The sequence below is a fragment of the Ostrea edulis genome, chromosome 3 (genome assembly GCF_947568905.1).
Source record: "Ostrea edulis chromosome 3, xbOstEdul1.1, whole genome shotgun sequence".
Taxonomy (NCBI): domain Eukaryota; kingdom Metazoa; phylum Mollusca; class Bivalvia; order Ostreida; family Ostreidae; genus Ostrea; species Ostrea edulis.
Window position 1 is genome coordinate 60934242 of NC_079166.1, and position 119248 is coordinate 61053489.

Consider the following 119248-nt stretch of genomic DNA (forward strand, 5'->3'; position numbering starts at 1 on the left):
AAGTACATATAGTCCTGAACGGAAATACTGAACTAGTATATCTTGTGTTTGAGGATTCGGAAACCGTGTTCATTTTCAACACGATACAGACTAAAACGTGATAAATGAAACCCTTTATAACAAAACAATATAACAAGCCCTGAATACAATACAATCAAAACGTTTAGCAATACAAATGGAGAATATCATCAATACAGATGAAAAATTATAGAGCCCAAATGGAAAATATAGAATTCGATACGCAAGAGCTTGTTCTGTGTGTGGTCAGTTTTTAGATCGAGGCAGGCTACTGACAAACAAGCTGATTGTGCAGGGGTTTTAATAGTCTCGTTTAAAGTAAGCATTTTGCAAATTCTATGGTCGTTATAACAATCTAGTTTGCCAATACAACCTATCATTGGGTTAAATTTTCTCTGATATGTTTCACACCGATTGTTAGGCCGTTCCTGGCACACTGATTTTGACTACAGATATATCCGTTTACCTGATCAAGATATAGGGCTAACATCGGGTGTGACCGGTCGACAGGGAATGCTTTCTCTTCCTAGGCACCTGACCCCCACCTCTGGTATATCCAGAGGTCTGTATTTGCTCAAGTCTCTAGTTTGTATTCCTTATAAGAGTTATGATATTGGTCACTGTTATCTTCACTTTTCATATATCTCCGTGGATACTATGTGTACTTTTAAAAAAGGGGCGGAGTCAGCCAATAAATCGAACTTCGTATGTAATAACTAAACGTACATTGTCAAAATAGATATGGACATGCAGCCCCCTCCTCCCTCTCCCAGTTGCTAAGTGGCAACATGCATTCGGAGTATGTTAATTCCCTGCACGTTGTATAACACATTAGACTACATGTTCTAGTAATTTATACTAAGAGCATAAAAATGCTCACGAAGGTTCCAGAAGGGACAATGGTGGGGATTAGTTTGAAATAGTGAAAATGCATGCAACGTTATCGCAATATACGAAAGATGCATATGCATGACACAATGGAATAAAAGCTGCTCGTGATACGCACACAATCTGAAATACTCGTTTGACGATACACACTCTATCTTATGGATTAATGATTATGCGATAGCAAATTAACAATGTATTTAAATTTTGAAGAATATTCTATATTATGAAAACTATTATATTTATAATGATTATTTGTCAAATAATCCTTCGTCGTGTGAAATGTTGGAATGTAAACAATAAAAAATACAACAACTACTATATGAAAGGTGAAAATAACGAACAGTGATTAATCTCATAACTCCTATAAGCAATACAAAATAGAAAGTTGTGCAAACACGGACTCCTGGACACACCAGGTGGGATCAGGTGACTAGAAGGAGTAAGCCCCTGCATGCCAATCAGATGGGTATTCTCGACAGTAAGACTGCTGACGATGATGAACTTACATTACTTGCGCAGAAATCGAAGAATTTGAACTTTTTTTGTAATTACGAGAAAATGAGTCTTGCTCCTTATCGTCGTCAACCTTCGCTGTTAATTCATGTCAGTGATCATCGTTAAATACACGTAGTTTCAAGCAATTTCATTCAATTCTCAAAATTTTATATTTACTTAATGGTAGGTTCTCTGAAATTATTCCAGTCCTTAACTGCTTCATAATGATTGACAGAATTTAATTTTCTTATCGATGTTTTAGTGTGGGAGGATGATAATCCATTCATAACCATACAACACAATGGCTAAATACCTTGTCTATTAAATGCAAAAAGCAGAGTAGTTATGAAAACTTTGTTGTGTCAAGACGCAGTGATTTGAATATTAAGCATCATTATCTGCATTATTAAAAGCATTAATTGAATGAAATGAAAAGACAAAAAGTTCTATATTTTCATTTTATTTATTCACGTTTGTTAAACAAAACCTCAGTCGGGACCCAAGTTACATAGGATATCTGAAACTGTAAACAAAACGATGCATGATTACTTAAAAGTACACAACTGTTTGTCAACTAATAACTACGAGCTAATAAGAAAGGAAATGGGATGAATTTACCGTTTTAGGGATGAGGAGGATGATGAGGTCCGTTAATGTCGTGATCTTTCAGACAAGTACACACTCTGTCGAGACAATGGTAGTGTTGATCTCTATCTCGACAGCGGGCGAGACCATAACAATCCACACTGTCCATACACACTGAAATGCAGAAACAATTGTTAGGGATTGTACCATTCTAACAGTTATTAGGGATTGTACCATTCTAACAGTTATTAGGGATTGTACCATTCTAACAGTTATTAGGGATTGTACCATTTTAACAGTTATTAGGGATTGTACCATTCTAACAGTTATTAAAGATTGTACCATTCTAACACTTATAAGGGATTGTACCTTCCTTACAGTTATTAGGGATTGTACCATTCTTACAGTTATTAGGGATTGTACCATTCTAACAGTTATTAGGGATTGTACCATTCTTACAGTTATTAGGGATTGTACCATTCTTACAGTTATTAGGGATTGTACCATTCTAACAGTTATTGGGGATTGTACCATTCTAACAGTTATTAGGAATTGTACCATTCTAACAGTTATTAGGGATTGTACCATTCTAACAGTTTTTAGGGATTGCACCATTCTAACAGTTATTAGGGATTGTACCATTCTAACAGTTATTGGGGGCTGTACCATTCTAACACTTATAAGGGATTGTATCTTTCTTATAGTTATTAAAGATTGTACCATTCTAACAGTTATTAGGGATTGTATCATTCTAACAGTTCTTAGGGATTGTACCATTCTAACAGTTATTAGGGATTGTACCATTCTAACAGTTATTGGGGATTGTACCATTCTAACAGTTATTAGGGATTGTACCATTCTAACAGTTATTAGGGGTTGTACCATTCTAACAGTTTTTAGGGATTACACCATTCTAACAGTTATTAAAGATTGTACCATTCTAACAGTTATTAGGGATTGCTCCATTCTAACAGTTATTAGGGATTGTACCATTCTAACATTTATTAGGGATTGTACCATTCTAACAGTTATTAGGGATTGTACCATTCTAACAGTTATTGGGGATTGTACCATTCTAACAGTTATTAGGGATTGTACCATTCTAACAGTTATTAGGGATTGTACCATTCTAACAGTTTTTAGGGATTGCACCATTCTAACAGTTATTAAAGATTGTACCATTCTAACAGTTATTGGGGACTGTACCATTCTAACAGTTATTAAGGACTGTACCATTCTAACAGTTATTGGGGGCTGTACCATTCTAACAGTTATTAAGGACTGTACCATTCTAACAGTTATTGGGGGCTGTACCTTTCTAACAGTTATTAGGGATTGTATCATTCTTACAGTTATTAGGGATTGTACCATTCTAACAGTTATTAAGGACTGTACCATTCTAACAGTTATTGGGGGCTGTACCATTGTTACAGTTATTAGGAATTGTACCATTCTAACAGTTATTGGGGATTGTACCATTCTAACAGTTATTAGGGATTGTACCATTCTAACAGTTATTAGGGATTGTACCATTCTAACAGTTATTAGGGATTGTACCATTCTAACAGTTATTAGGGATTGTACCATTCTAACAGTTATTAAGGACTGTACCATTCTAACAGTTATTGGGGACTGTACCATTCTAACTGTTATTAAGGACTGTACCATTCTAACAGTTATTGGGGGCTGTACCATTCTAACAGTTATTAGGGATTGTACCATTCTAACAGTTATAAGGGATTGTACCATTCTAACAGTTATGAAGGACTGTACCATTCTAACAGTTATTGGGGGCTGTACCATTGTTACAGTTATTAGGGATTGTACCATTCTAACAGTTATTAAGGATTGTACCATTGTTACAGTTATTGGGGATTGTACCATTCTAACACTTATAAGGGATTGTACCTTTCTTACAGTTATTAGGGATTGTACCATTCTAACAGTTATTGGGGATTGTACCATTCTAACAGTTATTAGGGATTGCACCATTCTAACAGTTATTAGGGATTGTACCATTCTTACAGTTATTAGGGATTGTACCATTCTAACAGTTATTAGGGATTGTACCATTCTAAGAGTTATTAGGGATTGTACCATTTTAACAGTTATTAGGGATTGTACCATTCTAACAGTTATTAGGGATTCGTGTTTTTGTGCCATGGATGTTGCAGGATAACCTCTGAGATCGACAAATGTTGTTTAAATATAATATAGCCGAGGCTTTTATATATCAAACATTTCTAGACCAAGAATGTTATCCTGATGTGGTAAAGTGTACAAGATTTATTTTGAAGAATATGTCAAGTACTTAGTTTGATGTTGACTGATTATATCAACTGCTTTGAATACAAAGTCCAAGAAAACAACATATACATTGAAGAGGGTTAACTTTATGCATCGCCATGTTTGTTAACTTATGCCTCGATCTTAGAATGCAAATGGTTGGTACCGAACTAAAATATTCTTCCGTTATTCATAAATTAGTTTTGCAACATATATTGATTCATGTTTAGGATTGTAAAATTGAATTATCAGTTGTCGACTATGCTGTTGTATAAGCAAAACACGAATTGCAAGTGAGATGTAAATTAATTTTCTCATAATCTGTTCTTCCGTTTGAAGGTATATCGCAGAATAATGACCGCGGAATTCCTTTGATCTTTGCAATTACTGTAGTAAAATTGGATCCGTTGATCGATCCGCTCATGTTTATCACCATGAATACGTCAACGGAGCAAAATATCATTCCTGGCATTGATCCGCTCACGAGTAACGCTATTCTATATGCCACCGGATTAAAGGATCCAATTTAATTAGACTGTGATTGTATGGATACTTGGTCACATGGTGGATTATGACAATATGCCCAATATGTCACTTCTTTATATATCATATTATCGACTTATATCGTAAATTCGTTGAAAGTGACGCATTATCGTAAGACAAATTCATCCAAATGAATTCGTTGAAATCTATAAATAGATAAAATAAAATTCATTGATAAAATTCCTCATTCTTTGTAATAGATACTCACAGTTTTTTACGACAATGTTCAATGAACAAAGGATAATTCTATCAGAAACACGAAAAGTATGACATCAAGTGTAACAAATTATCGGAGTTATCGCACTCGTACTCAGTTTGAAGAAAACAAGTTTTTCTGAAACTAGCGAAGAAACAAAAACGACTACACTACTGCTCGTAATAACTAATGGTACCTTCATACTCACGGATTTTTCTTACCGATCCTTACGTATTCCACAAATCCGTAAAAGTACACGGATGGTTACGATTTAAACACTTTAAAGAGCTATTTAAGAACGTTTTAAGAGTATTTACGGGCCATTTACGGTTTATTACGAGTTCTTGCGAGGCATTTACGGCACACATTTACGATTTGTTCCGAATGAACACGGATAAATACGAGCAATTTACGACATTTTACGAGCTTTTTAGGGATTGTTACGAGTACATTACGGAAATTTACGATTTAGCTTAACTTTTACGTATAAATCACGACCTGTTAACGTGTTGATAACGTGCTGTTACGAATAGTTAGGAGTTAGTTACGATTGTTTACGTTTTTGACTCAAAAGGCTCTGTATCATCATTCGACAACTGACATTACTTGTAACAGCATGTATATATATTGTATGCAAGATGTGTAACTTCGTTTATGTCTTGATAACAACTTTAAAAAACTGTCAGATTTTGCGTCTTTTATACCTTTCCTTAATCGTAAAGTTTAAGTAGTACTCGTAAAGTAATCGTGTCTATACGTAAAGTGCTCGTAATGACTTTGTACAACCCGTAAAGTGATTCTAACCCGACGTGAATGAAATCGTAAATATCACTTGGGCATTCGTAACAAATCGTAAACTATCCGTAACATATCGTAAACTAACCGCAAAGATTCGTAAAAAAAAACAACCTTTTACGAGTGTTTTACGGATTCTTACGAGCAGTTTACGTGTTCTTGCGACCAGTTTACGATACTTACGGATTGTTACAAGTTATTTACGGAAAATGAAATCCATTGACAATCGTGATTTTTTTTTTAACATGCGTCCCTACTTTCACGGATCCTTACGAGTGTGTGCGAGTTGTGACGAGTTATTAACGGATATCGACGAGTGATTTACGAATGCTTGCGATTGGCTACGAGTCGGAGATCCGTAAGGACTCGTCAGAAACATCCGTGAGTGTGAAGGTGGTATAATGGCAGAACAGCCAATTTTCAGATCGATGTTTCTTTTTACCGGTAATTGTTATTCTAATATCATAGGGTGCCCAAGTTGCATTCTCGCTTTGGATTGCTGCCACCCGAGTTCGATCCCCGTGATCGCCAGTGGTTGCATGCGAAAGGGTATGGTGGTCGTCCGCTCGGACACGTTGGTTTCCTCCGGGTACTCTGGTTTCCTCCCACAAAATGATCATTTAGTTCCAACACCCGTGCATCAAATGACGCCATTGGAAATAACCTTTCGAGCTTTCATGGATTATCCTTGTTATTTTTAGTCCCCTACCGACGAAGTCGAAGGGGACTTTAGGTTTGCGCTCCATCCGTCAGTCCTGCAAATCAGTTTTCCGGATTTTTTTTTACATGCTTGTAGATATTCATTTGATATTTGGTACATTGCTTTGCCATAACAAGTTATGGATCAAGTTCGAATTTCGTCTCGGTCCGTTGATTTTGCACTAAGTTATGGCCTTTGAACTTAGAAAAATAGCATGAATTATTAGTTGTCCGTATGTTTTTTTTATGTGCTTACAGATATTCATTTGATATTTGGTGCATTGCTGTGCTATAAGAAGTTACAGATCACGTTCGAGTTTCGTCTTGGTCCATTGATTTTTCATTAAGTTATGGCCCTTGGACATGAATTATCAGTTTTCTGGACTTTTTTAATGTGTTTGCAGATATTCATTTAATATTCAGTACATCATGATGATTGCTTTGCCATTACAAGTTACAGATCGATTTTGAAGGTTTCCTTGTCTAGTCTTTGTACCTGAATAGTAGTTAATTTCCAACCATTCCCATCTTGGTTTCCCAATCTTCCCTTTTACCATAACCTTGGTCTCATAAATAACTTTGAATATTGATGCAGTCCAATGATTTTTGCCTCCGGTAGGGGACTATGTATTGCTATGCAATCCTCTCAGAATGCTTGTTATATGTATATTTATAAGTATGTATCTATATACAGAATCATTAACATTTATTTGTGTATTTATCGGTTACTCACAGTTGACATGGTCACATGTACATCTCTCCTCGTGACAAGCAACGTGACTGGAATTTCCTGAACATGCCGTTATAGTGCAGTCATCAGCATGGCGACATTCCTCTGCCAGAACGCTAACTGTGGATGTATTGTATCATGGTTTTTAATAGAACATAACTTAGAGGTGTTGTGGGATTATATCAGAAACTCCGAGAACCGTTAACAGAAAGGTGAAGATAACGAACAGCGATCGATCTCATAACTAACCTAATTTGGAATACAAAATAAAGACTTGGGCAAACAGGGACTTCTGGATACACCAGGGGTGGGATCAGGAACCAAGGAGGAGTAAGCATCCCCTATCGACCGGTCACACCCGCCATGAGCCCTGTATTTTGATCAAGTAATAGGAATAATCCGTAGTCAAATTCAGCGTGCCATGAACGGCGAATCCGTATGAAACAAGTCAGACAGCATTTGACCCAAAAGATAGGTTGTATTGTCAAGCTATATCTCATTCAATAAGACGATCTAAATATTAAAAATCCTCAAAAGTTTTGTTTTCTTTCTTAATTTGTAATTTAACATACATATGTACTTGTAGATATTTATGAATTGTAAAATGTACCAGAACGTGTCTTCTTATATTCAGTCCCGTGTGGATTCGGGTTAGAATAGGTTCTAAGGACACCTTGCTTGTCGTAAGAGGCGACTCTCCTTCGAATGAGACCACACAAACCCCGTGTCACGATAAAGATCACTCCCTGCTCAAAGGCCGTAATCGCCGAGCATGGGCCTAAATTTTGCAGCCCTTCACCGGCAACGGTGACGTCTCGATATTAGTGAACGATTTTCGAGTGACGTTAAACATTATTCAATCAATCAAGCAATCTTCCGATACATGGACTTATGTCACTTCATATTATCCATCTATTTTGTACGACTGCAGATTGTCTGATTTTCAAATGAAGAGTTAAAAAGTCCGTGAAATTCAAACTTACCAGCGTAAACAACGAAAATACAAATAAGTACAGCCTTCATCCTGACAGAATTAGGTATGTTTATCGTAGAAGACTGCCTTTATACGAACAAATAGATAAGGATTGACATCATGACACTTTATCACGGAGTGTTTAGAGGTTAGAGCACAAACTGAGCATTGCACTACAAGTGGAACTTAAATAGGTCAAGACGATATCAGTTGTGATGGCATTGATTCCAAGACCAATGTACACAGTACGCAGGAGGAAACTGAACAATGCTTACACAACTTGTATTCTGTCACAAAATTTTGTTAATATCTCTCTCTTTCACGAAAATAAGAATTTCAGATCATTAATTTAATAACCACCAATCTGATTCTACGCACAAGTATCCCATGGGGATGCAGGTTAGAATAGCTCCTCAGTACACCTTGCTTGTCGTAAGAGGCGACTAGATGGGACGGTCCTTCGGATGAGACCACAAAAACAGAGATCCCGTGTCACAGCAGGTGTGACACAATAAATACCCATCCCTGTTCAGAACGCCGAACATTGACCTAAATTTGCAGCCCTTCACCTCTCCATATGAGATGGACGTTAAACAATATTCAATCAATCAATCATGGCAAAATTTTGATCATATCCCTCTGTCTTTTATTTTGATCATCAAAATAAGAATTTCAGTTAATTACTTGTTAAACACCATTCTAATTCTTTTTTTGAAAAAGTATCCCTAGGAAATCCGGGTTTGAGTAGGTCCTCAGTACCCCTTGCTTGCCGTATGAGGCGACTAGATGAGGTTGCAAAAACCGAAGCTCCGTTTCACAGCAGGTTGGCAACGATCCCTCCCTGTTCAAAGGCCATAAGTGCCGAGAATGGGCCTACAATTTTCAATAGTTTGGGTATGTTCAATGTATCAATCTTGGTTTAAAGTAATCCACTTATATCCGAATGAAAGGTAACGATAACGAACAGTGATCAATCTCAGAACTCCTATAGGCAATACAAAATAGATAATAGGGTAAACACGGACTCCTGGACCCACCAGAGGTGGGATCAGGTGCTTAGGAGGAGTAAGCATCCCCTGTCGACCGGCCACACACGGAGTTATCCGTAGTTAAAATAAGAACCGTCTAACAATCGGTATGAAACAGTCAGACAGCATTTGACCCAATGATAGGTTATATTGGCAAACATCGTTATAACGACCATAGAATTTGCGAAATGCTGACTTTAAACGAGACTGTTGAAACCCCTGCACCATCAACCTGTTTGTGAGTAGCCTGTTTAGATTTAAAAACTGACCATACGCAGAACGAGCTCTTGGATATCGAATCAGTTGAGATATATAAACACCATATGCATGTGATAATGAGATATTGCTGTATAAATATTAAAAGTTGACGATGGAGAAGCTGAAATCATCCCTTTTAACATATAAATATGAGTTGTTAGTTTGCCGTTAATATCTACTTTCAAATATATTTTTTTTTTACATTGACGTCTTGGATCTGTTATAATAGATGGTTTCAGTGTCACTCGTTGCCAAACATACACTTTATGTTTATTTATCATTGAATTATGAAACATACAATTCATTGATCCCAGGCACTAGTCTATCTTGTACTTTTATCTCAAGGATAGCTTTAGTACACAACTGAATTGCGCTTTCCCAGCACCTTATTTTTGTTTGACCCACTTTTGCTTTCATCACGAATGCAATCATGTAATACATCGTCGCAAGGTTTGATATCTGTAATAGAAATTATTATTCATCACAGGTGTATACATGAACACGCACGGGTATCAGAAAGGTGAAACAAGGACGTTAATGACCAAGTATAGATGTTAAACCTCATAGATCCTACAAAGAATATAGAATAAAAAGAAGGGCAAACACGGGACACTGGACATACAATACGTAATACAAAACAAAAAACTAGTTTTCAAAAACATACTGAACAAGAGATGTTTGTAAAACACATATGCCCCCCATGGTGCAAAATTGAAAAGGGTTATACACACATCATTTAATTGAGAGTAGTATCATCAATTCAAAATACTGAGCAGACAATATCTTCCTATGTCAAGAGTGGATTGACCATGTGACCTAAAATCAATAGGGGTCATCAACTCCTGAAGATGTACCAGTGTACCAAGTTTGATGTCTGTCAAGCAAAGGGTTCTCAAGATACTGAACAGACAGTATATTCCTATGTCCAGTTTGACCTTTGACCATGTGACCTCAAAATCAATAGGAGTCATTTTCTCCTGATTGATGTACCAGTGTACTAAGTTTAATTTCTGTCAAACAAAGGGTTCTCAAGATATTGAGCGGACAGCATATTCCAATGTCCAGTTTGACCTTTGACCATGTGACCTCAAAATCAATATGGGTCATCTTCTTCTAAAGCTATACCAGTGTACCAAGTTTGATGTCTGTCAAGCAAAGGATTCTCGAGACATTGAGTGGTAAATATATTTCTATGTCCAGTTTGAACCTAGACCTTTGACCATGTGACCTAAAAATCAATAGGGGTCATGTACTCCTTAAGATGTACCAGTGTACCAAGTTTGATGTCTGTCAAGCAAAGGGTTCTCAAGATATTGAGCGGACAGTATATTCCTATGTCCAGAGTAGATTGACCCTTGACCTCTAACCGTTTGACCTGAAAAATAATAGGGGTACTCTTCTTTTCATAACCAACCCACATGTGAAATATCATTACGATTAAGTGAATGGTTCTCAAGATATTGAGCGGACAACATGTGGTCTACCGAACGACAGGTGCAAACCAATATGCCCCTCTTCTTTGAAGGGGGGGGCATAAATATATAGCAGACAGGCTTAAACAAAATCAGATACCATTGCAGAATCAACAGACTCCGATGCAAAACGAAGGAAAACCAACAGCCATTAACATAATCGACACTGGATGATTGAACGCTAGATGGCGCATCAGTCTTAGTCTACGTAATCAATATATGTGTTTATAAGGCTTAGTCTACGTAATCAATATATGTGTTTATAAGGAATCAGGACAAATGGTAACAAAGACATTTTCCCCCAAGAAAACCTGGCCTTAATTAAAAACAACTCGCCCCGTAAAGATGTAAACAATATTATAACATGATGTATTAGCAGTGAATAAAACAATTTAAGACTGAAAGATTTTTATCAATCGTTTTCCTGTGTAATTTCAGCATAAGATGAAGTATTATAGCTTTTCATTTTTCCTCGCGTGATAAAGACCTCATGTCCTACTAATTATTTAATCAAGTTGCACATGTTTAAAAGAACAACCTGACACACAATAAAAATACACTTGTATCACAAGATGCATCTCACCAGACAGCGAGTAATATACTATTCACTATAGAAACAGACGCTTCCCTTCTCTGCTTCGTATGCTTTCGCAAAAGGGGAAGAGCTCGGAATAACGACTCTCAACTATCAAAGTACAACTCAACCCCTTGAGGACCCGGGTTAGAATAGACCTGTCTTGAGTATGCACTAAATAGGGTGGTCCTTCGAATGAGACCGCAAAACCGAGGCCCCGTGTCACAGCAGGTGTGACACGATGAAGATCCCTCCCTACTCAAAGGCAATAAGCGCTGAACATACACTTATAGGCCTAAATTTTGTAGTCATTCACTGGCAATTGTGCCGTCTCTATACGAGTGAAAAATTATCTGTGGAACGTTAACAATATACAACAAACCAACCAACCCCCTGCTCAATGGCAAAAAGCGCCGATTATAGGCCTAAATTTTGCCCTTCACCGGCAATGGTGACGTCTTCATATGGGTGAAAAAATCTTGAAAGGGGCACCATGGAGTATAAAACCAAACCATAAAATTCATATTTATTACTGTTTTAAGCCCCGAGATCGAAGTTATATAGTTTTTGTCCTGTCATTCTGTCTGAAACTTTAATCTTGTTAATAACTTTTGGACCGTAAGTGCTAGAGCTTTGATATTTCACATGAGTATCCCTTGTGACAAGACCTTTCCGTGGATACCAACATTGTTAACCTTGAAGTTTGACCTACTTTAAAAAAAAATTGATATTGGTCATAACTTCTAAATGGTAAACATTAGAGCTTTCATATTGCACATGAGCATTTCTTGTGACAAGATCTTTCGACTGGTACCAAGATATTTTTCTTTGTGACCTTGGTCATCTTTGGAATTCGCCATTATCGGGGGCATTTGTGTTTCACAAACACATCTTGATCACATGAGTTTCCGGTATGGTAGCATATTTCTGTCCCAAACATGCAAGATAAATTAAGTCAACATCCAAGATAATTATGTTGACATTTAAAGGGACTGACTCACGATTTTACCCAAAATTTTGTTTTTCACTTTTAATGATCAAAATCTACTGTCTAATGTGTTTGAAAGATTTCACATGAAAATTAAGGTTATACATCCTCACAGAAGCTCATTTTAGAGAGTTTATTATTTGTTTTGTAAACAAAGATTGCGGTATGCTATTGTTTACAAAATTTCAAAAGAAATGGATATCGATCAAAGTATTATTATATCTTTCACATTTCAAGCATTTTTGGGGTGAAATGTGTCATCTAAAAGTTAAAATTTGTTACTATGCAAAATTAAGATGCATTATATTGCAAAATCAATATTTCACTTGTTTGTTTGTTTACATAAAAGGACTCGAGTCTTTGTTTACATAACACATATTCAAGGCTAAAATATTACTTTTATTCTTGCATTCAGAAGGTCGAAATTTTGGCTGTCAACATTAAATGAGCTATATTTCTAATGTTTAACATAAAAAATGAAAAATATTTTTATCAAAAATCGTGAACCAGTCCCTTTAAAGGACACAACCATGTTTCTAAACTTTTTCATTTTTCAGCAAAAATAATTCATTGCATGCCTAAAACTATTGTAAATGTGTTTTTAATGAAACAATTTGCGTAGTTTTTTAGTTTGAAGGCGGTGCAATTCAAATCTTGCGATATCACCATTTTACGCGCCATCATGTGTGACATCATATGCGCCCTTGGGTTTGAAAACATCTATTAGTCATTTCATAAACAAATTTAGATTTAATCGACAAAAGCCCATTATCACGTTAACGGTTTGTAAATACCATATTGCATTAAGGTGTTTTGTGCCGAGTTAGGGTGTACTAGTTGTCAGTAGAAAGGATTTAGAATAAATATTTTTCAATTTTTCGAAGGAAGGTATGAGAAAAAAAAAATCGTGGATAATTTTTTCTTGGAGCAAAAACTTTACGTTAAAAAAACACCCAGTCACCTTTTCAAAAACCGCTTGGACAGAGACCCAGATAAAATGCGAGAAAATGGATATATCGAAGCTAAGCACTACATAATTCTGTTCTGGTCTGGTCTTCAAATTCAATACACACTCGGATCAACTGACCTTCACCTTGTAACAACATCTAATTTGTGCTTCCAGTTTCTAGCAACAGGTAGATTTACCCCCAAAAAATTAAAGATACAAAATAATTAAACTTTTAATTAAAAATAATAGAATATAATATTTCCTAACTTTAGATTGAATTATAGAATTATTTCTCATCAAACTCGTAACATCTTGAGTGCGTCAGTAACACGCCGTGCTCCCACTTCCCAAAGATGTGAAGATCACAATTAAAAAAAATAATAAGGTTGCTTTATCAAAATAAAATGATGTGATTTCCACTTTAAAGCTGTATGACCCGATGTTCATGTATTGTTTTTGTACATAATTACTTTAAAGCAGATTAATTACTTTATAAAGTTATTAACTTTCCCTTAATTACATGCTTGAAAACATCTGCATGTAAAAGAAAACAGTGCGAATATTATTTAGAAAGTAAATATAGTGGCTACATATATAAATAATCCAATAATAGACGTCTATAAATAGACCCACGCGCGTCAGGGGAATCCCAACATGATGTATTAACTCATACGCAACTGTCTAGTTTTAAGGCTGAAAGAGCGTAAAACAACGAATTACTAAGAGGTATTTGATATTTTTATTTCTATTAAACTTATGGTACGGTACTGTTATAACAAAATACACAGCTTTACACAGATAAGACCACCGATGATCTGAAAGTTTGAACTGGTCACGTGACTGTCACTTGAAATGGCAGAGTGACGCGGTTATTTGTAAACATCGATTTAAAATCAAATTATTTGGGTTAAAACAGATGAAATAATTTATGATAGGTCGTACAGTCTCATAACTACATACCATACAGCTTTAAATTTGATTGTTTTTATTGATTTGTGTGTTTTTTTTCTTTCCAAAATGCACATGCGACAGTGGGTACCTGTAAAATGCGAAACGAAACCTACCGAAACCAAACAGATTGTAGAGCCAAACTGTGTAACCATGATAATAAAAAATATATCTCAGGTCACTGTGAAAGTTATCATATATAAATGAAATTCTCTTCCCTGTTGATGTGGTCTTTCGAGTTGACTGATACATTTTTAAGCGGTCCATCCACAGGGGCTAAGCTCGTTTGGATCCGAGCTCCGTGATACCATAAATAGTCCCTGTGGGTCCATCAGTTAGCATCAAACATTGTTTGAAGAAGCTGGTGTCTGAGAAAGTTGAAAGCAGGAAGAGCTTTTAACCTCTTATTTTATCTATAACTGCTGAGGTGCGAGTACTTTCAATAATGGAAAAAATTAAATGGTATACCATATTATATGAATGCAATTCGGTAATATATATATATATATACATGTATGTAGTAAGTCTAAAGATAACTTTATATATTTGGGGTGTTGCTAAAACGGGGAATCGAAAACGGGACGGAAATATTTTATGCAATAATATCAGGAGGAGGTCAGCATTTTGTAAAATCAAAAGGCTGAAGAACAAGGGAAGCAGAAATTACAAAGAGAATTGGAAGACATGCCCAGAATCCACCGTTTGATATACTACATACAAATACACAATTTCCACATTTATACATAGATTTGTCTTTAAAGCAAAAAATATGAAACATGTATGTATGCCCATGTATAAGCGGATCCAACGCCGGCGACTCCACCCCTCGTTGATGTGTTTTCCCAGACCTCCGACCTGTGAGACTGTAACCCTCTGTTCTGAAATTTATGGATCCGAAACTAATTGCACATGGTATTAATAATTTAATCAAGTTCGGATATGTACTTTGTGCTTACTCACCACTCCACCACCTTTCCTACTGCTAAAGCTTTGTATCAGTCAACCCGAGAGCCTACATCAAAGGGGAGGCGAATTTTATTTATATGTGGTAACTTTCACAAGGGCCTGAGCCATTTTTAATTATTATAATTAAAAGAGTTCGGTAATACAATTTGTTTCGTTTCGGTAGATTTCGTTTCGCAGTTTACAGGTATCCTGGCCTAGGTTGTCAACAATGTAACGTACGTATTATAACTCGTCTAATCCACTGTTTATTTTAGAAAAACAACGCCAATTACAGATGATATTACCAAATAGTTTGTAAACAGCGACCCATATAAACATTATTTACTCGCAATATTGCCAATTTCATACTTGCTTTCCTCGCTATATTCTGGGTATTTACATCGCAATTTGTATGTACTGGTGGCGAAAACAAAACTCGGAAAATTTGTCAACATCGATTTAAAATGTTGCCCATGGTGAATAAATTAGGCCCCTAAAAGCTGAGTTTTTAATAATATCTCACACTACTTTTACAATCAGTTGATCGAAGAAGGGGGCATGTGACGTCACTGTACCATGTGACTACCTAACTTTTTGAAATCGGAGCTTAGATTTAAGTCTGTATTGTGGTTAATTATCGCAATATTTCGGCGAACGAACTATTAGAATTAATTACTATAAGCATAAAGAAGACAAATGCGTGTAATTTTGTATACTCTGTGTCCTTTAAGTTACTGTTTTGGGAATCTTATTTAATTTGATATTGGTAAATTTACTTATTACGCCGGTATATGTCATATATTGTGGACTTATTCATGTCAATACGTCATATAATTAATATATAATATGTAGACATGTGACTTATTTATGTTAACATGCGAGTTAATTAACTAAGTCGACATACAAAGTTCTTATGTTGACATACAACTTATTCATGTGGACATGCGACTTATATATGTCAACATGCATAATAGGTGGCATGTCCAGATAAGTATGTTGCATGTTCACTTAATTGACTCGCATGTCGACATAAATCCTTCGTCGCGGAAGCTCAGTAGTAGAGCGTTTGCTTCGTAATGTATCGCATAAAACACGAGTCCTTTGTTTAGATTGCACATGAAACATGCAGAAGAACAAAAAAGAAACTTGTCTTTATCGGAAGGGGGGGGGGTCGTCATATTAAACAAAGCACGAACGCTGATTATGATGACGTATACAGCAATTTACGTACTCGTGTACTATCCACGGTTAATACCTATAATGGTCATTTAGTGTCAATTCTGTGAATGACTGTTGGTTTTGGATCGGCGATTGTTCATTTTGCAAAGGAGTCTGTTGATTGATCAGGTGTCTAGGAGGAGTAAGTATCCTTTGTCGACTGGTCATACCCACCGATTTAACAACTGATCATACGAAGAACAAGCTCTTGCGTAAAGACCCATTTGATTTAAAATTAATACGCAGGTGTTACTGGAATATTCCTACATAAATATGGTAAGTTGACGATAGAGAAGCTGAACTAACTTCGTTTGTCACAAAGCTGAGATGTTAGTTTGACGGTAGCATGCATGTTCAATAAGATATCTAAGTACGAAGCATATGCGGAAGATTGGTGTCTTTTGTTTCGAGTTAGCCATATATTACCAAATATGGATAAATAAGGAAGTGTGGACTATTTCAGAGAAGCATCGCTATTGAAGGCAAAAGGCCGGATATAAGGTGTTTTCACTGAAGTATTCACCATCATAAAGTTATTTATCTTACTTTTAAAAATCCCATAATTGAACCTCCTATTAGTTGAAACCATTGAACTATTTGCTAAAAATATAACAATCAAAGCGTTCTTGACTTGGGGAAAGTGACAGATATGGTTAGTTGTATGGTACCGTTCCTCTATTCCTATATTGTCCATATTTTTATAGTTGCTAATTTATCAAATAAATATGAAGATAACGAACTGTGATGAATACAAAATAAAGAGTTGGACAAACACGGACCCCTGGATATAAGTATCCCCTGACGACCGTTCACACCCGCCTTGACCCCTATGTCTTCATCACGTTAACGGAGTAATCTGTAGTCGAAATCAAGGTGTCAAGAACGGTCTAACAATAGGTATGAAACACGTTGTACAGCATTTGACCTAATGACAGGTTGTATTTGTAAATTAGATCATAACGAACCTAAAATTTGCAAAATGCTGGTTTTAAACGAGACTGTTGAACCCTCTGTAACAGAAGGAATTAAGTCAAATTAATGAATGTTTACTCCAGTGAGGAGACAGATAATGTATTCGATGATATTTGGGATTTGTAATCTGAGAGAAATGGAAGTTTTTTCGTGTTTGAACAACAAACTTCGACCTAGAGTAATAAGATTAAACTGATGTTAATAATGATAATAGTGATGTATGAAAAGCAAAGATAACGAACAGTGATAAATCTTATAACTCCCACAAACAATACAAAATAGAGAGTTGGGCAAACACAGACCCCTGGATATACAAGAGGTGGGCTCAGGTGCCTAGGAGGAGAAAGCATCCCCTGACGACCGGTCGCCTCGGCCGTGAGCCCCATATCTTGATCAGGTATATGATGTAAAATCGGTAATGGAATCAAACATCGCTTTGAAAGAGTACCAACTAGAAAATACTAGTACTCGTTTGAAATTAAAGATAAAACAAACAATTCTAGCAGCAGTTTTGTGACACCTAATTTCAATGCATGTAGGTGTCTTCGCCCGAGGGTCAAACCAAACGAGGGTGGATGATACATATACATGCGCGCAGAAATTGACTTTATTTAAAAATAGCTGGTTTAGTGGGATTTTAATCTGACCATTCATGAAAAACACCTGTAGCCGCTTGAATGTACGCCGCGGACTGTTTTTGTGTGAATTCGAAATAACTGGTCACCGTTCTGATGTCGCCAGGTCCTACATGAGAACAACCTGTGAACAGCGCCAATCAGTGAGTGACTTTGTGCATAGGATTACCAGTGCATGAAAAGTGCAGATTATGACAGTGATCAATGTTATGAATCTCATCAAGAATGCAAAATTAAGAGTAGGTCAAATACAAGTCCCTGATGTCTATCATGTTGTTTCATAAAATACTTAGCATGCGCTCTGACGTGATCCGGGTTGGGATGTTGTTAGGTCCTTGTATTGTGAACCACGTGCATTAGTCAAAGAATCAGATTCTAATTAGATTACAGATCAGTAATTTGAAATTTATTATCATGTATGATTGATTGATTGTATCTTGTTTAACGTCCCTCTCGAGAATTTTTCACTCATATGGAGAGGTCACCAAGACCTTCAATTTCAATTTTAGGCCTATGCTCGGCGCTCACGGCCATTGAGCAGTGAGGGTTCTTTAGGGTGCCACACCTACATGTACTGTGACACTGGACATCCGTTTTTAAAGTAATCTCCGAGGACCCGTGAAATTCACACTTGATGCCGAGAGTTTAGCGATGGAACTGTCAATACCTGGGTTAACGACTTGGGTCTGTCGGGATTCGAACCCCGACCTTCCAAATGCGGGGCGAAAAACTTTTCGTTCCACGTGTGCTAGTGTCTCTCAGTAAGAGGTTAACACACGGTGAAAAACAGTTTCGTTGCTGTCTTCTGATGATAAATGAGAATCACTGTGTTTAATAATTTATTTTTATCGTAATATGTATTGAGATGTTGCATACATTTAATAGATTGTGAAACGTTCTTTTTCGTGGGATCAACTTATTTTCCATTCCAGGTAGCTTTAGTGTAAATCCAGACAGGTACACATCCCGTCAAGGCAGTGAAACTCCTCGTGTTTGTCTGGGCATCTGCGCGAATCCGACATGTGGCAATCATTTCGGTCACTGCAAGCTGCAAAAGAAACAAAATCAATATACGAGGGATGTTCGATATGTAATGTGTATTGTATGATATCTCAAAAGCATTCGACTCAAATATTGAAAATAACATTACATCCTTTCAAAGTATTCTCCGCGGTTTGAAATACATAATTTCAATCTCTGAATCCATTTCTAAAATGCGTCACGGTACGCTAATTTAGGTAAACCTCTGAGGCACTGAGCCAAGGGCTTGTTGGGACTTGTAACGACGACCAGATAAGAACTTTTAAAGTTTTTTGGAAAAAGGAAAACGCCGTATGGGGCTAGATCTGGAGAGTATGGTGGGTGTGGCAAGACGGTAACCTCCGACTTCAAAAATTGCTTCACAAACTCAGATGTATGTGATAGAGCATTATCATGAAGTAGACGAACATGCTTAAATCCTGACACAGGGCGTCGTTTATGATAATATTTCTTGAACTTTTTTAGTATAACATCTCGGTAATACCGACCTGTAACACTTTTGCCCTTCGGCACCGGAATTTGTATGGCTATACCATCACATGAGAATAATATGCAATAAAGAACCTTTGTACTTATGGTTCTTTTGGCAGCTACAGGCCTTCTACAGTGTTTAGTTAGCCAAATTTTGTTTCCAATTTTTCTTACTGGTTTGAAATAGTGAACCCATGTTTCGTCACAAGTAGTAATGTTTGCAAATTGTCTTTGATTGGATTTGGGAAACATTTTGAGCAATTGCTTAGCGGTTTGTACTCGTACTCATTTTTGGTCATCAATCAATATATGCGGTATTCATCTGGCAAAAATCTTTCGTACCTTCAAAATACGCTTCAAAATGAAATGCACCCGCGATAGCGATATGCCAACAGCTTTGGCAATATCTCGAATCGGGTATATGTCATCACTTTCAATTATTCCCTGACTTTTGGGACATTTGCCTTGCCTGTTACAGTCAGAGGTCGGCCAGATTTTGCTGCATATTTGACGGACTCTGTGCCAGTCAAAAATTTCTTTCTCCAACTACGAACCGTCTCATAAGATACTTTATCAGAACCATAAACTTCCCACAATTCAGAAAAATCTGCATTACCGAATGACTGAGTTTTGTGCGAACTTTTATATAAGCTCTAATTTCTTCAATATGCTCAACCATTTTTTGAACAGTGGTCAACGAATGGCTCTATTGAAATGACTATAAGTTTAAAACTATCTGGAGCTGAAGACTCGTGTTTATATCGTTGGGAAGGAATTGAATTGAGCTGTTCAGGAGTATCATCATCCACAAAATCGTGCAACGCGTTATCGAGCTGTGGTACAATACACATTACATATCGAACAGGCCTCGTATATTGGTATGCAATCTCTAGTTTTGGACAAAATATACATTCTGACGCAATGTTATCTTCAAAAGTGGATGTCATACCAATTTCGAAACATGAGCAATTCGATTTCCATCAAATTCAAAACTTACACATTGGGTTAGCAATGCACGTGCACTGATGATGCTCGCATTCCACATGAGAGGCGTTACCGCTGCATATGGTATCGGCACAATTAGACAGGACGTTGCATCGCTCTGATAAAACGTACACTAAAAACGAAAAAAATAGACATATAAGTGGAATTAATATCTTCTGAGTTACGTTATTTCTTCTTTCAATTTCCCAAATTTTAGGAATTGTCGCCATTGTTCTGATATCTCCTATAGAATTACATATTCATTCTCTAAACTTGACAGAGACGAAACCACAACTACTAGACACAGGCACCTGGAGTGTGGATAGCTTGTATAGATCTTATGTACATTTCCCCCTTCTAGAATGACTCGAAATTATTTTTATACAGAACCAATAATTTGTCCAATGTTATTTCCCCACGGATCACCCTCATAAGTCGTTCTGAATAGTCAATTTCTACCTTCTGTAAGCGTTTGAGATGACCACTTGTGAGATACTAGTCTGCACATGAAAGAGGTTGTAATCACTAAATGTGTCACGAAGAGCTACAACGCTCATCCCAGTGTCCTTGCTCACACACTTAAAATTCCACACCTTTATAGATATGTACACATGTAGTTGTTAACCTTCTCTGACTTCTACGGCAAGGTGTGGGGGAAATTTTAATCGAGAAAACGTTTGTATCAATCAAACTAATGGCTCCCTTAAGGTTCTTAAAAACAAATAATAAACAAAATTTCTCGAATATTTCAGTTCAAATGCTTAGAACCATGGGCCGCGTGTGTGTCGGCTTTTTCGCCGTTTTGGTTATAATTCAGCCATTTTCGGCGATATGTCGATTCATGTTTCTAATCTGAATGATAACATTGATATTGTTTTTTCAATAAAGGTTATTGGTAGTTCTCTATCGGTTGATAAATCATTTTACTAGAATGTCATCTGTGAGATTACTGTACCATGTGACCCAACATTAATTATCTCACAAAGTTATCGATGAATTAGTTACCAAAAACCACTGTTGTTCATCTTCTGACGATTTTGTTTGCACGTTGTTGATTTGATAGAAATGTTTGCAGATTAGCACTCAATCTCTACCCAGAGTTATCGTTCCTTACACTCACTTACACCTCTGTAAACGTCTCAAGGGTTTTACAAGATTTTTGTAAAATGGCACGTAAATATACGTAAATAAATAAATATTGAGCAGATGTCAAGTCTTTTTGTGACACAAGAAGCATTTATTTGGGTTGAAACGTAGATATTGGGTAGTTTTATTGCACCAGGCCTATAGATAGGTACATGAAGAATATATAGTAATGGAAAAAAATATACAAATAGTTGCTTGTCCTACATTTTCCAGATATTTTATAAAATAGTTCTTAGTTTTATTAGCCGTAAAAAAAATGGATTTACATGTGGAATAACATTGCTTATTTTGAGATGTTAACAGAGGTGTAAGTGAAAGCAAGGAACGACAATTCTGGATAGAGATTGATTAGCACTGGGTGGAAATTGAAGAAAACGAAATAACCATGTACATCTTAATCTGCCGTTCGCACTCTATGTGCATTAATTTCTATAGAAATCATCTAAGTAATTTTTATATACATGTATAGAAATTGTATGATTGACATTGATTGTATTGCTTTCTCAGTTTGAGAACTTGCATCATCACATTTTCATATACATGTATATAATTATATATATATATATATATATATATATATATATATGTACATGTACACGAAATTTCATACATGTTGCTCGTATCATGGCCGCTTCAAACCTTAGATAGGAATTAGTAGTTTTTTCACCGCTTACTGACACACTTTCACTAGAGAACTTGAGAAAATAATGGATGGAAATAGAATAACAAGAATATCCCCCTACATTCGGCGACGGATAATTATTTAAAATCATGAATATTAAACATTTGTACAGAGGCGTTTTCACATGAAAAAAAAAAAAACCCACCCAAAACTAACAAACAAACGCACCTACGTTGTAAAGTTAAACACACTTAAATACTTCGGTAAAAGCACAGTGTTCTGTATTTGAAGTCATGGGAAATGGTGGATTGATAAGTCCAAAAGTACATTGTACCTTTATACTTTTTCTAGTTTGTAGCTAAGTATTAGTGTCTTAACCAGAACAATTTGATTCATCATTGCTGTACATGTGCACGCACATGTATGCAGTTTCTTCTTCTTCTTCTTTTTTTTTTTTTTTTTTTTTTAGCTTTTTAAAGAAGCAGAACTTACATGAATGTGAATAATTTACTCCTTGTTCTTTTTCCACTAAATCATGATTTTACGTAACAATTTAAAAGTATGTGTACTTCAGTGATATTTTCATGTAAAAATAGACAACAACAAAATATTTATTTGTCAGCGCCCGCTTTGGTCTTTGTGACATCCTCGGTGTTGGATTTTCTAACCCAGAATGATAAATCATTCTTTTCGGATTCAATTAGAATTTGCTTTATTAATTTTAATTGGTCAATTACATTTGAAAAATGAAATCCATTGGACCATTTATTAGATAGACGAGTTTATAGATGACTCTTGAGGGGAGATGGGGTTGGCAGGTTCGATCTGAAGGGGGGAAGCTACTCAGGTATACTGTGTCCATGGACACGGAATGCCGTCGTGTGTTTACAGGTGTCAAAACACGGCTATCATCCGTAGCAAAAGATATTGTTAAAGAGACACTACAGCTCATTTTGCGCAAAAATCATGAAATGACAATTTTCCTAGTGCTTTCTCAATTTTTGTTGCATTGTTGAAAGTGTGAACTTTGCGAAAATAACAATTATCTAAAGTTAAAAATTATCGTTTTAACGTAAAAATTAATACTTTTTGATGGCCTATACAAAAAATATCGAGTCTCCTCCTTTCAGTCTTCAGACGCATGCGCATAGACAGTAAACGGTGCAGCATGTCGTCCAGTGAGAGAAAGTGTAGTTGATAGATCTAGAATTTTGACAGATTCTGTGAGAAAAGAGGTAAAAATAGAATGAGATAAAACTCATACGTGAAATAAAATTTACCATGGTATCAGTTTGACCGTTGGAAAACAAAGAGTTCGGAGAAACCCATGTAACTCAGTGGCGGATCTAGGATTTCCGAAGGGGGTGTGAAAGTCAAAGATTAGCCACATTAATCGGCCATTCTGGTGCAAAAATTTGGATTTTCATTCAAAATCTGTGGCGTAAAAATCTGACATTGAGCTTTGTTGCGAAGACACTACTTTTAAAAGTAAGTGCTATTTTTATCTGAACACGACACGTGTTAGTTGTAAAAACATCGGTCAATGGGAACATGGAAGGGTTTCTGTTGAAATAATGATTGATATAATTACTTATTTTAAGGAGCAGGGAATACTCTTATACTTGAAAGGTGAGTGTGGACCTCCTTGAAGGGGAATTTAAATAATTTCCTACACAACACCTTTGCTGTCATTCAAAACCACGTGATGTAAATAAGCATTCAAAAGTCCGAGTCAGAAGGAAGAAACCTTTGAATTCCGAACGATCTTCAAAGCGCAGTTGAGAGTAAATTGATGCATCCCAATTGTTCAAAATTGTCAGTATCGATATGAATTTTATCATTTTATCAATACATGTTTTAAAAAACACTTTATTAAAATGTGGAAAATGAGCTGTAGTGTCTCTTTAACTGTTGTCGTCGGTAACGCCATGAACACGTATATTCGGGAACTTTACAAACACTGTACCCTCGATTTCAGGTTAAAACAACATTTACATATACACTTTGATTGGAATCTTCATAATTATTTAAGTCTGTCTAAATGTTGCAGTGAAATAAAACAATTTTGCAATGCTGGCAATAAGTAACCCATATTTAACCAATCATTTACAAATTAAAAATACGTATACACGTAAGTGGAAAGCCGTTTTTGCTAGTTTGATATAAACGATAAGTGAATAAATCATTTAGGCGATATTTCTATAACCCAGTCAAAAAATAAATATAATTATGCAACATAATTTTCAGAACCCAAGATACACCTCGCATGTATGAAATATTAAAAAAAGTAAATATTGAATAACAACAAAACTGCCTGACAGAACATAGACGTCAATTGATTTTACGTTGTGAAATTGTGGTTATCAGACTTACAAACTCTGCATGTATCTTTTTTTTCCACTCGTATTCATAAACTATCATTTTGTTATATATTCATGAAAAAGTGTCGCATAAGCATTTTGAATATGTGCTGTTTTCATGTATAATGTATTGTTTTTCTTTTTAATTACATTGCAAGTCATTTATCTTCAATTTCGACTACCGTAATGACGCGCTCCTACGATTATCGACAATGTTTATTGATAATCTCACTTTCGGCTTAGCTCCTCCCACTAGTTATTTTAACCCCGCCTACTGGGACTGCTTTTCGCTTTGTTTACTGGGACTGCTAAGCAGTCCCCGGGACTGCTTTCTGTCCGGTTGGGTCTGGTTGGTACTGTATATCACACGGGTTAACGCGTTATCGGCTATATTCGGTTGTTATCGGTTGAAAGTGGTTTCTGACTGGTAAGTCTATTTGCTCAAATCATTGTGATTGACGTTATTTTAAGACATGAAAACCGGTTTCCGTTGAACCGTAAATATCAAGAAAAATGCGCTTTTGTATTCTATAATGGTGATATAGAAGAATAGGAAGTTTACAAGTGTAAAGTTTACCAATTTTGTTACGCAATGTGGTCACAATTTTTATTGTATGTAAATGCAGCCCGACATTTTCTGCAATTTATTAACCATTACTTACTGTCAACAATATAACAGTGTCCTTTGAACCAAGTTTTGTCAATCTACACGCAATATTTTTTATTTTAATACGTTATCGGAAATCCGGTTGATTATTTTGAATGTTATCAGAAACTCCGGTTTTGGTTATCGGTAATTAGGTTGATGTTAATGTAGAGGATAGTAAGAATCACACGAATCACTCAGCATTGACCATTTAATGAGTTGTATATGAAAATAATAAGGTGGAAAAGACTTTCTCTTCTATTAAAAACAGCAAGTCTATTTCGATGTATCATTTCCTAAAGAATTATCTAAGTCTAAAAATGCAGAGAAATATCCCCTCTTCAATAAACACAGTTCTTTACTTAACTAGTATCACAGTTTTGGTAGATTTTAACAGAATACATAATGTACATAACGAAATTTCTATTTTCGGTGCTGATAAAAACTCTTAAACGGGAATTGCTTGAAGTGCGCTTTTTGCTGTTGAAAGGATGATCTTATACCTAAGTAGTATTACAATTACCGCTGGAGAGAATGTGTCTTTATCAATAAAAACCACGGACACATGTATGAACTTACCCTATTTTCCGCAAACATGCAACATCTTTGAACCGAATGTCCGATAACAACCGAATAGCGGATAACGCGTTTACCCGTGTGTATATTGTTTTACGTCCTGCTCGGGGATATTTCACTCATATGGAGACGTCACTATTGCCGGGGAAGGACTGCAAAATTTAGGCCTATAGATATCTTTATCGTACCACACTTGGTGTGACACGGGCCCTCGGTTTTTGCGGTCTCATCCGAAGGACCGCCCCATTTAGTTGCCTATTACGACAAGCAAGGGGGTACTGAGGACCTATTCTAACCCGCATCCCCACGGCACAATATCAGTGGGGGAAATGTCAAAGAATTATGAAAAATACAAACAAGCATACCAAATGCATACATCTACATGTTCAATTCAAGCTGTTGAGACCGGTCGCAGTAGCTCAGTTGTAGAACGTTTGCTTCGTAACCGAGAGGTCGTGAGTTCGATCCCCGTTGGTACCATGGCCGCGTGAAACCTAAGACATTAGAATAGCTAGTAGTTGACCCTTCTCAAAAACGCTCGGCATTTAGAAGTGAGAATCACGGCTCTTCCGGATATGACCTTAAAACGGAGGTCCCGTGTCGTGGCAGGTGTTGGCACGATAAAGAACCCTCCTCACTGCTACGGCCCTGATCGCTACGTATAGGTTTAAGTCTGTGGTACTTCACCTACAGCTGGTGACGTCTCAATGTGAGTGAAATATATTCTCGACGGTGTGTAAAATAATCAATCAAGATGATGATGCCATAAGTCATTTTTCCCATCGAGACCTCTCCAGGTTTCAATGAGACGTATCATGAATTTCGATACATGGTACGGTAATGCCTCAATATATTGCTGATTATAGCATGGAAACGCTTACTGTCACATCGAATTTATGAGGACTGATTTACGGTTCAGTTACGACTGCGGAATAATTCGAAGCCACAATGTATAGCTTATAGATCAAACATTCCCCTGATTGTTTATGAATGATACTACAGCACATGGTCTATCCTTTAATCGACGAATTTCGACTAGAATTGTTTGCTTGTTTCCTTACTGCTGATATACATGTACACTGTTGCTAAATTAGTACATCTTTACACGGTTTTTTCAACTCACCAATAGCTACGGCAAGAAATACAAAGACGGCGGCCTTCATCTCTGTATGCTGTGTGTAACAGAACAGGAATATCTGTGTTCAGATCGTGATATAAGACACGAAAGACTTCTAATCAGGAGATAAACAGACTTATCTTACATGACCTCACAAGAGCATTAGCCTGTGTGAGAGGATATGGACAAGACGTTGTACGAAAAATATGTTCTAATGGTATTTGAATTCATTATTAGCCAGTATAGCCAAGTAACTGTGAAGTGAGAGGAGGGAGATACAAATTATATATACACTAACTTAAATGGAGTGACTTTTTAAGAGAACATTTCTCAAATGTTTTACATGTATATGTACCAGGTCGTCATTCGATTTTAGAAGTGCACCGATAGGGTACACAAGACGCCCGTCTGGAGTTACACGTATATGTACCTGATACATCTTTCTGTTTAAATACTTGAAGTCATACATAGGAAGAAAATTGCTGTAAGATATCTGAAGTTCCCTATCAGCAGACTCGTAGTATATCACACCAGTGTGCAAGATATGATACGGGTATTATTTCATTATGTATAGTAGAGCGACTAGAGCCATAAGATTACTAAAGAAGGTCTACAGCTGGTGACGTCTCAATGAGTGAAATGTTTTCGACGACACAACCAAAAGGCCACCGTGACCTAATTTGGATTTCACGCACACGTTCCCCCAAAATGCATCAGCTGACCCAGTTCCATGGTTCTAGACCTCACAGTGCTTACGATATGATCCGAACACAATCTTTATATATGGCCATGAAATTCCTAAATAAGGCCACCATGATATATTTTGGGTCGCAACACACCTTCACAACTTGAAAATGCTCACAGACGGGGAATTTTATTCTATAATATGACACGTTAAAAGTATGCGCATGTACTGTAATGATTCCGGATATTTGAGGTACAACCATTCGGAGTTCTCAATTAGTCACTTTACATCACGTGATCTCATTTGTGTATAAATACCGAGACTCCGCAGTCGTCTGTGGCATTCTGATAGAAGACCCAGCCAAGTAGAGAGGACGAGGGTATGGGTACTAATAAAGTATTCATGATAAACAATTCCTCGCCTGTTCTTACAGTTAGAGAGTGAATTTGGAAGGCCATCAGAAGTCTGGCCTGCCACGAAGAGGTTGACGTCCAGTAAAGAGGCTAGCCATAATTCGTTTTTGGTGTGGTCCGCATTGGCTGAACAGACCGTCGCCCAGGCCGCTGTACTCATTGTCCGTCCTGAATAAGGCACCCTACAATGAGTGTAGTGGTTGAAGGGCTACCACATATACTGTCCGTCCTGAATAAGGCGTCCTACAGTATATGGGGTAATCCGAGGGCGACTGGGCTCTAGATCTACATTTTGTTAGTTAGCACTACCAGTTTATCGTTGCTTGCCTCTGATTGATATAGTGATTCTCTGTTTGGTTATAATTAACCTAGATAAGGTTAGACATATTTGTATATTTTGGCAGTCCACTAAAATCATACCAATTAGCTTAAATTAGTTATTGTCGAATACCCCAAACCCTGGAATTGACCGGGTACGATCCCAGAATTTAATGTAAATACGTTACAGTTCTATGGTTTCTTTAGATAATGCTCCAGGTCTAGAATTCCTGATATTTCCTTGATTATAGTTTTCAGATGAAATATAGTTTTGAAATATTTGCGAGAAAAATTAAAGTATGTTTGACACTATACATTTATTGCATGATAGTGAGGGAGATATGAATATTTATTCACCCAAGAAAAATCATATTCCCCGAGGGGATATGATTTTTCTTGGGTGAATAAATATTCATATCCCCGAACATTCATGCAATAAATTGTTTATTATACCGAAACAAAGCAAGACTACAAAAATGTATTTGAAATTGGAGTCCGCTCATCTATACATTGTATGTAGCTGAGATTGCCTTAACAGTAACACCGAGCTGTCAACGTATTAGAATGTAAAAACAACGAGTTACAGTGATATGATAATCAGTTTTTGTTTAATTGTATATCAGAGACCCGCATGTTGTGTGCCTTACGAACTATCAAAGTACAATGACTCGGACTCATTGTGACGTCACAATAAAATTCGTTTACCTTGACGTTAAATTTATGGAATTGCACGAGGCTGCATGCATGTGACTGCGTCATTCGGAACACTCGGGTTTTTTTCATTTAACTGGACACGAAAGGGAAACACGAGATATCCGAAGGGATGGAACACGAAGTTTTGTTGCAGGGCAAACACGACGGTCACGTGACCTTCTCGGCCAATCAGATTCTGTTTTACTAGTGATTTTTTTTTTTACATGTATATGAGGTATAATAATATATTTTCACAAATGTTTATATTCTTAAGTTGTTTTTCATTGACCTTTTAATAGTTTGTTCTTCCCTTTTTTTGATATTATAGATAGCTGTTTCTTTTAAAATGGAACTCAGAATTCATATCTTGTGATCAGTGAGAGAAACATACAAGTAATCAAAGTAGGGAGAGATATGAAACACTCTGATTCCCAGCCTTATCGTTTCTGTCACGCACACCATCACCTTGTTACAGGAGGGGATACTGATCGACGATACAGTGACAATGTTCTGAAAACTCCACTTAAAATGGAGTCACAGTAACACACAGGGAAACAGAAAGTGTCATTATCAAAGCCTCGAGATTCCACAGTTCTATCTCGTTCTCCTCTGGAAAAAAAGACCTGTATTGTCACAAACGTTAGGGGCGAGATCAAAACTTCAATGTCTGACAAAAAAACTAAATTCATATAGTTTTCACCAAGACCCCTTCCTCTTCAAAACTAAATATGATGAATGTTGAACCTAATCGATTAACAAGTAAAAACATGCGATTATAAATAACGCTCTTCATACCTTTTCTACTGTTTATTCACAAATAAAAGTGTACATTAAAACCATTAAAATGTAATATTATTAGTTGTTTTTTAATAGTCGCTTGTTGGTTTTTTTGGGGGGTTTTGTGGATGTCAGATGACAGATATTTACGGGAGATTGTATCCCTCTCCCCCTAACTATTTAGACTTTTATCCGACATCGATCTTTTGATCTCACCCCTTAGATAGCAGCTTTTTTGTACAAATTCACTATAAATCTGACATATGCGAACATAACGTTTATTTATTGCACTGAAATATGAATGATATATTAAGCATGGCAGAACGAACCCAGAGTTGACTCGAAAGAAGAGATGGAAAGCAAGCAGACTAAAATACGCACCAAGAAAGGAATTTCAGTTCACAGCTTGGATTTGATCGAGGATGTGTGGGATGAAAAATGTAGAGTAGATACCCAATAGCATCTGGGGACGTCTATGTGGCTAAGCAGCGAGATAATCCTTGTCGACTTTCGTCAGTGCAAGAGGCCCCCGAAAGAGACGGATACCGTTCCTTTCGTCAGTACTGGAGACTCCCGAACTACACAGAAACTGTTTCTACCAAGAAAGGACTTTGTCTCAGAGCTCAAGATTATGATTAAAAGAACAATATTTCCGAAATAGTGAAAAGTTTACCTGAACTAGAAAACATTAATTATTCTTTGTGATTATCAAACCAACGCAGCATGTTACAGTGTGATGCCTGTAATCCAAACTACTGAACGTAAAACTGAAAAATATTAATTCAGTGAAATGTCAAAAATTGCATGTTGTAGTATATGTTTTAGGCTTTCTTGTTTTGTAACTTTTAATTTTGGAATGCTTTCTAGTGACCCTCATTTTCTGAAATTAAAGTATGAAATGAATGTCATCGTCTTGTTTCATTATGGTTTATATGGGTATATTCTATTCATGGTAGAATAAAAGCCAGAGAAACCCGATGTTTTCATTTCATGATCGACTTCCAAGGTGATCAGAAGCTACAAATGAGTTTTCTTCAAGTACACGGCAATATCTTGACCATCACTACCCGGTGATTGGGATGTAAACTGTAGAACTGTAACGTCACAATGACTGTCATGTCCAATTGCACATTCGCACACTTGGGTAGCCATTTATTAATCGCGTCTAGACAAACTATACAACGAAACTTCACCATTTTTTTTTTTAAAAAAACTGCTCGGCTGGTGTATGCTTACAAGCTCAATGAGACTATGGACCATGTCGTCGAAAACAAAATTTTTCGACCATTCCGGGATACCACAGAGCAAAAATACTGCTGTGTCAACAGTTTCTTGTTGTTTCTTCGGATATAGGCTTCCTGGAGGTCATAGAACCATCCATTTTGACCTGTTCAACATATTTTTCTAAACCCACAACAAACACGTCATTATGATTGTAACCTCTAATACTGTATACAATTAAAATGTAATTTGTGTTTAAAATAAACGAATGAAAGAAAAGTGTAAACTCTGATCAGATTCTACAGACATCGCAAGTACGTCTTGGGTAGCGCTGGGGATCGACAGTGAAAACTTTATTGTAATATAATGCAATACCATGTACTTGACTCTGAATATTGCGATATATTTCGATGTTTGACTTTGAAAATTGTGATACGTTTCAATATTTAACTTTGAATATTGCGATATATTGCAATATTTGATTTTGAATACTGCGATATTTTTCAATATTTGATTCTGAATATTGCGATATATTTCAATGTTTGACTTTGAAAATTGTGATACGTTTAAATATTTAACTTTGAATATTGCGATATAATGCAATATCTGATTTTAAATACTGCGATATATTGCAATATTTGACTTTGAATATTGCGATATATTACAATATCTGATTTTAAATACTGCGATATATTGCAATATTTGACTTTGAATACTGCGATATATTACAATATTTGACTTTGAATATTGCGATATAATTCAATATTTGACTTTGAATATAGCAATCTATTGAACGTTTATTTGAAAATCTAATAAAGAAGTGTCTAGCTGCTAATTGACTTTATTCTTGTGGTATATATATCTTCTATCTGTTTCTTTCTTGACCGACATTGACGCTAATATATGCCTGAGATACACATTTCGTTTAACAACATTGCTATTGTAAATACGAACAGGGCTTTGAAGTTCTACCGGGATGACCTACTTTAACTCCAAAGTTGCATAACATACACATTGTAATACGTGTACGTTATAAGAAGGTATTGGGTTGTTTTTTGGTGTTTTTTTTTCAATTCCTTCAATGATACAAAATTATGCCACACAGAAACTGTTGTCGTTGCATTTAGGTGTCAAAATGCTCGACATTCGTCTTGGACATGTACACATTCATGACAGTAAAGACTTAATCATATCTCAAAGTTGTCGCTCTTTGGCTATCGTACCAAACAATGCAGTAACTGTTGTATTCCTACGCATGGACACGATTTGAGCTGAAAATTTTCAGATCTTATTTTCCATTCTTATTGTTTACAATGCTTAACTGAAATATTTCTAATCGTCAGCCAAACTTTGAATAGCAGTTGTTGAGTTACAAGTGAGATACAATACTCACAATTCCTTGTTATGTAAACAAGGCTCGTGTCATGTTTTGTTTACACATAGATTGCTCAATAGAAAATATTGTTTTTAAATTAAAATGAGATGTGTCAAACACTAGAAACTATTTAACTGTGTTCAGAAGTACATGTAACTTGTAATTTGAAAAATCTGCTTTAAACGAAACTTTTACTTGTATATTTAACCTATGTAAACAAACACATGACACGAGCCTTATTTACATAACAAAGAATCTCCCATGTGCCTCGAGAAATGACAATCAAATTTTTGCTGACCATTTTAAATAGCTTATTGAAACTTTCTTGACATTAAAAATGGGAAAATAAGATTTGAAACTTTTCGTCTTAAATCGTGTCCATGCCCCTATAAGGAGGTACTCTACATGATCATAATGGCTGACTTCCTTTTAAAACATGGATGAAAATACAAATATCAGCAATATTTATCCATTCATTAGAAAAATTCTCGTCGACTGCTGAACTGTAGATCGCGTGTTCGAGTCCAGCAGGGTTTTAATTTTTTCTCAGATTGCTTTCAACAAAAACTGTATTTTTTTTTACTAAATAAAGTAAATTTGAAGGTTTACAATTTCAAACTATTGTTGTACACATCCTCCACTTTTCATCCATATCAAATTTCTCTGGTGTAGCATACCTCCTTAAATAGTTCTGTATTACATGTTGACTAAGTATCTGTTATTAAAAGGTGATAGACGGTTAATAACACTCTGTTATCTCTTCAGCATCCATGTAGTATTCTCCATCTATTATATTTTGTTTATTTGTACCTATGTATCTCTGCTCTGCTATGCGGTTGTATGATAAAATTCATTGTCGGGATCTTTACCATTTTGAATACACTATATATTGTGAAGCTGATATCTCCGTTTCTGAACATAAAGGATAAATTAAAACATAGAACTACTTAACATGGTGAAAAGGTTAGAATGATTTGGAATATTTACATAGTACGTACATGTACTTCCTGTACGTTACGCTATATGGAGTATTCGATTCGGCGATTCTCCGTATCTCTTTGGTCCAACCATACAGGTGGTTAGTGTCGTTGTTTCACATCCGGTAGTGCTAAAACCCTTCAAAGATATCAAACCAATTCATTTAACATTTTCTAATGATTCTTAAGTTTTTCTACATTTCACTGTTTATATTTAACAAGTCGCTGAAATTTACCAGTCTCAAAGGACCTACATGTATAATTATTTCAATTTTCTTTAGGAAACTGGGGATTTATTAAATACCCGATAACAATGAAATGATATCGGACTCTATACATGTACATATAAAACGAATATTAAGCTAAAAAAAAGTTTCCTCTCGATGCCATAATCTTTCGTTGCATTTATACCTGTACAGACATCTTAATTTTAATTTCAAAATTCAGCTTCTTTTTTCCCATTTAAAAAGAAACTTTCCATTCAAAGAGACGCTTTTCTGATATGTGATGCAATGTATTTCACTTCTACTCTGTAATTCATGTCACTGCACACGCCGTTGTGCACTGAAATCAACCCCTGTCCCGCATAATTAGGTATGTGTAAACATGCATGTATTTTTCTCCATATACATGTACATGTACAATAGGCCTACATGTATTGTACATACAGATTTTATAACGTAGGCGTTGGGTTAAACGACATGCTATACTACTGAGCATTTCACCGTATGAATGCGTGGACACGAACAGATGCACAGGGTGGATATTTACATGAGAAATGTAATATCTGTATAATGAAATATACCAGCAAAACTATTTTTAAAAATATTGATCACGTGAGGGATAACTTGGAGAACTACACAAATGTATCATTTCTTGTATAAATCCTTAGTCACTGGGAAAATTGCAACACTAAATTTTGCTTAAAATCTTTTGAAAGATTTTATTCATATAGGTAATGATTTACATTGTACATCTGTGGTCAATAAAAATTTACAATGTTTGCAGATTATAAACTTAAATAAAGCTTAGCATCAAGGTATAAGAAATTTTTTAACTGTTGATTGGTACTTATAAATCTATTTTATATTTGGGTCAATAAAATATGTTTTTAACAAGTACTTAAACATTTGTAGCTTTTTGCGTTTTGTGTGCAGACACTGCAAAGCTAAATTCTTTATACGATGTCCGTCGCCTAACCTTAATTGTGCATGTCAATGGACACGACTCGCCGACCATGTCACTCTCCCCATAAATCATATTTCCTTGAAACTTGACAATGTAATACAATGGATCTGTGACAGTATAGCTGATTCCCGGAGCATTTTCTGCTCCCGGCATCCATGATGGCGTTGTGGCGAAGTGTTCTGGCATTGTGTTTTACTATTTTCATACCGGAATTCGTGCAGAGCACTTCACTATACTCCAACGACAGACAGCCATTAGCAGATTGCTGTGTGGGGTGTAACGCGTCAGAGGCTCATTTCGGATATACCGAAGCGACATGTCATGGTAAATCCTTTCAAAGTTGCTAACGTTTGGTATTAGGCGATCGTACAGTATACGATACTAGTGTCATTGTAAAGTTTAGCGTAATGGTAATCTACCAAGCCTATAAAATTCAATATATAAAAAATGATAAGAGTTACATATGTGTATACACTGTTTGAAATTCATCTTTTGTTACATTTTATCTGATTATTTGGTGTTGCATGCTTCATATGTGTTGACGAAACTAAAACAAAAAATGAAGGAATTTATTTGGTGTTCAAATGAATGTTTCTAAAGCATCATATTTCGTTTTAAAAATTAATGCGCCGGTGAATAACCGGTAAACACTGTACAATGGCGTTATTTCACAAAAGAGTAACGCCATCTGCAAAACAATAGGGGAAAAAAACCAAAAAAAGGAACCTGCAGGCATTGTAATAGAACCACAATTACGGCTAAATTCTACCAATCTACTATTAAGAAACTATAACCAATTCCGATATTTTAACGATGAAACAAAGGGAATCCTTCAATTTGATGATAATTAGCATATGGTGACCTGCTGAAAATTATAAAATCAAAGCATTTCATTTACGAATCAAATGAGTTGAATAATAAGTTCCGTTTCTGAAAGGTAAGTATTTTGCTGACCCATGGAAAACTAATTATCACATCATGTAGTTTAGCCTCCTCTGTTCATTGAATTTCTAGGAAAATTATTAGATGCTCGTAAGTTACAATTAATGTTCAAATACATTCTGGGACTCCAGAATTATGTGTATCGTTAAAAGTGTTTGTATTAGTTTATATTAATGAAGGGGAGTTTTCTACGCCAGTAATTCATTTCAATTAATGAAACTAGACAAGACTCGGTACACGTGGTTTCTTGGCTTAAGATCTGTAGTGCAATACCTGAGAAAATTAATAAATGTCGAACCACACGACGGGCCTTCATCAAAAAATATGTTTTCAATATAAATGTCTTGTGTTTAAACGTCTTCATTATGGAAAAGTATTTTACAGTCTGTCTCAATTTCCTCAGTCGGGCTTGTATCAATAATCTGTACTCAATGGTCAAGGTAATGGCATAGATTTAATTTTATAACTAAACATATAATTCCCAGATAGACCTAAAGCGAATATACTCCTAGATATTAACCATTCCTATTCATTAAATGATTTCTTGATACCCCAGTGTTAACACTGTAAACACGAGGGTGAATTTTCTGTATCTGATTTTGCAGATGTGTAAATCGTTACCCGGACATAAACTTTATTATGTGCATTATTTTAAATTTTTAAAAATGCATTTCTTCTACATTTAAGCTTTATTTAAGATTTAGTTACCTGCGATCCATATCAAGATAAGCAAAGTAAGGAGACCTTGACCTCATGCCTCTTGTTTTGGTAGATTGACCACAGAATGTGGGGAAAAGTCGATGAACTCATTATAAGGTTTCTAATGGATAATGACCCATAGTAACCTAAAGACAGATAATTAAACCTGTGGTTCTATTTGGAATGCCAATGTGCTGTACATGTAATGAAAAATAAATCACCGCGAAATATAAATACCTCTCGGAGAATATTTCATTATTTGAAGTTGATATTTTTCTAGTATAATAGAATTTTTCCTATAACAGTAGTTTTAGCGTTATGTAGCCCCCATCAATGAAATACAAATTTATCAAAAAATCTCTACCCAGAGTTATCATTCCTTGATCTCACATATACCTCTGTCAATGTCTCGAGGGTTTTACAAGATTTTTTTGAAATGGCACGTATGCTCAAATATAGTATGATTTCGACTTCAGTTCCAAAAATATACGTAAATAAATAAATACTGAACAGATGTCAAATCTTTTTGTGATACAAGACGCATTGATTTGGGTTGAAACGCGGATATTGGGTTGTTTTATTGCACCAAGCCTGTACATAGGTACGTGAAGAATGCATAGTAATGGGGACAATTTCCCCGATATTTTATGAAGTAGTTCTTAGTTTTATTAGCTGTAAAAAATGAATTTACACATGGAATAACATTGCTTATTTTGAGACGTTGACAGAGGTAGATGTGAATGTAAGGACTTATATCTCTGGGTAGAGATTGATATGTCAATACAAATAAGTAAAGAGATATGCTTATTCCTCCTAGACACCTCTATCCCTGGTGTATCCAGGGGACCGTGGTTGTCCTACTCTCTAGTTTGTATTGCTTGTATGAGTTATGAGATTGATCACTGTTCGTTGTCTTCACCTTCCATGATTATGATATACTGTGCAAAAATGTCATAACACTGTCTTATCTTTGTTAAGGGAGTAAAAGCAAGACTTTGATCTTTGTTCCCAAATGTAAATGAAAGTTTTTTATGCATCATGCGAAGTCTTACGCTGCTTTTATAGCCAGTTTGGGTCAAAATCGGTAACATGACTTTGGCAGCTAGTGCCCCTTTTATCTTGCGAAAGGTGATATTTCAAATTTTATCCTGGATATTCTAAATACGATTTGGTTATTGTATATAATATCGATTAAGACACAATCATTGTATCAAACAGTGAGCCTTTCAGACGCTTCTGCTATGGTACGGGCAGATAGTATGGTACGGGTAGATAGTATGGGTAGATAGTATGGTACGGGTAGATAGTATGGTACGGGCAGATACTATATGGTACGGGCAGATGTCAAGATATTATAGAGAGAACATGCGATATGAATACAGATCTACATCTGATGATATTTACAAGGTCTTTGACCTTACAAAGACTGCATATAATGATGTAACCACATCTTTTCAGAAATAATCTTCATTTTTGAAAACTGCGACGCAATTCACACACTGATGTATTTTCAAAAATTGAAATTCATTTCTTATAATTTCATTCTACTTTCATTTCTGTCGGAATTCTAAGTCATTAGAATGGACGTATAAAATTCCCAGTAATCAATTAGAATAAACGTTGTATATTTATCATGATTCCTGCAAATAATATTCAAACCAGCAACACGTTCATGAGAAAATAGCTATCATTACAATGTGTAAGGAACATTAGAAATGTAAATATGATTTCTGTACATAATGCAAGTAATACTTTAAGATCAACTACATATTTGTAAATAAAAAGACATACATGTACTTATCTTACCATGATTCTTTCAGGACCAACTCGATGGCACCTGCTGACCACTGATTGGAGATTCTGTGGAAGATCTACCCAATCTCCAGTCAATATCAGAACCAGTAGCTCCGTCTTTCGACGGGAACTGCAAGCATACCCTCTTCAATTTCAAAATCTTTGTCTTCGAATTCCAGCACGAATTCGTAACAATGGTAAGAAAATCAATGATTAAAATTTTCAGCATTTAGCTCGCCGCGACGAATGCTCGGAGAGCTATTGTCGTGACCCCGGTGCCTGTTCTTCACAGCCATGTTAGAGTTGTGCATGTCAGATTTTATTACAGGTGTGTCAGGGTTAGTCAAGTGAGGAGGGGGGGGGGTGTTGTGTTTAGAAAATGTAAAAATCAATTGCATGTTTGATACTTTTTTTCAATCCTAAAAGGAAGATTAGATTTTAGAGTTCCCTCAAATAACACAATTCTTTAAACGGAAGTAGCATTGAAACCCCCATGTAAGATTTGAGATGCGTAATATATAAAGCAATATATACATGTAAGTCTGATGGTCTAAACAACGGGACTACGCATGAATGAAACTATACATCTGCATAGGAGACCACCATGCTCATAGTTTATGCCCTTTGCGGCATATATTTGTCAACTGTGGTATTTCGTACTTGTGATAATTTGTCTGTGGTTGAGATTTTTAAAGAGTCATTCACTGTTGAAATGTGTGCTTATATTTGTGACCAGGGCATTCTCCGCACTTTGATACTGAGAGCGAGGCCATCGGCTTGTTCAACGTCCCAGGAATGCAGGGGCAGCGATTTACGTTCAATGAATTTCATATACATCTAGGCAAAACGTTCGCGGAAGGGTCTGAACACCTTATAGATGGAAATAAATCTCCTATGGAGGTACACATACATGTATCTTGATGTAAAATGAGAAGCACACGTTACACTCTAGATCAGTACACATTTACAACGCTGTTAAAGAGGTTCGTACCTGAGTTTTGTCAATTGTTTTGGAGTATATATCTTTCTATATAGAAGGGAAAGTAATTGTGAAATACGAGAGAGAAAAAAGAAATGGAAAAAAATAAACAACAACCCGGGATCATAGTACTATTGTTAATGAGCGCAGTGACCTTTTTGCACTCAAATTTCCCTTTGATATATTTGCACCAACTGATTTAGTCTTTTAAATGTCAACTAATCTTATTCATAAGCTACATGTATTTCTAACTTTCATCCGCCAGGCTCATTTGGTGTTTTACAACGATGCCTATGGGGAAGCCATCACGGCCAAACGTCGTCCCGGGGGACTGTCCGTCATCGGAGTCATGATACAAGTAACGTAGTCTGCAAACTTGACCTTAAAATGTGACCATTCCATTTCTCTATATCTTGCCGAAGTTTGTGTACGTTTAAAATGTGACCATTCCATTTCTCTATATCTTGCCGATGTTTGTGTACGGTTAAAATGTTACCATTCCATTTCTCTATATCTTGCCGAAGTTTGTGTACGGTTAAAATGTGACCATTCCATTTCTCTATATCTTGCCGATGTTTGTGTACGGTTAAAATGTGACCATTCCATTTCTCTATATCTTGCCGAAGTTTGTGTACGGTTAAAATGTGACCATTTCATTTCTCTATATCTTGCCAAAGTTTGTGTACGGTTAAAATGTGACCATTCCATTTCTCTATATCTTGCCGAAGTTTGTGTACGGTTAAAATGTGACCATTCCATTTCTCTATATCTTGCCGAAGTTTGTGTACGGTTAAAATGTGACCATTCCATTTCTCTATATCTTGCCGAAGTTTGTGTACGGTTAAAATGTGACCATTCCATTTCTCTATATCTTGCCGAAGTTTGTGTACGGCAAAGATATGATGAAATAAAGATTCATTCGGTACGTACTGTAGATGATTCATTTGGTACGTACTGTATTCCTTGCAAATTGCTGACATCAAGCAAAATGGTTATCTTTTGGTTACAAATCCACTGCTGTATCATATTATAATAAGCTACTACATGTATTACAAAGGTTTATTCATGTCAATTTTTTTTTATCATCGTTTCAAGGATTTTACCAAGATACCTGTAAATTAAAACATCAAACATTACCTTTATCTTAATGATTTCAAAATTTTAAGAGCCATAGTTATTATCAAACAGGTAGAGAAATATTGTACACTTCAGTTTTCTATTTTTGGAGGGGGTGGGGGTGGAGGGGGAACTTTCGACACGTGTGATTAGCCTAGTTACGGACTGCTACATTTGCATAAATTTGAATATTTTTTATCAATAATTTTAGGTAGCGGAGGTTGGAGACGAGACAGATGGCGTTTATATAGAGCGTAAAGACAAGGTAAACAAAAACCAAAGGCACTGACGATTTCCGAAGATTTTAAGCGAAGCGTTCTATAAAATAAATGTTACATTTTTTGGTTGATGTTGGATTAACTCTCATGATGAGTGAAGCTAATAACTGTAATCCTCATTCATTTTTTTACGTTTACAGGCCATACATAACCTACTTGACCTCATTTGTACGTCATATATTTTATTATTATAGACCAGCCTTGCAAAACTTCAAAATGATAGCAGTTTGTAGTATACATTGTACTTGTAAGCTGACCTCGTCCTGGGAAGGAATAAAGACATAACATTATGTTTACCTATATACAAGTTTATTCTTTGCACGTATTGTATTTTAAAACAACACTCCCCTCCCCATTGTGGCTGTTGTTGGTCTTGTCAACTAGGCAATGAGTAAAATTTTAAAGTTTTACATTAAAATTTTACCATGAAAATTACACCTGTGTATTGACACCCAAATGGTACAGGCCAAAAACACATCATTGCCTAATGTTATATCATAAAATCAAGCAACAAATTTAGCAGATCTTCTCATTCCGGTTGACGGCAATGAGACGATTTGCAATCACCCCCAAACATCAATCATTAAAATGTAAATTTTCAATTAAACAAAAAACCATATGACTATGATTCCGGTGAGCGGCAATCAAAGTGTATCATATATATATATATGTGACCAAATTGTCACCAAATAATTCAATACATACAATATTGTCCAATCAAATCATTCAATGTCCAATCACAGGAACCAGACGCGCATTCTTCTTGTGTTCTGTAATCAAAAATGTACTTTATCTGGCCCCAAGTTGCCAAGACAGTCTATTCAAACACACTCCATTGTAGTTGTTTCTTTTCCCATAACCAGCACTATATCCAAGAATCGAGCTCACCTGAAAAATTGAAAACATTTTCCGCAGTACATATTCTTACAACTTTTTGGGATGGGTGGGAAGGGAAATTAAAATTTTGTCTCGACTGTTATCTGACCGTTCTCCCGAAAATGCCTCGTCATAAAAGGAAATGCTCTTCTATTTGCCAACTTATTTCCGGTAGGATTCCGGAATAGTGTTTCCGAAAAAAATCCTCAGAAATAAAATATATTTAAGTCTGGCTAAAATAAATGGATTTATAGTTAATTCTATAAATCTTATTATATACATGTATGTGTGCCGACTCTTAATCATGCTTTTCGATGTCATAGACCACAATATCCTATTGCAACGTATGGAAAACATGTTTGGTATCACTGGATATGCATTGAAATGGATTAAATCCTATCTTAGTGATAGATATCAACGTGTTGCCGTCGGTTCATCTTTGTCTGATGCTTGTCTCCTCGAATGTGGTGTACCGCAAGGCTCAGTCCTGGGTCCGAGACTCTACTGTCTTTTTTCAAAACCCTTAGGGGAAGTTTGCAGACGTCGTGATATGACGTATCATATATACGCCGATGACACCCAGATATATATCATCGTTGAACCTAGTGACAATTGGACTGATATGTCCCAAAGACTCTCAAGTTGTTTATCGGACATACGTATGTGGATGAGTATTAACCTCCTCAAACTCAATGAAGATAAAACTGAACGTGTAGTCTTCGCACCAAAACACAGACTTAAAGATATGAGCAGTTTTGATCTTGAATTTGGTGATTGTGTTGTAAGTGATTCATCTTTCGTAAAAAATTTGGGTGTATTCTTTGACAAAGCCCTTACCATGGAAAAACACTGTCTCTCTATTTCCCGATCAGCATATGTGAACATTCGCAGAATTGGCTGTATCCGTTCATTTATCAATGATGAAGCATGTAAAACTCTAGTAAACTCGCTAGTTACATCCAGATTAGATTACGGAAATGCATTGCTTTATGGTGTTCATTCTAAACACACCAGCAAACTTCAGAGGGCACAAAACACAGCTGCAAGATTAATAACACGCTCAAAAAAATCCGACCATATTACTCCTGTTCTAATAGATCTTCACTGGCTCCCAGTTGAATACAGAATTCAATATAAGATACTTCTTCATACTTTCAAATCTCTCAACAACCTATCTCCAGTTTACATAAAGGATATCCTTACAGTTTACAATCCCACACGATCACTAAGATCCGAATCTCTGCATCTTCTACAGGTACCTCGGACACGTACGAAAACATATGGGGATCGACGTTTGGACAAGGCTGCATCGAGTCTCTGGAATTCTCTGCCTTTTAAACTCAGACAATGTACTTCATTGTCTAATTTTAAAGTGGACCTCAAAACGCATCTCTTTAGATTAGCTTTTAATTTGTGATTATTTTTATATACTTAGTGCTCTTACATACAGCTCTTACAGTGCTGCTAAAAAAAAAACAAAAAAAAAAAAAAACCCTGCTGTTTGTTATTATGCCTATGTCCTTTTTATGTATTTAATTATTCCTAAGGATTGTTTTAAATTGTTTCATATGTCATTAGGGTAATCATATCATATCGCTATATATTAATAATAATATTTATGCATTTTAATTCTGACACTATGAATATTTTATTTACATGTATGTGCACATCGATTTTATATTATCTTTTCTTTCACATTTGTAAAGCGCTTTAGAGAACTAATGTTGATAGGGCGCTATATAAATCTTTTAATTACAATTATAATTACAATTAATGAAAGGTAAAGATAACGAACAGTGATCAATCTCATAACTCCTATAAGCAATACAAATCAGATAATCGGGCAGGCACGGACCCCTGGACACATTAATAGCAAATAGGAAAAGAAAAGTTTGATAATTCATCAAATTAAGAACACAATAGAGTAAATGTTTTAAGTAGATTACAGGCATCAAACTATCCATTCTGTGAGAAAAAGGCGGTCCTCCAACACGTCTCTCTTTTCACAGAATGGACAGCTTTTGGTATGTAACAATAAAATTAAACTCTTCTTGAAAAGTATGCATGCGTGAAGAGTTGCAGTTTCATAACCTCGTGCATATTTCTGATATTTACATTCTTTTATTTATGTCGGAATTCCTCAGCTGTTAAAATAGATGTGCTATACCAAGGTTCATGCGTGAATTGTTTACAACAGAAACCTGTCCATGAGGACATTGATACCAATACAATTTGTAAAGATATCAAGACAAACTCATTAGAAATGTAAATACAATGTAACTATAAATATTTAGGTTTTTCGGAAAAATATGATATAATATATTAGCACAATTTTATTCATGGTGAGGGCTTATATATAGGCATTGTGCCTGCTGCCTAATCCTATTTACGTATGTATTTTCCATATATACTTGAATAAAATACTGTTCAAATCAAAACAATTTTATTCATAATGTACGATACGTGTATATTATTTCAGAACTGTGGGCCCAGGAGACACCGCCCATACAGTAGATGTGTGTGCAATGATGACAATCCCTATTCAGCACACATTTGTAAAGCTTCTAGAAAATGTCAATGCAAGGATGATAACGATTGCCCAGGACAGAGTAAATGCAGGTTAAATGACGTCATACCTGGACGATATTGCGGGAAAGCAAAGTCTTGTCGGGTGCGCTTTGCCAGGGATCTGAGTTACCTTATGGAGAAGTACTACCGCCGTATACGTTTCTACACAAACGTTGCACAAAATTTAGGTACGTGAGCACATCTTATGCGGAATATTCAATGCACCTAGCATGGTGTTTGTCTTCTTTGTTAGTAGTCTATTATTGGATATATTCACAGTAAGGGAAGTCTTATTTCCTTCGTTTACCTGATCAAAAAGAGGGCTCATGGGGGTGTGTCAAGGTCACCTAGCTTGGAATTCTCTAAAAATTCATAAACTGGAGTTTGTGTTTTCTTTCATTTGAGCAGTCAAAATTTGAGCAAAATCTCAGACTTCAAAGTTTCGAGTTTTGTGTTTCTTATATATATATATATATATATATATATATATATATATATATATATAGCTTGTGATGGACTTGCACGATTTCTTGTAGTCTTGTAAAAGAATTAATGAGAATGACAATGTTCGTTATCTAACTTTATATATATATATATATATATATATATATATATATATATATATATATATCCAGTAATAAAAGTAAAGAAACATAAAACTCGAATAATATTTCACTGTTAGCGCTTTCGGCTTTAATGCCTCTTCAGACAGTTATAAAATGAAATAATATTATTTCATTTTATAACTGTCTGAAGAGGCATTAAAGCCGTAAGCTCTAACAGTGAAATGTTATTCGAGTTTTATGTTTCTTGACTTTTATTATTGGATGTATTTACTGTATCAAATACCGAATTCTTTATTTACAAACTATATATATATATATATATATATGTAGATACCCTACGCCATATATAAGGTGAATATATATATATATATATATATATATATATATATATATTTATTTATATACAGTATATATAGCTTGTGATGGATGTGCACGATTTCTTGTAGTCTTGTAAAAGAATTAATGAGAATGACAATGTTCGTTATCCTAACTTTTTTTTTATCCCTCCTACTTAATTCACTGAGTTTCCTTATATGAATGATGCAGCTACATGTATAACCAGGCACAAATTTAAATCTCAGATAAAAGACGTGCATAATTTCATTATTTTTGTGGGTGACCTGCACACATAATGTTGATGTGCAATCTTTTTGGGTGACCTGCACACATAGTGTTGATGTGCAATCTTTTTGGGAGCCCTGCACATATAATGCTGGGAGTGTTACAGAGGACTGTAAACATCTTAGGATTGCTTGTGTATTCTTTTCATCAAAGATGAAGATAACGAACAGTGACAGTGTCGCATTTGGTGTGAATGAGCTTAACGTAAATTACTAAATAAAGTAATAAAACTTCAGTTGTAGTACATGTGTAGGATGCTAAATATTATACATGTGAATATGGAAATACTTTTATTACATGTAACTGATCTAGGTATTATAGTCATATGCAACTTTTCTAATATTTTTACCTCCTTTATATGAAGATTGCTTGTATGATTTCCGATATAGCTTAAATTTTATTTTGCGGTAATATGACCATACTTCGTATACCGGCCTGGCTAGCTCAGTGTTTAGACAACCCGAGTAAGTAAATCAAACGCAAGGGTGCCGGGTTTGATTTCCGATTGAACCAAAATATGTTTTCTCTCCTTTTCTGCTGCAATAACCTAGTAATGTCCATTTATACAACCTTCTGTAATACATGCAAGGTGGCTTTACACATCCAAGCCTATAGCTCGGAACTACCAAAATATGCTAACTCTAAAACAAACCTGGTACATGTACATGTAATATACCACAAAAATCTTTGAGCATATTATCTTACTGGGTGCAAGTGAATCGTACCTGATATGTCAGGAAAATTTGTATATTTCTGAATTACCGTTGCGTGTGACCTTCAATGTTTCTTTGCTGACTGATTAGTTAACGTTTACAGAGTTACAACAAATATACTTGGAATGTTAAGATTATGATGAACATGTATATAGCTTCAAAGAAACCGTTTTTATCTTTGCAGATTTTCACAAACAAAAATATTTAGAATTAGATAGAAATTTGAAGAGAATCGTCCTACATGTACATAAATACCTGAAGTTTTTTTTAATCAACAGAAGAGCGACAATGGGTTAACATACCGGAAGGAATATCGCCCAGTGATATATTACCCTACGACTGGAGTTATTTCACGTACCAAGGGTCTCTCACCACGCCGCCATGTTTCGAATCTGTCACGTGGATCAATATGAGATGTCCTATCAAAGTTTCCCGGCGTGTAAGTAGACGAAAACAGCTGATAAAGTTGATTTGGTTTAGGAAAAAGAATATTATCTAATTATATTATAAAATCAAAAGACAAATTGTATTTTTTGATAATGGTAAATCACATCACATAATGCTTAAAGTTATAATATATCAAATATCAATAAAAAATATCCCAATCCGCATAATTTAAAGTACACTGTATCGTAGTTGTTTGGTGGGGGGTTTTTTTTTTGTTTTTTTTTTTATTTTATTTATTTTTTTATATTTTTTTTTTTTTGCTATTTGCAATTGTAAATGAAAGTATAATAGTTTTTGCCATTGTAAATGAAAGTATAAATAGGTTGTAATATAATGATGAAGTAAATTAACGTTTTCAATATTCATTGCATACTGAATCAAGTTATCAAAATTGTTACTATAGTTCATCGTATTCATGAATATTTAAACTTGTCTATAGTCATCGTCGCAAACCACGGTTTTGAGTCCACTCACTCTCCCTCATGATGATGGAGAGAATCGAATAGAAGCACCCGTGGGTAACCAAGGATGGTCTATAGTTAGCTAATTAAATCATAATTTACAATTATCATAGTTTTTAGAGTTAGAAAGACAACGGGATAATGTGAGGTTTGGAAGTAAGAGCATGTCTACTTAACATCGCATTTTCGCATTCTACTTTCGTTCCCGTGATTTTGGTTCTATAATCACAGGTGCTTGTGGACAGGACTTCCGGTACCCCCCTTCTTGTATTTTTAAATGTTCAATTCCTTGGGTATTTCGGACGTATTTTTGATAAAATATGTAACTTCAGAGTTTATATATTTCAATGGAATACACAAATCTCGCATAGAAACCGTTTTTAAAAATGTCATATCACCGATTATAATAATATTATTATGATCGGTGATATGACATTTTTAAAAACGGTTTCTATGCGAGATTTGTGTATTCCATTGAAATATATAAACTCTGAAGTTACATATTTTATCAAAAATACGTCCGAAATACCCAAGGAATTGAACATTTAAAAATACAAGAAGGGGGGTACCGGAAGTCCTGTCCACAAGCACCTGTGTCTATAATGGCCGAGAGATCGATTGCCATTTCACAAACACCGTCCTTCTCAGATATTTATTTCTATTCCGATATGTCTTGTGATATACTTCATGACATGTTGTGAATGTAAATGTTACCATCCAAACAAAACAAGTAACATTTATCATTTACAAATACCGGAAGTCAATATATTTCTTGTAGAAGAATAACTTATATTTGCAAGGCAGATCGAAGGCTAATTTTCATGACTCATAACACAATCTTAAAAAAACCTATTATTACATGTATCATTATATAACTAGTACGTTGGGGGGTTGAATTTGTGTGTTAAAATCTCTGTATTTTAAGTGTTAAAACATTTAACGATCTTAAAATTCAAAAACGATTCCGTGGTTTTTGTAAATTCCATATTCCAAACTACTTGATGTTTAAAGCGAAGCATTGCTTACATGTATCATACATGTATAATCTAGATTCTTCTTCTTTATACACATGACCATAGTTCGCTGTCTTTACTTTTTGAAGTAATGTCTTCATATATTTAGTATAAAGGACCATATTTTACATGGAATGCGTGTACTATTTTATTCGGTTTGTTTAACACGATTGATTTAATTAATTTTTGATTAGATTTTAAGATTTTTCTATTACAAAATAAAATGCGAAAACTTTTAATTGAACTGTAATAAATTATAAATAAGTTCCTCATAGTGAATGCACATTTTCGCCAATAAGCACGTGCTCGTTGACCCCCTTCTTCAGTTTGACGTTGTAATGTGATTGGACCACATGCTGATGAGTAATATCCACCGTATGTTTTCAAATCACTAATTTATTGTATCTACTCATTGAAAGGCTTATGTTTTAATTACAACACAGAATAAATAATGAAACTTATATTACAGACATACAGCAATTAATTGATTACATTGTATAAATCCTCACAGAATAAATAATGAAATTTCTTATGTTACAGGCATGCAGAAATTAATTGCTTCACAGAATGAAAAAATAAAATAAAATTTCTTATATCACAGGCATACAACAATTAATTGATTATTTTGTATAAGTGTTTCACAGAATAAATTATGATATTTTATATTACAGACATACAATTAATTACATGTGTTTCACAGAATAAATAATGAAATTTCTTGTATTACAGGCATACAACAACCTGGCTTTTGTCCGGGACGTTAACGGTCCCCCTATAAGATTATTCGGACTAGACAGACCGGCACAGAGAGGATTGTATGGAGGCCCAGGCGTATCTGTTTTTCGGGATTTTCGATGGGAAACAGTTGGAAGTGAAACATCATTTTGTAATGTGAATAAATAAAGACTTACTTTAAAACTATAAATTTATATCGGATTGATTGATTGTATATTGTTTAACGCCCCTTTCGAGAATTTTTCATTGATGGAAACATCACCATTGCCGGTGAAGTAGGTGCAAAATTTAGGCCTATGCTCGGCGTTTACGGCCTTTGAGCAGGGAGGAGTGTTATCGTGCTGTAACACGGGACCTCAGATTTTGCGGTCTCATTCGAAGGACCACCCCAATTAGTCACCTCTTACTAAAAGCAAGGGGTTCTGAAGACCTATTCTAACTCAGATCCTCACGGTATTAAATTGATAAAATTGATTTCAAACATTGCGCCATATTTTCATTACTCACATGCAGTGGGAAATTTACAGGGTTACAATCCCACCCCCTTTAGGACGAGTATTTGTTCATTTTTTAAGGTAATATTTCACCATTTTGGAGTTTCCACCCCCCCCCCCCCATTTTTGGACGAAAAAGATACACACCTTGTCGCACTCCCTCCTTAAGAATTTTTAAATATCAAATATTTAAGTTCATCTAATAACCATCAGAGTGAACCATTTAGAAAATACCGCTTTAATTTGATAGGAATAAAAGAAATAAATCGCCATATCAAATGCTACGTAAAAGTTATCGAACCTATAGGTAGGGTGTCTATTTGCTTGGTTGAAACTGAATTTCAATGTTTACTTTATATTCAGGTGCATAATATATGTAGCTACCGACATTCTGCTAGTAGAACAAAAACATTAATCGAAATTTTGCTCATTTTATCCTAAATATATTTTTCAAAAAGCTAAACCAACCAACATAGATGAGCATGCCACTTTTGAAGGAATTATGGGATTGAATTCTTGTCTTTTCCGACCCTCGGAGGCTCTATGTGTCATTTATTCATACTTTACCTCTTCCTACAAACGATTATTCCAAATGAAGCATCAAATTAAATGAATTATATGTATATCAGAACAACATCTGTACATAGAAAGCTTCAAAGTCGTCCTTTGTTGTGTTTGCGGACATTATAAGGGATACTCACACTCATACCGAAATAGAATCTGCTTTCCAATAACCATGTATAAAAAAGTTTGCATAAACCATTTTGCTTTCGCATAGCTATACATGTGGCATAACCTTGGAATTTATACGGTATTTAATATTTAGCTGAGCTTTTTTCAGTAAACATAAATAAAAAAGAAAGAAAGATAAAGAGAGCGAATTTAGTTGTAAAAATAACCTTGGTTTTATCATATCATAATCAGAGTTATATAATAGTACATCTAAAAGATCTAGGATTGCAATTACATGTAGCATAAAATTGGATCCAAATCATGCATTGTCGTGTCCTATTTCATAAATTATGTTTATAAAAACCACCAGTATTGTTATATCTGAAAATAAGAATGAGTTGGATGTTTTTGGTGATTTGTAGTAGTGTGTAGTATAAGTGATATTTGTTCATGAAGACACGGGTTGCATAAAATATAACCAACAGTGTCGTGGCCTTTTCAGTGGTGAGAGAGAGAGAGAGAGAACATTCATGAATACCTACAGAAAATAAATAAGACGTGTATTTTCAGTCAAGGCCAAAGTTGCAACTCATTAACAAAAACCCCAGACATTTATATCACGAATATTAGAATTACATGTACATGTTTGTTGCCAACAGGATGTTTTGGGAGTTTTCCATTAACTATTACGTAAAAAGGATTCGACGTTGATTTACACAACATCATTTTCTACCTTAATGAACAAACACGACTTAACATGATGATTGTTTAATAAATCATTTCTAATGTTGTCAGTGTTACAGTTGTATATAAGCATGTGCTTATTGTATTGCTACAGAGTGTAAAATCAAGATGTGAGCAAATACCGATCCTTCAAAGAAATTTGATTTGCGTTTAATTTCGGTTTCTCTCCATGCTATTTTCCCCGTTATCTACACAAATAATGACGCTGACTAAATCTATATATAGATCAGGGGATCACATTAAAATGTTTCTTTTTGATTTGCATTTTCATTGAAAAAATGTATTTATACCTGTACATTGATAACTAGAAATTTCAAAAAATGAATTGCACTGTCGTAACAGACTAAATATAGCAGGACATGATGCATAAATCAGCTTTTCTTATATCCGGATTCTTAACCGGCTACCTGTTTTAATTAGCGCTTGTGTGAATTGTAAATCAGACCTAAGGTATAAAACTTTTATGATTTTAAAGTTACAAATGTTCGTATTTGGAAGCACTGGAATAGAAAAAGTAGTGAAAATGAAACCAGCCACGATGTTCACGCTCTGCTGTTTTGCATTATTGATGCATCTCTCTGCAGGTATTTCTGTTCATGCTTGTTGATATTTTTATAAATCATAATTCGTACAGTTATCTTTTTTTTTTTTACCAAGTGCTCTAGTGATGAAAGCGTCCGTCTTAAAATGACGGGGGAGCAATGACTGGAAAAGAATTAGGGTAAAATATGAAATGAAAATAATGCTTATGATCAAATTTGAAATGAATTCCGATAAATACACTCAGTTCATAGTAATTTTATTTTAGATGTATATGAATTCCTAAACCTAAATATTTTTGAAAGTATATAACTTTCCCCCACGTTGGTTGCGTCAAATAGCTTTTCCATATTTAGATTGTTTACAGAACCCACAAATTTGTCCAGTTACAGAATACAGACAACTATAACAACGAAATCGTTATAAATATAAATATGCAACGGAGGAAGACATGAAAATTGATACCATAAATGAGTCATATTACGAACTACCGACTGAGATTTCAGTTTATTCAAGTGATCTAATGCAATTGACTGTCGTCGTCCGTTGTGCGTTAACAATTGAGCATTTTTAACTTCTTCTTGATAACTACAATTCCAATTCTTTTCAAATTTGGTATGACGCATCTTTGAGACATAAATTTTAAATGGCAGGACTCCTACACCCCAGGGGCATTAGAGGGCGGGACAAAGACTGCCAACAATTGTAGTGATATAGAGCAGGAAAGCCTCTACCGAAAGTGTAAATCTCATGATTCCCAGGGGTAAGGGTTGTAACCCCAGGGTTGTAGTGTTTGTGTGTAAAACACTGAAATAACATCTTATTTAGTGCTATTGATACTAAATTGAAACTAAATGGATATTTAGACAGACCAGGTAGTCCTTTATGAAAATTGTGAATTTGATGAACCCAGCTGGGGTAGAGTTTTTTTTTTTTTGGTATTAGGTAGGGGTCAAAATGGTCAGTTATTAAATGTGTGAACAATAGAAATTTTTAACTTCTTGATAACTACCATTCCAATTCTTTTCAAATTTGGTATGAAGCATCTTTCAGGCCTATTGCATCCCTGGGGCGTTAGGGACGGAGCAAAAATTGACCAATTTTCAAGAACTTTCTTCGTTACAACCGCACATGTGTAAGAAAAACTGTATGCATAGCGATGCAGAACATGCAGGAAAACCTCTACCAAAATTTTTAATTTCATGATCCCCCGGGGTAGGGGTTCTGACCCCAGGGTGGGGCCAAACTTGGTATATAGTGTTAATGTGTAAAACACTTAAATAATATCTTCTTTAGTGCTATTTATACTAAACTGAAACTATATGGATATTTAGACAGAGCAGGTAGTCCTTTACCAAAAATTGTAAAATTTATGATCCTAATTGCTAAGGGTATGGTTTCAGGGTGGTTTCAAAATTATTGTAATGATTTGAACGATTTCTTTAAGTTGCTGATACAGTATATAATCTAAATGCATAAATATTTAGGATTAGCAGAAAAGGATGTACAAAAATTGATCAATTTCACAACCCAGGGTTTTGATTCTAGGATGGGTCTAAATTAGTCATATCGTTTAATATTACTACATATATTATGTAAAGCCTTTCATCAGTGTATGCTTTTTTGAGGGCATTTAAGATTTAAGAACACGTCTTGTTTTATACTGTTGCTGAATATTAGAATTTACCTCATCGTCGGTTACCCACGGGTGCTTCTATTCGATTATCTCCATCATCACCCGTGGGTCAATCCTATTCAAATAGCTCGTTTCTCATTAAATATGCATGAACTTTTTGACCTTTTCTTATCCAATGAAATCATCGGTTACATATACCTATTGATCTTCTGCTTCGGAGATAAATATGGTGGCCCATGTTTACGATGCAAAAAGGTAACCAAGGGAAAAGTTGTGAAATATGTAGCGAAATTATCAAAGACAAAAAATCCTACAGACAGGTGAAATCAAATGTAGATTTTTGTCAGTTATTTTTAGAACTGAACTTGGAAGAAGACGGTTACGTTTGCAAGTTTTGTGTTAACAAGTTAAATAGACTTGTCAGAATTGATGACGACATTAAAACGAAAGTAGCGAAGTTGACCGAGAAACGGAATGAGTTGTTGGCAGAATTAAAAAATGCTGTCGGTAGCAAAGTACTTACACCTGTCATTAAAAAACGGGGACGACAAAAAAACACACCAACACCCCGTAAACTAAAGGTCCGACGCTTGTTGTCATTCCCAAATTCTCCTGGAGCTAGTGACGTGCGTGACCCAGCTGATTCCATAAAGCCATTGAGAGATGAATCAGCAGGAGAGAGATCTCAGCAAGCTGCAGATGTATTGGATGAACAAATTCAGCCCTTAGTTGTAGACAGTGTACAACCTGATTCACAAACTAAGTTATACCATGAAAAGGACTTTGATGTCAAGGTAATATTAAAATATTATTACTTTTATTGTAGTGAAATATGGGGAGTGAATCTCTCATTCAAAAGTATTTCAAAGATAGAAAAAATTCATTAAAGATATCCTTGGAATGCACTGCAAAACATCTTATTGCTGGTTGTCTGGCAGAACTTAACAGACTACCACTTAGGTCCAAATTTCATTCTAAAATATAAAGTATAAAATATTGGAATCACCTGATAACTTCTGATTCTTTGGCTTTTAAACTTTACCAATTCACAAGTGATTACAGTACTTGGAATTTGGGATTTTCAAACATTACAAAATATTCAATTTCAACACCTTTTACCAAAAATAATTTAACAAAGAATCATTGACCAGTGCACTCAGGAGTAATCAGAAAAAAATCTTTGGTTCAGAAAAACTTCAATATTTTATAATATATATATATAAAAAGAGAGAAAATGAGAAAAAGAACTCCATTTGTTGATTTACTCAGGAAAAGATCTGAGAGATAATTCTCAGTAGAATTAGATTGAGTTCACATAAAATATTGCAAAAATTTAGAAAGTGGTAGATATAATTTCACATAAATAATGAAAGATGTGGTAATGCTTGCCACACTGGTGTGATTGAGGATGAAATTCATTTCTTTTTCAATACATGTACAAATCTTATTGTAAGCTAAGAAACACCTACCTTAGAAATATCTATAATATTAAACAGAAAAATATTTTTCTGGACATTGAAAGATACATGTTACATGTATATATTTAAACAGTGATATACATTAAGTCTTAAAAATTACTGTGAAATTTATAAGAAATTAATCCAATAAAAATTTGTAAACATTATGTATGGTGTTCAATGGGCCTGTGTTTGTGTCAATAAATATTGTATTTGTATTAAACAAATACTGTGTATACACACACCTGACATGTAAAAAAAAAATTGCATTGGTAGGCATTGAAAACAAATAGATCATGTTGATACATATATTTCAAAACTATTGAAGGGAGATGGTATATATTAAATTTACTCCAGCATGCTTGGGGTTCATGGCAAACTACTTTTGACATATATATATATATATGGAAAGTTAATCGAAGCTCTATTTACTTGGAGTAGGTGTTATATATTGTCACCAGTATAATTTTGTTTATCTTGACTTCGAAAAAGTATTGGTATGGTAATGGCTGACATAATTTCAACTGACACTACACAGAGCAGAGTGATGGCAATTTCTTGAAAAAAATATTGTTCTATTTTTTTTTTAAAAATAAGATGCTCTTACATCAATGTCTTGTAATATAACCCCTGGCCCTCTGTACCTACTTATCTCTATGTGGTACTGACATCTAAAATGTTTGTTTGTGGGTGAATGAAAAAATGAAGCAAAGCATACTTGACCAATTTTACATGATTTACAAACTGTCTTGGTGATTTTAATGATATATTACCATATATTGTGTCATGGTATTTTGTAGGAATGTTTCTTTATTGATTATAATGCCCTTTTGGATTTATTAACTTCAATGTATATACAACATAACATTACTTCGGGAAAATGATTTCAACTAACTTGAAATTCATTGACAAATAATTTCAGTTTGTGCCTCTTTTCTTTTTTAAATTACTCAAATCATGACACTTAATTTTGTTCCCCAAACAAAGTTTGGGAACATATTGTTTTTACTCTGTTTATTATTATTCTTCCTTCTTGTGACATTTTTGTCCTCAAATGTTCTTTGCAATCTAAGTTGGGTTTTTTATTTTTATATTTCTCAATGAAATCATTTGATATTTATATCGTTGGTATAACTTGAGACCTTAACTGTTTAGCATGGTCAAAATTACAATTTTGCACGTGCTTGCACGTGTGCTTAAATTTAATAGGATATAACAGAAAAACGTATTATAGAACTTTAACGTTAATAAAGGAAATCTAATGAAATTTACAGGAAAGGTAGATATGTCAAATTTCTACAGACCCTTGCAATAAAAATTTCAAAATACATACCTTTTACATATAAGTAGATGACATTAGGCTTCTAACTTTTCATATCCTTATCTTATTATATTGAAATACTTGATTTTCTTAATTCTTTAATAATTGATATGCAAATCATGCATGAAACCATTTCAAACTATTTACTGATTTAATAATAATTAGTATATTATTGTGTATTTGATGTGTACTTTTAGATTATAAATCCATTATTTTTTGCAGAATTTTGTAAAAATTATCATAAAAATAATCTTGACATGAACATTATTTTAGTATACCATCAATTTTGATAAAAATTACTATTATATGATCTCCAAAAGAATTTTTGATTTCTTAAAAAATATCTTGAAAGTTAAGGTCATCTAATTCCCTGAAAATTGTGTCCCTTGATGACCTTTCCTGTCTCCCTCTTAGAACCTTATAATTTGTACATTCGGGCAGCCAAGCTTTGACACATTTAGTTTTTAGCTCACCTGAACCGAAGGTTCAAGTGAGTTATTCTGATCACATTTTGTCCGGCGTCCGTCTGTCTGTCCGTAAACTTTTCACATTTTCGACTTCTTCTCCAGAACCACTGGGCCAATTTCAACCTAACTTGGCCAAAAGCATCCTTGGGTGAAGGGCTTTAAAGTTTGTTCAAATGAAGGGCCATGTCCCTTTCAAAGGGGAGATAATCACAAAAATGCAAAAATTGGGTGGGGTCATTTAAAAATCTTCTTCTCAAGAACCACTGTGCCAGAAGAGCTGAAATTTACCTGAAAGCTTCCTGATATATTGCAGATTCAAGTTTGTTCAAATCATGGCCCCCGGTGGTAGGATGGGGCCACAAGGGGGGATCAAAATTTTACATACAAATATATAGGGAAAAACTTTAAAAATCTTCTTCTCAAGAACCACTAAGCCAGAAAAGCTGAGATTTACATGAAAGCTTCCTGACATAATGCAGATTCAAGTTTGTTCAAATCATGGGCCCCGGGGGTTGGATGGGGCCACAATAGGGGATCAAAGTTTTACATACAAATATATAGGAAAAATCTTTAAAAATCTTCTTCTCAAGAACCACTGAGCCAGAAAAGCTGATTTTTACATGAAAACTTTCTGACATAGTGCAGATGAGAGGTGTGACTCAGGAACAAGTCACTGTGCAGTTTAATGCTAGTGCAAATCAAAACTCCAACCCAAGGATCATTTACTCCTCAGGAAATCAAGGAAAAGTGGTGTCTTTTTTGAAAGAGAAAATTCGGAAAACTAAGGAAAATCCATCTCCACCCATTGAAATCTTAGGTGACAATGTTGATATACTTGTTAGTCCAGCTAATATGACTTTAGATAGACAAAGAAAATCATGGCATTGGTTTCTTCTGCTTGCTACTCAGAAAAGAATAACTGACAAGGATCTTCCAACAGATGAATCCTTAGCTGATGTAGAAACGATTGACAGTTGTGAGTTTGTTCCATCTGAAGATGAAATCGAAGAATATCAGAAAAATACACAATTTCATGTGGCAAAAATATTAACAAAGTATATCGAGGAGCTGAGGCAATTCGAGAGACTCCTTCCAAATAACATCCAGCACCCATATATTGAAAAAACTTCCCAGAAGTCTGTGTTCATTAACTGTGATTTAATTGATGAAAGTGAAAATTCCTCTGATGGAATGATTCGTATACTGCAAAGAGTGCATTCTTTAGCAGTGCCATACATCAATGAAAACATTGAAAAGGTAGTGCTGGGTGGTGATGTTTTGACCAATGAACGAGCTTTGAGTGCACAACAAGCCATGAGAAACAATGAGACCTGCGATGAAAAGTTACTTGGTGTAATACATAGACCTGAAGGATTACACAGGCAGATGAATTTTCTGATGGTAGTATTGTAATTACTTTAATTTGTGAGTTTTACTTCCTTTTCCAGTTTATAAAGTTATGCATGTGATAATACACAATCTAATTAAAATCAGATCTTCTCTTACCGTTACACTGGAGAAGATCTGATTTTAAGTAGATTTGGTAATACAATTACAAATTACTTTCTTGAGCAGTTTTTATCATCCTAAAAAAAAATTCATAAAAAATCACATGCATCACTATTTTTCTAAAATAATTTTCCAAACTTTGTATACATCAAGTTGATAGAAATGCTGGACTTATTCTTAATGTTAAAAGTGGAGAAATCTAACAGGTGAGCTTTTCTGATCACCCGCTGTCTGTCTCTCTGTCTGTAAACTTATCACATTATCGACTTCTTCTATGCAGAACCACTGGACCAATTGCAATCAAAATTGGTACAAATCATTCTTGGTTGAAGGGGATTCAGATTTGTTTAAATGAATGGCCATGCCCCTGTAAAAGGGGAGATAATGCAAAATTAGGGTGGGGTCATTAAAAAATAGTTTCAAGAGCCACTGGACTAGAGAAATTGAAATTTATATGTAAGCTTTCTGACATATTGCAAATTCGTGTCATGTGAATTCATTTCCAGTTTGTCATACTGTTCATGTCTTATGATGTATGTTGTTAACTGTTTCCTTTTTTATTATGTTAGGTGACGTTTCACCATTGGAATTTACTGTTTTTGGTTTACTTTATTCTACGATAGGTCAATCCAATTTGACAAACATTACAGAGTACCAATAACTGACAGGAAATAATTCAACTTTTTTTTCTTTACCAAAGTAATGTTGTGGACGTAATGAATCAAAATATTGGTTGCAATCCCCTGAATTATAACATATTATTTATCAATAGATAGTACAATACTATAGGAAATTAAATGTGTTTTAGTTATTTCTGAATTATTTACTTCAGGGCATATATCAAGAGTTTTACAAAGAGGAAAGCAGTGGTGATGGTGGCAGTCTTTATCAGCTTCGTAACCTAATCAACAGAAGAAATGTATCAGGAGCTGAACAAGTGACCAAAGACTTAAGGTAATAGTAAATTGTCTTCATTGAAGTTTTAGTGTTTGAAAAAGAATGACATTCCACATTTATTGTATTAAAGTGGCCCCCTTTCTACAATGAATAATCCAAAAGGTCCATGGGCTGCATTGCTCACCTGAGTCACCTTGACCATTTTAAAAGATTTCCCCTCTATATTATATTCGCATTTAAAACTTTAATAATATGCAGACATGTATCAGTAATGAAAAATTTCTTGTTGTATGTACATATCATGGATTATCCCAAATGCTCTTTTAAAAATATGAATCACTGCATTGTTTAGGTCACACGTGACATACATCATGGATGTAATGAGTGGATATGTGGTTGCAGCATTTATGAGTTTACACAACATGAATGATTTAGACGACAAACCAGCAAACCTCCCACTATTTTCCCTCATGAATGAAAATCAAAAGAAGGACTGGCTATATGATCAAGCTGAAATTGTGATGGATAGTTTAGGAATCAAGGATACAAGCTACATAGAAGTGCTGCGTGACAATGTTAAGCATTTAGATATAGACTGTCAAAAAGTTGGTGAAATGAAAGACGTGAATGGGTTTAAGTGTGCACTATGTGAGAAACACTATCTAACTGAGGGTCACTTTAGGAATCATCTCAAGAAGAAGCATCGGTGGCAGTTTCATGAGTGCGTACCACCAAAAAGCTCTGACAGTGTTGTTTCTAGTTTCATGAGGATGGCCCTATTGCTTCATGACACTTGTGATGCATATCGAATGGGGGATGGTGAACGTTGCTTTCGTAATGCAAAATTTGAATGGCTCTACGCAGGTGCGCTTGGACATACCAAATATAAATTATGGTTATGGAGGTATATTGCATACATAGCTGCCATTCTTAGCCCAATAGATAGTTTCGAGTACAAGTGGAACATTTGTCAGAATTTGATGGGAGGAGTTGACCAAAATGTACCTAATGATAATTGTGTGGAACTCCAGATTAAAAAGATAAAAACTCAGCTCAATACACAGGGCGCTAATAAGTCATTTAATTCAGCCAAAGTGGTGACAATGTCTACGCAAGTAATTGATACGATGAAGCAAAAACTTATGCAAGTAAACAATACAGTGAAGGCTGGAAGGAAGAGACCAGAGATTGACAAATCCAGGGACATCAGCCGAATTGCAGAGTGTGTGCTAAAAGATGGACATCGTGTTGTCACAGATTGGCCATCGCTCAGTCAAGCCAAAGAACCGCTTTCCAAACTTGATCCAAAGGCTATGCAACAGTGGATGCAGTTTCAGAAGAGAATTCCTTCCAAATTACTACACTAGAACATGGACAGTGAAAATGTAGTCTATGTAATCGTAGTAGGTCTTTGTTAGGCCTCGCCTAATGACAGGTGCCCTATAGGTATCATTTTATGTCAATGAAGTTGTTTCTTTGAAAAGAATTTCGTGAACTTTACACTTGATTTCACAGAGGAAGGCCTGATTTATCAGATTTGTCATTGAATACATAGTTATGGGAGTCGGAATTGTTTTGTGAAATCAGTAAGATAATGATAGCATCTTGTTTGATATGCAGTATCTTTGAGACTAGAATTTTTTTTAGGGTGGATGTACCAATTCAACTACCAGACCAGATACATGTAGTTCAGTGGTACAGCACCAGATGGTTAATATTCATTGTAGGTCTCTTTCTCACTTGGCAGTTTTCTGTTAAATATGAGAAAGTATTTAAGCTTGTTACAATTATCGGTATCAATGGCCATTTTCACAAAAAAATCTTTGGAGTAATAAAATTTGACTCTGCCTTAAACTCAACTGTTTAAGAATGCCAGTTTTATTACCTATGTATATAATTAGGTTTGCTCTTTCAGAAATATACCAGTACGTAAACGATATTAGAATTAGTGTTTTAATGTATTCAATGTAAAACGAAGGGATAATCAGCAATTTTGAAGGATTTAAATCAATTGAAAATAATATCTATTGTTAAATAATGATGAAATTGAAGTAGAATATATTTTCATGTCTGGTAAATGATTAGAAGCTAGTCTTTATGCACTTCAGACTTCAAAGTTATCTGCCCTTTGTAAAAATTAGAAAAATAGAATTTTCTACAGATATGTGTGGTAAATGATTAATTTTATTTCATGTTTTCATAGAGAAAGTGTATGATTCAATTTGTGCAATCATTCAAACATACTGAACATGCTGAATGAAACTGAAATCTTGAAAGCAATTTCACATTTTATTTATTTCTGTTAAGGTAGTTCCAACTTTGTGTGATGGTTGAAAATGAAAAAAAAAATCCATAACAAGAGTTTACCAATTTTTTTTTATCCATTCAATTAAATTTCTCTGAAAGAAATATCTCCATCATGTGTAAAGTTTCATTTGATAAAATATTTTTTCAAAAACCTATGATCGATGACATCTCATGAAGATCGATCTACCTTAATTTATGTACATGTGTTGACTTTTATAACGGGTGTGTATGTGTGTGAAACAACAACGTTGAATGTTTGGTTAAAAATAACACAATATCTAAGTGCATGGGAGCAACTTCAAAATCTGAGAAAAATTTTACATTACATAATAATACCCACCCCCATAGAATTCAATGCCATAAATATTTATCTAAATTTGATTTTCCTCATTCTTATATATAAAAAGAAACATTTCCAATAACAACAATGCAAGATGCAATTTTTGATAATATCTGTATGAAATTTTTAGACCTACTACGCCTGGAAATCAAAGAAATCCAGGCGTACAAGAGTTCTACGTAGTTTTGACAATACGGTTAAATTTGAGACGTACACGTATTTTGACAAAAATACGTCTCCTTAACCCAAGGCGTATTTTTCAAACTCCAGGTGGATTTTGGAACTTTGTTCATTCTAAATAGGGAATTCAGAGACTTAGACTTTTCAAGAGGCATATTTTTTTGTTAAAAGAACTTAGTCAATTTCATGAGACGTATTATTATAAATCCAGATGGATTTTCTAACTTTGTAACTTTTTTTGAAATTGAAGCTATTCTCTTTTTTTGGTATGATTCTGTTAAATTCCCAACTTCAAGCAAATGTCTCAGTCCCTTGATACCAAAACCTTAACCAAAAAAAACTTGACACAAGTAGCTACATGACATGAAATGCTTTTATCTTGGATATATACAAATTACAATGAGAGCCATTTCCTCTAGAATGTATTGAAGTTGTGAACATTGCACATACAAATCTTTTTTTTTTTTTTTTTTTTTTTTTTTATTTTCAAATTTTAATTCTCCCAACAGTTCATTGATAACAAATACTGACAAATTAAATACACATCTTTGATGTATTGCTGCATGAACATGTATTAAATCTTGATATAAAATTTGGTTTGTTACTGACTGTCTATGAAAACATATTAGGTTGATCACACTCCTGGACCCAATTGAACAAAAATTGGTCAAGTTTAACGGACAGTTAAAATCTAGTTATCACTATAAATGTAAGAGTTTTTTTTTTTTTTTTTTTTTCACATATATCAGTCTTTAATTCCAAAATACATTACTATTTCGGGGTAAAGTCTCCGCAGAGACCCCCTTATAATCTTTACCTAGGGTGCCAGGGGCCCCTTGGATTAGATGTATATAGGCATACATATACATATATATAAATTTATCATATAAATTTCTACATATAGAAAACACAAACATATATGCATACATACAAACACACACACATATAATATACTGTTATATAACAAAATTTATTAACATGTTATGGCAAAAAAGGTTCTTATTTTTACGGAAAAACCAACAACACAACAATATAATTATGTACATAAAGAACCTGAAACTGCCATATGCGGGGTTAACAATTCAAAAGTTCATATCACAACCCCCATGGCAGCACTATAGGAGGACAGGACCCCTCCTCATAGTGGGAACTTTTTGCAAAATACCAGTATATAAAAGGTTTATTACAAAATTTTATTTGATATAGAAATATAGTTGTTTGTAATCAATTCAAATTGTTCAAAATAAACTCACATTGTAACATAGTTAAAAATGTGCATAGACAGATATTTGTCAGGTTTCATATTATAAAAAGTCATACCTGCAAAGGTGTATAAATTACAATTTGTCTTTAATTGCTTTCATAACTTTAGCATATTTTTTATCCTGAATTTTTGTGTACACTTCTGTATAAAAATTCAATTTACTTTTTATGTGGTTACATATTTCTTGAGGTTTTTCGTCTTTGTTATCTAATCTACAATACATTTTATACTTGTATATTTTACAGGCAATAAGAGATATTATGCTATTCAAAAAGAGTGTCTTTTCATTGTTTTCATAGTAAAATCCTATCACAATTGTTTTCCACGATATATCAAATTTTAAAATTTGTTTAACAATGTCCCATATATGAGAAACATTTTTACATTTTAAGATAAGATGTTCATTGTTTTCTTTAGCATCTCTGCAAAAGACACAAAAATCATTTTCTACTATCTTCCATTTCTTCAGCAATTCTCTGTTACACAATAGATTATTTAATAATTTATAATTAAATTCTGATATACTTCTGTCTCTTATGGATAAGATTTTTTGTTCATAAATAGATTTCCAAGCCGTTTTTGTTATTTCAAAAACCTTTCCGTAATATGTTTGGTGTAATGGAGGTATAAATTTTTCATGACAAAGAATTTCGTAAATCAACTTTGAATTGATATCACACACTTTAACATGTCCTTTACATAATAAATCGTATGATGTACTCCCATGAAAAATGTTTTCGTATCGTATATTTGAATATTCATAACTTTTGAAGGTTTTTGTTATAACTGTTTTTATAATCATATATTCACACATCCAGTTTTTTTTACATATAAGTTTGTCATCAAACCATTCCAAAGGTTTTATGCCATTTTCATTTACAATATCATTCAAAAATTTAAAACCGCTCCTCAGCCAATTATGAAAAAATATTGGCTTGTTTTTGTACATAAAATTTTTATTACACCACAACGGTTCTTTCAATAATGCATTCAGATAAAATTGTTTTTTATTTTTTTTTACATTCGTTGAAAAATACAAGCATTTCCTTGTAGAATAGAGGAAAATGTTCCATTATTTGATAATCATTTGATTTCGTAATATTTGTTTTACATAGATATTCAAAATCAAAGTCTCTTTCTTTGCACAAACTATCTACAAAAAAGAATAGAGAGTTTCTCTCGCTTGAAATCCTGTTTATCCAAGATACTTTTATGGATTTTAATTTCAAAGATACATCGACAATTCCAATGCCTCCCTTTAGGACATTTCCAATCTGTGTATTTCTTTTAATTCTATCTCTTTTGTTCCATATATAGTTATATAACAAACTTTGAAATTTCTTAATTACTTCTTCATTTGGAAAGCTCAGAACTGATCCAACATATATAATCTTTGATATTGCTAGGCTATTGATGACACAAACTTTACCAAAAATGGTTAGTTTTCTTTTTTTCCATGATTCAAACAGTTTTTCTAAGTCATCTACAATTTTTGTCCAATTGTTTTTATAACATATTTCTTTGTTGTGTCCTATATAAATTCCAAGAGTTTTTATGCTATCATTGTTTACGTTAACATTTCTAATTTGTTTATAATGATATTTGTGAGGACCCGTTAATATACATTCTGTTTTTGACATATTTAAATACATACCCGAAACATTGCTGAATTTTGCTATGACTTTTAAAGAATGTTCTAGAGAGGTTTCATCTTTAAGAGGAAGAGTACAATCATCTGCATGTTGTATAATCTTAATACTGTTAGTCATTCCTGGTTTTTGAAATCCATTAATATTTGAATTCGATCTAATATTTACCGCTAATATTTCTATAACAAAAAGAAATAATATTGCAGAGATGGGACATCCTTGTCTTATACCTCTCTGCATATTGCATGTTTTGGACATCCATCCATTATTTTTTATTTTAAATATAGGTTTATTGTATAGTATGTTGACCCATTTGAGAAAGTTTTCGCCAAAGTTAAATTTTTTAAGAACTTTCGTCATGAAGTTCCATTCCACAGAGTCGAACGCTTTTTGGAAATCAAGAAATAACATTATTGATTCTATATCATTTTCTTCACAATATTCAAAAATATCAATAATTAACCTTGCATTCAGAGCTATATTTCTCCCTTTTATATAAGCTGATTGATTAACATGTATTGCTTTATCCAACACTTTTTGTAGTCTATTAGCTAAAAGAAAAGCTATTATTTTATAATCAGTATTTGTAAGACTAATAGGCCTATAATTGTTAAGACTCTGCGGGTCTCCTTTTTTAAATAAGAGAGTAATTAAAGATAGTCTTTGTGAATATGTCATTGTATACTTTTGGAAGATCTCTTGAAGAGTGCAATAATAATGTTGTTTTATGTTTTCCCAGAAAGTTTGATAGAATTCACACGGTAATCCATCAGATCCGGGTGATTTATTTTTTTTCATAATGAATACTGTTTCTGTACATTCTGATAGTGAGGGAAGGGTGTCTAATTCATTTTTTTCTTCATCATTTAGACTATATTCTAATTGTATATTACTTAAATATTCATTCACTTTATTATCATTTTCATTATTTGATGTATACAATTTTTCATAAAAATTGCATGTAGAATCTAATATTTCATCTTCATCAAAAACTGTACCTTTTTCATTTTTTAATGATTTTATCACATTTGATATTTGTCGTCTCTTTTCTAAATTTAAAAAATAAGAGGTATTTCTTTCTCCCTCTTCAATCCATTTTCCCCTTGATCTTACCTGTGCACCTTTTGCCTTTTTGTTTATTAATTCTGTCAATTCATTTTCTAATTTTCTTTTTCTATTCATATCTATTTTTTCATATGGCAAGTCTTCTATCTTACTTATTTCTCCTTGAATAGAATTTATTTTGTTTTTGTAAGATTTAGATATATTTTTCGATAAATTTATACATTTTGTTTTTATATTCCTTTTCAAATTTTCCCATGAATCTAGTGCATTTTCTTTATCGAAATTATAGTTTTTCAGGAATGTATTCATTTCGTTCATGAAGGTTTCATTTTCAATTAAAGATGTGTTAAATTTCCAGTATCCTGGACCTCTAAGGTTTTCATTTACAATCAAAGAAAAAATTAAACACTTATGATCAGACATCCTAGTACCGTTTGAGTGTGAACCAGGAATGTTTTGAAGCCTTATATTTTCACATTGAAAACAAAATGTATCGGATAGTAAAATATAATCTATTCTACTTGTTGGGATATTTACTCCGTTACACCATGAATATCCTTTTTTTCCGCTTTTCATAGTTTTCCACATGTCGTGTAAATCGAGCTTGTTCAGTAGTTGTTTTAAAATTATAACACTTTTATCTGATTCATTTTCTGTTGAGCAATTAAGGTCACCACATATCAATAGATTATCAAAATTTGCTGTATATTTACTAATCCATTCTTTAGCCCGTTTAAAAAAATCACATCTATAATTGATATCGTTTGGAGCATATAAATTAACTAATGTAATAATTTTTTCATCATATGCTATGTTAACCATGAGTTTCCTGCCTTCATTAGATTTATGTATATTTAGTATTTTGAAATTCAAATCTTTATTAAATAATATTGAAACTCCTCTACTGAAAATTGAATCGGAAAAGCAATGTATTGATATACCTTTCCACCTTGCATCATAATTTAGTACATTTTTTTCAATATAGTGGGTTTCTTGCATAAATATTACATCAAAACAGCTATCATTAATCCAGGTATAAAATTTTATACGTTTTTCTGCAGTATTTAAACCCCTGCAGTTCACTGAAATAATATTTAACTTGTTCATGCGTATGACTGACTAGCGGTTTGTTTTTTTGTTTTTTTTTGTTTTGTTTTTTTTTGTTTGGTAGACTTAACTCTGTTTTTTGCCCTGCTTGTTTCTTGTTGATCTAGAGGAATTGTTGGTAGCTGAATTTTCGTCCGTACGCTGCAATTTGGCTGCCATGCCGTCGAGGATACGTCCAAGCTTATTTTCACCTGGCCAATGTTGCATTAGAGTATGAGATGTTCCGGTCACGTTCAGCCCGCTACCCCAATAAGTATCCCACGTCGATTCCACCAGAATATCGGATTTTCTGATTTTTTTTAAAGCACTTCTGAATTGTGAACAATGCTGTAGTTTAGATTCCAGTATTTCCCGCATAACGGAGTCTTTAGATGTAATCCAAGCATCAGATTCCAGGACCTGACCTCCTACACGTTTGGCATCTAAGGCGGTTTCAGCTTTACTTACGGCTTCTGCACGGTTAAGATCACCAGAACGTAAGGATTTGATGTGTTGGAAAGCATGTTCGGCTGAAGGATATGTTTGCCCAAAAACCTTTAACTCAGTAGGGAAGAAATTTGAAAGAGGGTTATCTTTTCCAGAGAAGCATACTATGTCCTCCTGGTGAGTGACATATGATCTGCATTTATCCGATCCCGGAAAGTGACTTGGTAGCTTGCATATTCTACAACTCTGCTCGAATTCGCAAGCATTTTTGTAATGGTCATCTGCCCAGCAGTTTGTGCACTGCTTCTTTCGTTCCCGTAGGGGTTGGCCTTTGTGAGATATGGTACAGCGTAAACCTGCACATGACGCAGAGCGTGGAAGGAATTTTCCATTCTCTAGAGGCGACATATACACAAAACGATTTCCATTTAATATTTCAGTCATTCTGTGGGTTTTAGGATGTCTGATTTTTTCATATTTGATATCACTTGTTAATTCTACTCCTAGACCTAAGCCTTTGAGCATCTTTTTAATACATGAATCTTCAACCGATAGAGGTATACCTTTAATTAGGACTCGAACAACTTTCTCATCAGGAGAGTCTGTACCCGCAGAGAATGGGTTCGTGTCATAAACCTGGATTGATCTGCTTCCAAGTGAGAATCCTTCAGTAACTAATTTCGATCTACTCTCCGCAGACTTTATGTAGATCCTCCACAGATCTCTATCTCTTTGTACACATATCACATCCGAGACTGTTGCGCTCGCGGCTTCTGCAATGTCAAAGTCGGTGAAATATTTACTTTTTGTTGTTTGAATGTCTCTGTTCCGCATATAAACTGGCTTAAGAGTTTGTGTCCACTCCATAATTTCGTTATCTTAGACACTATGAGACTCTGAAACGCCGTTCGAAAAACACAGGCACCGTGAGTAGATTGTGAACACCTATTCACGCTCAGCACAGGTGTAAATTCACAAAAACAGTCCAAAAACAAGATCACCTTGAGAAATTGTGTCAAGAGTCAAGAAATATATACACTATCTATCCAAACTCTGAGAAAATCGCATTAATTTCTCGAATTAAAGAGTGAAAATGACGGTCAAATTGACGGAGCAAAAAAAGTACGTCCGTACCTTAGCTCATCACGTGACTTCCTCCAGCACATACAAATCTTGATAGATAATAATTACCTGGTATGTCTATTTCAATGACTGAGAATTTTGACAGAAATTTAATTACAATACATAAAAAATAAATTTCATTTTTGAAATTACATGAGGGTATGAACTACAATGCTTCAAACATGTCAAACCGGCATTGCTTTTTCAAAAAATGAAATTCATTTCTACATTATATCAAATGTATCATCATCCTCATCATCAAACTCAAAATCTGTGTCATCTGACATACAAAAACTTTCATCACTTGAATCATCATCAGTTTTGTATAAATGAAATGGGTGCTGAAACTGTAAACAACACTTGTCTTCACAATCACATTTCTGTGAGCAAATATCACAACACAGATGCTTGATACCTTTTCCATTTGGAAGAGAATCGTATGACTGTAATATTTGAAGTCTACGGCATTTATCTTTATTCTCAATGTAATTTTTCATGTCAGAATCAAGTTTGTGTGTGTGTCTGCTGTTGTAAATAAGCAGATGCAAAGCTTGACAACCATCACGACCAGCACGCCCAAGCTGTTGAACGAAACTGTCCATATCTTTAGGTGGACCATAATGTACAACATTGTTGATGCCTTTATAATTCACCCCCATACCTGCTGCACTTGTAGCAATTAAGACTCGTATTGTCCCTTTCTCATCATTCATGTCCTGTCTAATTTTTTCCTTCACTGTTTCAGATGTACAAGAATGAAACATATTGACATATTCCATAACAGACTTGTCCAACACCATCAGAAATGCAGTATATATGTCTGCACAAGTTTTTATACTTGAACAAAATACAAGTGTTCTGGTACAGTCCTTTTTCTCAAGAGACAAGTCCTTTAGTAACCAACCAAATGTCACTTCAATAGGCACAGTGTTTTTAATCTTTTCCAGAAATAATTTTATGTTTTCCCTATCTGGACTGTCAATAATGTCTACACAGTTGTTTAGAGCAAGTCGTTTCCTAATTAATTTTCTTGCTTCCTTACTAGCAGTGGCTGTGATCACTAGGGCAGGACAACTGATCAATGATCTTATCTCCCCGGTCCGTGAAAACCATTCCCTGAAAGCCTGGATATGCATTGTACTTTCTCCCCTGTGAACAAAAGTGAAATTAGAAATGAATTGAAAATGAAAGAGAAACTTGCATGTAAATTGTTGACAGAATTACAAATAATGAGAACAATTGTGTTTCACATGGGGAGGGGGGGGGGGTACTGGGGTGTAAAATAAGAAAAGAGCCACACAAGCCGATTATTATGGACCCATCCCTACCCATGGTATGTTGAAATTAACTATTTCAATAAAGGGCAATGAGACCTGGGACTAGTAAGTTGTTAGAATTTGTTTCCCATTCCCTTTAATTTGTTCAATAACCAAGATGCCCACGGGCCTTATTAGTTCACCTGTCAGTGATGAGTCATGATGACTGATCTGATCGAAATTAAAGTCATTTCTGACAGGGTTGGCAAAAAAGTGGTCATTGAGTATTGACCGTACTGGTGGTCAATACTGGTTAAAACCGGTCATTACTGGTTAATACTGGTCGATTGAAAATATTTGGTCATTATTGTCTGTGTTATTTATTTTAAATAAATAATGTAAAAATGACTGTTGAATTGGGGAAGATGTAAAAATTTCTGTAAGTATAAGTATTGTTTCATCAGTCTTCATTTTAACTGTTGAATAAGCATTTGAGGGGGTGGGTTGGTGATGTTTTCATAACAAAACCATGCACACTGGTCATCTCTTCTCCCAGCCTATGCTTATTTTAAACACCTGTCAACTCTGCTGTATGTATTATATCTTTATATCTACTGTACTAACTGCCTGTGTATATATATGTGTATGTAAATCCAATGAGCCATATGGCTCACGGAAATAAAGAAACTGGTTAAACCGGGGGCGGTTTTAACCGCCCAACCCTAATTTCTGATAATTTGCATGTTAGCCATTTTGAAAAATGTTCTTAACTAATATGCTTTAAAACTAGAGACAAGTAATGACCATGCATAACTAATTAACTTTAGATATATACTAAGTACATCATATCAAATTAGAATAATACATGGCCAAATCTGTATCACACTTCATAGCAACCCGAGACTCCAATATCAGCCCGAGGGCCGTAGTGATAAAGTAGGTGTGCCTATGTTCATATCAGTGATGCAGAAATCCTGAATTATATAATAAATGTATGATAAAGAGTTAAAATGTGTATGCAAGGTACTAAGCAATATGCTATTAATAAAGTAAAATTTCAATCTGCTAAGCAGGAAATTCCCACCGAAGTGCTGGTATATGGTACTGGTATATGGATTTAAGTATTCTTTCGCCATTTTCATGGTATTTGTGCAAATTATGTTGCACTAGGAGCAAAAAATAAAAATCCACATAGCACATTTTTGACATGTTGCCTAGAAAGTACAATATGTATGTGTACAAGAACCAAAATTTTTTTTTGTATAAGCATTCCTATAAAAAAAGTTATGCCACGTCAAATTTTAGTAAACTTATGCAAAGATAATGTTCATGGCCAAATTTCTTATTGGTTTGGACTATGTACCAGAAAGAAGTAAATTAAAAAGAAAATTTTGTGGTTTTCTTTGAAAACAAAAAAAAATTTCATATAAATGTCATACTAATATTTTTGCCCAATTTGTCTCCAATCTTTTAGGTTTATTTACATTTACAAATACTCATACGACCTATATGATTATCATGTGAAAATGACATTGAATATTCCTAAATTCAAATTAATCTATCATAATATTCAGTATGTCTTCATTTCATTCTTCATAAATTTTGAAAATACATAGATATTTTTGTTGCGGACACTACAGGTCATCATACATTACATATCCAATATATTGTCATTTATTTTAAAATCAATGTTGATAAATGTTTCTTTCTCGACTAATTCACATGTCATAGTATCAACTCTGGAAAATTAGACATCAAAGGTTGTAGAATGGGTTTTATTTTAAATGGAATTACCATATAACATTGACCATTAATTTTCCCTCATTATATATTGTTATGCAGTTTCAAAAAATATTGATGGTGTCACAGATGTTCATTCTATTAAACATGTTCTAAGGAATGATTTTATAGATTAAATTTCATAAATTAAAGAATACTGATGACTCTTGTTTTCTTTCAAATTTTATATTGTTGCGGACACTACAAATATACTAAAGTATTTCTGATTGAATCCATCTTTGATTTGATTGAAGTAAATTTAAAACCTTAACCTCCAACTTGTTTTCTTGAAAAAATCTATGAAATCAAAAAGCTGTTGCGGACTCTACAGGGTTGCGGACACTACAAAACACAATATATCTGTCATAAAACTTAGCAATACTGAGCTAGAGTCTGTTTCTTTGGTAGACACATTAATAACTGTATTGCCTCTTACCAGTAAGAGTATAGAAGTTTAATTCATCAGGCATTCCAAAATATGCACATGTTGCGGACACTACAGAATGTTTGAGACATTTTTATGCCAGTTAGAGAAAAATGCGTATTAATTTTTTTCTGGCTTTGAATAATCCACTCAAACTCAAACTTTTTTATAATGTTTCATTTAGTATTCAACTCAATTTTCAATGCAAAACAAAAGTTGAAATAATGAATTAACATGTAGTTTTTTTTCCTTGTAAGTTTAAACATTGGAATTTTATACAATTGCATGACGTACGGGCATTTTCACATATTTAAACATTATTTCGCTAATATTTTTTCGATTTACATACAGTAAATTGCACGTAAAAGTGGAATAATTTCTCACTGATCTGGTTTCTATTACCAAAAGCCTCTTCTATAAATCTCTTTGAACAAAAACTTGAAAATAAAGCCATTTTTGAGCTGCAACAGAATAACACACAAAATATCCCTTTTTTCAGTTGTATATCTTGAATATTTTTTTTAAATAGAACATGGGACTTTTATATATCATTGGATTTGTTAAAGGTACCATTTGGTCAATATTTGGTCATATTTCAGGGCCGTAAATTAACCTTCAATTTGGAGGAGGCAGGAAATTAGGCGAGGGTCTGGGGGCCGCCCAGGCCCCCAGACGCTGAGCACATGTTGTGCACACTGAACACGTTTCGTGCAAAATCCTTGATTCTAGGGCCTTCTAAGATGTTACTTGACTAACTCATTCTAAAAGAAAGATTTGGAATGCTTTTTAAGGGAGGTATCATGTTCTTAGTTATTGGAAACAACATAAATTCTAATGAACTTTAAATTTTTATTTTTTTTGGCTCAAAAGTTGGAGGAGGCAGCTGCCTCCTCCGCCTCCATGTAATTTACGGCCCTGTATTTGTTATGGGTTTAATCATATATATATATTGATGTAGAATGCATTATAACATGAGCAAGTATGAATTATCACCAATACTGTGAAAATCGCGTTTTGCATACGACCCTAATTTAACAAAATGCAGATGTGAATAACATTAATCTCAAGTTCGTTGTAGTGAATATGGGAAATTTCTTTCAACTGTAAGTAACAAAATAGTATAATCTATTTTGGTATATTTCCTATACTCTTTTTCATATGGAGTACATTGAACATAAAACGGGATATAACAACACATCTACACGTATAATTTACGTCATGCGGCTTATAAATGGGTAGTCCTTGGTGTCATAAACAGTATAACAGCAAACACATTTTTTTAATTTCGAAATATCACAATATTGAAATTTATTTTCTGTAAATAAGTAAATATACGGTTTACCTACCAATGAACAACAGTATGGGCTTCATCAACAACAAATAATCGGAAGGACTTGGATGATGACAACATATTCCGCCATTTGTCATTCTGTAAAACAGCTTCTGGTGAAGTGAAGAGAAATTGGTATTCACCAGCAAGGATCCCATCGTCCTCGTTCGCATCTTTACCAATGTAGGTTGCTGTAAATCCTTTTGATTTCAAAAAATCAGTCTGTTCCTTCATAATAGCAAGGAGGGGACTAACAATAAGTACGTGTGCAAGTTGTGGTTGGTACATACACTCGTAAAACAAAGGGAATGCCATGTAACAGAGTGATTTTCCACCACCAGTTCTCAGGGAAAGGAACACATCCCGATTATCTAAAAGACTACTAATTGCCTTTTCCTGTTGAGCACTTAGCTTTTCCACTTCAAAAACTTCTCCGACTTTCGTCAATAATGGCGCTTCCATACTTGATTGTTTTCCGAATATCATTTTGAAAGGTGTTACGTGATTGGTCGGGCTCTCCGAGTAAAGTTTACTCGGACGTGATTTGATTGGTTACCCCCGTCATGCATAATTAATGAGAAACGAGCAAAAATAGCATCAGACAACCACGGGTATGAGGGAGCGTGAGTGGACTCAAAACCGTGGTTTGCGACGATGAATTTACCTCAGAACCGGATTTTCCCCCTATATTCCATAGCCCTTGGAAGTAGTGATACATTTAATTAGTACTCAGGTGACCGATAAGGCCTGTGGGCCTTTTGTTTACAATGTAGAGATACAATGTATATGCAATGCTTATACTGAGCCTCCCTCCCCCAACAAAAAAAGGTTATATAAAGAAACCAAACGTACACTACTCAAAGCTGTTTGGAGCAGTTTTCACGACAATCAGGTAGATGTTAGATAATGCAATAAATTCTTTAGTTATCGATTTCAGGAAACACTTGGGGAAGTTATGTGTCCGGTAAAAGCACACTTGAGATTTGTGAGGGGCAACTCGTTTTGCTGTCATGTCTAAAAAGGATTGTCATCAAGTCAGCCATATATGGCCAACCGAATGGCGACAGATGTGGTGGGGGCAGAACGGATAGATCGTGTCGTCATAACGTCAAATTTATCGTGAAGAGAAGATGTAACAACAAGAATCTCTGTAGCTTCCAGGTGAGCAACGCAGAGCTTGGTGACCCCTGTCCAGGAATTAGGAAGTATGTCAAAATTGTTTATGAGTGCGTGTAGTGGTTTCTGTTACGTCAAGATCGAATACACTGTATATCATATGAATGTGAAAATAAAGATGTTCTTTTATCATTATCGCCTTGAAAAGATCTCTGTTGACGTTTTATTTTGACACAAAAACCTTATTGTTTTAAAAAACGATCCCTCATCTGCAAACAATGTCATTAGAATGAGAAAGGCATTATTGTCATTAATGCTGTCTGACGTGTTTCATACCGGTTGTTAGGCCGTTCATGGCACACTGATTTTGACTACGGATAACTCCGTTTATCTGATCAGGATATAGGGCGCACGTCGGGTGTAACCTGTCGACAGGGGATGCTTACTCCTCCTAGGCACCTGATTCCACCTCTGGTGTGTCCTGGGGAACGTGTTTGCCCAACTCTCTATTTTGCATTGCATATAGGAGTTATGATATTGATCAATGTTCGTTATCTTCACGTTTCACTTTCACATGTCAGTGGCGTAGCTTCCATTGAGGCAACCGAGGCAGCTGCCTCGGTAAAAAACAACAACACCTTTTACGTTGTTAAAATGTCGATAGCTTCCGGTAATATTCGAACCCAAGCTACGCCTTTGCATGTTTTAAGAAGTGTGATACTTAGTCTAGCAGATTAAAAATTATAAACAGTTTTAAAAAATACAAGATACATTATGTAAAAATCCAAGAGGGAAGAATTCAATTCAACATTTCTTTAGAGTGTGAGAAATATTGAGATTATACACTTAAAATTGATTTAGATAGTAATGTATACTTTAGAGATTTCATCAGGCGAATGAACAATACCTTCAGAATTATTTGAGAACATTGGAATGCTATGAGGCAAATATGTAAGAATTTATCAAATCATTTAGAATTGTTTTCGAATTATTTGAGAACATTCTTGAGATTGTCGAGAAATACAATTGCATTTGATCGAGATGAAATGATGAGACATATTTCTAACATTTTATCAGAGGAATAGAAATTCTTTTGGGTTAATAAGTATTAATGTTTCTCTGAGTGGTATTGTGTGGTAACATTGTGTTGAGAGAAAACCAAATACTCTTCTTCTTAGATGTCATTTAATAAATAGGCGCACTCTTCACATATCAAAACGAGATTGTAATTTCCAGCAAACGTTTTATGCATAATATGTACATCACTGCAAAATGCGGTCGTTTCATTAATATAACAGGTCATTACGTTATAAATAATTTTTACAATAAGGATCGAACTAAATCGAACAACAATATGAATTACCATATAAAAAAATTCATTTTGCATTTTCATGAAAAATATTTCATTTGGAAATCCTCATCTTAAATATTAGATATAGTATAGCATGCATTTATACTTGTTTAGAAAAGTGTATAAGAATGTCGCAGATTGAGGAATTTATCCGCCGAGAGAATTTTATATATAATATTAAATCATCACGATCATCGATATTCATCTGGTAAGTACCAGCTTACAAAACAACGATTCGAAAGTAATCATGAACGACAAACACCAGCATCAAATGTTTACAAAGAGCGGAAAATATATTAAAGTAAATAAACAATAGAAAAAATATATCATCGCGGTGCTAAATTATATGGTGAAAATAACGAACAATGATCCATCTCATAACTCCTATAAGCAATACAAAATAGAGAGTTTGGGCAGACACGGACCACTGAATATGCCAGAGGTGGGATCAGGTGCTAAGGAGGCGTAAGCATGGATAATACACATGTACATGTAAGTGTCTCATCCGTATCACAGTCACTCTTTACTTTACCTCCCTTGAACATCAGTTAATGAAATGCATAGAAAATGATTGATTTACATGTGTATTTGTACATTTAACCGTGGCTGGGCAGGTTTTTTCTTCTTTTTTCTTTTCTTTTTTGTAGAAATATTGCATTTAGTTCACTTTGACGGTGAATTCATACTTTGTATGTGTGCAATTAGACCTCGCTAGTACGTCAGATAATTATGGTATGTTCCCACGTTTCTGTTCAGTGTATTTCAGGAAATGTGAAACTGCATTTTCTTTGAGGACATTTATGTAATAAAAGATAGTCAGCTTACTATGTTTTAAAGATAGAAATATTTGGAACCAGGCGAGTCAGAAAGACAGACACCCTCTAACATGGCATTGTTTGTAGGAGATAGCATTACTTCCCAATGTAAAATAATTCACGTAGTATGTAATCTGCTTCTGGAATAGTATCATGAGGTATATATTACTATATAAGTATGTTTTTGGTTTTGGGTAAATTCTTAATATCCTCATTAAACCCAATGTATAAAAGTAAATTGGAGCTGAAAAATTGCCAAACACCTTTTATTCAGCTCTCAGGAATGTGTACTGATAATAAAATATATTTCTTTTTTTTAAAATTATTTTCACTTCAGAAAAAAAAAATCAAAGTCCATGAACCAACTTTTTTTTCATTGAAAAATGTTACATAGATTTTCTTAGGATCTTTAAATGATAGATTAGAGATTTAATAAGCTTAGAGGCATATGGTAAGTCACCCAAAGTCAATAAAAGCGTGCAATTGAGGGTTTCAAAATCATAGTTTATCGACCATTCAAAATATATATGGTAACATGCGTTTATTAATGGTAAATATCTGTTGAACACTCACCTCAAATTGTTTCAAGTTAAGTATGACAGATTTTTTTTTACAGTCGGTCAAAGTATGGTATATTTTTCGAGATTTTTCTCACATGTAACCTTCGTTACTGAGTCCTTGACATGATAATATGTAAGATAAACATTAATTTTCCATGTATTATTCCATAACTTGTATTGGAATTGACTGAGCATATATTTTTCTAATTTGCGAAAGACAATAAATACAGGTTTTCAAAGAAAATATTTAATCAACACAAGAAGAAATTATCTGCTGTAAAAGTCAGCAATAAGATTTTAAGAGCGCAAAATAAACGACTAGATATCACTTTCAATATCTTTGAAATGGCAAAAAATAAAATTGATTAACAAATATTCTCGAACAGTTCAATATGTATGAAACATGAAAACAAAAGACTAGCAATAAATATAGAACGATAGCTTTTTTGTATGTAAATGAAGTAGCGCTATAAATATGTAACGTATGTTTCAACACTTGCACAACAGTACATCCATGAAAATATTATGCCAAAACGATGTCACCATCAGTTATTCTTTACGATTGATGTTGCAAAATCATAACGACATCACTTAATTCAATGGAAATACCAATTTTAATAGAAATATAACGTAGACAAGCAAAAATTTTTACCAAATGTGTCTTTTCTTCTGAATTTATTAATTTGCAATAAATGTGCGATTAAAACAAAAGTGATAGATTGATGTTTCGCTATATAAATGCCCATGATTCTTATAGAAATAACAGACACATATTTTGAAACCTGGATTGCTCTTTGTTATAATAAACAATGAAAGTAACGTATGTTTCTTATTTTTCCTTTCATTACTATAAACACATCATTTCTATTCAAAAAATGGAAAGAATCATATGTACCCATTTCTAACAATCTGTTTACAATAATAATATAAAGAAAATGTTTAATTTCCCAACATTTTGATTAAATGTATACCAAATCTTATGTTTTTGTTGCTTATTTTGGAATACCTTTCCATAGAAACTGTCAGTATAATCCACCACGCGGTGTTATGAATGAATATTTAATGTGAACCTTAAGACATAGATGTCCCCTATTAATTTTGAGGTCAAAAGGACAACGGTTAAACTACTCTGGACATACGCTATTGTCCGTTGAGAAATCTTTCCTTGATAGACATCAAACTTGAAACACTGGTGCCCCTTATGAATAGATGACCCCTATTGGATTCCAAGTCACAAGGTCAAAGGTCATACAAAATTACTCAAATGACCAGTTGCTTATAAGTATTTTGAGAGACAAAACTTACATGTATCATTATGGTAGCCTTTGACCGGTAGTTAAACCTTTATTTTCACTGTCTATACAGACATTCTACCTTTTCAGTATTGCCACAAGGGGAGCATATAATATTATTTCTAAAACATTTTTTCATGGTTGTTCTTATGTTTTAATACATTTTTTTCATGGTAGTTATTCTGTACTTCTACTCTCACAAGCGCCATTTCTGAAAAAAATAAATAAAAAATTAAAAACAAGTAACGGAATTTGTGGTAACATATGTTACACTCAGATAAAATATTTTTGAATGATTTCTCTATAAGATTGCATAGAACAATCATCAGAGATTAGTCCCTTCATTTCTAAGATATATTATGAAAAGATGCTGAATTCTAGCAAATTGATAAATGTAGAGTTGCATAGTTACATGTATCATAAATAGGACAGGAGCAGAGGAAAACATGGCCTGTATTTCTTGCAGAGGATATCTGTATATGCTAGTGAATACGGGAACAATAACACATTTGTTTCTTCATAACATAGTTGATATTCAACAAACATATCATTAATGATGATATTTTGTCAATATGTAGTTCAATATTTGATGTCTAATCAAGCATTTCATTAAGTAGCATACATGTACGTTACTTTGAGTAACGTATGTTACCAGCATTCTACTCAATGTAATTCTTACACCAGAAGAATTTCGAGATATTTGGAATACGATATACATTCTTTGATATCAGAAGAACAAATTCAGACCAAAACATTTCATCTGCTTAATCAATATTGTATATCAAACATTGCAGTTGTTGTAACAGTACTTACCGTAAGAGAAAATTAATCCTAATTCTCAAAGTTTAACACGTATTGACTTTCAAACTCAAATGTTCATAGTAGACGTTCATGTCGTATACCACATCATGCAGAGAGAGAGCAAAAATACGCTGGAAATTGTTCTATCATTCCCTTTAATTAATTTCTCGGTAACGAATGTTACATCACGAATGTTACATCTTGACACGTTTGTCAAATTTCAGACCAACCAATGACTTCTGCAAAAGAAATGTTTATATTTTCATTCTCTGTACACTACGAGATTTTCATAAAAGGGGTAACATTTGCTCTGCAAATACGTTTTCATAAAAAAAAATTAGTGTATCGTATGTTACATTTCTAAAATCATAATTCAAAATTTTGAGAATATGATGACTTTTTCTCAATGCCACATCCAAATATCGCTTGATGAATATTTTCACACAGTTTTTGAATATTTTAGCGCCAAAATAGATCAAAAACATAATGATAATACGAAATCTTTGTCCATACATTGGGTGTTTAATTGACCCTATGATCACATAATATAATCTGGCGACATGGAGTAATATATACACCACTGCTTAGAATCATACGCAAAAGGTGTTAAACTTTTATTGAATGAAAATTTAGGAAATACAAATGATATTAACGCAAAGAAAATTTAAAAACACGCTCTCAGATTTTTATATTTGCTTGTTCAATTTTAAAAATTGAGTCGGCGACAGTCACGTACGTTACAAAATTAGGGTATCTACGCTTCCTACCAAGTTTATAAGTAAAGGGGAAATAAAAAGTATACCATGCCTAGGGAGGCTATGGGTCCATGAATGTATAGCACACAAAATATATGATTTGGTATAGCTTATTTTCTAATAAAGTGCCGACGACATCGATTGCACGCTTTTATTGACTTTGAGTGAGTATGTTTTTGAATAATTTTATTGTGTTATATAATGCTCTAAAAATAACATAAATGTCACCCTTGAAACGAGTTAGAAAATACATTGATGAAATTAGTATTACGTTCGTAGCCTGTCGTGTCCGAAAATGAAGAAAAATATGATGCCTCTTATGACGAGAATTTATTTACCGTATCACGTGTTGTTTGCAAATTTCATGTCGTTATTAACTCAGTAAATGAATACCAAGCCAGTTGTGGGTGTGTTACTTATTTTATTTTTCAAACGATTCCCATGGTTACTTTTGGAGTCCGATTCGTTACGAACATAAATCACCTGGTTTCTACTACGATTGAGATCCACATAATGTATTTCGATTTCTATTTTGTTACGTCACCGATGCTGAACTCCCTATGTGTAATTGAACTTGCCCACATATTTGCATGGTGGGATAGCGATGGCGGTAAATACAATGTCCACAAAACGATGCTTTCGTGACCAACATGATTCATCGTTAACTGATGCAGAAAAATTCGTAAGTACTGTTTATTTTACACTTATGCATATTAGAAAATACATAAATGAGTTATTTGCGATATATTCTTACTCAGGTTTGTCAACTTCGAGAATTTTAACCCCGGGTTCTTGTCTGTTGGTCGACTTTATATTGAGACCCCGAGAGTTGTTTGTCGTGTCTGACGTAACGAACGTACGGAAACATTATTCTAAAAGTTGAAATTTGCATTTCTGGCACTCAGGGTAATTTTTAGCTTATAAATGTTCGATTTAAAAAAGAAAACTGATTGGTTATTATGAATTCATTTAACAAACTGTAAATTTTCTATGGATGATGTTCGTATAAACGGACACATGATACTGGGCTGTTTTGTTGTCTTTTTACGAACATAATATTGTTTTTTCTAGAATAGTTTTTACCTGAATTATTGAAGTGATAATAAGTAGATAAATTTAAGGGGTTCATTGATTACCAAGTCTTCCTCCTGGGTTAACTTGAAGGTGAAAAACAAGAGTATATATCCTTTTCACTTATGTGCGTAAAAAGACACTGAAAATATTGTATCCAAAGTTAACAACATAAAACTTCAGTTAAGTAGTGTTCTATAAGGGTAAAAACAATACATATGCCATAAACAGAATGATAAAGTTGAATATTTCTTTGTGATGAACACATTATGGACAATGATATGTATTTTCACCCATAAATACGTAATTTACTTATGTTGGTAACAAGACGCCATTGACAGAGAAAATGCAGGAGTGTTGGTTACGTTAATCATATTTAACTAATTTTTAAGATGATAAATACATTGTAGCATTCCAGAATGTGATGAAAATATATACAACTAATCATGGATTTTTTTAGGGTCTGTAGGGGGCTGAAATAAGGCCCCATTCCCAATGCTAAAAAGCAGGTATTTCCCCCAATTTTTTGCTTTGAAATTCCCAATTAATGAAAACAAATCAAGCAAGATTGCTTAACTGCTATAAAAACTTCACAGGCCCTTGAAATCAAGACCTTAAAGGATATATCTCATGTTTTCAAAGTATACAATATTACATGCATTTTGTCTTCTTTATGCTTATAGTAATTAATTCTAATAGTTCGTTCTCCGAAATTTTGCGATAATTAACCACAATACAGACTTAAATCTAAGCCCCGATTTCAAAAAGTCAAGTTAATTAGGTAGGTAGTCACGTGGTACAGTGACTTCACATGCGCCCTTCGGATTGTGACAGTACTGCGAGATATTATTAAAAACTCAACTTTTAGGGGCCTAATTAATTTACCATGGGCAACATTTAAATCGATGTTGATAAATTGTCCGAGTTTTATATGTGTTCACCACCAGTGAACACATATAACGATGTAAATACCCAAATATAGCGAGTAAAGCGTGTATGAAATCGGCAAAATTGTGAGTAAATAATGTTTATATGGGTCGCTGTCTACAAACTGTTTGGGGATGTTATTCCTTTATACATCTGTAATTGGCGCTGTTTTTCTAAAATAAACAGTGCAATCATTATTTATTTTTGGATTACACAAATTATGATACGTTAAAGTGTTGACAACTAGGCCCTATGCCAAGCTATTGTCACGCGCGCATTTCGGAAAGAAAGAAAAAGACAACACACACACAAATCAATAAAAATATTCAAATTTAAAGTGGTAATCACATTATTTTATTTTGATAAAGCAATCTTATTACTATTTTTGAATTGTGATCTGCACGTCTTTAGGAAGTACGAAGTGGGAGCACGGCGTTATATAGCCTACTGACGCACTCAAGATGCTACGAGTTCAATAAAGAAATAATTTTATAATTCAATTTAAAGTTAGGAAATACAATATTCTATTATTTGTATAATTAAAAGTTCAATTATTTTGTATAGATCTTTATTTGTTGTTGTTGTAAATCTACCAGTTGGTAGAAGTTACATTGTATCGTCGATATATGTTGTTACAAGGTGAAGGTCAGTTGATCCGAGTGTGTATTGAATTTGAAGAGCAAAACAGAATGTATGCTATAGGCCTACCAGTGCTTATAGCTTCGATATATCCATTTTCTCGCAGTTTATCAGGGTCTCTGTCCAAGCGATGTTTGAAAAGGTGACTGGGTGTGTTTTTAAAGGTAAAGTTCTTGCTCCAACAAAAAAATTATCCCCGTCTTTTTTCTCGTACCTTCCTTCGAAAAATACTCAGTCTAAATCCTTTCTATCGACAACTAGTACACCCGAGCACGGCACAAAACATCTTAATGCATTATTATTTACAAGCCGTTAACGTTACAATTGGTTTTTTGTCGATTAAATCTAATCTGTTTATGAAATGGCTAATAGATGTTTTCAAACCCGAGGGCGCATATGACGTCACACAAAATGGCGCGTAAACTAGCGAAAGAAAATATGCATATCGCAAGATTTGAATTTCATCGCTTTCAAACTCGAAAACTACGCAAAATATTTCATTTAAAACACATTTAAAGTAGTTTTAGGCATAAAAAGAGTTAATTTTGCTGAAAAAATGAAAAAGTTTAGAAACATGCGTTGTGTCCTTTAATAAACCTGAACTTTTACTTATTCAACGTGATAAGATACAATACATGAGTGAAATCAGTGTCACATCAAAGTCATATTGATTGATTGTATCTTGCTTAACGTCTCGCTCGAGAATTTTTCACTCATATGGAGACAACACCAAGACCGGTGAAGGTCTTCAAATTTAGGCCTATGCTTAGCGCTTACGGCCGTTGAGCAGTGAGGGTTCTTTAGCGTGCCACACCTACTGTGACGTGGGTCATCTGTTTTTAAGGTCATCTCCGAGGACCCGTGACTTTCACACCTGATGCCGAACGTTTGGCGATGGAACTGTCACTACCTGAATTAACGACTTAGGTCTATCGCGGCCGGGATACGAACCCCGGCCTTCCGCATGCCCTTCCGCATGCGGGGCGAACGCTCTAACCTCTCGGCCACCGTGGCAGTCATATTGAAGGTCAAACTATCATAGAACTAGGATAAGTAAGATTACAAAAGGAAAGTGGACATAAGAGATCTTTGGTGATTTTTTTAACAAACAAAATGTTCCTTTACAATTACTTGATTACAGGTTGAAGATGAAACAAAGGCAAAAAATGCATTTGCACAAAAGGCATGGCGAGAACGGTTAAAAACAGATCCAGAAAAGTACAAGCAGTTTCGAAAAGCTGACAGTGAGAGAGTAAAAGCAATCAGACACAACCTTACTGATGAATAGAGAAAACAATATAATGAACGAACTCGACTAAGAATGATAAAGTACAGACAGAAAAAGAAAGAAGAAGGAATGAAAGAATCAAAGAGATCAGTAACAAGAGCCACATGTGAAAAACAACGCAAGAAATGGAGAAGAAAAGAGACAACAGAGGGAGGCAATGAGTTCGCAAAAAAGGAGACGTATCAATGAAAGACGCAGAAAACGTTATGCTGAGATCATACAGTAAATTCGTAAAATGCCGACCTACAAATGTGAAACCTGCAGCTTATACAAAGTATAACCAGTGTCTTTGTGAATACTGTACAAATGTTGATTTGAAAATCAGTAGTTTAGTGCGATTTTGCTCCGCTCACCATATTGAACCGGTTTGTAAAGACAAATACGAAGCTTCTCGATTAACTCTTTGTCCAAAGGAAGGAGAATATTACAGAAAGGAATGCATAGATAGAAAATGTGAAGAATGTGGAGTTTCTAATCTCGCCAAGACAACAAAAGCAGTAGAAGTTCTCAGGCAACATGGCTTATCTGACATAAGATGGCAGTCTTCGGTAATGGATGAAATCACCAAAATCGTAAAAGGTAAAGAGGTAAAAAAGACACAAATGACACAAAAGGTCCACACAACTACGGTACAGGAATTGGTTGAAGAGCTGACAAATTCTATGAAGGAATTTTCTAAGCACCTTTTCAATGCACAGTGGCAAGCAAGACAGCTTGAAGCATTAAAGGTCAGTATTCCACATAAATGGGTATTGCTGTGCTCAGACTTTGGCGAAAACTACATATGCAGACAATAGGATGTAAAACTTATACGGTACCAATTTTGATGCACCAGATGCGCATTTCGACAAATAATGTCTCTTCAGTACAAAAGTAAAATAATCTCAACCGAAATGTTTGAAATCCGAAATAACAATGAAGTTTTAGAGCTATTATAGGGAAAACAGTGTGCCAAAAAGTGGAGTCAAATTTGTCTAAGGATAAGAGCTATGCATGAGGGAGATAATCCTTAATTTTGAAATGAATTTCTAAATTTTATAACAGCAATTAAATATACATCCGTATTTTCAAGCTAGTAACGAAGTACTTAGCTACTGGGCTGTAGAGACCCTCGGGGACTAACAGTCCACCAGCAGAGGCATCGACCCAGGGGTCATAATGTAAAACTTATACGGTACCAATTTTGATGCACCAGATGCGCATTTCGACAAATAATGTCTCTTCAGTGATGCTCAACCGAAATGTTTGAAATCCGAAATAACAATGAAGTTTTAGAGCTATTATAGGAAAAACAGTGTGCCAAAAAGTGGAGTCAAATTTGTCTAAGGATAAGAGCTATGCATGAGGGAGATAATCCTTAATTTTGAAATGAATTTCTAAATTTTATAACAGCAATTAAATATACATCCGTATTTTCAAGCTAGTAACGAAGTACTTAGCTACTGGACTGTAGAGACCCTCGGGGACTAACAGTCCACCAACAGAGGCATCGACCCAGGGGTCATAATGTAAAACTTATAGGATGAAGCTCAAAGTGCTCATTGGAGTTATGATCAAGTCACCTTACATCCGATTGTAGCCTACTATCGTTGTCAAGAATGTGAAGAGCCAATGCATGAATCATTCATTTTTGTTTCTGGGGATCATAAACATGACCATCATGCTGTTCACTACTTCACAAAGTTGGTGAATGAGATTCTGTTGTCACGTGGGTTTGCCATTGAAACACAAATACAGTTTTCTGATGGAGCACCAACACAATACAAAAGTAAAATAAACTTTGTAGACATGAGTTTGTGCCAAGAAGAGTTAGGATTTCACATTGAGAAGCATTTCTTCGGATCTAGACATGGTAAAGGACCATGTGATGGGGAGGTAGGTGTTTTGAAAAGATGCATTATTACTGGAGTAAAGACGAGAATGCCATGGAGTTTTACGAGTATGGTAAAAACGAACTGTCACTTCCGAAGGAAGACACAAATCAGCACATTCATCAAAAAAGGACATTTATGTTTGTAAAGGATGGAGAGATAGATAGGGAAAAGAACAACAGACTGGGAAACAAGGCAGTGAAGGACACAAGAATGACTCATTGTTTTAGACCTGTAGCTCCATATGTCATAACATCAAGGGAAAGGAGCTGTTTCTGTGATGTGTGTAGATGTATCAATGGTACATGTGAGGAGAAATGCAGTAATGAATTGCTGACAGGAAATTGGGTTGTTCAAAATATTTCCAATAAAAGACGGAATCGACCTGATGGTGCAAAGAGAACTGTAACAGGTATGTTTGTGAAACAAACTAACCCTGAATATACAATGCATCTACTTTTTGTAACTACTGAATCATGAAATCACATTACTCAACATGTATTGCAGCAACTATCTCATATCATTAAGTATGTGTGAACTGTAAAATAAAATTATTTTATACATGTAGGTGTATGTAAATCATGCATATTGATTATAATTGATTTTAGAAGCAGAGAATGAAGATGTTGGAAGTGAAGATGGTGACATTACAGATGGTCAAAATGAGGTTAACACAAATGAGGATGAAAAGGGGGATAATGGCATGGTCAATGTAAATCGAGATGACATCACAGATAACCTTGGCAACACAGAAAGTTTACAAAGTAAACTGCAGGACAGAATGTTACAATTCAAAATTATTCATTTACTCTTTATAGTGGTATTGTCTACAAAACCAAATATTTAACTATATCCTACTTGCCGTCCATTAGGATACTTTGTCCATAAGTGCTTATAAGTTTCATTTCATGATCTTGTATGGTGTATTTTTACATGTAACATGATTCACACTGCTCTTTACAGATATTCAGCATGAAGATAATATAGTTGGTCAGATGGTGTATGACCTAGAGAGTTCAGTTAACATCAGAGGCCTAAGTGACATCATTGGTGAGATCTATAAGACAAAGTGATACCTATTTGTTATTTTACTTCATGTGTTACATAGCAAACCAATGTGAAATACGGAGGAGTTGATTAAATACAGAATTGATAGTTTCAACGAAGTAAAAATTTCCCTTATCAATTCTAATAGACAAATTGATCAATTATACATTGCGGATGTATACATTAGTGTACACAGTACATCATTGCAGTAATTTTCCTGGACGAAATTCATTCATATTTGAAAGATCTTTCATGTGATTGCTCTATTAGGCGGGCAGTTGGTGAGGTTGGATGTTACTTAATTATTGACTTTTAATTTAAGCTGATAGACTGAATCCAGACACAGAACCTGTTGATTTTAGTGATCTTAGTGGCATGCTTGGTATGTTAATGTAAATAATGTATTCACTTATCAATTAGATAAGCCTGATAAACATATGGATTCTATTTTTCGCCTACAAATCCAAGATTTTCAGTTTTGTCATTTAATCCATATAATTAATCCAATGTATATTTGTTTCAATTGTTTTCTAACGTAATCCCATTTATATACAAATGCAGAGTTTGATGAGAAAATGGATGTTTTTGTTGCTGAGGGCTTGGGACAGACATCTCCACAAAGAGAGTCCATAATTCATTCTGATCAGCAAACAGAATACAGGTACATTTGTATGAGACGTAGTTACAAATTTGTATTTGAAACAATATGATGCAAAAAAGTCTTTATAAACAACAGAATGTAATTTTCTTCCACTTCACGCCAATTAGTTTATGAAATTTAGTGACAGGGAAAGCGTTATCTCTCATTATTCTCAAACAATAAAAACTTACTTCTCTTAAAAAGGCAGGCTCAGTTTGTTGAGGCTCACTTGGTCTCTGACAAACGGAAGAAGTGGTTATATGTTGCAGAGGTATACATGATAGACCGTTTGAATCTGAATTTTCCGTGGAGTTACTATGAAAAACATGTTATGTTTATTTTCGCTTATTTTGTGTTTTAATTTGTATACAGTTTTCCTTATGGATTTTTGTTTTATTTTTCTAAAATTTGCATGTTCATTCTTTCACTCTTTTTGTACTTATATACTTTCCTATTGAAGCTTGAATGGAAAACACTTTTTATCATTATCAAAGATGTTATTTTACACAATAAGAGTGGTTTCATAGATGCTCTCTCCTTTTCAGATCAAGGAAGTTTGTGGGGGTGAATACCTTCTCCAATTTATGCAGCGGAAAGGAGACTGATTTTATTGGCCCTTTGTGGATGACTTCTCTTGGGAGCCATATGATAGCATACATCGACTTTTGCCAATACCTGTTTTATCCAAGCAGTCTTCCTCTAGAAGAGAATTATTTGAATTTTGAAACATTCACACTCGCTCATACTATTCAAAATTCATACTGCTGTTGCATTGAAATAAATGTTTTTCTGTCCGCTGAAAAAATTGTGTCTGTGTTACTTCCATAAGGTGATAGCTTTGCTATGAATATATCCTAGGAATCGTACTGCTAACTCAAAGTAACAGAGTCATAGCAGTAAAGATGTCTTCTTATGAAGGAAAGGATAGCGACTGTTTCTCTAGTGATGTCTGTCATAATTTTATGGAATAAATCAAATCTGAAAATTATGGAAGTAACGGTGTCTGAAATTCTTCAATCTGACTGCAAGGTCTGTAATAATAAATTTTGAAAAAAAGTTTTTAATAACCTCTTCAGAAGATATCTTAAGAGTTGAATTACAGATTTACACTAAAATTACAGTTATTACTGCAGTATGTATTTTCCTTTAGACACTGTTACTTCCATAATTTTGTTAGTCATCTATATTCAAACTCATTTCAAAATAAATTCGTGCCATGGATTATCTTCTACTTGGTATTTCTATAAACTAGAAGATCTAGACTACTCAAAACCATAAACCAAATAAGAAATAAATTAATTTGAAATTTATTGGTGAAAGTAACACTTTGCATGCCAGATCCAGAAACTTACTTATATACTAATACATTTTGTTTTTAACTACTATTACATATACATATCATCGTTTATACTATTCGAAAATAACGCCACATGTATTTTCCCAATATACATTTAACCTCTAGTTAGAAATCAATTTATCACTTTAATACCTACATAAAATCAAAAGCCTCAAAATCGACTCGTGCACGATTTCCAAACGGAAGGATATATACGGCACCATCTTATGAGCTTTAAAGTAATTCCATCCTCCTATGATGTCATCAGATTTTGCAAAACTAATGATTTATTTAGATTTATGCATGATATGAACATAAATTTTGTAGGAGTCTTTTCCGATAGTTATTGTAAAAAATCTTGTTAAAAATAAGCTATTTTCAAAGTCTACGTTATAGATTAATAATCAATGATACGTTTCAAAATATCGAATCCAAGAGCAATAACTCTGTTTCTATTGATTTCTATATCAAGTCTATCATGCGATAGATTTCCTTTATTTTTACAGACATTTTGTATATTTTTGTGAAGATACAGTTTCACGAAATTGTAATGAAGCAAAATAGATTGAATATTATAAATCTCAATCATGAATATATATCAAGTAATACATGTACGAAGTCCTTATTCATCAAAACCTCCCCTCCTTATATTCACGCGCGATTACAATTATTATAGTTTCGACAGACTTCATAAGTCTTTCACCATTATTGTTTGCTTGGAATTTAAATCTATGAAATTGGTCACTGTTAGTTATATTCACCATTCACCATACATAACTTTATTAACCATGTTAACAAATCTTAAACTCAATGAAAGGCATACAGTGCAGTGTCTGTTTTCATATCCGTAGCGTATTATCCTCTCCCAACTGTATTCAGTTGCAAACCTGCTATCAATGCCTGATTCTAAAATATTTTTCAGTAGCGGATTTAACGGGGCGCAGCCGTCGCCACCCCTTCTCTATTATTTTTTTTTATTTTAAGGTAAATTATGGTCTCTTATTAACAAAAATATAAAGATAAAAGAAGCAATTTTTCCCACTCTAGGAGAAATAAATGATACAATCTTTTGATTTAATGAATTGGTTTTATTGGGAGAACTTACATTTTTTTGAAAAACCTCTTAAAATTTGCGTAATTTCATTTCATCTTATTAAAATGATAGGAAATAGTAAAAATTACTATATAGGAGACATAGTTCAAGCCCTATAAATCTGTAATATCCAGGAGCTTCCGGGGCTTCGCCTGATGGGCTCCCACCAGGCCTGGATCCACTGCCTCATAAAGTTACGCCCCCTAACCGTAATTCCTGGATCCACCCCAGTTTTCACATTCTTTTACACACAATGTGTCCATTCCATTCCCATTATTAAGAATTTACATACACTGCCAATCAAACTATATTCAGTTGCGTATGAGGATGGTAGTGAAGAGGTAAATCTGCAGGACAGGACCGATGCCATGGAGTAATGCGTTACGCGAGTCGACTCAACAACCAGGTGCTACATGTATATGTGTCAGTTGGTGTGTATCCTGTTTTGTGCCTACCACACTACGAAATTTAGATGAATAGATATGCTTATAGTGTTAAAAAGGTTTTACATACCTTAGGCGAATTTGGTTCGAGTCTTTGACATTCTGTTTTTCCTTTTAGCTCTTACAAGTTTATTGTTATTTCGGATTTCCAAACTTTTGGCTTGAGCATCACTGAAGAGACAATATTTATCAAAATGTGCATCTGGTGCATCAAAATTGGTACCGTATAAATTTTACATATACACATGTTAGTGTCAAATTTGGAAAGTTTATATAGTCATACATGTATACTGAAACTCTGTGATATAAATAGAAGATAAAAATTATCATAACTTAAAGGAAATTATCGTTATTCATTGATTTGCTTTAGAAAGTCCAGGTTCGACTTACATGTAGCTAGTGGAAACTGGTGTAATCCTTTGTATTTACATGCAAGTGACTAGAGAAGCAAATGTTCTAAGTTGTAAATTTGATACATTTTTAGTACAATTTTGAAATGATGATAAAATATCTATCATCGAGTTGTGTTTCTTTCCAAATATATTCTACTGCATGTTAACGGTGTGACGTGCATTTATTTATGAAAAAAGAAGATACTTATTTACTGGTAATCGATTAGCTTCAATATTCATCAGTTTGGTTTTAAAGGGGGATGGGTGTTTGGTGAAAACTATGTGAACTTAGTGATTTTTCCATACATTCAACTTATGATCTCGCCCAAAATGTTGGTCTCACACTGGTGATTATGTGAGAAAGTCTTCAGTTTGCCGTTGATATCTTTTTTCAATGCAATATCTTAGAACAAATCAGATGTGGAAGACTCTGTGGTATCTTTAATTTCGAGTTCACTTGGATATATTGAATCGACATATGAATGAAAATAATTATTGTTGATAAATAGAACGTCGTCGATATATCTAAATGTCGAGTTGAAGGCCACAGATAGATATTTTTCTTCTCATGTAGATATCTCCATGCTCCAAGCCGTAATCGCAGAGCATAAGCCTAAATTTTGCCGTCATTCACCGGCAATAAAGACGTCTCCATATAAGTGAAAATTTTTCGAGCGGGACGTTAAACTATATACAACCAACAAACAAGTATGGGTATTTGTGTTTAGAAGATTTTGTCTTCGAACGTTTTATAGTGGATTCTACATATTTGTGTGTCTTGACTCTGTTTATGTATTATACATCTTAGAATCAAATTTAGTTCAAAATACCTTTCCATGTATGGTAATGTTTCATGTACAAAAAACGACAAAATATAAAATCTCCTAACCCTAAAAGCACAGGATTCAATTTGTCTTATCCGAAAACAACCGAAGAAAACTTATGTGAGAATCCGCAACCTTACGGTATCCAATATTATCTTGGGTTGGATTCCTGGTGTTAGCTCCTGGTCAGGAGTCACGTTTCGCAGGTAAATATATGTACAGTATTTACTACATGTAATATGGCGTAAAATTATCCCTCAAAAAGTTAAATTTATCGCCTATTGCAAATGGCAATCGACATTCAACCTTCACCTCACTTATCAATCCCGTGTTTAACTAGTGGTAGATCTAGGAATTTCTGAACAGAAGGATGCAGTAAACGATTAGGTGAATGAGGGCTGTCTTAAAACCCCTTATCAGTCCAAGGCAAAGCCTTGGTGGTGGCCCACATTTATAAAAATATATCATATTTGTGATGAAGGGGGTGCATCCACCGTTGGATCCGCTGTTGCTAGTCCTACACGGAATCGGTCACTTAACTCATTGACATATCGTTTGGTTCATGACCGGGATATCATGATTTCAAGCATCGCACGTACCATGGTGGCATCAAACCTAAGACATAAATATACAATGTAGGTAGTGATTGCTCCTTCACCAAACTCTCAGCTCCGTTTACCTAATCAAGATATAGAGCTCATGGCGGGTGTGAACGGTCCACATGGAATGCCTACTCCTCCTAGATACCTGATCCCACCTCTGGTATATCTAGAAGTCCATGTTTGCCCAAGTTACTGTTTTCGTCGTTAAAAATCTCGAAATGGCGTGTTTCACTGCGCTTGTTGACGGTAAGGTCCACATTTTCTTCGTGAGTATTTTGATATTTGCTTATGATTTTTTTTTTTAGCGCATACGTGGTATGTCTCGACTAGGAATAATGGAAACTTTCTCACCTATGTATGTAAAGACATATTCTATAGATTTCTATTTTTGAAAATGTAGAACACTTTTATCAAATGACAATGTGTTTGAAAACGCTTAGATCCCCGATGTCAGAATTTCCTTTTCCAAGCCATCAATATGTCAAATTCATAATCCTTTTCTAATAGTATGAACCATATTTTGTACCAGTTATCCATTTTGAATCCCCTATTACAATGGAATTTAGTTGTACTGTTGTGTTTGAGTGGATGGGTGTGTGTCAAACAGAAGTAATTTCAATTTGCATCAGTCTCTCATAAATATGTTTCACGATTCCTTTTTCACATCCCAATGTATCTTTGGATATTATTAATTCTAACATATATACCAGCCCCAAACATTGCTATATCAAATACAGATGGACATTCACTTTCCTCTAATAACCCCCAGCGGGGCCTTTCCTTAACGTGTCAGTTTTCTAGTTTTAACCAGAATTGGTTATGTATTTTAAAGTACTTTTCAAACTCTTACATGACCATGTGAATCTTTTTATCAGTGTTTATGCCTGGAGAAGTAGGGTGTCATGGTTTGAACACATTTAAATCTACACTTCGTATTAGAAAAAGTCGTATCTATTCGACACACTATACCCTTGTCCTTGTGCTTTTTGGTAGGAACTTTAAATCCGTTATACTGGTCCATTAATCAATCGATGGCAGAATAACAGATCGTTAACTGTATGAAAGAAGAATATGTTTATTTTAGCAAACACAATACCAGGTCCAAATTCAAAAAATCAACACAAAGTGTACTTAACAAAAAATATCGATAAAATCTTTGCATCAGAAATGGCCACATTCTTGTTCTAAAGCGTTACTTATTTTATGCAATTTGTTACATGTATACAATATTTCAAGACCATCGTCATTCGTAGGGAATATTGAGCAATCCAAAAACATAGCTAGCATTTTTGTCCTATTATTAACGATTGTCCTATTCTTAATTGTATTCACATCCATTGATTTTAATCAAGAAGCTGCGCGATGGTTTATGTATTGTTTTGGGGAGGCTCTTTGATTTTAATTTATGTACAGATACCCTGTGTTTTAGTCTATCAATGACAAAATTTAAAATTATCTTTTCATAATTCAAGTGTGTTAAATTAAATTAAATGAGCCCGCAACACGAATTTGACAGTTCGATTAAAAGAACACTGGATAATGTCAAACACGTTACTGATAGCTATTGATAAAACGAATCGCTCAATGGCAAATAAAACTTCAAATTACTCGCCCTTGATTACAGGTGGCGCACGATCCGTTAACGTCCAAGGCGTTTCTAACCTCAACTTTAGAGAGCGTCGGAAGGACACGTTTAGATTAGAAAGTTGTTGAATATTTAGTAACGAATGCGGATTACGGTTCGTAGGACCTCACTGCGCTTAGAGACGAACTTAGAAAACGCAATGCAAGATTCTCAGGGCAGAAAGGAGAACACGCTGAGAGTTTCAGCTGCAACCGAATTTTCTCTGTCACATCGATTAAATATAAAGACATTCAATACACATTGAACGTTTTTCACTATAAACTACTTCGTGATTAAGTTTACATACATCATAATTCTTTATAAGTTGTTGAATTGCATATGTTTAAAACAATAAGATGGGACCCCCCCCCCCCCGATCGCGGATTAAGAATATCATTTATTAAATATATTCATATATCTTTGAATTTCTATTATAAAGCTGTTAAAATGCGTAGTAATAGTGAATGTATATGTATAACTTCTCTTTATAAAATAAAATTCACGATAGAGAAGGTATAGATGTATATAAGCCTAGAGTACATATATCATAACCCTTAACTTCACATTTAACAGTTTATTTGCGTGTTTAACTTATATCACTTACGTGATGACGTTACGGTAGGTAAACAGTCCTTGCGATTAACATTTTTTATTAGTCCATAGGGCATGCGAGAGCATAAAAATTGGCAGGTCAAAATTTTACTACCCCATATGCTAGTTGTACAATAATTTCTTTCAATTTCTAAATTCACGTCTCCATCCATATACATGTACTATGATTGATATACTATGAGTTGGTTGTACTCTGCGTTAAAAGCGTCTGTATCCTGCGTAGGAATGGTTGTATCCAAATGTAGTTTGTCCATGGTGTTGCAGGAAAATGATGTAGGCCTACATAATTTGACCCATGTTTACTTTCATGTATAAGGATTTATCATGCTTATATGTACCATGAAAGTTCATGATATGAATGATTTAATACTAAAATACATCACTTAACAAATGTAGTACACTTTTCAATTTGAAGGTCAATTTGAACGTTCATACTTCAGATTGGAATCGAAGTTACAAATGAATATTGAAAAATGTAATGCAATGATTTTTTAAAATTAAAAACCACAATGAACAATAGGCCTATGTATGGCTTTTATTATAAACACAACATTGTATATATGACAGTGGAATTTGTATTTACTTCACTTGGATAAATCTATAGCTTTATGAATTTGTATTTAATTTTGATAAAAGTAGATATGATTCAAACTTTATTTCTAAAAATTTCAGAAATATCTTAATCCCTTGAGATGCATTTTTCTTCTCGTTTGCGTCAACGGTTAAAATAGGCTAGGACTGGGACGTATTGGACTGTACTTCCGTGGGTCAGTTGATCAACATGACATAACAAAATAACCATGATAATGCACACTTTGATAAGTTATGAAAGTTTGGCAATTTCATTGCATATTTTGATTAATGTCATATGTATTGAAGAATCCAGACTCGTTTTCCCTGAAATTCAAACAATATTTTACAACACTTTTTGAATTATAACAAAATTAACAATGAAAGTAAAGTGTTGAAACTAATTTACAATCAAGTCATCAAAAACGAAAACAAGACCTAGGAATATTCACTGCCTTACAGTTACAGTCTGATTATAGCCACCCCTTCATTACAGTCGCGTCGTCGTACCGACTGACGGGGGAAGGGGGGGGGGGGTGCTGCTGTTAGCAATCGCGTTCATTCATATTTTGACAACCTTGGTTAATTCTAAAATTAATTTTTAAATGACATATTAAATATATTTTTGTACCATACTTCGTTAAAATATTGATGACTCAAATTTTCCCTGTTCGATTATAGATCTAGTCTATAAAGGGATGGGGGTGGGGGTGGGGGTGGGGGGGTGAGAGTCATAGAATTATAAGATCATTGATGACTGTATCACTAAGGATAGATAAAATTTCAACATAAAACATTAATGCAGAATATTACGATCTATAGAGCAAATGTTTAACCCACCGTAAATACATGTACTTTCTGCAACAAAGTCGTCATCTCATATCTGTGAAGTCGGACTGTACTGAAGACTCTGACTGGTGTTTCTAGCGCACGACGCTGAGTGCAACTTAAAACGATCGTTGTCGCTGTCACATTTGATGACAATGAACCAATTTGTTTTTTTAAAAGCTTCATTTCTCGGGAATTCTACCCCGCTCCCTGTTTGCACAACAAAAACCTTACACTCTCTCATAAATCTATGTACACCGGAAGTCAACAAGGACGTAAACGAGTCTTGCGCCACCTATGTTTGAAATAGAGGAAAGAACTGACAAATATTCGCAATTCTAAACGAAGTAGGCCATCAATGCAAATATCCTATGAATCAGCAAAATATTTTTTGTAAAAGATATTTATTCATTTTACTAAATAAAATGTACGACAAATCGAATGTGGGTTTTTAGATCCATCCGTATTGGAGCTCTGTTCAGTCATTGGCTAATCAATAATCGCATGGTTATAGCTAAATGCTGTAAATAGTAGTTTATGATAACAAAAAATTCTTTTGATTAAGACCGCCAAACATTAATTGGCAAGAAAGGAAATGCACAGCACTCATGCTTTTCATCCGTTATAGACAAAACGTTTGACGTCACAATGCATTGCGCTAACACCAGCTCGGAATGAAAAGATCTATCGACGCTTTAATTGAAAGTTATACACAGTGAAATCAGCTCCTTTTCATTATATTTAATATATTTCATGCCAAATATGTAAAATGCTTATGTGAATATTTATTTATGGTGCATGTAGGTAATGTATATCTCACCTCTTGCCACTTGATATTCGGCGGTCTTAAAGATTGCAACAAATATTTACATGCATATATATGTTTTACTTTAGTGCTTTGAAAATGAACTTTGCAAGTCATGCGATATTTCATAATTTACACGTGTTACTTATTGTTAAAATCAAAAAAGTAAATGTATCGGGTTTACAGTTTATGAAGATTTAATTATGTACATGTATTGTCCCCAGCTTCACTTCATAAACAGCTACGTGAGTCGTAGTCTTTTAAACATTACTTTTCCGAAGGACTCTTTTTGTAGATGAATCTGTTCGTGGCTTGTATTATCAACCACATCCATCAATTTTTCCGTAAATTCCAAAGCCATTTCATCTTTATTTCTAGTTGGATCAAATAAAACGCACCTATCCCCTGACTTTGTTATCAAGTCATTTAAGTGTTTGTCATTAGCGAGGTTTACTTCCTTCTTAATTTCGTCTATTCCTCCTTGGTTTTCACTGTGGGTGAATATTATTATAGTATATTGCGAAAGCTTTCCATCAAAGGCTTCTGATACTTGCTTGAAGAACTTTTTTCTTTCCTCTGTAAGTCTAGTCAACGGTAACAACAGTCCAATAGCGTGAAATCCCCGACTGTTAATGCTTTTATCCCCAAGGACTTCGTCAAAAAGAGGCGTATCATAAAGTGTTACTGGTATTTCTTCGTACCGCCATTTGTCGTGTTTTTGTTTTGATGGCATATCATCTTCCGCACCTTGCATGTCAGACAATTGCGTATCATTCGGTTCATTTCTATTTCCCTCGGTTTTCTGGTTGATTTTATTTCCTTTATTCTGGTTCTTGTCCTTATGCACATCGTGATCTTTGTCTTTCGTATTGCCTTTATTTTCTACATCATTCTGATTGTCTTCAATATCCTCGGAGTTTCCGTCTTTGCTAACATCCTCATCCATTCCTGCTTTACGGTTAGTTTGGTCTTTAGAATCTTCATCACTGCATTTTTCCTCTTTTAAATGATTTTGAAAAAAAGGCATAATATATTTATTAAAAATTGTAGATGTACAAGATAATTTGGTCATAACAGTGTTACTTTTTTGGGTTATCAATGAAATCGATTTTTATATGATTTTCATATTACCATTTGAAGACTTTGGTCTTAAATTTCGAGCTTTTCCTGATGTCTCTCGTGAAGATTTCCGCTTTCTGTCGTTATCTTTTCCTCGAGGATGTTTTCTTGAATCACTTTCCACAGAAGATAGATTGTCTGATTTTGTTGTATCTTTAACGGAAATGAGATGTTTTTCATTTTGACATTATCATGTTTCAGCTTTACTAGGAAGAAAGATATGCATTGTCTGCTGTCTTTTTCTCGTGATTATAATTTATTTATCATTAATTGTAGATATACAGGATAATACAGTCATAACAGTGTTACTTTTTAGGGTTATAAATAAAATCAGTTTCTTTAGAAATTTCATAGTATTACCATCTGAAGACTTCGGCTCCAAATCTCCAACTTTCCCAGTTGTTATATCTTTATCAGAAGCTGAAATGTTTTGCCTTTAATGTTATATGTATGATGTTTAGTTTTTAATGAGATATTTATTTATAGAAGGGAACTACGGCTACAATCTCATGCATCATTTTGGTATTCTGAATTCTAATTTTTATTTGTGATATTTGATATCTCTTTCGCACCTTGTATATCAGACAATTGCGTAACAGTCCGTTCATTTTTATTTCCCTCGGTTTCCCGATTGATTTCATTTCCACTTTTCTGGTTCTTGTCCTTATCCACTCTGTGGTCATTGTCTTTCGCACTGCCTTTATTTTCTACATCATTCTGATTGTCTTCATTATCCTCGGATTTTCCCTCTTTGCTAAGATCCTCATCAATTTCTGCTTTATGGTCATTAGAATCTTCATGACTGCATTCTTCCTCTTTTGAAAAAGTATCAATTATATATATATATATATATATATATATATATATATATATATATATATATATACATGTGTTAAATTGAGCTTTACAGATACATGTATGACATTCTTAGTATTACCTGCTGGAATCCTTTTCCGCAGTATACCAGGGTAAGCTTTAACTTCTTTTGTTATCCCATTCTTAACCAATGTAATCCCCGCTTCACATACATCTTCTCCCAAGATAGTGTTAATCGTAGTACTTTTTCCTGATCCACATTCCCCAATGAATAGAACTGCTATTCTTTCTTAATATAATAAAATATTTTGACATTAAAATTTTCGCCTAGGCAAAAAAAAAAAAGGAATAATAATTATTACTAGTGATCCTAATTGCTCGCAAACAATTAGAGGACTTTCCATCCTCTATGGGCTAAAACAAAGCATGTTTTAGGTAATGTAAGAAAGTATAAAGGACTGAAATGTTGTATTTTGCAAAGGAAGGGTGAGTTTCTTAACCTCCAAATCTCAGAATTTCTATTTGAAAATGTAAAATGAGCATTAAGATGTATTGCTGACCTAACCTTTGACCTCAATCTAAAATTCAATGTCAATGATTTAAGAGCAGCGAAAGTTGAAACTTTTGCTTATTATCGTTAATAGTATTAATAATGATAAAGTTGAAGCATTTCAGGGAAGGTAAATGTATCGAAAAGGATATAAAGATCCATATAAGGTCAAATAACATTTATTGTATTCAAAAATATTCTGAAAGATCTGAGAATGAATAAAAAATTATTTTCATAATGACCTTGACCTTATTTTGATGTCACCGGTTAGTGCGAGGTAACGAATCAATAGCCCTTGACTTGTGAAGATAAGTAATTTTGGAAAATCTAAACCTTTGACCTTGACTCAATTTTCAAGGTCAAAGGTCACTGATCCCATTTTAGGTGCCCATACAGAATATATTTACGGCTGCTGCAAGGACGGCGAGGCAAACGATGAAGCGATCCTGTGCTGTTGACGTCACACTTGATCTACCTGTTCTATGGCGATCATTTGTGCTGTTGATAGCTGCTACAAAGGTAAAGTATCGTGCTCTGTGCAACCTCGAAATTTCTTGCAACAGCAAATTGTGACACACTTCATTCCGGTCATTCAATTGCGTTTTTGCGTTGAGCATCATTCTGACGCAGCATATCTCAAAACGTGGTTACATTTTTAAAGACAACACAATCTCGAGAATCCCTGCTTTTGATTGTCTGAATCACGTGCACTAGAAACCTGCAAAAGTATCGAGTTACAGAGGCTGATTTCAGAATTTGATGAAAACACTTTTCATTGTCTTCAAATTCTATAGAATATATCAGTGATTTTGTTGCTACCCACCCTTTTTGTGGGCAGGCAATATTTTTATGATAGTCGTTTTCCATATGTGTATGCAATAGGGGTTCATCTTGTTAGACCCCCTATCGGATGTTTTTATTTTGTGTATACATTGTATATGTTCTCTTTCTCAATGTTAATTTTATAGATGTATGTAACAGGGGGTCATCTAGTCATTTGCAGCATATGATCTTAATTTTTACTTGGTTTTAATGACCCCCTGTACTGTATATACTTTTCATCATTTACTAAATAAATGACATTTTCTATTCTCAAACTTGTTCTGATTTGTCTGCTTTGAGCAAAACAAAAAACGAGTGCAGTCCACTTGGATAGTGCTTTTGAGCTAAGGATCATAAATATATCCAGTAAACAATAGCGTTAGATGTAACAAGAATTAATTATCAAGCGGTTCAGTCTAAACCAAACATGTACGAAAAAATTACTTGAAAGAAATCAGCGAAAAATGACGATTATGCGTTTCTTTCTTTCTTTTTCGTGATCTTTGTATTCTCACATTATTCTTATGACCGTTGTAACGATGTACTCGGGTAGATATGGAAAGCCAAAAGGTTCAATATTCTATCTTTGAAATTATGTATTTGTTGTTCCTAAATGCGCCATCGGTTCAATGTAAATGGAAAAATGTTAATCGTTATCTTGACATTTGTAGTGCATAACGGTATATTCGTCATTTGAATTACGTAAGATGTAAATGGAATATATGTTTGTGTAGATGCGTAACAAGTGAATGCATTATCTATTTAATGTAAATTTGAAATTGGATCTTCGTCATCCGTAGTTGAGCATTTGCACATTGCAGTTTGTTAAGCCTATGCGAGTTGTGGTAAATGTGTTTTGGTAATCCGTCCGATGTTAGTTCGACATTCCCATTTGCTCAATTCAACATTTGTAAATTGTTCTACCATTATGACGACAGAGGGCGCGCGCTACATCGTATCTTTTGGGAAACAGACTATACTGTCTATAGAATCATATAGGAAGACTAGTTAACACTCGGGTGTCTAGCACACTCAACATTAACCGGTTGGCGCTAAAAGTCGTTGAAAATGTGCTGCTGAAGTAGTTTGATCAGAGACTTGATGTAGAACATTGTTGTAAGCATCAATATAGATGACTGGACTGATTTTTTCCATGAGTTTACTTTAAACAAACAGTATATGCCATTTAGTAACCATATACCACCAGGGACTGTGCGAGACCAAAAACTCTCGTACATATTTGCTTTGATTGGGATTGATTTTCGTTTTCCCGCCCCTTCCCCACCATTTTTGCATTGCTGTCACTGAAATACGTAATTCACAATATTAAATAGTTAATATGTACATTGGGTAAGAATTCTAAAACACGCAATAACTATTCTGGTTTCATAGGCGTCGGAAAGGGGGGGGGGGGCTAAACCAACAAAAAAGTTTCTACGTCGTTTGGGGGTGGGTAGGGGTATTATGTCTATCTTTGCCCCCCCCCCCCCCTGTTCCAACGCCTATTGGTTTTATATTTGTAAACAAAGTGAATCAGTTATCATTTACCAGTTGTTTTCATTAAATGACAGCCAACCTTGAATGTAACATATTTAAAGTTTTTATGTAATAGACCAGTCGGGCTATTTTTCCATAATTTTTACTAGGCCAGGCCATAAAACCAGTAGCCTGAGCCATGGCCTAGATTTGAATTTTACATTATTTCCACAAGCACTTGTTTCGTATCTGATCACCCCCTTCTTTTTCTCTCCACAAGATAGCTAACTCAATTTCAGACACCCCAATTTCAAAACTCCTATTTTTGTTAAAAATGTATCATTAATCAACATTATTTGTATTTGAATATAGTTTAATTTGAGATATTTTTCTCTTGTCAAAAAATATGTTCCAGTTGTCCTCTGTCAAGCCTCTTTATTGTAAACAACTCATTTTGTCTGTTAAAAGCAGAGAAAGAAACATTATCTTTTTATTTCATAGTCTTGCTGTTAGAGGTTATTTATAAACCTTGTTGGCCACATATAGAGTCCTTGTACATATATGTAAATATACGCTTCCTAGACTGATTAATAATCGATTAATTTCAAGTATTAAATTTAAAAAAAAATGTTTATTATTGAATGAAGAATGAATTGGTAAAAGACTCTGGGAACGTTTAGAACGTTTTTGTCATCAATTTGTAAGCATTGATATCTATACAAAAATATGTTCAAATCAGTTAACCATACTCAAAATTTTCCAGTTATTAAATTTCAAAAATTATTGTTGTTATTAAATTATCAGATGTTTTAGTCGCTCATGATTTAGCTGCAGAACTGTATATATCTCTCTGAAAAAAATATTGGGGACAGATCAAATACACATGTCCCAAATTTTCTAGAGTGCTACATTTCTGCAGCTAATCGTTGCTCAGATTAATTACCTATCTTCGGAGTAAATTTTCCGCCACACTCAACAATTTTTCAGTTATCTGGTGGCGCCCAGTTTTTATTGGTGGAAGAGAGAACCCAGATACAATGTACCTGGGAAGAGACCACCGATCTTCCGAAAGTAAACTGGGAAACTTTCTCACTTACCGGTGCGAGCGGGATTCAAACCCGCGCCGATAGAGGTGAGAGGCCGTGTGATTTTTGAGCGCGATGCTCTAACCACTTTAGGAAAGAAAAGGATACATTGCAACGGAGAAATCTCACGAATTAGCGACGTTTCATGTTTACAGCTACATATATTTAGATACATTATAAAACGGTCTCTATAAACTACTGTAACCGCCATAGATATTTATCTCATATCATAAGTCAAATCTAAAAGATATATTGTTTTAATGTTTTCCGCCACACTCAACCATTTTTCAGTTATATGGTGGCGCCCAGTTTTTTATTGGTGGAAGAGAGAACTCAGATACAATGTACCTGGGAACATATATAATTTCTAATTATCATAATTATTTATTGAACAGATAGACACGAAACGAAATTATAAATACGGGATATTACCTTCTTTTGCCATGGCGTGTATCCAAATTTAAGATGGTATTCAAAGGCCAATTTCACGCACATCAAAATGTTTATACCGTTGCTATACAGGCCTAAATTTAGTTCATAATCATGATGTCACTCAACCGTTATTTTTTTGTTGTGTAAAAACCTCAAAATGGCGACAGGTAGGATTGCGAGATTTTTTGGTCACATTTTCATTTGTTTTTTAAGAATTAGCAATCATTATCATCATGTCACATTGTCTAAAATGTAGATATCCTTACGATACCTTTCAGTCTGTTCAATCAATTATTTACACCGTAGGCTAAACACTCTTGCATGGTTTATTTTATTTCATTTCATTCCTGTTTCCTTGATTTACATAAGATGTACATGCATTAGGTACAAATGTCCATCTTGCAAGAACGACTTTAAAAAACTGCCTTTTAAAACTAAACTTTTGTTTAACTTTGATAGAATGATTAAGAAAAGATAACGAACAGTGACCAATCTCATAAAGAATACAAAAGCATGACAAACACAGAACCTACAAACACGTACATGGCAAATACATTTTATGAAAATATCATATTTTGCATGTTTTGCTCATAGCATTTTAAGGGTTTCAATTTGATATTTTAGTCACCTACCTGCGGAGTTGAAAGGGACTTTAAGATTTGTACTCGTCTGTCAGTCAGTCTGGCAAATCATTTTTTTCTCGTCATGCTTGCAGATATTCATTTGATATTTGGTGCGTTACATTATTATCACAAGTTACAGATCAAGTTCGAAATTTGTTCCGATTAGTTGCGTTGCATTTGCTAAAGACAATCTTTGAATTAATCCATTCATAGCATTTCTGCCATTTAAAATTGACGTCTCGTATCACACACATTAAAACAGAAATGTGAATCCTGTATCCTTCTGTGTTTAGTAAACCAGATATGATGAAAGAATTACAGATATTACATGTACTCTTACTTTGTATTGCTCTTTATTACAACGCGCGTACGTTACGGCAAATCACACTTTATTTATGTATTATGCGTATGTACATTACACAATCTTTAAAATTTCTTATAAAAGGAGGCATCTTCGCAAGTCAAGGGTTATTGATTCTTTAACTCGCACTAACCCTTGAAAGATGAAGATAACAAACAGTGATCAATCTCAAAACTCCTATAAGCAATACAAAATAGAGAGTTGGGTAAACATGGATCCCTGGATATACCAGAGGTGGGATTAGATGCCTAGGAGTAGTAAGCATCCCCTATCCACCGGTCACACCCGCTGTGAGCCCTTTATCGTGATCAGGTAAACGGAATTATCCGTAATCAAAATCAGTGTGTCAATTACGGCCTAACAATCGCTATGAAACACATCAGACAGCATTTGACCCAGTGATAGTTTGTATTGACAAACTAGATTGTCATAACGATCATAGAATTTGCGAAATGCTGACTTTAAACGAGACTTTGAAACCCCTTCACCATCAACTTGTTTGTCATTATCCTGCCTCGACTTTAAAACTGTTCACGCTCTTGCGTATCGAACTAATTGAGATATATACACACACACCATAACCAGGTGACAATGGAATATTGCTACATAAATATGGAAAGTTAACGACGGAGAAGCTGAAGTCATCTCATTGTCATAAAGCTGAGCTGCCATTTTGACACCAACATCTACTTTCAATAAAATATCTACATGTAAGTATGAAGCAGAAGTGGACAACTCCGTGGTGCCCCATATATTACGAATGCACCTTAATAGGAAATGAGCGATGTAGAGTTATACATTTGTAGTTATATTTCAGTGTGACAGAGGCAAATCTGATCGACATTTTAAACGTAATCTCTTTCCCGTTAAACAAAATTGACAATGAATGAAATCAACATATTCTATCAAGAAATTCTCAGTGTTTCGGATTCAATTTTCATGGCATATGTTTTAAATACTCTAAATACGGCTTTCCGTGTGGGAATCCGGGTTAGAATAGGTCCTCAGTATCACTTGCTTGTCGTAAGAGGCTACTAAATAGGGGCGGTCCTTCTGATGTGATCGTGAGACCACATAAACCGAGGTCCCGTGTCAGAGCAGGCGTGGTACAATAAAGATTCCTCCCTGCTCAAAAGCCGTAAGCGCGGACCATAGGCCTAAATTGTGCAATCCTTCACCGGCAATGATTACGCCTCCATCTGAGTGAAACATTATCAAGAGGGACGTTAAAAAATATCCAATCAACCTAAATTCGGTTATGTGTCATTCTAAGTATAGTGTCATATAGTTATGACGTCATCGGTTTGATCAGGCACAAATTACACGACAACAGTAGAACATTTCGTATTTCTTTCTGCCTTAATTGTTGCTTGCTTTATTTTACAATATATGTATGAATAAACCTTGTATGAAGATAATATCGGAATTTTGAATATACACACAGCAAATTGTACATAACGTTAAATTAATGTTAAGTTAACATTGTTTTAAAGTTGAATTGACGTTAATCTAAACGTTACAATTTGATATAATATGTAAATCATGAAAAGAATGCAAAATTAAAGAATTAACGTTAATTCAACGTTAATGAAATAACATTAAATTAACGTTGAAATTAACAAACGTGAATTTAACGTAAACTATTTGTCATCAATCCACCTTAAAATTCCATGTAGGGTAAGGAAAGATTCATTTTGAGAAAAGTCACATAAAACAAGACCCATATTTCACACTTACAGCGTCGTGCCAAAAGTATTCGCGGAAAAATGGCCGACGTCAAATGAGAGTTATCTCGCTTCGCATTACAAACTCGCCGTTTTGGACTAAGTAATGAAGTACACATACCTTTAGTATTTTGTAATATGTCCCTTAGATTGAATACATGCAATGATTCTTCGTGGTACGGACTGGTAAAGGTTCCTAATGTACTCCATGGATAAGTTCTGCCAAATAACAATAATAGGTTCGAACAGCTGAGCTGGGTCAGATTTTGTAAATCTCTATTTACCCGATGCCAACAGTTTTCAATAATGTTTATGTCTGGTGATTGGGCTGGCCAAATCATTCCACGGATGTTGTTTTCGTGCTTGTATCTATCGACAACACGGGCGCGATGCTGGAAGGTGTAGGAATTGTCGGGAAAATGACGAGCAATTACAGGCCAAAGTTGGTCATCTAATATAGAAATATATTCATCGGCATTTATATTGCCGTTTACCCAACACAGGGTACCAGGACCATACCAGGTAAAACATCCCCAGATCATTAACGAAACCTTGGGCTTGCATTCGGCAAACATGCACTCCGGTTTGTAAGCTCTCATGAGCGGATTGCCACACGTAGACTCTATTATTCTGACCAATAACAACTTGTGACTCGTCACTGAAGATAAATGTTTCGCCAATATTCGTTTACAGTCAATCTCCGCTTTTGCAAACACCATGCAAGTCTCTTTTCTGTTGACCTCTTTCACAACCATGCGTTTCCTGACTACTCTCCGATATATCTTATTTTTATGTAATATCCGCTGCACAGTCCGCTTACTGACATTAATTAAATCATGGAATTCAGTTGTGACATCCTTCAACACTTTCCCTCTGCTCCGTTTCACCAACCGCAACAACCTCGTTTCCCCACGACGGGACAACGTTTTCGGACGACCCGTTCGTTTTGCCTTCAACAAGCTACCCCGTTCTTGGAAAGTCTTCAAAATTGATCTGCAAGTAGACTCAGACACCCCTAGCATCCTCGAAATCTCACTGATCTTAAATCCATCATTTTTCTTAATTTCACAATCACTTCTTTCTTGTCCGGTAACAATTCTTTTGACTTCCGACCCATCTTTGTTTACATTACAATTCGACAGCACAGGCTACACCTGCAGACGATTTTTCATACGTGACTCATCCGGGAATGTTTACTGATTTCAGGGATTGTCTCAAAGTTAAATTTTATTACGTATTGACTTGATAACGTTCAGTTTTTCTAAGTGAAGGGCAACAACTCTCGCACTGCGACGGCCATTTTCCGCGAATACTTTTGGCATGACGCTGTAGATCAACATTAAAAATCAGAAAACTTTTTACGAAGCTTTTATTTGATTGAATTAAATGGATTGTATTACTGATGAATTATATTGTGAAAGTGTTTTAAAAGATTACACTGTATCATTATAAAAACATCGAACATTCTAGAAATTCTAAATTTGAGTTACATGTTAATGAATGAAATGAAAAATTTGATAAATCTGAAAGAGTTTATGAACATAGTGTAGAGATATATATTACATCATAATGTACACTGTACATATGTGAAGAATTCACACGTTATCAAATTCATGTATATGCATTAATTATGCCAGTTTTCCCCTCTTTAATACGCAAGATCGCGACTACTTTTTCCGTCTTGGTTTTAAATTTTACTTTCCCCCTTTCAAAGCCTCGCGAGACCCAGAGTATGCGAGAATTTGGGCATGTTGGTAAATAATACCAGTTCTGCAACTTTTATCGTGATTGAGTCACCTGATTTTAACAATGGTGCACTATCATTGCATTGCAGTAGATTGTAGTAATGATTCAAGAAAGAAACATAATACCCAGAAATATCCACAAATGATAGATTTTAATGAAAATGTGGTGGATTTTTCCCACTGCTGTCAGCCAGGAAATTCCCAAAGCTGATAAGAGCTTGCGTCAAAACATATAGCTTCACGAGCTAAATTCAGGAGTTCATTTTTCCTGTATGCAGACGTTTTTACACACCTTTCATTTAAAAATACTTTTAATTGTGGAAAGCACAGGTTAAATCGTCTTCCGATGCCATGTTTGAATAAACAAAAAATGCCCAAGATCGACACGCTTTTCCGGACTTCTTTACAAGAGAGTTCCGCTAACTCGGTATTTACGACCTTGCGTATTGATTGATTGTATCTTGCTTAGGGTCTCGCTCGAGAATTTTTCACTTAATATGGAGACGTCACCAAGATCGGTGAAGGACTTCAAATTTAGGCCTATGCTCGACTCTTACGGTCATTGAGCAGTGAGAGGTCTTTAGCGTGCCACACCTATTGTGACACGTTTTAAATTGCCAAACGAATGACCCATTCGTTTTAAATGTCATCTCCGAGGACGCGTGACGTCCACACCTGATGCCGAGCGTTTGGTGATGGAACTGTCACTACCTGTTTTTTAACGACTTAGGTCTGTCGCGGCCGGGATTCGAACCTCGGCCTTCCACATGCGGAGCGAACGCTCTAACCTCTCGGCCACCGCGGCGGTTTCTCTCTTTGAAGTTTTTGCGATGGATTTATGCTGAGTAAATATTTATTTGAATTGTGTGTACTCGTGTGTATAAAATGTTAATTGTTTTCTTCATTGGCACTTGAATAAAAAAAATGCCTGATGCATTTTTGAAATACTCATGCTAGCCTAAGAGTAAGAAACTTATGATACTATAATATATAAAATAAACTTATCAATTTCTAACATTTGTTATTCACAAAAACATATATACTACTTTCAATAAATTAAAGTTCACGGAGTATTTAGCTGTAAAATAAATACTCGAGTTAGATTCCGAGAACTTACAAGACAGTGACGTCACCCTCAACAACACCGTTTGACGTCTGGAAGACAGTGAAAGTTAAGTAGATCTATGCATGGGTGCTCGGTAAGATTAAATAATGTAACCCAGTTTCTGTTATTCAGCGTCAATTCCATTCATTGTTTTGTTATTTCAAGCTCGTTTAAATGCGAAGGTTACATTATATTTCAGACTATAGACTATTTTCAAACTGAGCAAATGTCAGACGATAATGAGAGTTCACAACCAGTGTTCTGGTATACATAAATGATCGCCGGGCTTAAAGGATGTGTCGCTGATCAAATTATCAAGGTTTGTTAATTACCAAGGTTTGTCAATCTACTTGAATGTGTATACCTGTAGTTTACAGGTATGTAATCTTCTTCAGTTTACTGCAAAGCCTTTGATTGATTGTTTTGATGTTTTCCCCACACTCAACAATTTTTCAGTTATCTGGTGGCGCCCAGTTTTTTTTTATTGGTAGAAGAGAGAGCCCAGACACACCAACGCGAGCAGGATTCAACCCGCGCCAACCCGAGGTGAGAGGCCGTGTGATGTGAGCGCGATGCTCTAATCACTCGGCCACGAAGGGCCTATGCAAAGTCTTTGAAAATACGTTTTATTCACCATATAAAGATATATATATATATATATATATATATATATATATATATATATATATGATACGTTATATATTTCTTCAACTTTTATGGACTGGCTCATTTTGTGTTAGATTGCCCCCCCCCCCCTCTCTCTCTCTCTCTGAGAAGGTTTAGGAGAGGTATACCTGTTACTGGAAATGCTGTATCCATTTGTTTAATTCTGAACAGTTTTAGTTATAACTAACCCGCAATTTTTAACTCGCCTGAGATGAAAGATCAAATGAACACTTGGCAATTGTTTTTCTTATAGATTGTAAACTTTTCACAATTTTGTTTTCTTCTCCAGAATCACTGGATCAATTTCAAATTTAGCCCAAAGCGCCATTCAGTAAAAGAGATACACGTATATTCAAAATGACAAATGAAGTGTCACCCAGCTTCCAAGGGAGATAATTAACAACAATGCATTATCTTGGTACATGTATTTCAAGTGAAAAGGTCACAGGGCTTTCTACCATGCAAGTAGAGAATCCTTGTGTCTTATAGTCATTAAACAGACAAACTCCATATCCAGGTTAGTTATTGTAACTCTCAATCTTTTAAATATTAATATTCAGCTCAAAATGTTAAAGGTCATCTCATATATAAGAGGAATGGGGCACGTATGTAATTTACAAACAATTGTTGTTTAATGTGCAAAGCTCCACACAGTTTCATTTTAGAAATTGGTGTGTGATATATATATATATATATATATATATATATATATATATATATATATATATAATCTGTATATATCTACAAAAGTAAATGAACTTTATTTCAGAGAAACCTGTCTACAACCAAGAGGAAAAGAATCCATGAAAATGGGTAAATATTAATACAGTGTATACTATTACAGGTGTGGTTTCAGCTCACCAGAGCTTTTCCGAAAGAATTTTGTCATGTTTGTCTGCTACCTTTTCAAATTATTGACATATTTTTAAAAATAGATTTTGCAACTTTATCCAGTTCACAATTTTGTAACAAAGCATCTTTCGATGCTCATACTTGACACCAAGTTGCTGATGAATTTATGGTAGGTCACGATCCTCGCACAGTGCCATCATCAGAGGCGAATCAAGGAATTTTTGAAAGGGGTTCTACCATTAATTTTGGTATTCTAAGGTGGAGGATCTACCCTCAAAATGCATTATTTTTACCTTTTGAGCTAAATTTTCTGACGAAAGGGGGCCTCTAATCGCAGAAACCTCTCCCCTCCCTTGGGATCCGCTACTAATCATAACTTATGAATAGTTTGTGACCTATTTATAAATCATGATACTATACCAAGGTCACTTTGAAAATGTTTTTGTCACAGCTATGCATTTATGATGAATAATGAGGAATGTAAATCATCTTAATCACCTTGATAGAACATGACAAAACATATCTCTGACGTTGAAATAAAAAATATGCTAGAATTCCTCATTGACAATATATTCGTGGTCTTTGGTGATCAGGTCTTCCAACAATCTGTTGGAATTCCGTTGGGCACGAATTGTGTTCCTTTGTTAGCTGACATGTTTCTATATTCATATGAAGCAAAATTTATTCAAAAACTTATACATGAGAAGAACAAATCTCTTGCTCTGGCCTTCAATTCGACATTTAGATATATCGACGACGTAATAATTTTCATTCATATGTCGATTCGATATATCCCTGTGAGCTCGAAATAAAAGACACCACAGAGTCGTCCATTTCTGCTTCATACTTAGATATTTTATTGAAAGTAGACATTAACGGGAAACTGACAACTCAACTGTATGACAAACGGGATGATTTCAGCTTCTCCATCGTCAACTTCCCATATTTATGTAGCAATATTCCATTATCACCTGCATATGGTGTTTCTATCTCTCAACTGATTTGATACGCAAGAGCTTGTTCTGCGAATAGTCAGTTTTTAAATCGAGGCAAGCTACTTACAAACAAGTTGATGGTACAGGGGTTTTAACAGTCTCGACAGAAGTCAGCATTTCACAAATTCCATGGTCGTTATAACGATCTAGTTTGTCAATACAACCTAGCATTGGGTCAAATGCTGTCTGACGTGTTTCATAGCGATTGTTAGGCCGTTCTTGACACACTGATTTTGACTACGGATAACTCCGTTTACCTGATCAGGATATAGGACTCACGACGGGTGTGACCGGTCGACTAGGGATGCTTACTCCTCCTAGACACCTGATCCCATCTCTGGTGTGTCTAGGGATCCGTGTTTGCCCAACTCTCTATTCTGCATTGCTTATAGGAGTTATGAGATTGATCACTGTTCCTTATCTTCACCTTTCATCTCATGGTTTCCACATCAAAAATTGTAATAAAGAATACATGGAATAAATATTTTAAAATCTTCTCAAGAACCAATTATCTGTCAGTGATTTACATTTTTATTCGTCTCCAGAACTATTTTGCGTATCCTCAACTTTAACTTTGGTCAGATTTTAAATTTCACCTGGTATAAACTTCATACCTGGTAAACAGATAGGCCAGTCAGTGTATGACTGCTAAAAGTCAATGTGACCAATTTTGGCATATGTTGATAAGCTTTAGGGCATTGTACATAATTTTAACTCATAAAATGATTTAAAAATCATTACAAATTTCTAGCAATGATTTGTTAATCTAATTGTTAGTTTTTCCAACCAAATATATTCCATATTCATGTAGGTGATTGAATTCATTTTTGTGTTGGGTGCGAATGTGATTTTATAATATAAAACTGTATGACACAATTGATGCTCAAGTTATATTAAGGTCACATGTGAATATTCTGACAAATATGGTAAATCGTAACTCGTATTTATTTTCTCTCTCTCCCAATGAAAATTATAGATTATATCATTGTCAATGTGTTGTTGATTTTAAATTCAAATAAAGTGGATAGTGTTTCACATTGAAATTCATGTTGCTAACTAGGTCTTATTCCAGAGAGATACGTTGTTTTTGTACATTCTGTCAGTCTGTTCGTCTGTCTGTCACAAAAATGTTGTGATTGTCTCTCCTAAATGGCCTAGTGGAGAACCTTGGAAACTGTGTACAATGTTTCATTGTCATTGGTAGATGTACATACTGTCAGGACATGAAGATACAATTATTTTCTTAAAAGGTATAGTGAATCTAAGAGGGATGGAGGGTGTATAATAGTTTGTGAACACTTCCCCTCCTATATTGCTTAACTTATATGCTTGAAACTTTGTTCAATACTTCATTGTTATTTGTAGATACATGTATGCATATTGTCAGGAAATGAGGATCCAATTATTTGCCTCAAAGTTATCTATTGGATCTGAGATGGACAGATAGTGGATCTAAGAGGGACAGATGGTTTAAAATAACTTGTTAATGTGAACACATTTACTCCTGTATGACTTGTCGGATAGCTTTGAAATTTAGAAAAATATTTCAACATCATTTAATTTGATGATGTTCACACTGTTCTGAACCAGGAATAATAATATTTTCCTACAATTTACAATGGGTCAAAGAGGAGTGTGTTATATAATTGTTGGGTTTTTTTTTTTAATATAGAGGGGTATATATTCACTTTCAAACTCGTACTTCAGCATAACAGTCCTTGTTTTTTGCATCATACTGACTGTTATGCTGTTCTTGACACACTGATTTTGACTACGGATAACTCCGTTTACCTGATCAGGATATAGGGCTCACGGCGGGTGTGACCGGTCAACAGGGGATGCTTACTCCTCCTAGGTATCTGATCCCACCTCAGGTATGTCCAGGGTCTGTGTTTGCCCAACTCTCTATTATGCATTGCTTATAGGAGTTACGAGATTGATCACTGTTCCTTATCTTCACCTTTCATTATTTTTGTCTTTTTCAGAATCAAAGGAAAAGGATGAACAAAGTTCTTCTGAAATAGAGTATTACAAATAATTGATTAAATCATCATAATTTATTTGCTTGTTCTCATTTTTTGTCTTAATAGTTGGTGGATTTATGCAGTGCATTATAACAGATGGAAATACGTAAAATTGCATTTTCAACGAGGAGGGAATGTACGTTGCCCTTTACATGTACTTCAAATGCATGAATTTCATAATTTAAAAAATCAACGTTAAATTAACGTCAATCGAGCTTCTACGAGAGTTGTCCAAAATGTTCGTGGACAATTACGTTTTTGTTATTTTTATTGGGTGAAGATAAATATTTCGTATACCAAAATGTTTGTTGTACAATTTTAATTCCAAATAAAGTGGTTTTTAATCATTTTGATAATCTCGAATGAAAGAATCGCCATCTTAAAGACTCCCAGAAGATAAATAAAATGGTACAAACTTCGTTAAAGAGTTTCTTTGTAAATGGTTACAGATTTTATAACACATGTCGGAACAAAAAAAATAATTGTGACGTAGATTAAATTGATTACGTCATTTTTATACGTTGATAGTATCAGTTATGTCACAATTAAAGGATTTTGAAAGAAAACACTGTAAGAAAATGTTTCAAAAAATGCAGGAAAAACGACGTTATTGAATTCTGTGTTTACTTTGCCGATAGAGACCAAAAAATAATGAAAAATATCGAACAGTGTCAAGATCATTGGTATATGAGTGGCATAAACGTTTTTTGGAAGGAATTTGATACTTATAGGTCTGGAAGACTTCTGCTATGTAAAGATAGCACAAAATTACATGTTTATGACATTATCACGACAGACGAGCGTCTTACGTTAAGGGAAGTCGCGTCCATGTGTGGAGTTAGTAAATCTTCAGTGTTAAAATATCCTCACTGAAGACTTCGATATGAGTCTTGTCTTTACAAAATGGCTGCCGAGACTCTTATCAGATGACCACATGCAAACTATAGTAAGACTACATCGACAAATAAAGCGCGATGTTACAAAAACAGCAATTTTATCAGCGTCAAACTGGGTCGTGCGGCTTCCATACGCATAGTAAATATGCTGATAGCTTTGGTACACGAATATGCATTGTGCTAATTTTTACACATTTAAAGTATTATGGTCTATGAAAGGCGAAGATAACGAACAATGATATCAAATTATGAAATTAACGTAAACTACGTTAACGTTAACTTAACGTTAAGTTCACATTAACTTAACGTTAACATGAATTTAACGTTATATTAACTTTAACGTTAATTCATCCTTAATATGGTGTGCCCAGGGGTCCGTGTTTGCCCAACTCTCTATTTGGTATTGCTTATACATGTAGGAGTTATGAAATCGATCACTGTTCGTTAGCTTCACCTTTCATATTGTTTAATCCCTTTATGTTCATATCCTATAGTATCTATGATATAGTTATAAATACCCTTTGGGTAGATTGCATACTATATCAATTTATTGCTGATTATTACAATAGCCGATATTTTTTCTTCTTCAAAAATTTGATTTTGGTTTCTCAATTTTGATAGGTGATAATCAAGAGCGAAGAATCATAATTATAGGAAAGGTTGGAGCTGGCAAAAGTGCTATCGGGAACGCTATACTGGGTCAAAAAGTTTTTAAAAGTAAACAAAGTTTCTGCAGTGTCACACAGGAGTGTTGCGTAGAAGACGTCATCAGGAATAATAGACGATTTATTGTTTGTGATACCCCAGGAGCCAATGGCTTGCTTGAGGATCGCGAAAATTTCATGAATCATTTAAAAAGATGTTTATATGTCACATCGCCTGGATTCCACGTCATTCTCTTCGTAATTTCTGCAGGACAGAGAATTGAGCAGTCCGATGTAAATATGTTCAAGGAATATGAAAAACTACTAGGAGATCAAGCGTATACTTATTCGATCATTGCTTTCACTCGTGTTGAGCCTGATGAATGTGAAGGATTGATACGTGATTCGAAAGAAATTTCAGAGCTACGTAGAAAATGTGGAGATCGGGTCCTTAGTTTTGGAAATCAACAAGAAATAAGGAAGGATTTAGTTAAGACGTTCGAAGAAATGGTAGAAATCCTTGTTTCCAAGAATCAAAGTCTTCCTTTTTATCAACACGAAGCATATACAGAGGCGTTCAAAATAATCTGTGAGGATGCCAAAGAGTTAAAGAGGAAAAATAAAAATCTTTCTGACGTAGACTCCATTACTGGAGCCAGAAAAGCAGCTTTTGAAGGCCGATCTCCTCGTGACAAATCTCTTATAAAGCTGATGAACATGGAAAAATGTTGCGTAATTCTTTAAAATAGTCAAAACTTTAAGGTTTCATTTTTTTTAATACAGACAACAACAGTTGATCATCTGATATTATTTCATACTTATGAAGTACCACTGATCGATGATATTCGCCATTTATTGACAAGTACAGACATGGGACCACTTTGGCACAGGGACGGTAGTTTGTAAAGAAACCGGTAAATCCTGCATATTTACAAAGATATGCAACAGTAATTTGAAAAGGATGAATATTAATTGGAACATCACCGAGCCATATTGCAACCGTCGGACATTTTCAATACAGCTGATAACCAGCATACATGTACTAAGTACAGTGTACTTTTCATTTGTAGCAGATATGGCTTTCGTTAAGTCGGTACTTCACATTGTGTTATTTCATTTATTTGAGTGACTTTTTGTGTAACCAAAATACGATATCATCATAAACTTTGAATTAAATAAAAAAGGAAAATAAGATTTGATATATCCATGTGAGCTGGAAATAAAGGACACCACAGAGTCGTCCATTTCTGCTTCATACTTAGATATTTTATTGAAAGTAGACATTAACGGCAAACTAACAACTCAACTGTATGAGAAACGGGATGATTTCAGCTTCTCCATCGTCAACTTCCCACATTTATGTAGCAATATTCCATTATCACCTGCATATGGTGTTTATATATCTCAACTGATTCGATATATAAGAGCCTGTTCTGGGTATAGTCAGTTTTTAAATCGAGGTAAGCTACTTACAAACAAGTTGATGGTACAGGGATTTCAACAGTCTCGATTGAAGTCAGCATTTCGCAAATTCTATGGTCGTTATAACGATCTAGTTCGTCAATACAACCTCGCATTGGGTCAAATACTGTCTGACGTGTTTCATACCGATTGTTAAGCCGTTCTTGGCACACTGTTTTTGACTGCGGATAACTCCGTTTACCTGATCAGGATATAGGGCTCACGGCGGGTGTGACCGGTCAACAGGGGATGCTTACTCCTCCTAGGCACCTGATCCCACCTTTGGTGTGTCCAGGGGTCCGTGTTTGCCCAACTATCTATTTTGTATTGCTTGTAGGAGTTATGAGATTGATCACTGTTCGTTATCTTCACCTTGCATTAAGAAGATTTTACGCATTTATTACCAGTTCAACAATGATAAATAGTAAATACGTCTGAAGCATACAGTATACGATTTAAGGAATGAATTTATTATTTTGTCGTTGGATGGAGGTATACCACGAAAAAAAAAGACGGAAAACTTCATCATTGCGCGTAGCGAATGATGCAGAAGTTTTTCGTCTCTTTTTTTTTTTCGTGGTATACCTCCATCCAACGAAAAATTATAAATTAATTCCTGATCATTTAATATTTTAAAACAATGAGTTTATATGATAAAAAATTACTTGAATTGAGTTGAATTAACGAGTTATTCTTGGACTACACTCTATGTTATTTCGAGATGGGCGTAGTAATTTGTGAATACACAACTTTAAAACAAAACTAAATCCGTTAATGGCGACTTCCACGAACTGTTGTTTACTGTTGAGGAAACGGGTTTCTTGCGGACTGATGAGTTAGAGATACTCCTGTTGAAAGAAAATTGCAAGAATTTTGTTGAATGGAACTGGAATTAAGTGCAAAGTTCGATGTCGATTCTAACGGAAAGCGTGGGACACGTGCATAATCAAGATGTGGGGTGCCACTGTGCCAGGTAGGGTTTTCTTGAGGGTTGTCACGGCTTCCAGGTGGACAAGTGAGTGTTACAGAGGTTTTTCGAGTTTTATCAGTGAATTTCTAAGGCGTCACAGCTGTTGTAACATCGTACGGAAGCCTCGTTTCGGTGCCCACTCATAAACATATGCCGGAGTTCGAAACCATTGTCGTTAAGGGATACGATATTGCAGTATCTCTGAGGCAGTGTGCAGTGTATCTGGTATTTGGGTTTGTGACTATTCTCTTTAGAGAAGTCGAGAGGCATAGGCTTCATCGACTTCTCGTCGTAAGCATTCATATTTTGATTCTGGAAAACGTGTAAATACCGGAGTCGGTGACAGTTTATGCTTCGACCGACGTTTCGACTCAGATGTGCCTGGATTTACGGAGTAGAGAACTTGTTTTCAAACATTTAGCAGTAATGCCAAAAGGAAATTAACACTTGCTTGCTTTTAATCCATTTTCAACATGTCCCATGTCTCGGGTTTACGTTAACTGGTCTTGGGAGCTGTCACAATAGGAGACCAGTTAAGAGAAAAGCAGGCTGACCTAATCAGAGTTCTGATTTAAACTCCTGTATGCCTCTCAAGTTCTCTATAGAGAATAGGTTTGTGACATGAAGGAAGTTGTGGCAAGGTGCAAACTGGACTATTGTCATCCCCGGTTGAATACATTTAACTCTCAGCCCGGAATTGCAGAAGCAGGCGTGTGTTTGATTTTTTTTTTTGGGGGGGGGGGGGGGATGTCCTCAAATAGCCATGTCTATTTCATTTTGCATAATTATATATTACTTATATTTGATATTTGTTTGTTTTTGTTTAATAAATTTATATAGATCGATAGAACTGTTAAGTCTTTCTTTTCAGGATTCCCTAATCTATTTATAAATACAAAGTATCCAGAGGAATCCCCAACATTCCAGTCGAAAGTAGTTCCGGTCTTTCTTTTTTTTTCGTTGGATACGATATTCCAATAATTTTTCAACCAATGAAAAAGCGTGTAACATGTAAAATTAAATGATTTAACTGTAATTATAAATTCCACTCAAACCTGAAATCAAGGGAGAAATAATGTGAGAAATATCCACGACAGACATACGGGATTCCAGAATAGGGAATAGTGGAAAGAGACCAGCTGTCTCGCTAATATTTAGTAACTGACAATTACTGTCATTAAAGTGATTGGACGAAAAATGAAATGGGCGTTACCAAATCGTATGTTATTAGGAGAGTGCTCGGAATACATTAAGTGAAAGTGAAACCAGGCGTCAAGAGCATAAACTGAAAATAGACTTAAGGATATGCGGGACGATGATCACGTGATGGTTGCGAATTTATTAGAGGGCGAAGCCCTCTCACGGCCCAAAGGGCCGTGAGAGCGGAGCTCTCCCTATAGGTAACACGTATATACATGTTTAAAAGGAAAATATAGGAAAATAATGAAAAATTAAACAGTACTTATGGAACTTGAAAAGTTTGGTACCTAATGGCGTCGATTCGAATATTAGCGCGTGAACATGTATTCCTCCATTTTGAATCTCGTCTACCCTAGTTCACGTCGTTCTGAGATGTTACATAAAATCCGTAAAAGCATGTAAATCTTATTTTCCTAATCATATATAATCACTCCACGCCATGTTTTTTGTTGTGGTTCAAACGCTATGTATTTTGTAAATTTGCTAAATAACGACGCTGAATATGACGTCACAATGTACTGTTTACATCGATTGCGTTATATTTCCCGCATTCAATATATAGGCGGATCAAATGTCCAAAATTAGGATGCACAGCTCCGTCCGCATGCTAACTTCGGGTTGTTTTTGTCCTGTTTTGGATATAAATAATAATGTCAAAAATGTTTTGCTTCGCCCTCAAACACGGTAACGCCGTAAAACATATTATAGATTTAGAACCGGACGCAGCGTAGTTAAAGCTTCCCGAGAAAAATCACAATGTTGTACAGACACACTATATGACGTCATAATAAAAAAAAAAAATACGTCACGACGTTGTATCGCAGGGAAAATGTCATCGTATTTTGTCGTAATTTGCTACCGCTGTCAAGTGTAAATCTGCTGATTGAATTCTTGTCAAATGATAATTTTTATTTTATTTCATAGTGATTACAAGTCTCTTCTTCATATACGTTGCATATATTATAGCGAACCAGCGCGAAGTGCTGGCTAGTACTGCGAGCTCTAATGACTAGATCGCGGGAAATAATCCGAGCTAAATCTCAACCTCTAACACAAACTCCCCGTCGAGGCCTCATTACGTCACCTACGATAGACCTCTCCTATGTGACGCACCACAATATACAGATTTGTATATTGTGAGTCCACGATTATCACGCAGACAAATTACACTTAAGAAGTAGTTCGCAGTTAAAAGTCTGAAGATATTAAAATTAAGAGCATTAATATAAAAGTATGGATTTTATTTTAAACATAAAATGATCAAAAGATCATTAAAAAGTAGGGAGACTCTGTTCAAATTATTGTGTAAAGTAATGAATTTGATGTTTACGTTCTTGGTTTGAAAGTTGGTTACGTTTGACGTTATGTTTTTTCGTCATTCTACAGTGACGTCACAGTATACACGGCCTAAGAAATTGCTATCCCATAATGCCTAAGTGGAAGAGTTTGGTTTGTGAGCAAACGAACTCTGGTGGAAGTTTGCCTCTAACAAGGAAAAGTTTTTGACGCCAATCCCAGAAGTCCCTTGTCAAAAAATGGCTGAGATCTCGCAAAGTCACACCTTGGAATATGATTGTGAACTTACGTGGATTATCATCCTAATCTTGTGGCCTCCTAGCTCCAAAATTTAGTGCATCATTAGGCGAAATGTTTAACGAAGTGCAATGTTTATGAAAGGCAGGCTAAGATGATGTGTGACGTCATGTCTACGTTTTGACGTACGTCACAATAAGACAGGCAGTGGCGGATCTAAATACGTACTTGTTAAAAGTCAAACTACC

General features: G+C 34.7%; 8 protein-coding genes and 2 long non-coding RNA genes across 10 annotated transcripts; 6 read left to right on the plus strand and 4 right to left on the minus strand.

Moving 5' to 3' along the window:
* Positions 1–19021: 19021 nt before the first annotated feature.
* LOC125674878 (serine protease inhibitor Cvsi-2-like) lies at positions 19022–27294 on the minus strand. The gene is made up of 3 exons (XM_048912241.2): positions 27165–27294; positions 20705–20824; positions 19022–19243 (listed from the first exon to the last, which is right to left on the minus strand). Exons 1-3 carry the CDS (start codon positions 27202–27204, stop codon positions 19134–19136), a joined length of 270 nt encoding a protein of 89 aa, XP_048768198.1. The 5' UTR covers positions 27205–27294; the 3' UTR covers positions 19022–19133.
* Positions 27295–34963: 7669 nt separating this feature from the next.
* On the plus strand, positions 34964–48807 carry LOC125676350 (nacrein-like protein). The gene is made up of 8 exons (XM_048914232.2): positions 34964–35129; positions 38267–38437; positions 38977–39140; positions 39485–39577; positions 40547–40600; positions 43969–44245; positions 46236–46396; positions 48608–48807. Exons 1-8 carry the CDS (start codon positions 34964–34966, stop codon positions 48779–48781), a joined length of 1260 nt encoding a protein of 419 aa, XP_048770189.1. The 3' UTR covers positions 48782–48807.
* Positions 48808–52764: 3957 nt separating this feature from the next.
* Positions 52765–58076, plus strand: LOC125674871 (uncharacterized). The gene is made up of 3 exons (XM_056160963.1): positions 52765–53493; positions 56590–57345; positions 58023–58076. The coding sequence occupies exons 1-3, from the start codon at positions 52936–52938 to the stop codon at positions 58074–58076; spliced, it is 1368 nt and encodes a 455-aa protein (XP_056016938.1). The 5' UTR covers positions 52765–52935.
* A 188-nt stretch (positions 58077–58264) lies between these two features.
* Positions 58265–66979, plus strand: LOC125674866 (uncharacterized; the record flags this gene model as incomplete). Its single annotated transcript, XM_048912227.2, has 2 exons — positions 58265–58407; positions 58703–66979. Coding segments are annotated over 2 exons (1158 nt in total), but the record flags the coding sequence as incomplete, so codon positions are not given.
* Positions 66980–68030: 1051 nt separating this feature from the next.
* On the minus strand, positions 68031–73203 carry LOC125674863 (ATP-dependent DNA helicase RecQ-like). Its single transcript, XM_048912222.2, has 2 exons — positions 72616–73203; positions 68031–68959 (listed from the first exon to the last, which is right to left on the minus strand). The coding sequence occupies exons 1-2, from the start codon at positions 73083–73085 to the stop codon at positions 68035–68037; spliced, it is 1395 nt and encodes a 464-aa protein (XP_048768179.2). The 5' UTR covers positions 73086–73203; the 3' UTR covers positions 68031–68034.
* Positions 73204–77266: 4063 nt separating this feature from the next.
* Positions 77267–79414, minus strand: LOC130052694 (uncharacterized). The gene is made up of 2 exons (XR_008801078.1): positions 78547–79414; positions 77267–77944 (listed from the first exon to the last, which is right to left on the minus strand). It is a non-coding gene; the product is annotated as an uncharacterized LOC130052694 (long non-coding RNA).
* Positions 79415–81075: 1661 nt separating this feature from the next.
* Positions 81076–87600, plus strand: LOC125674864 (uncharacterized). The gene is made up of 6 exons (XM_048912224.2): positions 81076–85497; positions 85694–85849; positions 86049–86135; positions 86455–86514; positions 86694–86793; positions 87318–87600. The coding sequence occupies exons 1-6, from the start codon at positions 85107–85109 to the stop codon at positions 87598–87600; spliced, it is 1077 nt and encodes a 358-aa protein (XP_048768181.1). The 5' UTR covers positions 81076–85106.
* A 7861-nt stretch (positions 87601–95461) lies between these two features.
* Positions 95462–98119, minus strand: LOC125676349 (uncharacterized). The gene is made up of 5 exons (XM_048914231.2): positions 97958–98119; positions 97593–97835; positions 97381–97440; positions 97033–97173; positions 95462–96900 (listed from the first exon to the last, which is right to left on the minus strand). The coding sequence occupies exon 5, from the start codon at positions 96845–96847 to the stop codon at positions 96143–96145; it is 705 nt and encodes a 234-aa protein (XP_048770188.2). The 5' UTR covers positions 96848–96900; positions 97033–97173; positions 97381–97440; positions 97593–97835; positions 97958–98119; the 3' UTR covers positions 95462–96142.
* A 9905-nt stretch (positions 98120–108024) lies between these two features.
* LOC125674884 (uncharacterized) lies at positions 108025–112302 on the plus strand. Its single transcript, XR_007370285.2, has 4 exons — positions 108025–108078; positions 108216–108305; positions 108715–108942; positions 109195–112302. It is a non-coding gene; the product is annotated as an uncharacterized LOC125674884 (long non-coding RNA).
* Positions 112303–113270: 968 nt separating this feature from the next.
* Positions 113271–114580, plus strand: LOC130053605 (uncharacterized). The gene is made up of 2 exons (XM_056160964.1): positions 113271–113352; positions 113814–114580. Exons 1-2 carry the CDS (start codon positions 113271–113273, stop codon positions 114578–114580), a joined length of 849 nt encoding a protein of 282 aa, XP_056016939.1.
* Positions 114581–119248: the final 4668 nt, after the last annotated feature.

Excerpts from the sequence above, each read along its gene's own strand:
- LOC125674878 (XM_048912241.2), bottom strand. The coding sequence starts at position 27,204 with ATGAAGGCCGCCGTCTTTGTATTTCTTGCCGTAGCTATTG. Across the intron at positions 20,825-27,164 it reads ATTTCTTGCCGTAGCTATTG|TGTACGTTTTATCAGAGCGA; the intron begins GTGAGTTGAAAA and ends TTTCGTTTTTAG. Across the intron at positions 19,244-20,704 it reads GTGCATTGCTAACCCAATGT|CTTGCAGTGACCGAAATGAT; the intron begins GTAAGTTTTGAA and ends TTTCTTTTGCAG.
- LOC125676350 (XM_048914232.2), top strand. The coding sequence starts at position 34,964 with ATGGCGTTGTGGCGAAGTGTTCTGGCATTGTGTTTTACTATTTTCATA. Across the intron at positions 35,130-38,266 it reads TACCGAAGCGACATGTCATG|GACCAACTCGATGGCACCTG; the intron begins GTAAATCCTTTC and ends TGATTCTTTCAG. Across the intron at positions 38,438-38,976 it reads AGCACGAATTCGTAACAATG|GGCATTCTCCGCACTTTGAT; the intron begins GTAAGAAAATCA and ends ATTTGTGACCAG.
- LOC125674871 (XM_056160963.1), top strand. The coding sequence starts at position 52,936 with ATGTTTACGATGCAAAAAGGTAACCAAGGGAAAAGTTGTGAAATATGT. Across the intron at positions 53,494-56,589 it reads AAAAGGACTTTGATGTCAAG|ATGAGAGGTGTGACTCAGGA; the intron begins GTAATATTAAAA and ends GACATAGTGCAG. Across the intron at positions 57,346-58,022 it reads GGCAGATGAATTTTCTGATG|GTGACGTTTCACCATTGGAA; the intron begins GTAGTATTGTAA and ends TTATTATGTTAG.
- LOC125674863 (XM_048912222.2), bottom strand. The coding sequence starts at position 73,085 with ATGATATTCGGAAAACAATCAAGTATGGAAGCGCCATTATTGACGAAA. Across the intron at positions 68,960-72,615 it reads GCCCATACTGTTGTTCATTG|GGGAGAAAGTACAATGCATA; the intron begins GTAGGTAAACCG and ends TTTTGTTCACAG.
- LOC125674864 (XM_048912224.2), top strand. The coding sequence starts at position 85,107 with ATGCATTATTACTGGAGTAAAGACGAGAATGCCATGGAGTTTTACGAG. Across the intron at positions 85,498-85,693 it reads TGCAAAGAGAACTGTAACAG|AAGCAGAGAATGAAGATGTT; the intron begins GTATGTTTGTGA and ends AATTGATTTTAG. Across the intron at positions 85,850-86,048 it reads CAACACAGAAAGTTTACAAA|ATATTCAGCATGAAGATAAT; the intron begins GTAAACTGCAGG and ends TGCTCTTTACAG.
- LOC125676349 (XM_048914231.2), bottom strand. The coding sequence starts at position 96,847 with ATGGATGAGGATGTTAGCAAAGACGGAAACTCCGAGGATATTGAAGAC.
- LOC130053605 (XM_056160964.1), top strand. The coding sequence starts at position 113,271 with ATGTTACAAAAACAGCAATTTTATCAGCGTCAAACTGGGTCGTGCGGC. Across the intron at positions 113,353-113,813 it reads TAAATATGCTGATAGCTTTG|GTGATAATCAAGAGCGAAGA; the intron begins GTACACGAATAT and ends CAATTTTGATAG.